The sequence below is a fragment of the Bufo bufo genome, chromosome 1 (assembly GCF_905171765.1).
Source record: "Bufo bufo chromosome 1, aBufBuf1.1, whole genome shotgun sequence".
NCBI classification, from domain to species: Eukaryota; Metazoa; Chordata; class Amphibia; order Anura; family Bufonidae; genus Bufo; species Bufo bufo.
In genome coordinates this window covers 457,893,518-458,037,696 of record NC_053389.1, presented here as the reverse complement: position 1 = coordinate 458,037,696, position 144,179 = coordinate 457,893,518, and the positions used below count along the sequence as shown (strand labels likewise).

The 144,179-nt window shown below is 43.8% G+C and overlaps 1 protein-coding gene across 1 annotated transcript; it reads left to right on the top strand.

Moving 5' to 3' along the window:
- Positions 1–30,631: 30,631 nt before the first annotated feature.
- On the top strand, positions 30,632–120,838 carry SLC6A15 (solute carrier family 6 member 15). Its single transcript, XM_040408545.1, has 12 exons — positions 30,632–30,707; positions 61,464–61,926; positions 65,405–65,562; positions 77,677–77,803; positions 78,499–78,680; positions 80,643–80,753; positions 92,276–92,517; positions 92,605–92,797; positions 100,344–100,536; positions 102,598–102,757; positions 115,857–116,019; positions 118,375–120,838. The coding sequence occupies exons 2-12, from the start codon at positions 61,638–61,640 to the stop codon at positions 118,750–118,752; spliced, it is 2,196 nt and encodes a 731-aa protein (XP_040264479.1). The 5' UTR covers positions 30,632–30,707; positions 61,464–61,637; the 3' UTR covers positions 118,753–120,838.
- The last annotated feature ends 23,341 nt before the right edge of the window (positions 120,839–144,179 follow it).

Genomic DNA, 144,179 nt, shown 5'->3' with positions numbered 1-144,179 from the left:
AGGTAGCTCAGTAAAGTCCCACCAAGCACCACTACACTACACTACACCCCCCCCCCCGTCACTTATTAACCCCTTATTAGCCCCTGATCACCCCTGATCACCCCATATAGACTCCCTGATCACCCCCCTGTCATTGATCACCCCCCTGTCATTGATTACCCCCCTGTAAAGCTCCATTCAGATGTCCGCATGATTTTTACGGATCCACTGATAGATGGATCAGATCCGCAAAACGCATCCGGACGTCTGAATGAAGCCTTACAGGGGCGTGATCAATGACTGTGGTTATCACCCCATATAGACTCCCTGATCACCCCCCCTGTCATTGATTACACCCCTGTCATTGATCAACCCCCTGTAAAGCTCCATTCAGACGTCCGCATGATTTTTACGGATGCACTGATAGATGGATCCGATCCTCAAAACGCATCCGGACGTCTGAATGAAGCCTTACAGGGGCATGATCAATGACTGTGGTGATCACCCCATATAGACTCCCTGATCACCCCCCTGTAAAGCTCCATTCAGATGTCCTCATGATTTTTACGGATGCACTGATAGATGGATCCGATCCTCAAAACGCATCCGGACGTCTGAATGAAGCCTTACAGGGGCATGATCAATGACTGTGGTGATCACCCCATATAGACTCCCTGATCACCCCCCTGTAAAGCTCCATTCAGATGTCCTCATGATTTTTACGGATGCACTGATAGATGGATCCGATCCGCAAAACGCATCCGGACGTCTGAATGAAGCCTTACAGGGGCATGATCAATGACTGTGGTGATCACCCCATATAGACTCCCTGATCACCCCCCTGTAAAGCTCCATTCAGATGTCCGCATGATTTTTACGGATGCACTGATAGATGGATCCGATCCTCAAAACGCATCCGGACGTCTGAATGAAGCCTTACAGGGGCATGATCAATGACTGTGGTGATCACCCCATATAGACTCCCTGATCACCCCCCTGTAAAGCTCCATTCAGATGTCCGCATGATTTTTACGGATGCACTGATAGATGGATCCGATCCGCAAAACGCATCCGGACGTCTGAATGAAGCCTTACAGGGGCATGATCAATGACTGTGGTGATCACCCCATATAGACTCCCTGATCACCCCCCTGTCATTGATTACCCCCCTGTAAAGCTCCATTCAGATGTCCGCATGATTTTTACGGATGCACTGATAGATGGATCGGATCCGCAAAACGCATCCGGACGTCTGAATGAAGCCTTACAGGGGCGTGATCAATGACTGTGGTGATCACCCCATATAGACTCCCTGATCACCCCCCTGTCATTGATCAACCCCCCTGTCATTGATCAACCCCCCTGTCATTGATCACCCCCCCTGTCATTGATCCCCCCCCCCCCCCTCTGTAAGGCTCCATTCAGATATTTTTTTGGCCCAAGTTAGCAGAATTTTTTTTTTTTTTTTCTTACAAAGTCTCATATTCCACTAACTTGTGTCAAAAAATAAAATCTCACATGAACTCACCATACCCCTCACGGAATCCAAATGCGTAAAATTTTTTAGACATTTATATTCCAGACTTCTTCTCACGCTTTAGGGCCCCTAGAATGCCAGGGCAGTATAAATACCCCACATGTGACCCCATTTCGGAAAGAAGACACCCCCAGGTATTCCGTGAGGGGCATATTGAGTCCATGAAAGATTGAATTTTTTGTCCCAAGTTAGCGGAACGGGAGACTTTGTGAGAAAAAAATTAAAAATATCAATTTCCGCTAACTTGTGCCAAAAAAAAAAAATTTCTATGAACTCGCCATGCCCCTCATTGAATACCTTGGGGTGTCTTCTTTCCAAAATGGGGTCACATGTGGGGTATTTATACTGCTCTGGCATTCTAGGGGCCCCAAAGCGTGAGAAGAAGTCTGGTATCCAAATGTCTAAAAATGCCCTCCTAAAAGGAATTTGGGCACCTTTGCGCATCTAGGCTGCAAAAAAGTGTCACACATCTGGTATCGCCGTACTCAGGAGAAGTTGGGGAATGTGTTTTGGGGTGTCATTTTACATATACCCATGCTGGGTGAGAGAAATATCTTGGTCAAATGCCAACTTTGTATAAAAAAATGGGAAAAGTTGTCTTTTGCCAAGATATTTCTCTCACCCAGCATGGGTATATGTAAAATGACACCCCAAAACACATTCCCCAACTTCTCCTGAATACGGCGATACCACATGTGTGACACTTTTTTGCAGCCTAGGTGGGCAAAGGGGCCCATATTCCAAAGAGCACCTTTAGGATTTCACAGGTCATTTACCTACTTACCACACATTAGGGCCCCTGGAAAATGCCAGGGCAGTATAACTACCCCACAAGTGACCCCATTTTGGAAAGAAGACACCCGAAGGTATTCCGTGAGGGGCATGGCGAGTTCCTAGAATTTTTTATTTTTTGTCACAAGTTAGTGGAAAATGCTTATTTTTTTTTTTATTTTTTTTTTCATACAAAGTCTCATATTCCACTAACTTGTGACAAAAAATAAAAAGTTCCATGAACTCACTATGCCCATCAGCGAATACCTTGGGGTCTCTTCTTTCCAAAATGGGGTCACTTGTGGGGTAGTTATACTGCCCTGGCATTCTAGGGGCCCAAATGTGTGGTAAGGAGTTTGAAATCAAATTCTGTAAAAAATGACCTGTGAAATCCGAAAGGTGCTCTTTTGAATATGGGCCCCTTTGCCCACCTAGGCTGCAAAAAAGTGTCACACATCTGGTATCTCCGTAATCGGGAGAAGTTGGGGAATGTGTTTTGGGGTGTCATTTTACATATACCCATGCTGGGTGAGAGAAATATCTTGGCAAAAGACAACTTTTCCCATTTTTTTATACAAAGTTGGCATTTGACCAAGATATTTATCTCACCCAGCATGGGTATATGTAAAAAGACACCCCAAAACACATTCCTCAACTTCTCCTGAATACAGAGATACCAGATGTGTGACACTTTTTTGCAGCCTAGGTGGGCAAAGGGGCCCACATTCCAAAGAGCACCTTTCGGATTTCACAGGTCATTTACCTACTTACCACACATTTGGGCCCCTAGAATGCCAGGGCAGTATAACTACCCCACAAGTGACCCCATTTTGGAAAGAAGAGACCCCAAGGTATTCGCTGATGGGCATAGTGAGTTCATGGAAGTTTTTATTTTTTGTCACAAGTTTGTGGAATATGAGACTTTGTATGAAAAAAAAAATAAAAAAAAAAATCATCATTTTCCACTAACTTGTGACAAAAAATAAAAAATTCTAGGAACTCGCCATGCCCCTCACGGAATACCTTGGGGTGTCTTCTTTCCAAAATGGGGTCACTTGTGGGGTAGTTATACTGCCCTGGTATTCTAGGGGCCCAAATGTGTGGTAAGGAGTTTGAAATCAAATTCAGGAAAAAATGAGGAGTGAAATCCGAAAGGTGCTCTTTGGAATATGGGCCCCTTTGCCCACCTAGGCTGCAAAAAAGTGTCACACATCTGGTATCCCCGTACTCAGGAGAAGTTGAGGAATGTGTTTTGGGGTGTCTTTTTACATATACCCATGCTGGGTGAGATAAATATCTTGGTCAAATGACAACTTTGTATAAAAAAATGGGAAAAGTTGTCTTTTGCCAAGATATTTCTCTCACCCAGCATGGGTATATATAAAATGACACCCCAAAACACATTCCCCACCTTCTCCTGAGTACGGAGATACCAGATGTGTGACACTTTTTTGCAGCCTAGGTGGGCAAAGGGGCCCATATTCCAAAGAGCACCTTTCGGATTTCACAGGTCATTTTTTACAGAATTTGATTTCAAACTCCTTACCACACATTTGGGCCCCTAGAATGCCAGGGCAGTATAACTACCCCACAAGTGACCCCATTTTGGAAAGAAGAGACCCCAAGGTATTCGCTGATGGGCATAGTGAGTTCATAGAACTTTTTATTTTTTGTCACAAGTTAGTGGAATATGAGACTTTGTAAGAAAAAAAAAAAAAAATCATAATTTTCCGCTAACTTGTGACAAAAAATAAAAAGTTCTATGAACTCACTATGCCCATCAGCGAATACCTTAGGGTGTGTACTTTCAGAAATGGGGTCATTTGTGGGGTGTTTGTACTGTCTGGGCATTGTAGAACCTCAGGAAACATGACAGGTGCTCAGAAAGTCAGAGCTGCTTCAAAAAGCGGAAATTCACATTTTTGTACCATAGTTTGTAAACGCTATAACTTTTACCCAAACCATTTTTTTTTTACCCAAACATTTTTTTTTTATCAAAGACATGTAGAACTATAAATTTAGAGCAAAATTTCTATATGGATGTCGTTTTTTTTGCAAAATTTTACTACTGAAAGTGAAAAGTCATTTTTTTGCAAAAAAATCGTTAAATTTCGATTAATAACAAAAAAAGTAAAAATGTCAGCAGCAATGAAATACCACCAAATGAAAGCTCTATTAGTGAGAAGAAAAGGAGGTAAAATTCATTTGGGTGGTAAGTTGCATGACCGAGCAATAAACGGTGAAAGTAGTGTAGGTCAGAAGTGTAAAAAGTGGCCTGGTCTTTCAGGGTGTTTAAGCACTGGGGGCTGAGGTGGTTAAACTAGCGTTTGAAGAATGGCATCACTTTTTAGAGTCGGCAGTCCACCCCGTCCCTGTGATTACGGACCACAAAAATCTTCTGTACCTCGAATCAGCTAAGCGTCTCACCCCTAGACAAGCTAGGTGGTCGCTATTTTTTACCAGGTTTAACTTTGTGATTACCTATCGTCCTGGGGCAAAGAATACTCTCGTTGTTTCCCTGGAGGGGGTAATGTGAGTGATCCGGTGCCCATTCTTCAAAGAGGAGTGGTTGTTTCTGCGGTACACTCTGTTCCGGAGGGGAAGGTGTTAGAGGCCCAGGGGGACGCCCCGGTCTCTTGCCCCTCAGAGAAATTGTTTGTACCGTTGAACCTGCGTTTCGAATTATTAAAGGAACATCATAATTCGGCACTTGCTGGGCACCCGGGTAGTAAAGCAACCTTGGAGCTATTGTCTCGTCGTTTTTGGTGGCCAAGGTTGCGTCAGGATGTATTGGATTTTGTGTCTTCTTGTTCTACCTGTGCGCGCGCAAAAGTTTCACATACACGTCCTGCAGGGTCTCTATTACCACTTGTCATTCCCAATAGACCATGGACACATCTGTCAATGGATTTTATCACTGACTTACCTTTGTCTGCGGGTAAAACAGTTATTTTTGTAGTAGTGGACAGGTTTAGCAAAATGGTACACTTCATTGTGTTACCCGCACTACCTAATGCTAAGACTCTTGCTCAGGTATTCGTCAGTGAAATCGTGAAGCTTCACGGGGTCCCCTCCGATGTTGTTTCGGATCGGGGTACCCAGTTTATTTCTAAATTTTGGAAAGCTTTTTGTTCCCGTTTGGGGGTACACTTGTCCTTTTCCTCAGCTTTCCATCCTCAGTCGAATGGACAGACTGAGCGTACCAACCAAAACCTGGAGACATATCTAAGATGTTTTGTGTCTGAAAACCAAGAGTTGTGGTCATCATATTTACCGTTAGCTGAGTTTGCCATAAATAATCGTCGTCAGGAATCCACTGGCAAGTCACCATTTCTTGGTGCATATGGTTTTCATCCCCAATTCTGTACTTTCAAAGAGGGGGGGGTCTTCTGGGGTTCCCGAAGAGGAACGGTTTTCGTCATCTCTTTCATCGGTATGGCAGAAGGTGCAAGCTAACTTGAAAAATATGGGAGGTAAATACAAATGCATGGCTGATAAGAGACGGTCACCAGGTCCGGACCTAGGACTGAATGACTATGTGTGGTTGTCTACTAGGAATATTAAATTGGAGGTTCCCTCTTGGAAGCTGGGTCCTAGGTTTATTGGTCCTTACAAAATTGTAGCCATCATCAACCCCGTGGCTTTTCGCCTGGAGTTACCTCAGACTTTTAAAATCCATAATGTCTTTCATAAGTCGTTACTCAAAAAATATGTTCCACCTCTAGAACCGTCACCGCTGCCACCCCCTCCTGTTGTGGTGGATGGTAATCTAGAATTTCAGATATCCAAAATTGTTAATTCTCGTCGGGTCCGCCGCTCTCTACAATATCTGGTGCATTGGAGAGGTTACGGTCCCGAGGAAAGAATGTGGGTTCCTGCGTCTGAGGTAAACGCCGACAGGCTAGTTCGGGTTTTTCATGCCTCTCATCCTGAGAGACCTGGTCCTGAGTGTCCGGAGGCCCCTCGTAGAGAGGGGGGGTACTGTCACGAGGGTGTCAAGAACCACGCCTGACTCTGTTATACCCGGGGTCAGGAAGTCGCAGCGGTTGGCTGCGCGCTCTATGTAAGATAGGGCTGTTTCCTTATGGTAGCTTTCTGGGTTTGCTTTGCAACCCTTTTGGCTCACTCAGGGATCCGTAGCTCCTTCTCCTCAGCTGTTCCTTGTCCAGCACTCCCAACCTCCTTATATTCCCCTCTCACACTTCTCTGGTTGCCAGATATAGAGCTTCCTGCCTGGACATCTATTCTGACCCTCTGGAGCTGTGTTGCTGCGTTCTCTGGTTGTTGGTCCAGAACGCTACCCTCCGGATCCCTGTTGGACCTTTGTGGTCTGCTGTGGTCGCCCACCTGGGTGTATGTGTTTGTCTGTATTGTCTGTCCTCTCCCTGGTGTTTCCCTCTTAGTGTCAGTGGTGCGGACTAGTGATCCCACCGGCCCGTTCACTATCTAGGGCTCATTTTAGGGAAAGCCAGGGTTTAGGCATGTGATCGCCGCACGGGTGAGGAACCCGTCTACGGACGTCAGGGCAGTCAGGTGCGAGCCGCAAGGTGAGTCAGGGGTCACCACCTTTCCCTCTCCCTTGGGCAGGGCTTTCCCTTTTCCTTCCCTGTGCGTGACGCCGGTCATTACAAAATGCCCTCATAGTGCTCCTCTCCCCCTTCCCCATTGTGTCCCTCATAATATGGCAGTAAAAAAATTCCCCTTCTTAGTGCCCCCAGCAGATGCTCCTATAGTGCTCCTCTCCCCCATAATGTGCCAGTAAAAAATGCCCCTTCTTAGTGCCACCAGATGCCCCAATAGTGCTCCACTCTCCCATAGTGCCCCCAAATAATGCCCCATAGTGCCGCTCTCCCTTATAGTGCCTCCCATAATGTGCCAGTAAAAAATGCCCCCTTAGTGCCACCAGATGCCATAGTGCCCCCAATAATGTGCCAATAAAAAAGGCCCCTTTAGAGCCCCCACTTCCCCATAGTGCCCCCAAATAATGCCCCTATAGTGCCAACAGATGCCCCATAGTGCCGCTCTCCCCTATAGTGCCCCCCATAATGTGCCAATAAAAAAAAGCCCCTTTAGAGCCCCCAGATGCCCCCATAGTGCTCCTCTCCCCCATGGTGCCCCCCCATAATGTGCCAGTAAGAAATGTCCCCTAAGCGCCCCCCCAAAATGGGCAAGAAATAAATGCCCCCAGAGTGCCACCCCAAAAAAAATGGGGCTGTAAGAAATGCCAGATGACCCCATAGTGCCAGTTCCCCCCGCAAAGAAAAAAAAAAAAAAACACTAATACCTCCATCAGCAGTGATGTGATGCAGGCCTCTTCCAGCCTGTGTCCCCCACTGTGTGCTGCCCGGCTCAGGCAGCGCGATGATAATGACGTCATCGCACCGCCTGAGCCGGCCTCTAATAGCACTAATGCCTGCAGCCTATCAGAAGAACAGGGAAGAAAGACGCCTCTCTCTCCCCTGGCCTGCCGCAGCACAGGCATCTGTATCACTGTCATGAGGACGGCGATACAGATGAATATGGAGATGACGAGCCTTTCCACAATGGAAGCGCTCATCTCCTACTGCCCCCCCCCCTCGCCGCCGGCAACTAGAACAAGGGCCGTGCCGCCTGTGGTGATCGGCAGTGCGGTCCTGAGGAATAAAAAATTAAAAATAAATTATTTGTTAAAGACAGCCCAGCGGGCGTTTTTAAAATGCTTTAGGGCGGCCTGGGGGGCAATTGCCTCCCTGCCCCCCGTCCCAGCCCACCCCTGCCTGAGACCACCTTGGAGCTGGGTAGGTGGGCACAGATGTTTTTTGATCAAAATATATTGGCTAAGAGTCTCAGATTTTTTTACATCAGAGTAAGGGCTTGGTCCATATATAATGCTTGCATCTATTTTGTTAGTGCATTATCTTTTTTCTGTGATTTTTTGCTTTTTTTGTGGCCCCATTGAAATGAATGGGTCCGCATCCGTTCCGCTAAATTGCAGATCGGATGTGGACACAAATATACGATTGTCTGAATGAGCCCTAAGTCACAGCCACTGGTAATAGCAAAGCCACATACCTCATACTACGTAAGAACCCACATTCAGCGACTTGTAGTGTCATATTAATATTGCTTGTAAACCTGTGTATTTTTGTGTACTAGGATAATGTGACTAATGCAGGTTTTTGTTACATTTTTGAATGGTAATTAATCCATCAGTGGGTAATAAACTTTTAAATTCATGTGACATTGAGCAGATGTGGGAAAAAATAGCCAATGGATACTTGAGGACCACCCAGTCTTCAATTGTGTAAGCAATGTGGTCTGGAAGAACATAGGTCTACAAAAGCCTCAACAAAGCAGGTTCACTTTCATAAGCTTTAAGCAATTCTTACGCATTGTAATACTTCCTCTGGTGGAAAGCAGTAACGGTATTGTATGGTCCTATGTGGCAGCATGGCAACACAAGGAACTGCCATCATCTCTGGAAATCATGCTGTGGAGAAGAGTGGCAAAGGAATCCCTATTTTACTTCTAAGGCCCCTTCACAGGAGAAGCCTTTGCTAATACAAAGAAGACTTTTTCAAGCTCATTGTTAATGTCTTAAGGTTCTCTCGCACTTTTATTTTCATGGTGTTCAGTAAGTCATGAACTTAGAGGCAGCAACCCACATTAGAATTTATGTTGAAATATATTCTGCTTGTGGTGTTAATATGAAAAAAAAATAACTTAGACTGTGTAATGTGAATGTGAACATTGAACCATGTGTCTCTCACTATAGGACATAGTACATCCAAACATTACACAGACAGCCTGCTGAATTCAATGGAAACTGTGTAATTAGAGTTGAGTGGACACCTGGATGTTCGGGTTCGACGAGTTTGGCCGAACTTCACAAAAAAGTTCGAATTTGGGACCCGAACTTGACCTCGAACCCGAACCCCATTGAAGTCAATGGGGACCCGAACTTTGGAGCACTAAAATGGCTCTAAAAAAGTCATAGCAAGTGCTCTGCAAACAAATGTGGATAGGCAAATGACTTAAAATACCATAAAATACGTAAAAATAAAGAATAATAATCTTGATCTAGGAGGAGGAGGTCCATATGGAGTAGGAGGTTGAGGAGGTGGTGGATGTGGCGGTGTAGGTGGAAGCGGCGGTGGAGGAGGAGTAGGTAGCCAACACTGGTTTTTGTTTTTGTTTTTTATTTTATTTTATTATTATTATTTTTTTGTTTAAATTTGGGTAGACCCCAAAACATTGGGAAATATAAAAAACTAAAACAAAGAGAAAGTGGGCTGAAGTACAACAATGGCCAGGTGAGGCCAGTATACATGTCTATTCTGCACAAGGTACGGACAAGTCCTGTGGGATCCCTGCCTGGTTCATTTTAATGAACGTGAGCTTGTCCACATTGGCTGTGGACAGGCGGCTGTGCTCGTCTCTGATAACCCCCACCTGCCATGCTAAACAAACGTTCAGACAATACACTGGCTGCAGGGCAGGCCAGCACCTCCAAGGTGTAAAGGGCAAGCTCAGGCCATGTGCCCAATTTGGAGACCCAGAAGTTGAAGATGGCAGACCCATCAGTCAGTACATGTAGGCGTGTGCACACATACTGCTCCACCATGTCGCACGTCCCCGTGACGTCCACGATCCAATTAGATATCTTCCCTATCAACTTTCTATGTTCTTTTATGTGCCTACCATGGTGATCACGGGTAACGGGGAATTAGGGTTCCATGCCGGAGAGGGAGCGTGAGAAAGGGATACCACATCCAAGGGAGGTTAATGGCTGAAATGTGATCGAGCGGAAATGTGGGACAAGTTGTTAAAGCGGAAGCATCCAAGTAAAGGAGGGGGCACACGGCAATTACCCACTCCCGACTCGGGGAGGTAGTGACGATAAATAACAATACAGGACTCTTAAGATGCCCTGTTATTGGAATGATTAATAAAAAATTACAGGGAATGTCACTGCGGTATTTTGGATTAGGAAACGTTAGACAGGAGAGGCCCTGCTGCCGCTTTGTTGACTTTAGATAACTTCTGCCTGATCGCACGTCCCCGTGATGTCCACAATCCAATTGGATATCTTCTCTATCAACTTTTGATGTTCTTTTATGCGCGTACCATGGTGATCACGGGTAATGAGGAATCAGGGTTCCATACCGGAGAGGGAGCATGAGAAAGGGATACCACATCCAAGGGAGGTCAATGGCTGAAATGTGATCGGGCGGAAATGTGGGACAAGTTATTAAAGCGGAAGGATCGAATGAAAGGAGAGGGCGCGCGTCAATTAAAGATAATTTTTAGAAATTTAAGTGCCTGTCACCTATGCAGAGCAGGGTTTTTTCAACAGGAAAAAATGGGTTAATGTCACCCACCAATGGAACAGACGATTTTTAAAAATTTCAGTCCTTGTCAACTATGCAGAGCAGAGGTTTATTCACGGCAAAACTAGGTTCATGTCACCCACCAATTGAACAGACGATTTTACAAAAATTTGGTCCCTGTCACCTATGCAGAGCAGGGGTTTGTATACGGCAAAAATGGTAAAATGTCACCTGAGAATGTAACAGACGATTTTTAGAAATTTAGGTCCCTGTCACCTATGCAGAGCAGGGTTTTTTTCACGGCAAAAATGGTAAAATGTCACCCAAGAATGTAACAGACGCTTTTGCACCCTGCTCCCCTCTTTTGCAGTGCTGGTGCCTCTGTGTGACCACCACCTCTTCCTCCAAACTGCACACGTCACTCGCATGATTGATTCCATGTGGGGTCTAGTACCTCATCATCCTCTACATCATCTTCCACCCAATCTTTACCTGTGCCCTCCTTGTCGGTCTGCAGACTGCAGAAAGCTGCAGCAGTTGGCACCTGTGTTTCGTCATCATCAGAGATGTGCTGCGGTGGTCTTCCCATGTCCTCATCCTGAAACATAAGTGGTTGGGCATCAGTGCACTCAATCTCTTCCACTTCTGGGGCAGGGCTATGTGGATGGCCCACGGAAACCCTGCCAGCAGAGTCATCAAATAGCAGAACAGACTGCTGCATTACTTGGGGCTCAGAATGCTTTACATTGGGGGAGCAGCCCCACCGCATGTGGACCGCAGCAACCGACTATCCCCAGCAAAAAATGCATACGGTGGAGGATGTCGGCGCGGTCCACATGCACCACAAGGGCATCCTACACAAAACGGAGCATTGTGCGGATGTAAATACAATCATATAAATCACAGAAAAAATGCACCAAACGGATATGCCACTGACTATACTGGCTAGTCATAAATGCAGATATTAAAAGCTGAGACTTTCGCCAATATATTCCTGTCAGGAAAATATCGGAGCCCATCATTGCACCACGTCACGGTCACTCAGCATGGCAAAGGGTCCTACCACTACGCTACCTATGGTGTGAACACGGTCTGAAGGCGATGTAATCCAGCTCACAGCCAGGCTTCCACACAAACGCCTAGCAGGACAACTAGTGCAATGTGAACAAAGCCAAGACTGCAAGCCACGCCCATATCAGACCCTGTGATGGAGGTCACCAGGTGCAAAAGAGTGTTTGAATGCCAGGTAACGGCACATACACTACATATAAAACAAGACAAAAACACAGAAATATAGTGGCAATACTGGAGGAGCGGCTCAACCCCTAACACTGTAGCGTGTTTTACATTGGGGGAGCAGCCCCACCGCATGTGGACCGCAGCAACCGCCTATCCCCAGCAAAAAATGCATACGGTGGAGGATGTCGGCGCGGTCCACATGCACCACAAGGGCATCCTACACAAAACGGAGCATTGTGCGGATGTAAATACAATCATATAAATCACAGAAAAAATGTGACCAAACGGATATGCCACTGACTATACTGGCTAGTCATAAATGCAGATATTAAAAGCTGAGACTTTCGCCAATATATTCCTGTCAGGAAAATATCGGAGCCCATCATTGCACCACGTCACGGTCACTCAGCATGGCAAAGGGTCCTACCACTACGCTACCTATGGTGTGAACACGGTCTGAAGGCGATGTAATCCAGCTCGCAGCCAGGCTTCCACACAAACGCCTAGCAGGACAACTAGTGCAATGTGAACAAAGCCAAGACTGCAAGCCACGCCCATATCAGACCCTGTGATGGAGGTCACCAGGTGCAAAAGAGTGTTTGAATGCCAGGTAACGGCACATACACTACATATAAAACAATATATTTCTGTGTTTTTGTCTTGTTTTATATGTAGTGTATGTGCCGTTACCTGGCATTCAAACACTCTTTTGCACCTGGTGACCTCCATCACAGGGTCTGAAATGGGCGTGGCTTGCAGTCTTGGCTTTGTTCACATTGCACTAGTTGTCCTGCTAGGCGTTTGTGTGGAAGCCTGGCTGCGAGCTGGATTACATCGCCTTCAGACCGTGTTCACACCATAGGTAGCGTAGTGGTAGGACCCTTTGCCATGCTGAGTGACCGTGACGTGGTGCAATGATGGGCTCCGATATTTTCCTGACAGGAATATATTGGCGAAAGTCTCAGCTTTTAATATCTGCATTTATGACTAGCCAGTATAGTCAGTGGCATATCCGTTTGGTGCATTTTTTCTGTGATTTATATGATTGTATTTACATCCGCACAATGCTCCGTTTTGTGTAGGATGCCCTTGTGGTGCATGTGGACCGCGCCGACATCCTCCACCGTATGCATTTTTTGCTGGGGATAGTCGGTTGCTGCGGTCCACATGCGGTGGGGCTGCTCCCCCAATGTAAAACACGCTACAGTGTTAGGGGTTGAGCCGCTCCTCCAGTATTGCCACTATATTTCTGTGTTTTTGCTCAGAATGCTTGCCTGATTTGCAAGGGGGTGAGTTGAAAGACAGATGGCCATGGGCTGTAGGTGCCAACTCTGATCTTTCAGCAGGGGACTGGGTGGGAGACAATGTGAAGGAACTGGAGGCACTGTCAGCCACCCAATCTACTATCGCCTGTACTTGTTCTGGCCTCACCATTCGTACTGTCCTAAATGCAGTGTAGGCCGCAAATGTACTTTCTAGCGCAAAAGATGAGCATTTGTCACCCAACAATGTATCAGACGAATTTGTGAAATGTATTTACCTGTCCACTAGGCAGAGCAGGGGAATATCACAGCCAAAAATTGGTGAATGTCACCCAACAATGTAACAGACAAATTAGTGAAATGTATTTTCCTGTCCACAACGTAGATCAGGGGAATATCACAGCCAAAAATTGGTGAATATCACCCAACAATGTAACAGACGAATTAGTGAAATGTATTTCCCTGTCCACTAGGTAGAGCAGGGGTATATCACAGCCAAAAATTGGTGAATGTCACACAACAATGTAACAGATGAATTACTCAAATTTATTTTCCGGTCCACAATGCAGAGCAGGGGCATATCACAACCAAAAATTGGTGAATGTCACACAACAATGTAACAGACTAATTACTGAAATGTATTTTCCTGTCCACATTGTAGAGTAGGGGTATATCACAGCCAAAAATTGGCAAATTTCACCTGACAATGTAACAGACAAATTAGTGAAATGTATTTCCCTGTCCACTAGGTAGAGCAGGGGTATATCACAGCCAAAAATTGGTGAATATCACACAACAATGTAACAGACGAATTAGTGAAATGTATTTTCCTGTCCACAAGGTAGAGCAGGGGTATATCACAGCCAAAAATTGGTGAATGTCACACAACAATGCAACAGACGAATTACTGAAATGTATTTTCCTGTCCACAATGTAGAACAGGGGTATATCACAGCCAAACATTGGTGAATTTTACCCGACAATATAACCAACGAATGAGTGAAATGTATTTTCCTGTCCACTATGTAGAGCAGGGGTATACCACAGCCAAAAATTGGTGAAAGTCACACAACAATGTAACAGACGAATTAGTGAAATGTATTTCCCTGTCCGCTATGTAGAGCAGGGGTATATCACATCCAAAAAATTGGGTATGTCACCCAACAATGTATCAGACGAATTAGTGAAATGACTTAAAATAACATAAAATACGTAAAAATACTAAATAACAATCTTGATCTAGGAGGTGGAGGTCCATATGGAGTAGGAGGTTGAGGAGGCGGTGGACAAGGCAGTGTAGGTGGAAGCGGCGGTGGAGGAGAAGGAGGTAGCCGACACTGGTATCTTTTTGTTGTTGTTGTTTAAATTAGGGTACACCCCAAAACATTGGGAAATATAAAAAAGAAAACAATGAGAAAGTGCGCTGGAGTATAACAATGGCTGGGTGAGGCCGGTATACATGTCTATTCTGCACAAGGTACGGACAAGTCCTGTGGGATCCATGCCTGGTTCATTTCAATGAACGTGAGCTTGTCCACATTGGCTGTGGACGGGTGGCTGTGCTTGACTGTGATAACACCCCCTGCCGAGCAAAACACACGTTCAGACAATACACTGGATGCAGGGCAGGCCAGCACCTCCAATGCATAAAGGGCAAGCTCAGGCCATGTGCCCAATTTGGAGACCCAGAAGTTGAAGGGGGCAGACCCATCAGTCAGTACGTGTAGGCATGTGCACACATACTGCTCCACCATGTTGCTGAAATGCTGCCTCCTGCTAAGACGTTCCATATCAGCTGGTGGTGCTGGTTGTTGTGGCGTGCTGACAAAGCTATTCCACATTTCGGCCATGCTATCCCTGCCTTCTGAGGTGCTGGCGGTGCCCCAGCTACGTTGGCGACCTCTTCCTCCTCTTCTGCCTTCGCCTTGTGCTTCAACTGTGCCCCCGCTGTCAAGTGAGAATGCCATCAGCAGCGCATCTACTAACGTGCGCTTGTACTCGCGCATCTTATGATCACGCTCCAGTGACGAAATGAAGGATGGTACATTGTCCTTCTAACAGCAGCGTGGCCACCCAGTAATCAGTACAAGTTAGAATGTGGCCAACTTGGCAATCGTTGCGGAGACACTGCACACATCGCTCATGTGTGGCAGGCTGCCCAGAGGCAACGACAAGCTGTCCTCTGTGGGAGGTAAATCGTCTGTTTCCTCTGTATCCCCCCAGCCACGCACCAGTGATGGCCCTGAGCTGGTTTGGGTGCCACCCTGCTGTGAACACGATTCTTCCTCCTCCTCCTAATCCTCCACCTCGTCATCCTCCAGAACTGTGCCCTGGCTGGACAATTGTGTACCTGGCGTATGTTGATGTAGGAACCCACCCTCGGAGCCACTTGTGAATGACTGGCCTGAAACCCTTGTAAATGATCCCTCTTCCTCCTCCTCCTGTGCCACATCCTCTTCCATCATATCACGAAGCGTTTTTTTAACTAGGCATAGAAGTGGGATAGTAATGCTGAGAACAATGTCATCGGCACTGGCCATGTTGGTGGAGTACTCGAAACAGCGCAACAAGACACACAGGCCTCGCATGGAGGCCCACTCATTGGTGGTGAAGTGGTGCTGTTCCGCAGAGCGACTCACCCGTGCGTGCTGCAGCTGAAACTCCACTATCGCTTACTGCTGCTCGCACAGTCTGACCAGCATGTGCAAGGTGGAGTTCCACCTTATGGTCACGTCGCATATGAGGCGGTGAGCAGGAAGGCCGAAGTTACACTGCAGCACTGACAGGCGAGCAGCAGCAGGGTGAGAATGCTGGAAGTGCACATAGATGGCTCTCACTTTCCGCAGCAGCTCTGACATATTGGGGTAATTTTTCAGGAATTTCTGCACCACCAAATTCAGCACATGCGCCAGGCAAGGGATGTGCGTCAAACCGGCTAGGCCCAGAGATTTTGCCCATTATAGCTCACCACCAGGCCGGGCTTGAGACTCACTGGCACCAACCACTCATCGGTCTGTTGTTCCATGCCCGTCCACAGCTCCTGCGCGGTGTGGGGTTTGTCCCCCAAACAGATAAGTTTTAAAACTGCCTGCTGTCGTTTATCCCTGGCTGTGCTGAAGTTGGTGGTAAAGGTGTTATGCTGACCGGATGAGGAGGTGGTAGAGGATGAAGAAGCGGAGTAATAATAATAATAATAATAATAATGATATTTTTAGAGCGCTTTTCTCCCTGGGGACTCAAAGCGCTGTGACCCTGCATTCTGCAGTCTCAAAGGCTCGGGAAAAGAGGTGGGTTTTTAGCCTTATCTTAAAGCTCTCCACAGAAGGGGCCTCTCGCACTGATTGTGGGAATGAGTTCCACAGAGTAGAGGCTGCATTGGAAAATGCCCGTGCACCAAATGATTTTAAGTGGATTCTGGGAATAACCAAATTCATCTTATTGGCGGAGCGGAGGGGCCGTGTAGTAGTAGGAGGAGGAGGAGGAGGAGGAGGAGGAAGCAACAGGAGGCAAAGAGAAACACCCTGCAATCCTTGGTGGTGGAAGGACATGCGCCAAACTGCTATCCGCCTCAGGCCCAGTCACCACTGCATTTACCCAGTGTGCTGTTAGGGACATATAACATCCCTGACCTTGCTTACTGGTCCACGTATCCGTAGTCAGGTGGACCTTGCCACAGATGGCATTGTGCAGTGCACACCTTATTTTGTCCCCCATTTGGTTGTACAGGAAAGGGATGGCTCGCCTAGAAAAGTAGTGGCGGCTGGGAGCGACGTGACGGAATGACAGTATTTCAAAGGCCAGGAATTTTGAAAAGCTGGCATTCAGGGCCAGGGATCGTGGGTGGGTTGGGGGGGGACTTCCTCTTTCGTTCCAGTGTTTGAGAGATAGACAGCTGAACGCTTCCATGGGACATTGTGGAGATGCTTGGTGACCCAGGTGGTGGTGTTGCTGGCACATCCTCTTTTTGGGGGGTGGCAGGTGCCACTGTCACTCCAGAGGGGGATGAAGATGGCGAGACTGCAGCAGAAGAGGAAGCAGGAGGGGCCAGAGACCTTTCTTTGTTTTTGAGGTGTCTATCCACTGCAGCTCGTGCTTTGTGCTTACAGTGGGATGCGAAAGTTTGGGCAACCTTGTTAATCGTCATGATTTTCCTGTATAAATCGTTGGTTGTTATGATAAAAAATGTCAGTTAAATATTTCATATAGGAGATACACACAGTGATATTTGAGAAGTGAAATGAAGTTTATTGGATTTACAGAAAGGGTGCTATAATTGTTTAAACAAAATTAGGCAGGTGCATAAATTTGGGCACCACAAAAAAGAAATGAAATCAATATTTAGTAGATCCTCCTTTTGGAGAAATTACAGCATCTAAACGCTTCCTGTAGGTTCCAATGAGAGTCTGGATTCTGGTTGAAGGTATTTTGGACCATTCCTCTTTACAAAACATCTTTAGTTCATTCAGGTTTGATGGCTTCCGAGCATGGACAGCTCTCTTTAAGTCACACCACAGATTTTCAATTATATTCAGGTCTGGGGACTGAGATGGCCATTCCAGAACGTTGTACTTGTTCCTCTGCATAAATGCCTTAGTGGATTTTGAGCAGTGTTTAGGGTCGTTGTCTTGTTGAAAGATCCAGCCCCGGCGCAGCTTCAGCTTTGTCACTGATTCCTGGACATTGGTCTCCAGAATCTGCTGATACTGAGTGGAATCCATGCATCCCTCAACTTTGACAAGATTCCCAGTCCCTGCACTGGCCACACAGCCCCACAGCATGATGGAACCACCACCATATTTTACTGTAGATAGCAGGTGTTTTTCTTGGAATGCTGTGTTCTTTTTCCTCCATGCATAACGCCCCTTGTTATGGCCAAATAACTAAATTTTACTTTAATCAGTCCACAGCACCTTATTCCAAAATGAAGCTAGCTTGTCCAAATGTGCTTTAGCCCACCTCAAGCGGCACTTTCTGTGCTGTGGGCGGAGAAAAGGCTTCCTCTGCATCACTCTCGCATACAGCATCTCCTTGTGTAAAGTGTGCCGAATGGTTGAACGATGCACAGTGACTCCATCTGCAGCAAGATGATGTTGTAGGTCTTTGGTGTCGGTCTGTGGGTTGACTCTGACTGTTCTCACCATTCGTCGCTTCTGTCTATCCGAGATTTTTCTTGGTCTGCCACTTCGAGCCTTAACTTGAACTGAGCCTGTGGTCTTCCATTTCCTCAATATGTTCCTAACTGTGGAAACAGACAGCTGAAATCTCTGAGACAGCTTTCTGTATCCTTCCCCTAAACCATGATGGTGAACAATCTTTGTCTTCAGGTCATTTGAGAGTTGTTTTGAGACCCCCATGTTACTACTCTTCAGAGAAAATTAAAAGAGGAGGGAAACTTACAATTGACCCCCTTAACCCTCCTCTTATGTTAGCTTTCTGTTACTATCCATGATGTTAACGGGTCGGTTTTGACCCGTGTCTTAAATCAGCCATAAAATACCCTCTGAACAATTATTTATCATCCAATTTATTTCTTACCTCTTGGTTACCTTGTTAGGCTTCTTTATCCTTGAAAAGATTGGTTTTAATATTTTTGGTGTGACCCCCTTAGACCTTTCTTTTGATAGCATACCTCTCATTTTCAAATTTAAAAAATGGTAAAATAAACCTCAATAGAATAATTTATTTAGAGAAGCAGACAAGCAGGCAAAGAGATAGGCCCCTCCCTAACTACAGCTCACAGGGTTGAGAGGTGATTGGCTGTCAGTGTTACTAAGCAGAGAGAGTGTTTATGATTTCAGTTTTGGCACTTATTAGTGTCCTATAATCCTATATTATAACTGGGTCAGAATTGACCATAAACGTCTTAATTTTCACCACAGTATTTTATAATTTAGTGAAAAGGATTATTTTTCTATTGCATTGTTTAAATAGAGGTTCCTGACAAAGTAAAAAAATCTTGATGCAATAAACAAATTTATGTGATACTTATTCAAAACCTGAAAACGGGTCGGTTCTGACCTTAACACAAGAGGAGGGTTAAATACTCTTTCTCATAATTGGATTCACCTGTGTATGTAGGTCAGGGGTCACTGAGCTTACCAAGCCAATTTGAGTTCCAATAATTAGTTCTAAAGGTTTTGGAATCAATAAAATGACAACAGTGCCCAAATTTATGCACCTGCCTAATTTTGTTTAAACAATTATAGCAAACTTTCTGTAAATCCAAACTGTCTGTAAAATAAACTTCATTTCACTTCTCAAATATCACTGTGTGTGTCTCCTATATGATATATTTAACTGACATTTTTTATCGTAACAACCAACGATTTATACAGAAAAATCATGACGATTAACAAGGTTGCCCAAACTTTCGTATCCCACTGTAGATGCCTGGTCATCCAGGTTGTCCTCAGGTTGAGAAAGTTTATGCCTCCCTTCAGGCTCTGACTGCACAGCGTACAAACCATGTGTCTTGTCGTCAGCACATTGTCTGAAGAACTGCCACACCAGGGAACTCCTTGTAGCTGGCTTTGGTGTGCTCGGTCCCTTGGTGTGGTAGCAGGCATACTGTCTAGGGGACGGCCACTCTGCTTTTGCACCCTGCTCCCTCTTTTGCTGTGATGGTGGCTCTGTGCGACCACCGCCTCTTCTTTTGAACTAGACAGGTCACTCGCATGACCTTGATTCCATGTGGGGTTGAGGACCTCTTCGTCCTCCACATTATCTTCCACCCAGTCTTCACCCCTGCCCTCCTTGTCGGTCTGCACACTGCAGAAAGACACAGCAGTTAGCACCTGTGTTTCGTCATCATCCGAGATGTGCTGCGATGGTCCTCCCATGTACTCATCCTGAAACATAAGTGGTTGGGCATCGGTGCACTCAATCTCTTCCACTTCTGGGGCAGGGCTATGTGGATGGCCCTGGGAAACCCTGCCAGCAGAGTCATCAAAAAGCATAAGAGACTGCGGCATGACTTGGGGCTCAGACTGCTTGCCTGATTTGCAAGGGGGTGAGGTGAAAGACTGATGGCCATGGGCAGCAGGTGCCAACTCTGATCTTTCAGCAAGGGACTGGGTGGGAGACACTGTGAAGGAACTGGAGGCACTGTCAGCCACCCAATCTACTATCGCCTTTACTTGTTCTGGCCTCACCATTCGTAGAGCCGCATTCGGCCCTACCAAATAACGCTGAAGGTTCTGTTGCCTACTCGCACCTGAGGAAGGTGTTTCACTTGTGCGTTTAGCTGTCACAGATCGAAAGGAGCTCCACCAGCACCAGCAGCACCACAACCAGGGCCACATCCCTTATTTGATGCTCTCCTCATTCTTTGCATTCACCTACCAAACTAACAGATGGTTTATGTCAGGCGACAATGTAACCACCAATAGTCAACAATTAAGTTCACTGACAGTAAGGCTGTGCCGGTGTCATAAAGAATTTTTTTTTCTTGAGGTCACACAACAGTGTGACAGGTGAATTTTTTACAATTACTTCACGGTCACCAAAAATTTAAATTTGTTAACCAACAATGTAACAGCAGTATTGACTGGTTGTATTGGACTGTCAGAAATGCAGCAAAGGCCGCAAATGTATCTAGCACAAAATGGGTGTTTTTTTTTTAACTACAATATAACAGCTGTATTTAACGGCTGTATTGGACTGTCAGAAATGCAGCAAAGGCTGCAAATGTAGTATCTAGCACAAGATGGGTGTTTTTCTCAAACAAAAATTTAACAGCAGTATTTAACGCTTGTATTGGACAGTCAGAAATGCAGCAAAGGCCGCAAATGTAGTACCTAGCACAAAATGGGTGTTTTTTAAAAGCACAATATAACAGCTGTATTTAACGGCTGTATTGGACTGTCAGAAATGCAGCCAAGGCTGCAAATGTAGTATCTAGCAAAAAATGGGTCTTTATTCCAAACAAAAATTTAACAGCAGTATTTACGGTAACGCTTGTATTGGACTGTCAGAAATGCAGCAAAGGCCACAAATGTAGTATCTAGCATAAAATGGGTCTTTACTCCAAACAAAAATCTAACAGCAGTATTTACTGCTTGTATTGGACTGTCAGAAATGCAGCAAAGGCCGCAAATGTAGTATCTAGCAAAAAATGGGTGTTTTTTTTAAACCACAATATAACAGCAGTATTTAACGGCTGTATTGGACTGTCAGAAATGCAGCAAAGGCCGCAAATGTAGTATCGAGCACAAAATGGGTGTTTTTTTTAAACCACAATATAACAGCAGTATTTAACGCTTGTATTGGACTGTCAGAAATGCAGCAAAGGCCGCAAATGTAGTATCGAGCACAAAATGGGTGTTTTTTTTAAACCACAATATAACAGCAGTATTTAACGCTTGTTTTGGACTGTCAGAAATGTAGCAAAGGCTGCAAAGGTACTTTATGGAAAAAAAATATATGATTTTTTTCACCCACAATTAAACAGATTTTTTTTCACTATCACAAATGCACTGCAGGGCACAAATGTACTTTTTAGCAACACAAATAATAATTTGTCCCCCCAGAATCTAACAGATGGATTTACTTGGATTTTACTTTACAGAAAAAAATGTGAATATGTCACCCCCTGGGTCCCTGAACTCACAGACGGATTGCCTATATTATTTTCCCTTCCCCTGGCACATATGCAGTGAAGGTGCACTTAAAAAATGGGTATATGTTGCCTACTGAACTAAAAGAACAGGATTAAATTATTGTCCCTGGCACATATGCAGTGCTGGTGCACTGAACTTGCACAAAATGGCCGCCGACGCCCACCTAACTAACAGATGGATAAAACATATTTTTCTGTGTCACTGGGCTCAGGGCAGGGTACAAAAATGTTGCATTGCACCCACAAATTTGTTTTTGCTGTAGATCGCAGAGTTAAGAAAAAGTTCTGATATCAGATAGATTCTTCCCTTTTCTCTCCCTCACAGCAGCAGCATCCTATCCCTACACTAGTAAGAGCAGAGTGACGTGCGGCACTATGTGACTCCAGCTTATATAGAGGCTGGGTCACATGCTGAACTGGCCAATCACAGCCATGCCATTAGTAGGCATGGCTGTGATGGCTTCTAAGGGCACACGAGTTAAACGCTTGTTGATTGGCTGTCCTTCAGCCTTTCAAAAAGCGCCATTAAATCTCCGAACACCGAACTCAAACCCCAACTTTTACTGAAATGTTCGGTTTCGGGTCTGGTGTAAAAAAATCCTAAAGTTTGGTATGAACCCGAACTTTACAGTTCGGGTTCGCTCAACCATGTCCATGAAAAAAAAAAAATGTGTCTGTGATTTATTTGAGGCTGGTGGCACTTTCCTAGATTATTTTGGTGGTATTTATCATTATTTTACAGCTCACATTAAATGCCTGGTAATGAGGTGTTATCAGTATATTGATCTGTAGAGCTGTATTACTTATAATCTTCATCATTCATTATGGTTTTCCATTTTGTTCGTAACATTTTTTGGCTCTCCGTGATTTTGGGATAAGTTATCCAGAAAAAAAAAAATCTGGAATAGATAACAACAGAGAATAAGTGAGAAAAGAGACAGATTTTTTGTTGTCTTCACAGCCGCTGGCACACCATAACTATTTGACTGCAGTGCCGCTCACAACATTTTGGATTATCTATCTATCTATCTATCTATCTATCTATCTATCTATCTATCTATCTATCTATCTATCTATCTATCTATCTATCTATCACAGTATCTATCTATCTATTACGTATCTATCTATCAATTACAGTATTTATCTATCTATTTACAATGAATATATCTAGTTATCTCTCCGCAATGTGTGTATGTATGTATGTATCTATCTATCTTTTTGTCTATTACATAGTTATATAGTTAAAGGGGTTGTCCAAGTTATATTTATTGATGACTTAGGCCTCATGCACACGGCCGTGTTCCGCGGCCGAGAGCGGTCCGTGGTAACACGGCCTGGATTCCTGTTCAGAGCAGGAGCTCACGGCGTCATTGGTTGCTATGACGCCGTGCGCTTCATGCCGCCGCTGCACTACAGTAATATACTCATAAAGTGTATTACTGTAGTGCAGCGGCGACATGAACAGGAATCCAGGCCCTGTTACCACAGACAGCTCTCGGCCGCGGAAGACAGCCATGTGCATGAGGCCTTATCCTCAGGATAGGTCATCAATATCAGATCGGCTGGGGTCCGACACCTGGCACCTCCGCCGATCAGCTGTTTGAAGAGAAGGCGCGCGCCGTTCCAGCGCTGCCTCCCTTTCATTGTTTACCTTCTCGCCGTTGCATCTGCAGCGGTGAGCAGGTGTAATTACACCCAAGCCGTTCCATTAATTTCAATGGTACGGATCGCTCCTATACAAGTATATAGGAGCGATCCGTACCATTGAAATGAATGGGACGGCTTGGGTGTAATTACACCTGCTCACCGCTGCAGATGCAACGGCGAGAAGGTAAACAATAAAGGGGAGGCATCGCTGGCACGGCGTGCGCCTTCTCTTCAAACATCTGATCGGCGGCGGTGCCGGGTGTCAGACCCCAGCCGATCTGATATTGATGACCTATCCTGAGGATAGGTCATCAATAAATATAACTTGGACAACCCCTTTCATACGGTTGAAAAAAGACATAAGTCCATCAAGTTTAAACAAGGGATAGGTGGGGACGCGAATCTATCTTTCTGTCTATCTACAATCTATCTATTTATCTATCTATCTTTCTATTTACATTGCATATGTCTATCTACAATCTATCTATCTATATATCTATTGATCAGTCTATCTTTCTATCTATCTATAGTGTATTTGTCAATCTATATCTATCTTATACCTAATTCTTATACCTGTTTATTTTATCTACAGTGTATTTATCTATCTGTTGTGGGGTGTCGCTCTGGTAGACAGGGTTAGCGGACGCAATATAGAGGCAGCAAGTTCTTTGGATCAAACAATTCAGTATTTTATTTACACTTTAGGCAAGTGACAAAACAAGCAGTCATAAACAAGCAAAAAGTCACCTTGCGGTGTTGGTCACAATTCACACAATGTGGCAATTCTGCCTCAAAGAGTCCTTGAGCATAGCAGCACCAGCCTATTTTCACACCAAACAGGTAGCAAGCCTTCATCCAGACACAAGGGTCCCAGATCCCAACACAGAGACCTCGCTTCTGAGCCCAGCTGTCTATTTAAGAACAGCCAGGTGCTGCCAAAACCCGGATCGGTACTTAAAATCCGGTCCGGAATTTGACCTCACCTGGCTGTAAATCAGCCCAACAGCACATGCTGGGAGGAAAATACCTGTTTTCAAGACCAAACCTCTCACTGTGTCACATACCCCGCCCCCCTTTGTTCAACCTTGAGGGGGTGAACACACGCCAGACAGTGTACCCGGGACAGGGCATCCGCGTTTCCCTGTAACCGGCCTTCCCTGTGTTCCACCGGCCTGTCTCATCCACTTGAGAGGGTAGTGGTCAGTCACCAGGCGGAATTTTCTCCCCAATAAATAATAGCGGAGAGATTCTAGTGCCAACTTGATAGCCAGGCACTCTCTCTCCACTGTACTATACCGGGTCTCGGCTGGGGTGAGCTTACAGCTGAGGAAGACAACGGGATGTTCCTCAGACAGTACAGCACCAAGGCCTACTTCGGAGACATCGGTCTGTACTATAAACTACCTTTTGAAGTCGAGCGTCACCAAAACCGGGGACCCGCACAGGGCCGACTTCAAAGTGGAGAAGGCCTCTTCCGCCCGATCATCCCAGCGAACCATCGTTGACTTTTGTCTCTTCAACAGTCCTGTCAAGGGCGCGGCTAGAGTAGCAAAGTGGGGAACAAAACTCATGTAATAGCCCACCATTCCCAGGAATTACTTTATTTGCCTAGTGGTGACAGGTCAGGGCCAATTCCGTATCGCCTCTATTTTGTTCCCTTGGGGTTTGATGACTCCGCGGCAAGTGACATACCCCAGGTACTTAGTCTCATCTAACCCCATCGGACATTTTTTGGGTTAGCGGATAGGCCATCTTTCCGAAGAGAGTCCACTACAGCCTGCACTTTTGGTAGGTGACTTTCCCAGTCGGTACTGTGGATGACAATATCGTCCAGGTAAGCCGAAGCGTACCGACGATGTGGACGAAGCGCAATGTCCATTAGTCACTGAAAAGTGGCGGGGGCGCCATGCAGACCAAAGGGTAAGACCTTATATTGATACAGCCCCTCAGGTGTGATGAAGGCAGTTTTCTCTTTGCCAGCCTCCATTAAGGGCACCTGCCAGTACCTTTTCGTGAGGTCCTAACCTCTCGATGAGCTCATCCACCCGGGGCATGGTATACGCATCGAACTTGGAAACCTCATTAAGTTTTCGAAAGTCGTTACAAAACCACAACGTCCCGTCTGGCTTGTGTATCAATACTATAGGACAGGCCCACTCACTTTTTGACTCCTCAATGACATCTAGCTGCAACATTAGCTGCAACTACTCTGATATGGCTTGTCACCGAGCCTCGGGTACCTGGTATGGTTTTAATCAGACTTTTGCCTGAGGCTCAGTGACAAATGTCATGCTGGATTATGGAAGTCCAGGGAGGTCCGAGAACACATCCGTGTTCCAACTAATGAACTCTCTGGCCTCCTGAGTCTGTTTAGAGGAGAGGCTGTCAGCAATTTTTACTGTGGCAGCTAGCTCTCTTGCATTAGACAGAGGGTCCGGTACCTCTTCTCCTAGAAAACCCGGCCGAGGGCTGTCTTCTGTACAGGTTTCCCTATCTTTCCACGGTTTGAGTAAATTCACATGGTAAACCTGCTCCAGCTTTCGCCGCCCTGGCTGGTGTACCTTGTAGTTTACATCTCAAATTTTCTCGAGTACTTCGTAGGGCCAGGAACTTACTGTCCACGGTCAGCACCAGAACCAAAACCCGATCACCCAGACCCGAGCCTGCCAATTATAGACTCAACTTTGGACTCGCTGAGCTGCCTCCCTATGCTCCATAACAAGAGGGAACACTGTCTCTATCTGGTCTTAAATCTGGGTAACTTACTTAATGACACTTTTATCTGGAGTGGGTTGTTGTTCCCACGCCTATTTGGCCACATTCAAGAGACCGTGAGGGTGTCTGCCATATAGCAGTTTGAAGGGCGAGAACCCAGTAGAGGCCTGGGGTACCTCTCGCACTGCGAACATGAGATAGGGCAGAAGGAGGTTCTAGTCCTTCACATCTTTAGACACTACCTTTTTCAACATATTTTTTAATGTTTGGTTAAACCGTTCTACCAGACCGTCCATTTGCGGATGGTAAACGGACGTCCGTAGTTGTTTTATGTGCAGCAACTTACAGAGTTCCCTCATCACCTTGGACATAAAAGGGTTCCTTATGTCGATCAGTACCTCTTTAGGTAGTCCTACTCAGGAAAACATCTTCATTAACTACTTAGCTATGAGTTTGGTCAAGGTATGTTGCAGTGGCACTGCCTCCGGGTACCGAGTGGCGTAGTCTAGAATGACTAAGACGTGTTGATGCCCTCTAGCGGACTTAGGTACTGGGCCTATGAGGTCCATAGCTATTCGGTCAAACGGTACTTCGATAATCGGGAGAGGTACTAGGGGACTACGGAAATGTGGCTGGGGGCTAGTTATCTGGCAGGTCGGGCAAGACTTACAAAACTCTTCCACTTGTTTGAATATGCTGGGCCAGTAAAACTACTGTAGAATACGATCCTGAGTTTTCTGCAGCCCTAGGTGACCCCCAAGAACGTGTTGGTGGGCTAGATCTAAGACAAGCTTGTGATAAGCCTTGGGGACCACCAACTGTTCAATAGGCTCACCCCGTAGTTGGTTTACCCGATACAACATATCCTGATGAACCACAAAACGGGAAAACACTGACTCTGCCCCAGGTTGCTGTGGTTCACCATCTACTATTAACACATTTTCTCCGGCGCGGCATAGGGTTGGGTCCCGACGTTGGGCGGTACCAAAATTATCCCCGGAGACATTGAGATCTGCCAATTCAGGACCCGGCTGCAAGTCCTTCACGTCTCCCACCATCACATTTAGGGGGGGTGTCTCCCCCTCTTCTACAGAAGTAGCGATCACCCCTACCGCTGGCCCTTCGGTATCAGGTTCCCAGGGTTCTGGTCTCCCCCCTGAGCCGGACCACTCTGCTAGGGTTACCCCTGTCTCATGGATATCAGTCACTCTCATAGCAGCCCACAGTGGCGGGAAGCCCGGGAAGTCTCTCCCTATTATGGGTTCATAATATAGATTTGTGGAGACAGCCACCTCGTGGGTCCATCTACCGGCCACTGTGGTTAGAGACACCAGCACGGTGGGGTAGTCTTTTAAGTCTCCGTGGATGCACATCACCCCAACTTTCTGGCCAGTATAATCAGTGGACTGCACCAAGGTAGCCCTTACTAGGGTCACCAGACTCCCTGAGTCCAGCAGAGCCTCTGCCGGAGTGTCTCCCACTTCCACCTGGCACAAGTGATCTAGAGACTCTGGGGTACCTGTTGCACACAGCCTCCTGGCATATAGCGACTGATGGTAGCCATAGTCAGTGTCCATGGGCTCAACCTGATGGGGACAGTCAGCCCTTACATGGCCAGGCTCCTGACACCGCCAGCAGACTATCGGAGCCAGGCCCGCCGTGGGTACATCCCGGGCTGGTTTTATCAGCTCAAATCTCCGGGTCTGGGGTGGAGATTTCCGCGGTTTGCCGACCCCTCTTCCGACAGAACCCTCCTTTATATTCCTGGTAGCTTCATAGCTTTCCACTAGGTCCACCATCTCAAAGGCATTGCCAGGAGACACCTGACAGATCCAGTGCTGGAGAGGGTATGGCAAAGCCCACCAGAACATATCGGCTAACAGACAATCCAGCATAGCAGTGGGACTCAGCACGTCAGGCTGTAGCCATTTTTGCAAGGTGAAGTAAGTTATAATACTGGAGTCTTGCAGGCTCAGCCGGGTTGAACCCCCACTGATGCACCCGCTGTGCCCGGACCAACACATTCACCCCCAGTCTTGCCAGAATCTCACCCTTGACTTTCTGGTATTCGGCCGCTTGTTCGTCCGGCAAGTCGAAATACACCCGCTGGGAATCGGATGCCAGGAACGGAGCGACGACCTCAGCCCACTGGTTACGGGGTAGCTTTTCCCTGATGGCCACTTTCTTGTACATCGCCAGGTAGGTTATGATGTCGTCTGCGGGGGTCATCTTAGGAATCGTGGCACGGACTGCTTTCCAGGCATCGTGGACACTTTGGGTTGCTCCTGCTGTCTGCAAAGCCATCATAGCAACCGGTTAGTCTCCTCCTGCTGCTTATTAGCCTCGCGTTGCTGCAGGTTTGTCTCTCGCTGCTGCAGATTAGCCTCAATGAGGGACTTCACAACAGCCTTCATTTTGTCGTGGGGCACTGGTTGTAATACAGCTGGTTTAATGTGCGACATACAACTGTGCCTGAAAGATGCAGAAACCAAAAATATCGGCAGTCACGCCAGCCTGACTGCTCTTGCCTGCATCCTCCACCAATTGTGGGGTTTCGCTCTGGTAGACAGGATTAGCGGACGCAATATAGAGGCAACAACAAGTTCTTTGGATCAAACAGTTCAGTGTTTTATTCACACTTTAGGCAAGTGACAAAACAAGCAGTCATAAACAAGCAAAAAGTCACCTTGCTGTGTTGGTGGTACAGTAATTCACACCATGCGGCAATTCTGCCTCAAAGAGTCCTTAAGCATAGCAGCACCAACCTGTTTTAACGTCAAACAGGTAGCAAGCCTTCATCCAGACACTAGGGTCCCAGATCCCAACACAGAGACCTTGCTTCTGAGCCCAGCTGCCTATTTAAGGACAGCCAGGTGCTGACAAAACCCGGACCGGTACTTAAAATCCGGTCTGGTATTTGACCTCACCTGGATGTAAACCATCCCAGCAGCACATGCTGGTAGGAAAATACCTGTTTTCCCAGACCAAACCTCTCACTGTGTCACACTGTTTATCTGTTTATAGATTTTATCTATCTATCTATCTATCTATCTATCTATCTATCTATCTATCTATTTACAATGAATATATCTATCTATCTATCTATCTATCTATCTATCTACAGTTCTTTCTTTCTACAGTGTATCTGTCTATCTTCCAATCTATCTAATATCTATCTATTGACCTATCTATCTACAGTCTATCTATCTATCTATCTATCTATCTATCTATCTATCTATCTATCTATCTATCACAGTATCTATATATCACAGTATCTATATATCACAGTATCTATCTATCTATCTATTTACAATGAATATATCTATCTATCGATCTATCTATCTGCAATGTAGTGTTGATCGCGAATATTCTAATCGCAAATTTTTATCGCGAATATTGGTTCTTCGAGAATTTGCGAATATCTAGAATATAGTGCTATATCCTCATAATCGCGAATCTTCTAGATTTTTTTCACCAGTACACATGATCCCTCACTGCTTCTTGCTTGGGGCCAATGATAAGGCTGCAATATCTTTGACTTTAGGAGTAGTGTTGATCCCTAATTTTCGTATCATGAATTTTTATCGCTAATTTTTCCGATTGCCGATTTTCATAATCAAGAAAATAATGACTGGAGATCACGAGTTCTCGAATTTGCGAATATATGATGAATATGGGTATATTTGAGTATTGCCCCTGCTGCTCATCACTGCTATCTATCTATCTATCTATCTATCTATCTATCTATCTATCTATCTATCTATCTATCTATTTACATGTATCTATCTATCTATCTATCTATCTATCTACAGTCTATCCATCTGTGTATCTATGTGTCTATGTATCAATCATCTATTTGTCTTCGATCTGTTCATCTATCTACAGTCTATCTATCTGTGTATCAATCTATCAATTCATCTATCTTCTATGTATCTATTTATCTATCTATCTATCTCATATCTATCTATCTATCTCATATCTATCTATCTATCTATCTATCTATCTATCTATCTCATATCTATCTATCTATCTATCTACAGTGTATCTATCTATCTATCTATCTATCTATCTCATATCTATCTATCTATCTATCTATCTATCTACAGTGTATCTATTAATAATTTATGAACAGATCCCATCAATTCTCCAAACCATTTATTACAGCAGGTACATCCACCACAAAAACTATAGTGACTTTTCGGCAGCATTCACTTTTAATGGGTCAGCGTTCAGTTTTGTGCCGTCCATTCAACACTTGGACACCATCTGAACAGGAAATTTGTTGATCTGATTTCACACTTATGGTATAATTACGCACAAATAAGGATTTACATTTTGAATAAATGTTATATTTTTCAATGAATTATTAGCCAAGGCCTAAGAGATAATTTAGGGTGAGCTCAGATGACTCTCAGGCTCCGGGTATGGACCACTCCCTGGGACCAAGATGATGCATGCAGCTTGCTACAGCTTGTACGGTGTGGATTTGTTTCAGACAGTCTCCTCCCACTCATTCCTCCTCTTAACCCAGCTCTGATGGAACATGTGCAGATCCGTCACCATCACACAGTGTACACACAGCAGGCGTGCTCTCTGATCACCCATCATCCTCATCTTCCGTCCGTCCACAGGTAAGGCACATCCATTTCATATCCAATATTTGATTGATGTTTAGCTCGGATATGTGGAGGGGAAGAGGAAGGTGTTGTGTTTGAAGCAGTGATGCTGTTGGCTGATCCTTACAAAGCACTGGAGGCCTGTCTGATGCTGGTGGGATTCTATGTCTACACGGACCCCACCTCAGGATGGAGCGTGTGCGCCTCACACATGTGTGCAGATGGTGCTTGTGCCGCATGTCAGTCTGCAAGCACATATGTGGTTAGGGGAAATCAGACAGCATGCTTCTTCTCTGCTTCCATATACGTGAGGTCCTCTGATCAGAAGCTGAACAACCGCCTTGCAGGAATCAGCTTTACTGCATTATAGGGGGTATGAGTGTATGGCGGTGGTGTGTGTACACAGGAATGTAGATTTTATGTTACTGAATCGTAAGAAAATGCTTGAGGTTTTGTCTAACGACTGCTACCTATCCTCACATTTCATAGTAGACTTCTCGTGTTGGCTGGATGAAGAAGCCCTTTATCTCTGCGCAGTGTGAATGAATCATTTTCTACTGATGTCAGCTTCAGACGCTTGTGAAGGTCGAAAGGTAGAATTGTGGTTAAATCTTGATGTCATTACCCTTTTTCATGGCCTCGCTAAATCTCATTAGGACGATGCAGGTCCTAATCATATAAGCTGACAGGGCGGATGAAAGGATGAAGGTAGTGCTGCTGCTGTTGTACCATCCCTGGTATACATCTCTCATAATATCCATTAGTAAACATGAGTCATTTATGTGTACGACAGGTAAGAATGTTTTCAGCGCTCATAGTAAGCTTCTTAGCACACTGTCCAGACCATGTGGTAGTGCATTGCCTTTGAAGGGCAGCCTCCATTGCCCCCCTTCCTCCATGTAAACTATGGTGGAGTAAACCCTGCCCTGCTGCTGCCTGGTGCTTGCAGAGAAGTGCCCGCCTTTCCCCCTTCCCTCGTAGGTCTATTCTCCTCGATGACAAGGGGAGGCCCACTCTTTATTTGAATGGAACGCCCTGCTTCATTCTATTCTTGTCATCTTTAAAACATGAACTCTTTAGGAGCGCTCCAGCATGGGAACGTGTCCATTCAAATGAGAATACTACACATTAGTATATGTTTAACAATACTGACTATGTTACACATGGCACTCTGCTACCATGTAATGAATCCAGGACTGCTTCAGCCCTCGAATCATTGGAGATTATATTTTACCTATGCACACATACCATGTTGTGTGACCTGCTGACAGGATATGACATTGCACCGTAGGATAATTTAGGTACATTTCAAATATGTGCAAATCTACTTTAAAACCATAGCAACTAATCAAACATTTGCTTTTCATTGTATAACTTTCACTAGACAGATGACTGGTTACTATGGCTTTAGTGGGGATTTGCAGCTTGAACTAACGTTAGTGAATAAGATTTACTGAATTAGGTAGGTTTCCCATATTTTAACCAGGTTATTCCAAAATGGTAAACTATAAAACTATAAGACATACATTGTAACATAGTCTATAAGGCTGAAAAAAGACCTCTGTCCATCCAGTTCAGCCTGTTATCCTGCATACATGGTGTATATAAAGTTATGGTTGGGCAGCACGCTGGCTCAGTGGTTAGCACTGGTGCCTTGCAACGCTGGAGTCTTAGGTTTGAATCTGACCAAGGACAACATCTGCATGGAGTTTGTATGTTCCCCTCATGTTTGCGTGGGTTTCCTCCGGGTACTCCGGTTTCCCCCCACACCGCAAAGACATATTAATAGGCAACTTAGATTGTGAGCCCCATTGGGGACAGCATGATGCTAATGTCTGTAAAGTACTGCAGAATATGTCAGAGCTATATAAGTGAGTAAAATAAGGTTAGCTTCTTCCCTCTCTGTAGCCAAAGGTTAACTACTGTTTGTTATTAGGGTTCCCTGATGCGGTTTTGGAAGCCAAAATCAGGAGAGGATTATAAACAGAGAGAAGGTATACTGGACTGATATGACTTCTTATCTTTTTTTGAATCCACTCATGGATTTGGCTTTCAGATCTGCATCAAGAAACCTGACCATGGGACAATACCCTTAGGGCTTATTCACACGCAATACACGGGCACTGGCCATGAACTCTGTGCTGCAGTGCAGACCCATTGACTTGAATGGGTCTGCGATCAGCATGGTACTGCAAAATATAGGGCATTCTATCTATTGCGGGGCGGAGGCACGGATCAGAAACGCACAGAAACATTCAGAAGCCCTTCCATGGGCTTTCGGGTCCATACCTCCACAGTGCAAAAGATAGGACATGTCGCGGACCCATTCAAGTCAATGGGTTTGCACCACATTACGGAGTTCACACAGTCCGCAACATGGGCACGGCGAGCATACGGTCATGTAAATGATCCCTTATACTGTATTTCTTGGGAGTTGACCAGATACTTGCTTCGTAATGTAGTGATGGAAGATAGTTTACCTTTGGCTGTGTGAGCAGATGCAACCAAATCTGGAGAAAGCCTTTCATTAAGCATAGTCAGTATAAAGTTATTTTAAAGACCACCATCAGGGCAGCTAAGCTTCCTTCTACAGTATATATTGGTGAAATAATTGATTGACCTACCTTCTTTAACCCTCATTGAACCTCGGTTTGTGTATTCCCACTGCAATTAAAGATCATTGATTTCTTTAGTGAACATTTTCAGTACACACACAATCTATATGCTTGCTTGATGATGCAATCGAGCTATGTCGCTTATATAGTTAGAAATATAAGGGTACAGCCACCCGATCAGGTTTTTGGATGCAGAACCAAGACTGAATAAAAAAAAGAGAAGTTGTACAGTATCTGTCCTTTATACTTTCTTTACTTTAATGATCCACTCCTGATTTTGGCTTACAAAACTACATCCAGAAACCTGATGGTGTCTGTAACCTTACTTTCATACTATGACAAAGGACAAATACCAAGAGAATATAAAGGGGGTGTGTATTTTTCTTTTAACATGCACTCAAATAAGCATAGCATTTAGCCACCTTATATTGCATTGTGTTCCTGAGCTAAGACCAGGGCTCTATGTATGTGCTGTTCACGTGGAATTGTTTGACATCTGTCAGCAGATTTGCACCTATGAAACTTGCTGACCTGTTGCATGTGCACTTGCAGCTGATGGCATCTGTGTTGGTCCCATGTTCATATGTGTCCACATTGATAAGAAATATGAAGTTTTGCTATATGCAAATGAGCCTCTAGGAGCAATGGGGCATTGTTGTTACTTCTAGAGGCTCAGCTCTCTCTGCAACTGCCGCACCCTCTGTACTTTGACTTTACATGCAACAGGTCAGCCAATTTTATACGTACAAATCTGCTGACAGATGCCCTTTACCAGCACCATGCCAATATACAAAGCTGGTGACACAGTTTCGATAACAACTGCATTTATAAAAAGTGTCATATCACAAAAACTTTCCACTCTCACCAAACATAATGCCAAAACACTGTGTGAACTCGTGTTTCCAGTTGTGTAATTAATCCTTAATCATGTAATGAAGCTCTGCAATTTTATACTTAAGGTCCCTTTAGACGAGACAATTTAGCAATCTCCACCACAGTATGGGGAGGAGCAATCACAAATGCCATCACTCTTCCCCATACAGACTCGTTGTTTGCCAGCAACAGAGCTTGTTCAGACAGCTTGATCTGCTGCCGGCCAACGATTTAGGTGCCTACAAAAATGATTCAATTAACCACTGAATGAGCGTTTCACTCAATTATCGAGTAATCGGTGGCACCCGTAGACCACCAGATAATTGCTAACGAGCATTCCTATAAACATTTCTTAGCAATTATCTGGTGGATTCTCATCCCTTGTAAAGGACCCTTTAGTGTTTCAATCGCTCACTGTTTTCATTATTCATTATTGTATTCATAACCTGAGATTTTTATTTAGATAAAAACAGAATACACACGGGCACTCACCAAAACTCCCTGTGGCTCCGTAATAAGGAGTCATATGAGACTTCATGTGCCGTTAGTATTAGGGTGCCTAAACACGTGACAGTTTGCTGCAGAAAATTTCTGTGACTAAAAATCAGTTAAATTGGATTTCTGCAAGGTGAATGGAACTGATTTTCATAGAGAAAAATGACTGGGCACACCTAAGGATATTTAGTGACTGGTATTTATTAAGTTAAAATGACAAATAGGGTACGGAAATTAAAATATCAGAAATATAGGTACGACAGTGAGAAGTTCGACAGTAAAAAGTTTATAACACTTCCACGCTTTGGGCAATAATTCATATAAAAAATTCTGTATATTTGTGGTTGACGTGCGGACTAGTCACTGAATAATAGCAGTATTAATCGTGACAATACTTCACTCCAGACACAAATAGACAGATAAAGTTAATACAGGATAAATGAACTGACATAAAAGCAACAATCTGATATCAATTAGGATACAATACAAACAGTGATTGGCTGATAAAAGTCTTTGTGAGAATATATGCCGCGATCATATGAAAAAAATGTAGTGATGAACTTGAAATAGGAATTCACTGACCCGGAAAGGTCATGGGGGTCCAGGTAAAACAAATGTCAGTTAGAAATAGCAGGCTAGCCTTGGTATGGCAAAGGTGCAGTGATCGTAAGTTTTAACTTACTCCATAGCTGACTCAGCGGCGTCCCGCTTTCAGTCAGAGAAGGATCCGACAATAAGATGGTTATAGATTAAGGAACAGTCTTACCGGTATTGGAGGGTTTCTCACGTGTAGAAGAAGCCTCTGCCATCTATCGTCTATCTTTGCTCCCGTTTTTTTTCGTTACGGTCAGGTAAATCCCACAGTAGGTAATCTGGGTCACCTGTTAGCCGTTAGCTTGCTGCACGCGGTCCCGCTTGTTTGGATGCGGTTGCGATGTCACAGCTCTCCGGGTAAAAGTTTCAGACCGGCTCTTCTTTGTAAAAACGGTACGGACTTGTTCCTGATTAGGATCAATGTGGTGCACTCACATGAGAGCACCCTTCTTTGGTGTGTCAACCACCCTGTGCATCCGACTAATACAATTTTACTTGGAACTGATTTTCAGTTGCAGAAATTTCCTACAGCTAAATCTGCTTCGTGTTAAGGCACTATAAAGCAGAAATACCACGTAATGCTACATTTTGGTCACCCCTGGTCAAAAATATTGTGACTGTAAAAAGTTAAGGCCAAGTTCACACTTCAGTTATTTGATCAGTTATTTATTTAGTCATTGTGAGCCAAAACCAGATGTGAGTCAAAAGCACAGAACAGGAGGAAATATTTCCATTATACCTTATCTCTGAGTAGGCTTCACTACTTATTTTGGCTCACAATAACTGATCGAAATAACTGACCAAATAACTAAAGTGAGAACTTGGCCTAAGCAAGTTGAAGATGAAATGATCTTCACAATGCATAAAGTTAAAGATGACACATTCCTTTGGCAATTTAATCAAAAACAATTGAGTATTTTCATCTTTTACAATTTTAACACCTTCAGGACCCTGGCATTTTTCTCCTTAAGGACCAGGCCATTTTTGTGCAAATCTGACTTGTGTCACTTTATGTGGTGATAACTTTAAAACTCTTTTATTTATCCAAGCCATTCTGAGATTGTTTTCTCGTCAAATATTGTACTTCATGACAGTGGTAAATTTGAGTCAAAGTATTTCATTTTTATTTATTAAAAAATACCAAATTTACAAATAATTTGGGAAAATTCACAATTTTCAAAATTTCAATTTCTCTGCTTTTAAAACAGATAGTGATACCCCCTAAAATAGTTATTACTTTACATTTCCCATATGTCTACTTCATGTTTGGATCATTTTGTAAGTGACATTTTCTTTTTTGGGATGTTAGAAGGCTTGGAAGTTTAGAAGCAAATCTTAAAATTTTTAAGAAAATTTCTAAAACCCAATTTTTAAGGACCAGTTGAGGTCTGAAGTCACTTTTTGGGGCTTCCATAATACAATAATAGAAACCCATTTTAGAAACTACACCCATCAAGGTATTCAAAACTGATTTAACAAACTTTGTTAACCCTTTAGGTGTTCCACAAGCATTAAAGCAAAATGTAGATGAAATTTCAGAATTTTACTTTTTTGGCAGATTTTCCATTTTAATCCATTTTTTCCAGTAACAAAGCAAGGGTTAACAGCCAAAAAACCTCAATATTTATTACCCTGATTCTGAACTGCAGTACGGGCACACAGCAGGGCACAGAAGGAAAGGAATGCCATATGGTTTTTGGAAGACAGATTTCACTGGGATAATTTTAAGTTGCCGTGTCACATTTGAAGACCCCCTGATGTACCCCTAGAGTAGAAACTCCCAAAAAGTGACCCCATTTTGGAAACTACGGGATAAGGTGGCAGTTTTGTTGGTGCTATTTTAGGGTACATATGATTTTTGGTTGCTCTATATTACACTTTTTGTGAGGCAAGTTAACAAAAAATAGCTGTTTTGGAACCGTTTTCTTTTTTTTTTTTGCAATGTTCATTTGACAGGTTGGGTCATGTGCTATTTTTATAGAGCAGGTTGTTATGGATGCGACAATACCAAATATGACTACACAATATGACTAACGTTTGTTTAAGTTCTACATAATAAAGCATTTTTTTTTAAATGATTTTTTTGTGTCTCCATATTCTGAAAGCCATAGTTTTTTTATTTTTTGGGTCACTGTCTTATGTAGGGGCTCATTTTTTGCGGGATGAGATGATGGTTTGATTGGTTCTATTTTGGGCTGTGTAAGACTTTTTGATCGCTTGGTATTACACTTTTTGTGATGTAAGGTGACAAAGAATGGCTTTTTTGACACCGTTTAATAGACCTGGTTGTTACGGACACAGCAATACCTAATATATATATATGTATACTTTTTTTTTTTTACTTTTATCACAATAAAAGCATTTTTTTTTTTTTTTTTAAATCGTGTTTTGGTGTCTCCATATTCTGAGAGCCATAGTTTTTTTATTTTTTGGGCGACTGCCTTTTGTTAAGGCTCATTTTTTTCGGTATGAGATTACGCATTGATTGGTACTATTTTGGGGGTCATACGCTTTTTTGATCGCTTGGTGTTGCACTTGATGTAGGGTGACAAAAAAATTGTTGTTTTAGCACAGTTTTTATTTTATTTATTCTACAGCGTTCAGGTGAGGGGGTGGATCATGTGATATTTTTATAGAGACGGTTGTTACGGATGAGGCAATACCCAATATGTCTATTTTTTATTTTTTTTTTAGATTTTGATGTGTTTTAATGTGTGAATTTTTATTTTTTACTTGGAACTTTATTTTTTTTATTATGAAAAAACTTTATTTTTAACTTTTTATTTTTGTCCCACTATGGGACTTCAACTTGTATTGTAATATATTGGCTGTCAGCTTTTGTGCTGTCAGCCTGCCTGTGAGACCCAGCCTAAGGGCTGGATTTCCGTAGGAGGCAAGCCCCGATGCCTATGGAAGGCATCAGACTTGCCTTCTCTACAATCGGTTCCCCGCCACTGCGGAGGGCACCAGTACCCTCCGCAAACCCTCTCCATGCTGCGGTCAGCTTTGACAGCGGCATACAAGGGGTTAATACGCTGGCGTCGGTATCTTCACCGATGCTGGCATATGCAGCAGGGACGCGGCTGCCAGTGACTGCCGTGTCCGTGCTGCTGATCAGCCTGCTGTACATCTATGTCCCTGGTCCTTAAATAAACGTCCATCTGTGACGTACATGTATGGCAAGGGTCCTTAAGGGGTTAAAATAACAAAAAAGGAAAAAAGGCTGAAGCAAAACTTTGGGCACCCTGCATGGTTAGTACCTAGTAGCACCCCCTTTGGCAAGTATCACAGCTTGTAAACATTTTTTGCTGCCAAGAGTCTTTTTTCAATTCTTGCTTGAGGGATTCATCCATTCTTCCTTGCAAAAGTCTTCCAGTTTTGTGAGATTCTTGGGCTGTCTTGCATACCTCCTTTTATGAGGTCTATCAATAGATTTTCAATGATGTTCCTGATCAGGGGACTGTGAGGGCTATGGTGAAACTTTCAACTTGCGCCTTTTGTGGTAATCTATTGTGGATTATCCGTTTGTAGAAGCCATCCTCTTTTCAACTTCAGCTTTTTACAGTTGGTGTTATGTTTGGTCCCATTTGCTGGAATTTCATTGAATCCGTTGATTCCCTCTACCCATGAAATGTTCCCTATGCCATTGGCTGCAACACAACCCCAGGACATGATTGCTTTACCCTCATGCTTAATGGTTGAAGAGGTGTTCTTTTCATTAAATTCTGTGTCCTTTTTCTCCAAACATACCTTTTCTCATTGTGGCCAAGGTGTTCTATTTTAACCTCATCAGTCCACAGAATTTGTTTCCAAAATGCATCAGGCTTGTTTATGTGTTGTTTTGCAAACTTCTGATGATGAATGTTGTGGTGAGGACGCAGGAGAGCTTTTCTTCTGATGAAGACCATATTTCTTCCATGAAGGTCATATTTGTGCAGGTGTTGCCGAACAGTAGAACAATGTACCACAACTCCAGAGTCTGCTAAATCTTCCTGAAGGTCTTTTGCAGTCAAGTGGGGCGGTTCTCATTTGCCTTTCAAGCAATCCTACGAGCAGCTGTCTGCTTCCAGACCTTCTCTTGACCTCCACTGTTCCTGTTAACTGCCATTTCTTAATTAAATTTCGAACTCAGAAAATGGCAACCAGAAAACCTTTTACTATCTTCTCATAGCTTTTTCATGCTTTGTGGGCCTGAGACATTTTTATTTTCAGAGTCCTAGGCAGCTGCTTAGAATAACCAATGGCTGCTGTTCTTTAGGACAAGGTTAGAGGAGTCTGGGTATGTAAAAAGCTTCTTTTCCTAATGATGATTGTGAACAAATCTTAACCCTAAAAGGCTATTTAAGGTCTGAGACCTTGGTCAAAATTATCTGAGTGCTCAAATCTCCTTGGGTTCCCATAGTTTTGCCAGGTACTCCTTTCCTTTTTTTACTCTAAAATTGTACAAAACCAAAATAATACAATGATAATGCTTAAAGGGAACCTGTCACCTCTACTATGCTACCCTCACTGAGCATTTCTAAATGTTCATTGTGTTACCCTAAACATATAAATTACACTTTTAATTTCATTTGCAGACGAATTCAAAAAGTATTATGCATTTTTGTACTTCCCGCCTTTTATGCAATTTAACATAAAAGAGTCATATCTTACTTGTGTGACCAGAGAAGAGTCATATTTTCAAGCTCTGACTCATCTCAGGTTAATTTGCATATGTATCAAATCGTTTTTTTTACACAATAAAAGCACAAAGAGCTATGGGGACTGGGTATTGCGGATGTGCAACCCATGTCCTCAGCTCTATACCCAAAATCCAGGTGACAGGTTCCCTTTAAAATGTTGAAAAGTGTGTTTCATCTTTAACTGTATGCTTTTTGGAGAGCATTTCACCTTCAACTTGCTTAACTGTTCACAGTAACAGTAATTTTGACCAGGGGAGCACAAAGTTTTGCATGCCACTGTACATAATAATATGCTTTGACACAGGGTGAACAAGTGCATTGTATATTTCTAGATCATGTAAATTATGTATTACTCAAAAGGGGTTGTCTGAGGACTTCCTTGTTTCAGCAGGACACCTTAAGGGTGTCCTAGAGGGTTCCCAGTCTATGTGCCATTTACGATGCCACATTTCCCCATAAGCCAGCTTTGATTTTTTTAAGTTGTCTTTGTAATAACCTCTATGAAAATCTGAAAAGACACAGTGTAGTAAAGTACAGAGAGCAATACAGTAATAATATGATAAAATGGGATAGTATTACGTTGGTAAATATGCAGTGACTGAACCACCTGTTAAACATCTTAGTAACAAAGATAAACTTTTAAGATAGATTTCTTTAAAGGGATTGCTTCACTTCAGGCATTTATCATGTACAGTGCCTTGAAAATGTATTCATACGCCTTGAACTTTTCCAATTTTTTTTCATGTTACACCCACAAGCTTAAATGTATTATATTGGGATTTTATGTGATAGACCAACACAAAGTAGCAAGTATGAGTGTGAAGGGAAAAGAAAATGATACATAGTTCTCAAAATTTTTATTCAATGAAAATCTAGAAAGTGTGACGTAGTGATGGACGATCTGGGACGGTTCGCTAACATGAACACGCGTTCGTGATCAACTGTTCGTGAACCGCTCGTTCGCGGCGGGCCCCATTGACTTTAATGGCAGGCGAACCTGAGAAACTTTCAGGTCATATGTGCAGCCACCAAATACTTACTAGAAGTGCACAAATAGTCCCACAACATAGACAGTGACATAACAGAGGGGGATCATTGGCAAAAATTCCCACAAAAAATATGTATTTTAATCAGGGGCTATTTTATGCATCTTAAAGGAAAACTCTAAAAAATGTGCCCTGCTGGAGCCTAGAAAATTTTTATTTTAGGCCACGGGAGTACAGGCCCCAAAAATCAGGCATTCACCTGACAGAAAAGAACTTGTGATTATGTGGCTGGAGGTACAGTACATTAGGCGGTCACTGGCTAAAAATGTTACTGTCGGCCAGTAATGGCCCCAAAAATTAGTCATTCACCTGACAGAAAAGACCTTGTGATGATGTAGCTGGAGGTACATTAGGCGGTCACTGGATAAAATTTTTTACTGTAGGCCAGTACAGGCCCTAAAAATTAGGCATTCACCTGACAGAAAAGAACTTGTGATGATGTGGCTGGAGGTACATTAGGCGGTCACTGGCTAAATTTTTTTACTGTAGGCCAGTACAGGCCCCAAAAATTAGGCATTCACCTGACAGAAAAGAACTTGTGATGATGTGGCTGGAGGTACATTAGGCGGTCACTGGATACAAATTGTACAGTAGGCCAGTACAGACCCCAAAAATTAGGCATTCACCTGACAGAAAAGAACTTGTGATGATGTGGCTGGAGGTACATTAGGCGGTCACTGGATACAAATTGTACAGTAGGCCAGTATAGGCCCCAAAAATTAGGCATTCACCTGACAGAAAAGAACTTGTGATTATGTGGCTGGAGGTACATTAGGCGGTCACTGGATACAAATTTTACTGTAGGCCAGTACAGACCCCAAAAATTAGGCATTCACCTGATAGAAAAGGCCTTTTATGCCACTGTATATACATAAGACAGGGACCATTCTTTGTTCTGGGTTGTGGCGGATATGTGTGGGCTGGCATGAGGAAATTCAATTACACGTGGTTGTCACAGGTGTTAAATTCCTCCGAGATCCATGCCTCATTCATTTTTAGAAATGTGAGGTAGTCCACACTGCCGTGAGCTAGGCGAGTGCGCTTATCGGTCATGATCCCCCCTGCTACGCTGAACGTCCTTTCGGACAGGACACTGAACGAGAGGTGCAAGCCAAGTGTTCCATGGCAAATTGTGCCAGCTCTGGCCACAGGTCAAGCCTGCACACCCAGTAGTCCTGGGGTTCCTCACTTCTCAGAGCGCACACATCGGCCGTTAACCCGATGTAGTCGGACATCTATCAGTATAGGCTTTCCCTGAGACGATACGGAGGGCGGCTGTCGATGGGTTGTCTGCAAGAATGATTTCATATCCGAAGTGAGCAACACATCTTCAAACCGCCCTCTTCTTTCAGGCGCAGTAGGATTGGCACCCGCACCTGTTTAGCTGTGGGTGGAAATTTCTCTGCCAGCGCCCGCAACAACAGAATGCAGCATCTCTTGCTGCAAGGCCTGGAAATGCTGCATTCTGCCAGCCCTCTGTGATGCTGGTAACATGTCCTACATTTTGTGTTTGTACCGGGGGTCTAAGTACATTGCCACCCAGTACTGGTCCTTGCCCTTTATGATTTTTATACGGGGGTCCCTCTTCAAACACTGGAGCATGAAGGCCCCCATTTGCACTAAATTGGAAGCAGTAGAGCGCCCTGGCTCCTGCTCATCGCCCAGGAGAATGTCATCCTCAGTCTCCTCCCCCAGCCATGGACAGCACTAGGGATACCCTTAAAAGTTTAAAGTCCCCCTCAAAGCCTGCTCTTCTTGCTTCTCCTCCCCCCAGGCACCATCCTCCTCTGACTCCTCTTCAGACTCCTGCTGACTTGTCTCAGATGGAGTAGACCCCCTGGGAATTCATTCAGCATTGCGACTTCCTAATCTTCCTGATACTGCTCCTCGATGGCGTAATGTACAATGTCACTGATGGCACCCTGGCTGTGACTGACCAGTTTGGTGATCTCATCAAATGGCAGCCACTGGCGCGGTGAAAAGAAACCAAGCTCCCCATAACCTGTCCTGCTGCAGAGTTCGTACAGGTAGTCGTTAACGGCACGTTGCTGCTGGAGCAGCCTATCAAGCATATACAAGGTGGAGTTCCAGCGCGCCAGACTGTAACAAATCCGACGTCTAATTGGCAAGTGGTGTCGCCGCTGAACGTCAGCAAGGCGAACCACGGCTGTGTAAGATCTAAAATGGCCAGAGATTTTCCTGGCCTGCCGCAAGACGTCCTGGACCCCGGTGTATTTGGCAATGAATCGCTGCAAAACTAAGTTCAGGACGTGTGCCATTTTGCCCTGTTTCAGCGCGCTCAGCAGATTGGCACTGTTGTCGCACACCACTTTACCAACTGTCAAATTGAGCGGGGTTAGCCACTGATTGGCCTGTGACCGCAGAGCTGAAAGCAGTGGAGGACCGCTGTGGCTCTTGGCTTCCAGGCACAGCAGCCGCAGTACAGCATAGCAATGTCTCACCTTGGATGTCGAATAGGTTCTGGGGAGCTTGGGGGGCGCAGCGGAAGAGGCGGTAGCAGTGGAAAAGGAGGAGGAGACAGAGGATGTAGTAGGAGGAGGAGAAAAAGAGGCAGGCCTGCATGCAATCCTTGGCGGTAACACCAAATCCACACGGGAGCCACGTGTTACATGCTTGACGGCTGTCAGAAGGTTCACCCAGTGGGCAGTAAAAGTTATGTACCTTCCCTGCCCGTGTTTGCTAGACCATGTGTCTGTGGTCAGATGTATCTTGGCACCGACACTGTGTGCCAGAGATATATTTACTTGCCGCAGAACGTGGCCATATAGCTCTGGGATGCCCTTCTGGGAGAAATATTTCCTTCCTGGAGACCTTTCATTGCGGTGTGCCAATGGCCACAAATTTTCTAAAAGCCTCCGAATCCATCAGTTTATATGGCAGTAGTTGGCGGGCTAGCAGTTCCGACAAGCCAGCGGTCAGCCGTTGGGCAAGAGAGTTAACCGGCTTCATCAACTTTTACACTCAAACATTTGGGCCACGGAAGCCTGCCTTCTGCGAGATGAACACGACGACGGCATGGTGGAAGGTGAAGTGGAGGACAAATGGGAGGAGAGAGGAGAAGGAGTAGAGGCAGGACGTGGAGCGCCGGGAGTGTGGCTTTGTGGGTTCTGATGGTGTTGCTCCCACTGGGCTCAGTGATGGGAGGCCAGGTGCCTTCTTAAGTAGGTGAGTTGTTTCACAGGTAGGTATGCGATTTCGATCTAGAGGTAAATCGTCTTTTGTATAAGCTGGAGGTAGCTGTAATGTGAAGTTTGAATGAAGTCCTCTAATTCTCAGTCCTTTGACCCTTTGACTGTTCACTAATGTATCTCTCCCCGTCATTGTGAGCTTCACTGGTTCTGTAGCCTCTTGTAATTTCTTGCAGATTTCTTGATCAATGAAGGTCACTCTGGGCATCTAGTAGCACATAGGAGTATACCCCCTTGTTCCTCCTTCCTCCTTTTAGGATTTGAAATGCACACTGGTACAACCATTGATGTGCCGTTTCTTTCTCCTTCCCTGCAAGAGAATACCGATAGTTTCTTTCCTTCCTCAGTATTGAGGATTTATCTTTCTTTGGACGTTCTTCATGTAGTGGTGTAGGATGGCGTTCTTTACAAATGCTGCATGTGGCCTTTTTCTTACACTCTTTAGTAACATGGCCTTTTCTTAGACAACCGAAACACAGTTGGTTCCCAAGTACAAACCTATTCTTTTCATCTGGGGACTTCTCCTTCAATTGTTGGCACTTGTGTATGGAGTGGTTCTCTGCACAGAACATACACTTGAAGGTAGTCTGAAGATTTGTCGGTTCTGTCTCTCTACTGATCCCAGTAGTGACTTTGAACTTACTTTCGTAGATATCTGGACCTTTAGCTGCTGTGTTGGTTGCAAAGCTAGTTGCTTTTGTAAGTCTTATCTCTCTTGCAGGCCTTTCTTCTAAGGATTTTAAGATGTAAAATGATGTTACTGGATTACATGCTATCCTTGGGAAGTCCTTACCTAGATCTAACTGTTCAGTCACATAGCGATTCCATCTAGAAGCCACTTCTTCAGGCAGCTTGGCTAGCATCCTGTGGTTTTCTAGATAGTCATTCAGGACTTCTAGACCTTGAACATGTGGGATGGCATTGCTGCATACTTGAAGGAAGTCACCATACTCTTGGAGTCTAAAGTGTTTTTTAGGACCTATTTTAGGCCAGTTATTCAATTTCTCTCTAAAAGCTCTTTGTACTAAGAAAGAATGACCATATTTTGCATTTAATTTTTCCCAAGCTCAGGGGCGTAACTAGAAGTGACTGGGCCCCACAGCAAATATTTGTAAGGGCCCCTCCAGCACGCTTTGCACCTCCCTCCTCCTGTGTAAACCCCAGTCCTTTGGCACAGTGTAGCGGTATACTGTATATTGTGTGGCACAGTGGATGCTATATGTGTATAACATAAACATATTTCATATGAAAACTTACAGTTACTTGACCCTTGGGGATCTCGGACACCACTTCAACACTTGGCCGGGGGCTCGGCGGAGCTGATGTTGTGCTTTATCCTAATAAGAAAGATTTCATAATAAGGATTTGGAGAAGGGGCAGAGGGATAGCAGAGCAGGGAGAGTCTGGTGCTGCTACTAGGGGGTCATACCATGGGGGAGTAATAAAGCCCACTATAATGTCCCCCCCAGTAGTAATAATTCTCCTTATAATGTGACAGTGCAAAAATACCCCCTTGTAATGCCCCCAGTTGAGCTAATGTCCCCATAGTGCCCCCATAGTGCCCCCATAATGTCCCAGTATAAAATACCCCTATATAGTGCCCCCAGTAAATTCCCCCCTAGTGCTCCTCTCCCCCCTTCCTGCTAGTGCCCCCCATAATGTACCAGTATAAAATGCCCCATATATAGTGCCCCAGTAGATGCCCCTCAGTGTCCGGACTCTGATAGGCTGCCGGCCTAGTGTCCCCCATAATGCCCCCCAATAATGTGACAGTAAGTGTCCCCATAGATGCCCCCCCCCCATCATGTGCCAGTATCAAGTGCCTCTCTCCTCCCCCCCACATGTCCCAGTATCATAGTGCCATCTCCCCCCCAATGTGCCAGTATCAAGTGCCTCTCTCCTTCCCACCCCCCATGTGCCAGTATCATAGTGCCAAACCCCCCCATGTGCCAGTATCAAGTGCCTCTCTCTTCCACCCATGTCCCAGTATCATAGTGCCATCTCCCCCCCAAAAAAGTGCCAGTATCAAGTGCCTCTCTCCCCCCCATGTGCCAGTATCATAGTGCCAAACCCACCCATGTGCCAGTATCAAGTGCCAACCCCCCCCCCACATGCCAGTATCAAGTGTCTCTCTCCTCCCCCCCATGTCCCAGTATCATAGTGCCATCTCACCCCCCACAAAAAAAGTGCCAGTATCAAGTGCCTCTCTCCCTCCCCCCTCATGTGCCATTTTCAGGTGCCAACCCCTCCCCCCCCATGTGCCAGTATCAGGTGCCTCTTTCCCCCCCAGGTGCCAGTATCAGGTGCCAACCCCCCTCCCCCCCAGGTGCCAGTATCAGGTGCCTCTCCCCCCCCCCCCCCCCATGTGCCAGTATCAGGTGCCAACCCCCCCTCCCCTCCAGGTGTCAGTATCAAGTGCCTCTCTCCTCCCCCCCATGTCCCAGTATCATAGTGCCATCTCCCCCCCACAAAAAAAGTGCCAGTATCAAGTGCCTCTCTCCCTCCCCCCCATGTGCCAGTATCAGGTGCCTCTCTCCCCCCCCTCCATGTGCCAGTATCAGGTGCCAACCCCCCTCTATGTTCCTTACAATATCCTGGAAAGGTATCTTAAACGACCGCTGCCATAAGCTCTGATTCAGAATCTTCTACCGTCTCCACCATATCACTCAAGTTCCTTTTTATACTTTCTTGCTTTAGCTTTTTACGAATGTCTTTAATGTATAATATCCACTTATCATACATTCTGGTGAACTTTTTATCTTTTAATGTTGCTTCTTGCTCCAAATTTTCCAGCATCTTTTAGGTCAGTTTTCTGGCACGTGATGAACGTCTTAGTTCATCTGCTTGGGCTATATTTGTTTGAGGCAAGACTAATGCTGCATCAGACTCTTCTACCTCATACAGCTTCCCTTGCTCTTCAACTTCTACTCTATCTATCTTTACATCCTTCAACAGTGGCATGGTAATTCTAGGCTCAGACATTTTACTTTAAATGCTATAACAATCAATACAAATAATAAAGGACCTTTCACTTTAAATGCAATATTGACAAATGCAGAAATAAATGACTTGCACTTTAAATGCAATAGCAATAGATGCAGGCAATAAATGACTTTAATTTTAAATACTTTAGAGTCCACAGACTACAATCTGTCCTTTGTTTTTATGTTAAAGTCTCTTAATTCTGAACACAAAAAATGTCTCTTTATGCCAAAGCCTATATGCAATGATAAGTAATAAAAGGAAAGCTCTGACCTTATCTTAAAGGAGATGTGTCTTTTCTTGATATAATGCGATGCTCTGCGCTTAATTGCGATGCTCTGTGCAGACTTGCGATGCTCTGTGCAGACTTGCGATGTGCTGGCTTGGATACGATGCTTACAGGCTTTGGGCCTAGTGTCGGGAAACTAGCTGGCTGCAGTACATGGTCTCTCCATGGATAGCAGTGCAGGCACTCTAGCTCTGGACTTTGGCCTCCCACCATGCATCTCTTTCTCTCACTAGGGATCGCAGGAGGGTTGGCGCTCTTTCTCTGACTATTTTGGCTTTGCCTTTCTGCCACTTTAAGAGTTGGCTGCGGTTTGACTAATGCACACGTTCTATGGCCTCTATGGTAGCTCCGCTGAGGTGTCTTTGCTTGCTCACTCAGGGAACAGTTGCTGCGCGGCAGTATATGCTGGCGCTTTACTGCTCTAATGCACTCTTTATTGTGCAAGTTGAGGAGCGCTATCACTTCGTCCTCTGAGGGTAATAGTTCCACTGTGGCAGGTGCAGCACTATGAAGTACCTTTTAATAGTACTGGCGCGTGTCCGACTACATCGGGTTAACGGCCGATGTGGACGCTCTGAGAAGCGAGGAACCCCTGGACTACTGGGTGTGCAGGCTTGACCTGTGGCCAGAGCTGGCACAATTTGCCATACAAACTGTTGGCTTGCCCCTCGTCCTGTGTCCTGTCCGAAAGGATGTTCAGCGCAGCAGGGGGGGATCGTGACTGGAGGATGGAGGAATTCAACACTTGTGACGAATCGACCACGTTTGATTGAATTTCCTCATGACAGCCCCCAAATATCCGCCACCACACAGAACAAATCAGGGCCTTTTATGTCCATTGAATGCCTAATTTTTGGGGCCTATACTGGCCGACAGTTATATATTTATCCTGTGAACGCCTAATGTACCTCCAGACACAGAATCCAAAGTTCTTTGCTGTCAGGTAATGCCTATTTACATATTTATCCTGTGAACACCTAATGTACCTTCAGCCACAGAATCCAAAGTTCTGTGCTGTCAGGTGAATGCCTATTGACTAATTTTTGGGGCCTGTACTGGCCTACAGTTACATATTTATCCTGTGAACGCCTAATGTACCTCCAGCCACAGAATCCAAAATTCTTTGCTGTCAGGTGAATGCCTATTGGCTAATTTTTGGGGCCTGTGACCGCCTAATGTACCTCCAGCCACAGAATCCAAAGTTCTGTGCTGTCAGGTAATTGCCTATTGCCTAATTTATCCTGTGACCGCCTAATGTACCTCCAGCCACAGAATCCAAAGTTCTGTGCTGTCAGGTAATTGCCTATTGCCTAATTTTTGGTTTGGGGCCTGTACTGGCCGACAGTTACATTTTTTATATCTAGCCACATAATCCCACCCTTGCCTCACTCCTCTCCCTCTCATTATGGTGGTGTATGAACCGCATTCACCATAAGGACCTTCTAATGTCACAGGGTCATGTGACTGTGCCCCCCACCCTGTACTGTTCCCTTCTCCCCGTACTGTGCCCCCTTATACCTGCATTGTGCCCTCTTACCACACCCTGTGCAGTGCCGGTAGTCATTCCCTGTACTGTACCCTCTTATACTCTTTTATCCGGTCACGGTATGGCAGTGTTATCCGGTCACTGTGCAGAGGTGTTATCCGGTCAATGTATGTCAGTGGTATCCAATATCTGGATGGCCATATCTGTATCCCTTTCCCTGCCCATGCCATCCTTTTTTAAACCTGGCATGAGCGGGAAAAATATGCAGATTGCGGTGCTAAGGACCTTTGCGCCACAATCTGTGTCAGAAATACGCCTAACATAGATGTATTTTTATATAATAAATGATCACCTAATTGTATTATCATTCAGGGGTAGGGCTAATATCTTTATATTATATAGATTCTAGTGTACTTTACTGTGCCCTGTATTTCCGAGTAGAAAATTATCCTTGGGAAACACAGTCCTCATCCCTGACCACCAGAACCAGGTAGCACTCTGTCAGTACATGGCGGCCTCCCCTCTCCGCCACGCTGCTCCGCTGTGTACTGGTAGTTATTCTGACACTAGCGCTGGGTTCACATCCTATTTTTGCTATCCATTTAACGCACACCAAAAATGTATGCGTTAACAGATGCCTCAGACTGATGCCGTACAGTGGCGTCCGTTCACCATACAGGTCCATGGTAGAAGAAAAATTTACGTTAACGTATGCATTTTTTTAACTCTGCAGGATACAAAAACGAGGAGTGCTGCACATTTGTATACATCAAACCGAAATAAAAGTATTCTAGGCTCCAGCAGGGCACATTTTTGAGAGTTTCCCTTTAAGATGCATAAAAATGGCCCCTTATTAAAATACATATTTTTTGTAGGAATTTTTGCCAATGACCCCCCTCTGGTATATCACTGTCTATGTTGTGGGACTATTTTAGCTGAAGTTTTTTTCAGGTTCGCCTGCCATTAAAGTGAATGGGGCCCGCCGCGAACGTGCGGTCCACGAACATTTGATAGCGTTCGTGCGACCATCAGGGTGAGGGTGCTGGTGGGGTTTAATGAAACTGTCCCAGGCTTTGGAGAGTGTTGCCCTGCCTCTGTGTTCTGGTATTGCACCATTTTGCTCGTCCTCTCCACCAGAGGAATGAGAGGTGAGAAGTTGTCTTTGTAGCGGTGGTCGAGAAGGGTGAACAACCAGTAATCCGTGTTGTTTAAAATGCGTATAACGCTGAAGCTGTCGGTGACTTGCGGAAATGAGCACACACCGGTAGCTCAGGCAAATTGGGGTATGTTTTTAGAAACCGCTGAACCACAAGGTTGAATACGTGGGCAAGGCATGGGATGTGTCTAAGGTTGCCCAGCTCCAAAGCCGCCACCAAGTTACAGCCATTATCAGACACAACCATGCCTGGTTCTAGGTTGAGTGGCGAGAGCCACAGCTCAGTCTGGTCTCTTATTCCCTGCCACAGCTCTGCGGTGGTGTGCTGTTTGTCACCTAGGCAGATCAGCTTCAGCACGGCCTGTTGCTGCTTCCCCACTGCAGTGCTAGACTGCTTCCAGCTACCGACTGATGACTGACTGGTGCTGCACGTGGATAATTTGGAGGTTGAAGTGGAGGAGGCAGAGGAGGAGAAGTGGGGGTTGGAACCACAAACGTAGGTGGTGGTGGAAACCCTGATGGAATTGTGGCCAGCAATCCTTGGCGTCGGTAGCACCTTTGCTCCCGGCCTCCACATCATTCACCCAGTGTGCCGTCAGGGAAATGTAGCATCCCTGGCCGAAAGTACTTGTCTATGTGTCCGTGGTTAAGTGGACCTTCCCAGTAACTGCATTGGTCAGGGCACGTGTGATGTTAAGGAACACATATTGGTGTAAGGCTGGCACGGCACACCTTGAAAAATAGCGGCAGCTGACATCAGGCTGCGGAAGGCCTCAGTGTTCACAAGCCTAAATGGCAACATTTCCAGGGCCAGTAATTTGGAAAGCTGCGCATTTAGTGCTATGGCCTGTGGGTGGGTGGCTGGGTATTTGCGCTTGATTTCAAATGCCTGGGGTAATGACATTTGGACGCTGCGCTGGGACAGGGAAGTGGATGTGGTCGCTGATGGTGCTTGCAAAGGTCCAGGTGCAGGGCGGGAGGCATCTGGGCCTGTGTCTTGGACAGGGGATTGGCCAGCACGTAATACAGGGGAAGAGGAGGCAGTGGTGTGACCTGCAAACACAGATTGTGGACCCAGGCTTTTGGCTCACCTATTAGGGTGCTTTGATGCCATGTGGTGGATCATGCTGGTGGTGGTGAGGTTGCTAGTGTTCACGCCCCGGCTCATTTTGGTGTGGCACAGGTTGCAAACTACTATTTTTTTCTCATCTGCACTTTCCTCAAAAAAGCACCATACTGCCGAACACCTACCCCTTGGCAAGGGAAATTTACGCAAGGGGGTGCTCCGTGGAACAGTTGCGGACCTGTTTGGTGGTGCCCGCCTTCTACCTTTTGCCACCCCACTGCCTCTTCCAGCCTGTTGCAGTGCTGCAGATCTCTCCCCCTCTGTACTGCTCTCCTTGCTCGGCTTGTTGCCACCTTCCCAGGTTGGGTCAGTGACCTCGTCGTCCAGCAGCTCCTCTTCCACTTGCTTCCTCACTCTGATCATCCTCCTGATTTGTTGACCTAACCACAACCTCAGTGATTGACAACTGTATGTCATCCTCTTCCTCAACATCTTGAGACAGTAATTGCAGTTGAGTCATTGGCAACTGTGTCTCATCTGTCTCACTAAATGCCATTCCCCAGCGTCATGTTCTTGTGACTCTGGATGCTCAAGAGGTTGGGAATCGGGGCACAAGATCTCAGGTCCCTCTTCAAGCATGCTTGGCGAGAGGGCCAAATCAATTAATGGCAATGCAAAGAGGTTCTCAGAATATCCGAGTGTGGGATAACTTGTTTGGCCAGATTGTAAATGGTGGGAGGAAGGAGGATCAAGGTGAGGATTGTGTGGATCAGACTCCTAGCTACTGAGACTGAACTTGGTGGAAGACAGGGTGGTGCTTAACCGACTGCTGCAATCCAACCGACCACCTTCTCGCACTGGGCTGACTTCAAGAGTGGTGTCCTGCGCCGCCCTGCAAACTGGGACATGAAGCTAAGTATCTTGGATGATTGTTTTTATTTTGCTCTGGCAGCAGGCACAGTTTCAAAAAAATTGCTGGCTATATTATATTGCTGCCAGCCTGCCACCACACACAATAGTCCTTAAAAGGACTTTTGGGTCTTTGAAATGTTTTTCTATTAAATATATTGCAATCACACTCCCTACACTATCTGTACTTTCCTAAGCGCAGCTCTCCCTGACTTACAATGAGCCGAACCCGCGTCAACGGGTGCTATATAGCACCCGATGACGTGTAGGCCAGCCAATTACTGTAACGCCAGTAGCCAACATGGCTATTGGTATTACAGTGATGGCAGTACCTGCACATTTATTGGCTGCTTAGCAGCCGCAAAACGTGCGGGGAGGAGACTCGAGCATGGCGCTCGAGCACATGCGGTACTCGGCCGAGTACTGCCATGTGCCGAGCATAGCGATGCTCGAGCCGAACAGGTATTCTGCCGAGCATGCTCGCTCAACACTATCATTAACCATTATTCCACTCACTCTTATACATTTGTATCACATTTGTATCACACATGGGTCAAAGTTAGGCGCAATGCAAAAGAATATCGTGCCGGCAGACATCACCATATGTTCGCATATTCGGCGAATCGCGAACGCGCAAAGTTTGCCGCGAAACGCAAGGCCATCTCTAGTGTGGCGTGCATTTGTATTCAGCCCTTCTGAGCCAATATTTTGTAGGGCCACCTTTTGCTGCAATTATAGCTGCAATACTTTTGGGGTATGTTTCTACCACCTTTGCACATGTAGAGGCTGATATTTTTGCCTATTCTTCTTTGCAATATAGCTCAAGCTCAGTCAGATTGGACGGGGAGTGTCTGTGAACAGCAATTTTCAAGTCTTGCCACAAATTCTCAATGGGATTTAGGTCTGGACTTTGACTGGGCCATTCTAACACATGAATATGCTTTGATCTAAACCATTCTATTGTAGCTCTGGCTGTATGTTTAGGGACAATGTCCTACCGGAAGTTGAACCTCAGCCCCAGTCTCAAGTCTTTTCCAGCTTCTACCAGGTTTTACTCCAGGATTGCCCTGTATTTCACTCCATCAATCTTCCCATCAACTCTTAAGAAAAGCATCCCCACAGCATGATGCTGCCACCAACATGTTTCACGGTGGAGATGGTGTGTTCAGGGTGATGTGCAATGTTAGTTTTCTGCCACACATAGCGTTTTGCATTTAGGCAAAAAAGTTCAACTTTGGTCTCATCTGAAAAGAACACCTTCTTCCAGATGTTCTGCAGTATCTCCAGAGTGATCATGGGCCTCTTGGCTGCTTCTTTAGTCCTCTCATTGCCTGGGCTGTCAGTTAAGGTGGATGCCATGTCTTACTAGGTTTGCAGTTGTGCCATGCCCTCTCCATTTTTTGGATGATGTAATGAACAGTGCTCCATGATATGTTCAGAGCTTTAAATATTTTTTTATAACCTAACCCTGCTTTACACTCTCTACAACTTTATCCCTGACCTGTGTAGTATGTTCCTTGGTTTTCATGATGCTATTTCATCATTCTCTAACAAAACTTCATAGAACAGCTGTAGTGAGAATAAATTACACACTGGTGGACTCTATTTACTAATTAGGTGACTTCTGAAGGCAATTAGTCACACTGGATTGTATTTAGGGGTTTTAGAGTACAGGGGGCTGAATACAAATACACACCGCACTTTTCAGATTTGTATTTATTAAATTAAAAAACATGTATCTTTTTCTTCTCACTTCACGCATACTTGCTACTTTTTGTTGGTCTATCACATATAATCACAATAAATACATTAAATTTGTGGGTGTAACATAAAAACATGTGTAAATGTTCAAGGCGAATAAATACTTTTTCAAGGTACTGTAGATAAAGTTAATACAAATCACTTACCGATGTACTGTGATTGCCCTTATTGCCTCCTTTGCTGGCTTGATTCTTTCTCCATCGTATTATACACTGCTTGTATCCAGGGGTTACAGCCACGCTGCAATCCAGCAGAGGTAGCCATGCTTGCACACTATTGGAAAAAGCGCTGGCCACTGTGAAGGCCGGAACCATAATAGTGCGCATAGGCTTGCATGTGCAACAGCTCCTAGCCACATTGTATCTGTGCTTCAGCGGTGGTTATATTCCCCGAAAACATGCAGTGTATACTGCAATAGAAAAATGAATCAAGCCAGGAAAGGAGGCAATATGGATGAACACAATACATTAGTAAGTGCCTTGTATTAATATTGTCTGCATGATAAATGCTATTTGATGAAGTTAGACAATCCGTTTAAGGTTCTTAAATGTATGTAGTAATGAGCCTTGCAGTGCTGGGGTCCTGGGATTAAATCCAACTAAACACAACATTTGCATGAAGTTTCTCTGGGTTTGGGTAGGCTTCGACCTGGTACTCTGATTTCCTCCCACACTTATGATAGGTAGGGGTGGGATTCAAATTTTTAACAACAGGTTCCCTACTCAACGACAGACACGTGGCATCACGACGCACTTTTACATATACATACACCATATACAGTATATGCAACACACATACACATAAATACACCGTATATACACCACACACACATACCACCCAACTAAGGAGCTAAACTATCAGTGGCACGCAAAGCAATGGAAGCAAACATCTGCTGCTGCCCTGCTGCCGCCAGAGCACCGGATTGGGACTCAGCCGGTAACATTGTTCTCCGATCCAGTCGTAATTTTAACAACCAGATCTGAAGAACTGGAGGGAACTGGCTGAATCCCATGCCTGATGATAGGTTGATTAGCATCCTGTGAGTTTGGAACTAGTATTTGTATATATAATCATGCGTTTGCGATAGGAAAATGAGATTGTGAGTCCGTATTGGAGATAGGGACTGGCTTTAATGTTAATGATATCTGCTGTATTGTTGACATGTGCATGAGCCGTTAAAGATGTGTTGAAGCCTAAAGTACACAGTGGTCTTCAAACTACAGTTGTTTCACGCCTTTGAACTCCATTATGTCGGAGAAGGGTGTACTATGCAGCATACTACACTTTCATAGTGAATAATGAACTCCCACTCAACTTACAATATTTCTCATGAAAATACATGACATTACTCAAGATTTTAACAAGTTCACACGTCTGTGTGTAGAGGTGGAAGAGTTGGAATCAGGCCTGGGGAAACTTTTCCTTAATGAATACACATGAATGGTACATATTCATTATGTGCAATAAGGCACTAGTGCTATAAGCAAGGCATTGAGAAAACTATGTTGTTGAGTGTACCTGCTCCATTGATGATGCTCTCATGCATTTCTATGGCTACTATTACAAACTACCGTATAGGAAATAATTAAGACATTTTTGTTTTAATCCTGCAAGGATTGCTGTCACATGATGGAAACTCCACCGCTATTAGTTTTTTTGGCAGACTTCTCAGCTAGTTATATTGATAGCTTTGAAGTTTCTTTCAGTATGTCATGTGAATAAGATATTTATGATTATTCAGAATACTTTGTCTTCCCAAATTACATTTTCTTAAATCACTTTTGAAGCAGAAAATAAAAGATTTGTTCTCGTCAAGAGAAAAGTTGTATTAAAAAATATTAGGTTAATTTTCCGTAAAAATCTGAACTCCTGAATGTGGATCATGAATGGAAATATCTGTGAGAAAGATGTAAAGAAATAATGAATAGTGCTGATCGAGCACCAAAGTGCTCGGATGCTCTGGTGCTCAAGCAAAACACTCTGGGATGCTCGGGTGCTCTACAGAGCACCAGAGCACAATGGAAGTCAATGGGAGAACCCAAGCATTAAACCAGGCACCCCCTGCTCTGAAGAGGGGAGGGTGTCTGGTTCAAAGGAAAATGTCAGAAATTGATGGAAACACCACTGAAATGGTTCGGGAACATCATGGGGAGGATGTCTGGATGCATCTTGGACTCCCAGGTTGCTGCTAGGAACGATGTTGTCCGAGTAGTACGCCACTTTTACAGACTGACAATAATACGCACAAAACTGACAATAAAATTGATTTTAGAGGAAAAAATGTTAGGAAACATTCTTTTCTGTATATTTACATGTATATAAAGTGCAAGTGCTGCCAAAAAATGCAAGGAAGAGGCACTCCGATACAACCTGTATATCAAATAAAGGAGGGCCTCATTCACATTGTGGTACAATTGTTCAGGTAGTGGGACTCCTACACTCATAAAGCCTATGCACTAAGTGAAAGGGCTGTCAAAAATTACAAGGAACCGGCACTCCAATACACCCTTTATTACACATAAAGGAGGGCATCATACACCCTTGAAAAATTATGATTGATGGCCTGCTGGTGACCCTCAAAAACATTAGGAGCAAGGGCCTGCTGGTGACCCCCTAAAACATTAGGGGTGAGTGCCTGTTGCTGATCTGACCATCTAAAAGATTAGGGGTGAGGGTCTGCTGCTGAGCTGACCCTCTAAAACATTAGCGGTGAGGGCCTGCTGCTGATCTGACCATCTAAAACATTAGGGGTGAGGATCTGCTGCTGAGCTGACCATCTAAAACATTAGGGGCAAGGGCCTGCTGCTGATCTGACCATCTAAAACATTATGTGCGAGGGCCTGCTGGTGACCCTCTAAAACAGGGCTGGCCAACCTGGAGGGATACACAAAATGGAAAAGGATTTAGGAAAACTAGAGGAATGGTAAAAACTCTGGCAACTAAAACGTTATGTTGATAAGTGCAAGATAATGCACCTGGGGCGTAAAAACCCAAGAGCAGAATATAAAATCAGTTATACAGTCCTAACCTCAGTATCTGAGGAAAGGGATTTAGGAGTCATTATTTCAGAAGACTTAAAGGTAGGCAGACAATGTCATAGAGCAGCAGGAAATGCTAGCAGAATGCTTGGGTGTATAGGGAGAGGCATTACCAGTAGAAAGAGGGAGGTGCTCATGCCGCTCTACAGAGCACTAGTGAGACCTCATTTGGAGTATTGTGTCAGTACTGGAGACCATATCTCCAGAAGGATATTGATATTTTGGAGAGAGTTCAGAGAAGAGCTACTAAACTGGTACATGGATTGCAGGATAAAACTTACCAGGAAAGATTAAAGGACCTTAACATGTATAGCTTGGAAGAAAGACCAGACAGAAGGGATATGATAGAAACTTTTAAATACATAAAGGGAATCAACAAGGTAAAAGAGGAGAGAATATTTAAAAGAAGAAAAACTGCTACAAGAGGACATAGTTTTAAATTACAGGGGCAAAAGTTTAAGTAAGATCAGGAAGTATTACTTTACTGAGAGGGTAGTGGATGCATGGAATAGCCTTCTTGCAGAAGTGGTAGCTGCAAATACAGTGAAGGCGTTTAAGCATGCATGGGATAGGCATAAGGCCACCCTTCATATAAGATAGGGCCGGGGGCTATCCATAGTACTCAGTATATTGGGCAGACTAGATGGGCCAAATGGTTCTTATCTGCCGACACATTCTATGTTTCTATGTTTCCGTGTTTCTATAATGCCAGTGATACATGGTCGCTGGCATCTCTCACCCTGCCTGCTGCGATCTGTTCCCGTCAGATTCGTCTAAACTTTTTCCTCCTGCACTTGTTTGTGTGCTCCCTTAGGATGAACATGTGCTCTCCCCATCTTTTAAAGGGTTAGCACACAGGGTCTATGACTGCATTGCCTAGGGTATACATGTTACCTTGTCTATGAGCAATAAGACTCCTAGCTTGTCTATTTTCTGCATAGTTGAGCTGCTATCCTTTGTTCTGTCCCCCTGTTCCGGGCCGCTGCCCAATAACCATATTGACACTGTACCACCTGACCTATTGTTTGTTTTACCATATTGTTCAAACTCTGCCTGCCTTAACCTCAGCTTGCCCTCTCACTATGCTTCTGTCTGTTGCCCTTGTGCCTTGTACTGGTGTCTTGTGATCTGCCTATGTCCACAGCCTCTGAATGGAGACTACTCCTAAAGCTAGTGGCCTACTGGTCCCCGCAGAAAGGTTCAGATCCACATACATGGATGAAAGGGGGAACACTAGGACAGGGGGCCACCTTGACAATGTCCTCAGGAGTAACCCTAAGTCAAATCTGTTTAGTGGCACAGTGGGTCCACACCTGGTGTGCTACACCCCTATAAATAAACCCTTATAGATACTTCTTCATGTTGTTTGTTTGGGTTCCAATTTGGATCCATAATGCATTTCAAAAAAGTGTAAAATTTTAACTTCTGCTATCCAGTCTTCCACCTGGAGTATGAGTCATGCTCTAAATGGGGGGAGGCAAGTAACAATTCGTCTTCGCTTCATGTAGGGGTGATGCAGTTGTGAATTCACACCAAAATTGGTAAGGGGACATTTCACATAGAACTCTAGTTACACCACTGCATTTTCCTATTTAATTACAGGAATAGAAAAAGAAAACAACAATGATGCTAAATCGAATACACGATGAACACTAATGACGCCTCACAGACTCCTTTGGCTATAATTAACTCTATTGTGTTTTCCTCATGGTGGCCTTCATTTTACGCTTTGCTATGTTTTTCACCATTTTGTTAGAATCTGTGATGGAGGCTCCTAATAGAATGCCTGACACAGATGTGAACCTAGCCTAAAGTTGACTGTGATCTGAGAATGTTGAGTGTGGTAACCTTTTTTCATGCTGTGGGAAGAATTCTGCATATTCCAGCACTAGCAATGTTCTTCAGTGAAGGTGGTACATTGAATAAAGCCATTATGCCTCACATAATGAGTTGTGAACGTAAAATAATCCCTCCTAACTAATATTACAGTGATTTTAATCCCATTCTTGGCTTTTTCCCAGTAGTTAATACATATTCTGTACAGTACATTTCCTTTGAAAGTGAAACAGTGAAGCGGGTGTTAAAATAACCAGATTACCTTCATAAGGTAAAGCCTTATACTGCATTATTGTTTCCAAGAAATAAACCATATGCAATCTATTCACTTTATAGTAACACAGTAACATAGTTTGTAAGGCTGAAAAAAAGAAATCTGTCCATCAAGTTCAGCCTATTATCCTACAAAGTTGATCCAGAGGAAGGCAAAAAAAACAAGGAGGTAGAAGCAATTGCTTCCCAACTACAAGCAGGCAATCATAATATCTCCTTGGATCAACAACCCTAGAATTCTAGTAACTATAACCTGTAATATTATTACACTCCAGAAATACATCCAGGCCCCTCTTGAACTATTTTAGTGAATTCACCATCACCACCTCCTCAGGCAGAGAGTTCCACAGTCTCACTGCTCTTACCATAAAGAATCCTCTTTTATGTTGGTGTAAAAACCTACATCCTGTAGATGTAGAGAATGTCCCCTTGTCACAGTCCTGGGAATAAATAGATCTCCGTACTGCCCCCTGATGTATTTATACATAGTTATTAGATCTCTCATCAAATATCTTTTTTCTATACTGAAAAACCCTAATTTTGTCTTGTCACATGGATCTATGCCCCTTTTGATGCAACCCATAATCTTATGGGCCTTGGCAGCAGCTTCCTGACTGGTTGCTACAGTTACATTTTCTGTCAACTAAAATTCCTTTTCTACTTCAATGTTACTCAATGTTTTACGATTTAGTATGTACTGTTGATTAGTATTTTCCCTTCCCAGGTGCATAACCTTAGATTTATCAGTGTTAAACCTCATCTGCCACTTCTCTGCCCAAGTCTCCAATCTATCCAGATCCCTCTGTAGTAGTATACTGTCCTCTTCCGTGTTAATTACTTTATACAGTTTTGTGTCATCTACAAAAATTGATATTTTACTATGCAAGCCTTCTACAAGATCATTAATAAATATATTGAAGAAAATAGGGCCCAATACTGACCCCGGTGGTACCACGCTTGTGACGATGACCCAATCTAAGTGTGTACCGTTAATAACCACCCTGTTTTCTATTACTGAGCCAGTTACTTACCCACATACAGACAGTTTCTCCCAGTCCGAGCATTCTCATTTTATATACTAACCTTTTATGTGGTACAGTATCAAATGCTTTGGAGAAGCCAAGAAATACAATGTCTATTGACTCACCATGGTCCAGTCTAGAACTTACCCCCTCATAGAAACTGAATAGATTAGTTTGACATGACAGATCCCTCATGAAGCCATGCTGATACAGGTTATACATGTATTTTTATTGAGATACTCCAAGATAGCATCTCTTAGAAAACCTTCAAACAGTTTACCCACAACAGATATTAAACTTACCGGCCTATAGTTTCTGGGCTCAGATTTTGACCTCTTTTTGAATATTGGCACCACATTTGCTAAATGCCAATCTTGTGGACCAGACCCTGTAATTATAGAGTCTATAAAGGGGTTGTCAAGGTTCTTTTTATAGATGACCTATCCTCAGGATAGGTCATTAATATCAGATCAGCAGGAGTCTGACACCCGACACCCCTGCCAATCTGCTGGTTGAAGAGAAGGCTGCGCTTGTGCAAGTGCTGCCTTCCCTTCAATGTTTATATGCTCGGAGAGAAGGTGTCATTACAAAAAGCTGTCCTATTCACTTCTAAGGGATGGCTCCTTTCTATTCAAGTGTGATAGCATGTTGTGATAGCAAGCAGGTACCCAATGAAGTGAAGGAAGCTCTGGCTCGGCACACACCTTCTCTTCAACCAGCTGATCGGCGGGGTGCCGGGTGTCCTGAGGATAGGTCATCAAAAAAAATTACTTGGACAACCCCTTTAAATATAAGAAATAATGTTCTGTCTATTACAGTACCTAATTATATCAGGGTAGCCATCTGAATCAGGTGATTTGTCTATTTTAATCTCTTTAAGACACCCCTGCAATTCATCCTTGGTGAGACGGACCATGTTTAATGGCGAGTTTGTTTTAACACTATGCATTTCATCTGACATTTAATTTTCATCAGTGCTTATTGCTCTTTGCAACTCTTCACTCATCACTCTTTCAGGGACCAACACTTTCAGGTTTAACCTCTTTACCATTTATATAATTTAACAACATTTTATGTTTTTTTGCAGCCCCGTATATGGAACCATTTAATGGGACAGCAAAAAAGACGGAAATGACTCTGTGTGCATTTTGTGTCCATATGTCCGCATGGCTTTTCTGAAAAAAGATGTCCTATTGTTGTCTGCATTATGGACAAGGATAGGACTGTTCTATTAGGGGTAGGCCCTTCTGTTCCGCAAAATGCAAAATACACACAGCCGGTATCCGTGTTTCGCGGTTCCGCAATTTGTGGACAAAAAACGCCCAACGATCATGTACATGAGCCCTTGAGTGTTAGTTTTACTCTCTTTGGTAACTAATTCCTCTGTCTCCAGCTTGGCTACCTATATCTTTTACATATTCATTTTTTTTCCCTTATAGATAACAACCACTATGGATCTTTGAGGAAGGTTGCCGGTGATACCTCAAATATACACGAACACTAAAAAGTATTTAATCAGAATCCACTTTTTTTGTCAAGAGTCAATACTTGGGGAGTTGGGGACATTTAATTTTATATCTCGAGCCAATACAGAAACTGTATAATATCTTCAGATGCCTAAGAACAGTAAGGTAGCTAAAAGAGAGCTGGATGATGATGTTGTGGATTCTGTTAAGGATCTGCTGTCCAATGAAGACTCATGTGAAGAAAGCTTTAAGAAGAGTGAGCTGATGGTCCAGGATGAGTTGGACAAAGACAGAGATATTGAGGATGGATCTGATATTGATGACGAAAGACCAGCCTGGAACAGCAAAGTACAGTATATCCTTGCACAAGTTGGCTTTTCCGTTGGCTTAGGAAATGTGTGGAGATTCCCATATTTATGCCAGAAAAATGGAGGAGGTGAGAAATAAATCAGCTTTTTTCAGTTGTAGGGAGTTTATGAGAAGTTTTGACCATGAAAACTGCTTACAGGGCTAGGTAGGGACTGGAGAAAGCAGTATAAACATATAGTACCTTTTGTGGAGCTTTATTATCCGGAGTAGTGTGAATATAGAAGAGAGCAAAGAGCATTTCACAGTGAAGCTCCACTTCCTTGACATTTGCATTAGCAGAATCTGACAGAATAGAAGTTCATATTGACAGTACTCCTGATAATATAGTCTCTAAAAGGTATGTACTATAGCACCATCGGCAGACATGGTCAAAACAGACTCTTTTTAAATTAACAAGTAATGGCTCTATATTGTTTATATTGGTCATGGATGGAGAAAAGAACAGAATGAAACATGCACAGGATAGTAACAAAATCCTGCTTTATCAAATCATTTTTGTGTCACACATGACAGTGACAGGCATTATACAGTAAAAACAAATCTGTTTTTGGATTAAGTGCATCTGTTACTGTGATTCCTCTACTTTATTCAATGGTACATCATGCTTGTTATATCAGGCTCTGTTCAAACTATTTGTTAGGAGGTCTATTTCCATTTGTCTAAAAAAAAAAATGGGAAGCTAGCTCTAACCTAAAAGGCAAAAAAACTGTCCTCTGGCAAATAAATATAATGAAGAACTAATCTCCCCAAGAAAACTGTTCCTTCTTTTCACACTAAGACCAAAAACATATCACTGAAAGCACAAATATAAATTTTAAAGGGAACCTGTCACCAGTTTTCTGGTGTCCTAACTAAGGGCAACATAAATAAGTAACTGATTCTCTTAGCAAAATGCTGGGTCACTTTCTTTAATTGACCCAGTAAATCTGCCAACATCTTGTATTGAAAAGCTCCAGCTGATAATGATAAGTCATGAATATTCATGAGCTCCTGGCTCTCCCCGCCTACCTTCTGCTGAGTGACAGTTTTTTTCCATATGAATCAGCAGCAGGTGGGCCGGGGAGTGGCTATAGCTGTTAATTAAATAAACGCTGGACTCAATGACATCACACTGGACTCAAATCAGCTCATTAGCATGTGGCATCTTTGTGTGTATATTATGAGATAACCATCTGTCACACCAGTAAGTGAATACATCTAAGGCACTTTTAAGTAGTTAATGATTGTATATAATTAGTTAGATTATAATCAAATATCCACATGACAGGTTCCCTTTAACTTTTAATGAATATCAAATTAAAAAGGAAAAAACAAATAGTCTCAAATCATTATTTCTACATATAGGGCCCAAAGTTATTACTAAGAAGAAAAAACAAAATTAATGTTGTCAGGAGGTAAGTAAATAAATAATATTGGCAAAGTAAGCGGGAATAAGGAAATTACTTTCCCTAATACTTACCCTAAAGATACCCCTGCACACGGAGCCTGATGGCGGATGCATTACACACTTGAACCTATCACTGAACACCCTAGTATAGCTTGCATTGATGAAATAAACAAGGTGCAGTTACCCATAGATAAATGGAGCTGAAGCTACGGTTGGGTTCATCAGGGACCAATATACAAACAATAATTATGGTACCGACTCAGACAGCAGTTGTAGTATAGACTCAAATAAGGGGTTCAAAACTGTAGTGTCAGCTCCATTTATCTAGGGGCAACTGCACCTTGTTTATTTCATCTGTTCAATGCAGGGAGTATTAAAGGGTTCAGGTATAGGTTTGAGCGTAGAGTGCGTCCACCATCAGGGTGTTACTCCGCGTGCAGGGGCATCTTTAGGGTAAGTATTTGTGAAAGTAATTTTTTTATTCCCCCCTCCTTTGCCCAATATTATTTATTTCCCTACCTCCTGACACAATTTTTCTTTTAAATCTCCCCCTAAACCATGTGCCTCTCTAGCGTAGACATAGTGGTTTATTTAATTTTGATCCATAAAAAAGTCTGAAACTTGGTGTGACTTTTGAGTGGATTTACTAATAATTAAACAGTGAATATTTAGACTAGACAATCTAAAACTATTAAATTTACCAAGTGGTTGATGCTAGATGATAAATCTGGTGCACATTTAAGCTATCTAGTCTAAAATTACACCTATTAGTTGGCTTACTTTACGTCACAATTGTGTACCAATTTTTAAAGCATTTTTTGCTGCACATTGTTGCACCTCAAGCCTTGCCTCTTTCCCACTAAGTCATGCCTTCTATGTATGAGTCAGAAAAAGTGAAACACTTAATAAATGGTGCTCAGCATGTACTGTAGCCCACTATGCTGCCAAAATGTGCCAAAATGTAGGTGCAATATAATTAGTAATTGGGGGTCACTGTTTACATAGAGAGCTATAGTACTTTGCTTGTCTTTGGGTCTCCTTATGCCTTTGAATGCATACATTCTTCACATACAAAAATTGTCTAAAAGAATATTTCCTTGATACAGTGCCATACAATTGCTTCCTACAGAGCCACAAAGTGTGCCTGCAGCTATGTAACATGGAACCGTAGGGACTCATGTACAGCAGAACAGGTTTTGTATGTATGAAGTGTAATAATCATACTGTATTTCTCTCATAGCATAAGGCTGAGAAATCAGCCTTCTCAGACTGCAAGGTGTATGGCACCCCTGTCAATCAGCTGTGAACAGTGTCCACTTCAAAGTGCACATCCATGCCATCTCCTTTGTAGTGGCGGTTCAATGTAATTATAATTTTCTCTCCCACTCACATGAATGGGACGAGCAGTTGTAATTACACTGCACCGTTGTTACAAAGGAGACGTTACGAGCATCACGACTTCTTAAAATATTTGATTAGTGGGGGTGACAGGACTCGAACCCATGCCGATCTAATATTGGTGACAAATCCTGAGGATAGTTCATCAATAATACGACACTGCACAACCTGTTCAATGCTAAGTTACTATATATACACACATTGGCCCTGATTTATCATTCCTTCACTCCAGAATTCTGGCTTCAAAAAGTTGCAAAACAGGGCTTTTATGACTTTTTGCACTTGCTTGCCACCAATGGGTGTGGTTAGTAATGTTAATGAGTTTCACTTAAGATTTATCTTTTTTTTTTTTTTAAAAGTCGCAAAAAAGGTTGCAATCTTACTCCAGTAGGAAGGAGGAGTAGAAAAGCTTAATTAGCCTTTCTAGATAAAAATGTTAGGTCTAAGGATAAGACACATTTATCAAACAATCTGTGACAATAGATAAATGTGGCATAAATGTAGCCGATGCATACTCAAGCAAAACTGACTTCAAATATTACCCTCATGATAAATTCCCCCCATTGACTCTAAAAGGTTGACCTTGGTTTAGGAATAATATTGCCAGTTTTTTTTTATATTTTTTATTTTTTTTACTCATTTTGTGTTTATAAAAATCTTTGCTCAAATTTATGTTTTCTCCATGATAATGGAGTAGAGCATAGGTTTGATTTTGTCTACATTTGTATGATCCCCAAATTTGTTTTTATATTCCTTCTAGGTGCATATCTGGTGCCATATTTAATATTATTAATAGTTATTGGAATTCCAGTCTTTTTTCTGGAGCTTTCTGTGGGGCAGAGAATACGAAGAGGAAGCATTGGAGTTTGGAATTACATTAGCCCAAAAATGGGTGGAATTGGATTTTCAAGCTGTATTGTAAGTATTCTTGTGTGTTTTAGCAAATTTAAATCCCCCCACAGTTAACACGAGTATGAAATAATGGGATCTAGTCAACAGGAGAGTGGCTAGGAGAGACTAAAGGGACATTTTCTTCAGGTGCTGGGGGAAAACAAGTCATTCTGCCGTGGCTAAGATATTTAGGTACAAGGCTGGAGCAACAAACAAAATTATTGCCCAGGGTGCGGAAAAACCTAGCAATAACTCTGCATCCAGTAATAATTGCTAACAAGAAACTGCATGCCAAAAATGTTTTCTCCAATTTCTAGTATGTTAGTAGATTATGGTGAAGGTCAGGAAGTTAATACTCTGAACAAAAGGGTCCAGCGCTCAGTAAGAAGCCAGATCAAAGGTGATCAGCTTCGATTCATGCATCTGAAAAGGTTGTGTCTCAATAAAGCAATAGCAATAGTGCATTCCTGAGTCAGAACCAAAGGGCCCCAGCAGTTGTCTGAGTCCTTTGCTCACAGCCTGGGTAGCAAGGTCACTTAAGCATTAGTCCATCTCTGGTTACTCTACTGTTCTCTATTTGGAAGTGAGGTTCTTTTGGCCAATATACCAGGGTTTGCTCCATTGAACAGTTCTGCAGCCCTCCTTCAGAGCATACTAATAATGTCCTCCTGAAGGTCACAGTTGGGGAGATGAGCGAATTTCAAAAAAATTTGATTAGGCCAGTTCACAGAATTTTCCGAAAAGTTTAGATTTGATCTGAATTTATTTGTGGCAAATCGCGTTAAAAAACAGCTATTTTCTGGCTGCTGAGAGCCTGTATAGTGGTGTAGAACACTGTGCCTTGCAGTAACACGCATAAGGAGTCTGCTGTGGTAGTGAAACAATACTGTGAGTCAGTATGACAGGCTTCGCTCTTAGAATCACTGCACATTTCACTTATTTGGGCAGTTATGGGGCCAAAACTGAACAAATAACTCAAGTGTGAACTCAGCCTTACAGGTCAATGTTAGCGTCAAGATAAAGCGCACTCCTTATTCACCGTCATCAGCTGATTCCACATATATGTCTACAGAACCTGTTCTATTAAACGCTTATACAAGTAGAGAGCGTCAGCAGTAAGTTTGGGTTAACGTCACAGATTATTTTGCACTTCCTCTGATCCGTCAGAACAATAACCCCCAAAAAACGGATCCTACCTGTTGAGCATCCACCTTCACTCAGTCAGCATTTGGTCAGTAATCCATCAGTATTGCTAAAGCCCAAAAAAACAGGAGTGGATCCAAAACAGAGATGACACGTGGATGGAATATTTGCATGTCTTCTGTGTTTTGTACCCACTCCTGGTTTTGGCTACCAAATCATAAGCCAATTCCGATGGGACCATACAGGCCTTACAGCTGCTACATAGACAGGATCCATTTTGTGTCTCATTTTTCCTTCCTTCTGACAGATCAGAAGAAGGGTCAAATAAATGATGATGTCGAACCAGGCCAAAAAGGCTAAATACTGGCCCAGTTATGAAGTGGGGAGGGTGGGAACAGCATGAGAAGTACACAGAGTGCACCAATTACATAGTGGTGAGGTGGCAGCAGCATGAGGAGGCCACAGAGTGGTCCAGTGACATAGTGTTGAGGTAGCAGCAGCAGCATGAGGAGACCACAGAGTGGCCCAGTGACATAGTGTTGAGGTAGCAGCAGCATGAGGAGACCACAGAGTAGTGATTTTGCAGCAGCATGAGGAGACCACAGAATGGTGATTTGGCAGCAGCATGAGGAGACCACAGAGTGGTGAACAGGCAGCAGCATGAGGAGACCACATAATGGCACAATGACATAGTGTGGAGGTGGCAGTAGCAGCAGCATGGGGATACCACAGAGTGGTCCAAAGACACAGTTGTGAGTTGGCAGCAGCATGAGGAGGCCACAGAGTGGCAAGGTGACATAGTGTGGAGTTGGCAGCAGCAACTTGAGGTGACCACAGAGTGGCAAGGTGACATAGTGTGGAGGTGACAGCAGCAGCAGCATGAGGAGGCCACAGAGTGGCACAATGACATAGTGTGGAGGTGGTAACAGCAGCATGAGGAGACCTGAGTGGTGAGGTGGCAGCAGCATCAGGGGACCACAGAGTGACCCGTTGACAGAGTGGGGAGGTGGGTGGCAATAATACTACTGACAATGGTAGGAGTAAGAAGGAGCACTTGGCATTAGATGTGTGGCATCAGGCGGGTGACAGCATCAGAATAGCAGCAGAGGCAGGTAGCCAGAAGAAACCGGTCTCTTTTGTCAAGATTTGGGTGAGGCAGCATGGATGATCTAATCTGATGCATCAGGCATTGGTGGGTTGAAATCCTGGTTGATCCATGCCTGATTCATCTTGACAAAAGTCAGTCTCTCCCCATTTTGGGTGGACAGGCGAGTTCTCCTTGCGGTATCTATGGCCCCCGCCACAGTAAATACCCGCTCTGATGCCACACTACTGGCCAGGCAGGAAAGCTTTTCCAGGGCAAACTCGACCAGTTGCGGCCAAAAATCCAGTTTGGCTGCCCAGTAGTCCAGCGGATCTTCAATGTGGGGTGGCAGGGTGCTGTCCAAGTATGCCACCACCTGCTGGTTCAGGTTCTGATCCAGGTCTACCTGCTGCTGCTGGTGAGTAGTTTCTTCACTGGGCGGGTGAAATAAGCTGCTCATCAGCGACTCTAGACTCAAGCTAGACCACCACATCGGAGCCACAGTTCTCCCAGGCCACTTTATTGTGACGCTGCATTTGTTGGCAACAATGAAACCCTGCCCATGCTTCACCTTCTGCCCACAAATTCGGCAAATGGCCATGTTCACCTCCTCTGTTGGCCTAACAAAAAATTACCACACCGCCGAATATAGCATCTTCCCCCCAACATTCTGTGCTGACTGCCTGCTAACGCTGCCTCCGTGAGTCCCTGCACCACTACTTTCCGGGCCGGTAGGCTCCTGCGAAGCGAGTGATCTACCCCGGGCATGTTTGTCTCCCGACCTACTACTGCTGCCACCCTGCTGACTCACTGCCACACTGCCACCCTGTCTCTCGTGCAAGCTGCCACCCGCTTTTCCTGATGATGATGATGATGAAGCCTCTTCTTCACCCGGCTCCCAAGTGCGATCAGCTACATCATCATCATCATCATCATTCACTACTGTCTGCACGTCACTGATGTCCCCCTTAAACGGTCTCAGGGCCAGGAGCCTGACCGCCGCTCCCAACATCTGCTCCTATGTGACTCTCATCATCACTACTTGCCTGCCTACCGGAGGAAGCGGCGGATGTCTCCTCTAGATCTTGGCTGGGCAGTAGCTGCTGACTGAGCTGGTACTGCCTTTTTGGCAAAGAAATGATGGCTTGAAACGCTCCACCTCGGATCGGCACAAGCCATCATTTCTCTGAAAGGTGCAGAGTCCACCACTTGGAAAGGGAGGGACTGCAGTACCAGCAACTTGACCAGGAGCACATTCAGCTTCTGTGCCTTAGGATGACCACACATGTATTGCTGTATCTTGGCAATCGCTTCGGTGATCGACTGCTGACAAAATGAGTGATGAAGAGTAGGGGGACGAGGAGCAGGAGCATCAAGACCGGTAGATGATGGGAAGGACAGACAGCTACCTTCGGCTGCGGTGGTGGAGCCTTAAATGCCTGAAATCGGGTGAGTGCCACTGGGTGATGCAGCGGTTGCTGCGACAGGCTGGACCACCAGATCAGAGCCATTGTTCTCCGAGGCCACTTTATGGTGACGCTGCATATGTTGACGCAGGGCCACTGTGGCAACATTGGCACTGTGGCTATGCTTCCCCTTCTGCCCACAGATTTGGCAAATGGCCATGTTCACCTCCTCTAGCAGCTTAACAAAAAGCTGCCACACTGCTGAGTAGGTGATTTTACCCCAAACAATCCACACTGACTGACTGCTATGGCCGCTGCCTCCATGAACCCCTGCACCACTACTTCCTGGGCAGGTAGGCTTCTGCGAAGCGGGTGGTCTACCCCAAGCACGTTTGGCTCCCGACCTCCCACTGCTGCCACCCTGCTGACTCCCGGCCACGCTACTGTCTTGCTGGCTCCGCCGCTGTCTCATACGCAAGCTGCCACCCTCTTCTCCCAATGATGATGAAGCCCCTTCGTCACCTGGCTCCCAATTGTGATCGGCTACGTCATCATCGAGTACTGTCTGCACGTCACTGATGTCCTCCTCAATGGTCTCTGACCTAGGCGCCTGACCGTTCGCAACACCAGCTTCCACGCCACTTTCCTCATAACTACTTGCCTGTCTACCGGAGGAATCGGTTGAGGTCTCCTCCACATCTTGGCTGGCCAGTAGCTGCTGACTTTTCTCTAGTAGCTCGTCCTCGCTGTATAGTGGAGCTGAGCCCACAGCATATAATACTTGTCTGGCTAAGGGAACAGAAAAGGACAGAGGCAGGTTGAGGACAGATGAGGGCACAGGGCCTGTTCCTGGGCCACGCCAGCTAAGGGTTGTGTCTGACGAACCCACCGACTGTTGGTTTGGGGTGTCTGATGTCAATTGGGACAAAGTGGATAACCGAGTCAACCATTCAAGCACCGCTGAGTTGCTGGTCAAAAAACAACCACTAGATGACACCGGGAGCTCTGCTGCTGCGACCTGTGCCTGTGCCAGAAACATTTAGGACTCTGCCCCTCTCCTGTGCAGGGCCTGTCACTTCTCTGTCTGACATACTGTTAGATCAAATAAATAAATAAAAGGGAAATGAATACACTCCAAAAAGGCTGCTTTACCGCACAATGGCTACCAAGCCTTTTTTTCCACTAATACACCACACAAAAGGCTTTAGAACATATAACTGCACTGCTGAACGGCAAATAAGCCCTTTTTTACCCACTAATACACCCCAAAAAAGGCTTTAAAGCATATAACTGCACCGCTGAACGGCAAATAAGACTTTTTTCCCACTAATACACCCCAAAAAAGTCTGTAATTTTGTCACTTCACCGCACAATGGCTAACAAGCCTTTTTTTCCACTAATACACCACAAAAAAGGCTTTAGAACATATAACTGCACCGCTGAACATTTCTTAAGACTTTTTTCCATTAATACACCCCAAAAAGGGCTGTAATTTTGTCACTTCACCGCACAACGGATAGTAAGCCATTTTTTTCCACTAATACACCCCAAAAAGGCTTTAGAACATATAACTGCACCGCCGAATGGCAAATAATACTTTTTTTCCACTAATACACCCCAAAAAGGCTTTAGAACATATAACTGCACCGCTGAACAGCAAATAATACTTTTTTCCCACTAATACACTCCAAAAAAGGCTATAAGCTTGTCACTTCACCACACAATGGCAAATAAGATCCCTTTTTCCCACTAATACAACACAAAAAAAGCTTTAAAACATATAACTGCACCGCTGAATGGCTAATAAGCCCTTTTTGCACTAATACACCCCAAAAAGAGGCTTTAGAACATATAACTGCACCACACAAGGGCTAATAAGTCGTACAAATATTTTCTAGTAATACACCCTGTTAATGGCTGTATCACAAAGCACTTGCACAAGCAATGTTTGCTGGAATTACAGAGGTATCATCTATTGCAAAGCTAAAATCAGCAGTATAATGGCAATTTGAATCCCCAGTCAGTGCAGCAAGGTGTAATAGGATTGCTCCTATTACCCAGGCTGTACACTCCCCTATTGGACCCTGCTCTTTTATAGTGTGGAATAATTCCTCCCTATCCTTTCTTTCTTCTATTCAGCCCAAAAAAAGTTTAAAAGTCTTTTCTACCACTGTCCCTAGCGCCTGCTGACGTCTCTCCCTGCACTAAGTACACTGGAAAATGGCTGAATCCAAGAAGGCTGAGGCTATTTATAGGGCTGTGACATCACAGGGGCTGGCTGCTTATTGGCTGCATGCATGGCATTGTGGCTGATCCTTTATTCCCAGAGTTCTTTGTTCTATGTCCTAAAACGTTCAGCAGCTATTTTAGGCAAAAATGTGATTCGTTACCACGAAGTGTGAGGAAATTCAGTGCAAACTGAATTTTTCCTGAAATTCAGATTGAATTCCACTTCATCAACTTCGATTCCCTTATCTCTAGTCACAATGCTTCTTCATTAGGATCACGATACCAATGTCTTTACAACAATTCCTTTAAAAAAATGTTTACAAAAAACTCTTTGGATGATTAAACACATCCTTACTCAGCTATGAGTAATGGTGTCAACATCTTTTTATGAACATATCTTCACTAAAGAAAGATATCCTGAATGAAGACGTAGAACTGTGAGGTACTTGCACTTGTGCCCTATAGCTTCCCCTAGAGTTAAGTACTGCATTATGACTACTGGTACATAAGAAAGCAGACAAACACTACATGCAGCAGCATAATGTACAAGCATAAAAGCATTCTATGTATGCATGTTTAGGGTAAATTGTGCACAATTTGTCAGTTTTCGTAAAGCTCTTTCTTAAGGTAGTGTGGAGATTCGCTCTGGTAGTTAGGACTAGCGGATGCAGTATAGAGGTTTATTCACACATTGGTGTATAACAAAATGCAGATAAGGTGTATCACAAAACGCAGGGGGCCTGGTGTTTATTCACACACAAGGAAAGTCATTAAACAATAAAAGTCACCTTTTCTCCTGGGTGTTAATTCACACCCTGTTAGCAGTTCAGCCTCATCAAGTCCATAGGTGGCCTGTTCGCCTTTAGAGGGGCTAAGTCCTCCAGCCCGGCTCAAACCTCAAATACCAGCACAGCCCTCAATTCACAGCACACAGACCCCTGAGCTCCACTGTCAGAGGGAGGTAAATCCACACACCTGGCAGTGCTGGCTGATTTTTATGCCTGGCAATACCTGACCTGGAACATGGGGAGTAGTCACCCACCCAGCACTTTGACTACTCCCAGTAAGAGCCGTCTCAGATCAGCTATAAAAGTCATGCTAAATCTTTAGGTGTCAATTAGCAATAGCTGCTGCCAACACATAAAATACTGGCTCTTACTTCACTGAGGCCAGGAACCTCGGTGACACATACCTTCCATCCACGATGATTCCAGGTACCTTGTTACAGTAGTCAGTAGAGATGAGTGAATCGATTCCCATGAAGTGGAATTTGATCCGAATTTCAGTATAAATTCGATTTGCCTAGAAGCCTAATTTCCTCGTGCTTCGTGTCAGCTAATTGATTTAACCTGAAATAGTATAAAAAAAACTAAAAATCTATACTTGCCTCCTCCATTTGCTCATGACGGGCCGCCAGCCTCCATCTTGCTTGAAGATCTCAGCCGAAATCCCTTGCTGTGCGAGATTGCATAGTCGGCATGATGACATAATCTCGCGCCGCACAGGATTTCGGATGAGATCTTCAAGCAAGGTGGCAGTGGCTGGCCCGTCGTGAGCAAATGAAGGCGGTAAGTTTGCAAAAAAAAAAAATTATTGTTAATTTTACACTCAGATGCCACAATCATGTATGAATGCCGCATCTGAGGGGTACAATGACGGGGTCGGCGCTATCGCAGCTCCCTGTCATTGCACCCTCTACTTGTGGTACAATTGTTCAGGTAGTGGGACTCCTACACTCCTAAAGCCTATGCACTAAGTGAAAGGGCTGCCAAAAATTACAAGGAACCGACACTCCAATACACCCTTTGTTACACATAAAGGAGGGCATCATACACAGCCTTGAAAAATTATGATTGATGGCCTGCTGGTGACCCTCAAAAACATTTGGAGCAAGGGCCTGCTGATCTGACCATCTAAAACATTATGAGCAAGGGTCTGCTGCAGCTTTGGTGACACTAGATAACCTGGGGCTGATCGCACGTCCCCGTGACGGCGACGATCCAATGCTCTATCAACTTTCGATGTTATTTTCAGTCCAAACCATGTAGACCATGGGTAACGGGGGAATCATGGTTTGATTCCGGAGATGGAGCCTGAGAAACAACTTCAGCTACCACATCCAAGCAAGGCAGCATGCGCTCAAATTACCTATTAGGTATAATTAGTTGAGGGGACACCGTCTACGGAAAAAGTGCACTGGATGTCACTGATATTTTAGGGATGCGCACACTTTAAACATGAGATGTGGCGCGGATAATTTAACTGTCCTCAGCGGACACCGCCTACGGAAACAGTGCACTGGATGTCATAGATATTTTAGGGTTGCGCACACTTTAAAAAGGAGATGTAGCGCAGATAATAACTGTCCGCAATGGACACCATCAACGGAAAAAGTGCACTGGATGTCACTGATATTTTAGGGATACGCACAATTTACACAGGAGATGTGGCGTGAATAATTTAACTGTCAGCAGCAGCCTATTACACTGTATTTTGCGCAGGATGCGCTAAAAATATATATTGCTGCTGTCACACACAATAGTCCTTAAAAGGACTTTTGGGTCTTTGAAAAGTTTTTTACGAAAAAATCTTCCTATTACACTCCCTACACTGTCTGTCCCTTCCTATGCACAGCTCTCCCTAATACTGAGCAATTTAGCGCAGGTTGCACTACAAATATATCTTGCTGCTGTCACACACATTTAATAGTCCTTACAAGGACTTTTGGGTCTATAAAACATTTTTGTAGAAAAATGTTATTCATTTACACTCCCTACACTCTCTGTCCCTTCTTATGCTCAGCTCTCCCTGACTTAGAATGAACCAAACACACGTCATCGGGTGCTATGTATATAGCAACCGATAACTTGTTACAGCCAGCCAATCACTGTAATGCCAGTAGCCAACATGGCTACTGGCATTACAGTGAGGGAAGTACTTACCTGCACGTTTCTTGGCTTCTTAGCAGCCGTGAAACGTTCAGGGAGGAGACTCGAGCATTGAGCTCGAGCACATGCGGTACTCGGCCGAGTACCGCCATCTGCCGAGCATAGCGATGCTCGAGCCGAACTGGTATTCGGCCGAGCCTGCTCGCTCAACACTAGAAGCGAACTTTTCTGTGAAATTCGGCGAATCAGCCGAATCGAACTTTTAAGAAAATTGCTCATCTCTAGAAGTCAGGAGATTTTACTACTTCTCCCTCCTCCAGCTTCTGATCTTTTATTTATTCTACTTACAGCATTTCTGCTTAGCACCTTCCCAGCTTCATAATCTGAATTTACACGATCTGCCGATATGGAGCCAGTAGAAAGAATATTATGTAGCTTTGTAGTAACCAGGGTCATAGCTATAGGGGGTGCAGAGGTAGTAGTCGCTAACGGGCCCAGGAGCCTGAGGGGGCCCAAAGACCCTTGTGGTGCATAAGAAGACACCAGTATTATAAAAAGTGCATGCTGGTCAAGTCATATCTCTAGCTGGAGGGAAGGGCTTAGGTCAAGAATTTGGCATGGTGAAGTGCCCCTGGCCACAAAGCACTGAGGGAAGGGGGGCCCAAGCTGAACACTAGCACCAGGGCCCATGAGCCTTTAGCTACGCCCCTAGTAGTAACTGTGTTTAAAAAGACATGGATTGCACATATGTTTTAATAAAAATGCACAGGTCCACTTACCATATTACTGTGGACTTTTTTGAGTGGGTCCCTACACTAATCTGGCACAGCACCACATGGTGACCACCGCTCCAACAGCAAATCAACACCCCTGCTGTCAGACTAAGCCCCCTTGGCTCTGGGCCGCACAAGACCAAAACCACAGTACTAGAGCAACAACCAATACCGTACAGCACTGTACCATGTGAGCAGATGCCATAAGCTAACCTTTCCATTTGGTCTCTGAAACCAGTCTGAGACCAAGTGGGTATTAACCTGTTCGCAGTATCTTATTAATTAAAAAAAAAAATTGATTTATCAAATTAACTTTGCTTAAAGAGTTTTTCAAGACTATGATATTATTATAATTATAATTATTATTGTTATAATTATTATTATCATCAAGCACCTTCAATTTCATACTGTATATTACATACATAATATGAAACACAAGTGCAATGACATGAAACTACAGTATTGAAAGACTTGAACTGAGGGGGAGAGGACCCTTTCCGTGAGAGCTTACAATCTACAAGGGTGAGGGGAAAGACACAGTGGGTGAGGGTAAAAGCTGTTTATCTGGCTGTGTGATGGCAGGCTTTCCCGAAGAGGTGGGTTTTCAGGTGGTTTTGAAGGTTTTAATCTTGAGGGAGTGTGTGGTGTGCTAGGATAGTGAGTTCCAGAGTAGGGGAGATGCACATGACAAATCTTGTAGGTGATTGTGTGAGAAACAGACAAGAGGAGAACAAAAAAGGAGGTACTGCAAGAATGATATTGATAGCCACCCTGCCAATCAGCTGTTCGAAGAGGCAGCAGCACTCTGGTACAGCTTAGAGAAGGTACTGGCTCTCCTTATGGAGCCAACCCAAAAACAAAACCAATAACCCCAAAGAAAAGTGGGAGACACACATATAAAATATATGTAATTTATTAAGACATGATCAAATAGCAAATACTAAATGAGACATAAGGCACAAGTGTACAGGAGGGGGGGAGACCTCATATAAGGAGGTCAGATACAACCTCTCTCCCAAACACCCAGCTGGCAGGGAAAAAGAGGTCACAGCCCTAGGTATACATCAGCATGAAAATTGTGAGAACTGTAGGTTCACTCAAAATAACATGTACTGGTATGTATGTTGCATGCACAGAAAAAACATAAAAAATAATGAAAAAAATGTACAAATAGCACAAGGCAAACTAGTCCACCCAAAGACCTGGGATGGCCGCATAAAGTATGCACATAGCCATTGAACTGTAGAATACAGACAGAGGCAAGTATGCCAAGTGCAAGTGGTAATAGAAATATAAAAGGAAAAATAACAACTAACTGAGCAAAACAACAAAACATGTATTACCCATGATATGCTGGACCCAGAGCGTGTGACCAAAAGCTGCACCTCGACGTACGTTTCACCTGGAGAGGCTTCGTCAGGAGGTAAAGTAACAAACTGAGTTCGTCCTTAAATGGTGTGGTCCACAGCTGGCAGCTGATTAGCGCATCCGCCCAGTGTTGCAGGGATGACATCATAAAGACGCGCCACCCAGCTTACAGAGCAAGGCGAGGCACGCCCACCGTGTCACATGACCAGACCAGGAGGAGGGAGGGAGCCGCATCTAACATCACGCAGCCACACCTCCCCGCCCGGGTCCGATCACATGACACGCGGGCGCACGTCGGCCGACCCTGAAACAGCCAGGTATAGGAGCGTCACTACAATGCCAGCCAAACAGCGCACCAGAGCGATGCGCATATGCCAGGTGGAGACAATAGTTAGAGGACAGTGGAAGGATAACCACATCTGAAGGACAATATATGGGGGGCACAAAGATCAAAATGACCAATAGTCAGCTCAATCGTACAGCATATCAGGGTAATATATACAGACAGAGCAGCATAGTATAAAGCCCCCTGTAGCCTTCACCATTAGCGATATATACACAGCCCCATAAATATGCCCCTTTTATATTGCTGTAACACAGAAAAAACAACTGTACTGCATAATATTGTAACTTAATAAACTCCTTATGGAGACCAGCTGTGTATGGAGACGTTGTGGCAATGCTCCATTGGAAAATAATGTGCAAAGAGACAAAGAGAAGTCTTGCTAGTGTCACCTATTGGAAGTCAAAGAGGGTTATTTACGATCAGAAATACGCCTAATATAGGTGCCGCAAAGATTATTTGTGCCGCAATCTGTGACTTTTTTCACCTCACGCCAGGTCTAAAGAAAGTGGACATGGTGGGGAAGGGGACAGGCCAGGAGGTCCGTCTCATTCATCATTTTCTACGCCTGTTTTACTCATAGAAAATGGTCTAAATATAAGACAGCTAGGAATCTGTCTTACATTTAGACCAGCTTCGGATATGCTATCACAGGGGCTTTATTAAGACAGGCTTCTAAAATGCCTGTCTTAATAAGTGACCCCCCAAAGTCTTTTATGGAGTTTACTAAGCGGAAAGGCCCACAATTCATTGTAACTGCCCTTTCTGCTGTGGCATGAAGTACAGGCCACATGTTCTACCTATTTTTTTTAAAAACAATATTAGTCACAATTAGTCAGAAATATTTCCCCATATTAGTTTTGTTCTTTCCGTACATTTTTACTCATATACTTGTCTTATTTTACAGGTCTGCTTGTTCGTGGCTCTGTACTACAATGTCATCATAGGATGGAGCCTGTTTTATTTCTCACAGTCCTTCCAGCATCCTCTGCCTTGGGACCAATGCCCTTTGGTGAAAAATGCCTCATATACCTGTGAGATATTACCATATGCTCTATTTACTTGGATTAAATGCTTACATTAAAGAGTCAAACTAGTGCAAACTAGTAGGCAGATAGGAAATGTATGATCTATAGACAAAACGTCCATTGGTATTGTAACAGAATATATTGCAACATGTAATCATGTACATTACTATCATCACTGCAAAGTAAACTTTTTAAATGTTTAATTGTCCCAGGAATGAAATGGAACATTATTTTATTTTAGATCTATAGTTCTGTGTTGATAAGTTTAAAAATGTATAGAGACAGGAGTGCCATTTTACTGTTAAGCAGAGCTTTAGACCTTCTGCTTCTTTTGGTGGCAGTCATAGAGTTAAATGAGAAGATTCTAGTGGCCTGCAGGCACCACTAGGGGGAGCTAATGCAAGCCCTGTATACAGTTTCATTATTTAGTTCAAATAGCTGTATTAATCTGTGGCAATATACTCCCCTAGGCAGAATGTTATTATGGACGTGTAAAGGGAGAGCATTTGGAGCTCTTTATTAGAAAAAAGTAGATCTCCAATCCTTATTATAGATATAGAATCAAATAAATGGCTTTTTCTCTTGTAAATAGGCCTAAATGGTGTATGAGGTGAGATTCTTTTTAACACTTTCAAGCTTAGTGTGTGTTTCATATCTAGGAGGAATGGTAGCATTTATACTACAGTTTTGTCATGTTTCAGATATCGAACCTGAATGTGAGAAAAGTTCTGCAACTACATATTACTGGTACAGAGAAGCATTAAATATTACTAGCTCAATCTCAGAAGGTGGAGGACTCAACTGGAGGATGACTCTATGCTTACTAGCTGCATGGATTATGGTGTGCCTTGCCATGATCAAAGGCATTCAGTCTTCAGGCAAAGTGAGTATATCAGAGCCTTCCATATTGACAACAGGTTTATAGGTCCATAAAAGGGGCAGGGAAATAGTAATCCCATAGGATTATGACAGTTTATATTTCCAATATGTTATTTAGATAAAATATATGTGAGAGCAGGTCTAGTCATTGTAGGAAAGCCAGGTCCCAGTCAATTAGACCACTTTTACGTGGTCAGTATTTGGTCAGTATATTTCATAAAAATTTGTAAGCCAAAACCAGCAGTGGAACCTGCATGGAAAGAGACCTGTATAATGGAAAGATTTATGCATCTCTGTCTTTTAGTTCCTCTCCTGGTTTTGACAAATACTGATGAAAAGTACTGGCTCACAATCACTGATGGAAATCACGGATGAAATACTGACCAAACACTGAGGCCTTGTCCACATTTCCTTGTCAGTTTGCTGTCTGTGGAAAAAAAAGTGTCCGTGTTTCATCTGTGAAGATATCCGTGAAGGATCCACATTTGGTACTTATGTCCGTTTTTACCCTCCACTTGCCACCCATAATCCATAGACACTGCTCTGTGAAAAGTGGACGCAACACAGAAGCCATCCGTGTTGTGTCTGTGATTTTCACTGACCCATAGACTTCAATTGCCGTGTTTGGTCCGCATTATGGACCAAAGTAGTGCATGTCTCCATGATGTCTCCCATGGTCAGTAAAAAAATACTGATGTGTGAACAAACACATTCAAGTCAATGGGTACGTGTGCTGTCTGCAGAAAATGCGGACAACACACGTCACTGAAAAACAGAAATGTGGACCAGGCTTGACTATGTGAAAGCTGCCAAGGAGTTGGCCTAAAAAGAGAAAAGTGTCTAATTTGTAGAAAGAAGCGCCAAATCTATCACACAATGTGCACCACTGTGATGAATTTGGCACGTCTTGTTAGTGCCTGTCTATGTTTAGGCTGTCTAATTATTGTACGGGTGAAACTCGAAATTTTTTTATATCGTGCAAAGTTCATTTATTTCAGTAATGCAACTTAAAAGGTGAAACTAACATATGAGATAGACTCGTTACATGCAAAGCGAGATATTTCAAGCCTTTATTTGTTATAATTTGGATGATTATGGCTTATAGTTTATGAAAACCCCAAAGTCTCACTTTTGAGGTACCCTTTGCTCAGGGGATGTGGATTAATTAGCTGACTAGAGTGTGACACTTTGAGCCTAGAATATTGAACCTTTTCACAAAATTATAATTTTAAGCTGCATTAATGCAATTCCTTTTAATTTGCATTACTGAAATAAAGGAACTTTTGCACGATATTCCAATTTTTTGAGTTTCACCTGTATGGTAAATGCAGCAGAGTTGCGTGCAGAAAATCAGCAGAGTTTATAGTAACAGCTCAGTTGGTAATATTTAAAAAACCTCATCCAATCTCTGCAGAAAATGTCTGCGCTGGAATTCACATATAACCTGACATGTGGTCTGAATTTTACATTTGCGGCATGTCAGTTTATGTTTGAGGATATCTGCCACGGATTTAACCCTTTGCAGTGTAGAGGGTGAAATCTGCATCGGATCTGCAGCGTTTCAGCAACAAAACCCACAGCAAAACCTTCATAATTTGGTGCTGATTTTGCTCGTGTTAATTTCGGACAGATAAGGACCCATGATGTGTGTGGCCATACCCTTAGATAGAGCTATCAACTATGAGCCAGTGTTCCCATTCACTGACAGCAAACACATCTTAAAATTGACAAAGACTGAGCCAAATAGTATACTATAAAAATAGCAGAAATAGTCATTATAGAATGATTCAAGCAGTCAGGGGACAAATGTAATTATCGCACTCATCCTAATGATCCCTGTCCACTAATTCTGGGGCAGCTATGCTTGCTTACTTCCATGGATCAGACTAAAACCTGCAGCGATCCCAGGAATGTCTAGGATAGGACTGTGACAAGGACTAACATATTCTTTATTTGTCCTCCCCAGGTCATGTATTTCAGTTCTCTTTTTCCATATTTGGTTCTTACCTGTTTCCTTGTACGAGCTTTGCTCCTAAACGGTTCAGTTGATGGCATCCGACACATGTTCACCCCAAAGGTAAGAGTATAAGTATAATTTTGAGTCCTTAATCCTTTCCCCCCCATTTTTGTGTCTGTGTATGTTTCAGGAAAAAAATCTATATCAGTAACTGTTCAGAAAGAGACACCAAGCTTTTACAACTCCTGAGTGGTACATTGCCATCCATAAACCTGAGATGTCTGTCATAATGGTAAATGCTCCTCATAAATCTGCTCTGACTGTAAGACTCTGTTCACACCACATTTGGTTGGTTTATATTGTACATCTGACATACACAACGGTAACATCTGGACTTGTGCACCTGTATGGTATAGTGTTGCATACATCTGAATATTTGCCATGGTATAACTATCTCATCTTATACTGGCTACCCTTGTATTATGAAGGTTATTTGGCGAAGTGCTTGTATACCGTACCTTCCATGTGTGTGCCTAAAGGACACTCTTTTAAAATACGCACAATCCATATGGCACATGTATCTGATATTGTCTGTGTGCACAGTGGATTTGAAAAACCAAACAGAACACGATGAGAGTGATAGTTCTAATTGGATTTCTGGTACGTGATGTGAAAGCATGTCCCATGGTCCTGTGTAGTGTCCTATGATTCTGTAAAGTGTCCTTTGATACTGTATGGGTTTCCTGCAGTGTAAAATATACCTTGTTAGGGTTTCACTCCATGTCTACAGTATACATTTACCGTAAATGCTGGCAAAACTCCCATTAATTGGACCTATAGGCCACCATTAGTGTTCTTTTGACCACCAATTGGTGGTAAGTGCCATAGTTTTTATTATTTTTTTCTACTGCACGGACTAGAGAATACAAAGGCATCCAATAAAAAAGTCAAATCTTTTTTTTTTTTTTACCATGCGCGACTTCTGGGTGAATCCTCCCAAAGCAAGCCCTGGACGTGCTCTGCTATCGCAGTGTGAAAAGAGCTTCAGAGTTTTGTCAGTTTCTCAGGAATAGGTGTGAACGGGAAGCATGCATAGATTGTATCATCCCTGCATCTGTGCTAGTGGCTATGAGGACAGTACATCTATAGAGATGTGTGTAATATGGCTAGATCAGCTCTCTGTTGCTGCAGCCGCCAGTTACAAGTTCCCTTGGGTGAAGACATAACATAGAGTTGTAGGAGGCACTGTTCTGAAGTGGTGGTAAACATGAGGCGGGAAGAGACGGAGCGATGACGGTGAAGGCTTGCTGACCTTCATTAAGAAACAATACAGATTACGACTACTAAATATATATAAATATATATTACAGAATGTAGTCAATTCTACTTAATTCTCTTCCTAAAGTTGTCTTGGCTGATAGTCCTTTTGGCATACTTTTGGCCTGTATACATCAATATACCCTTTTTTTAACCGTTTCAACACTAATGAAAGCGCAAAAAAAAAATATGTAAAGGACGTGCACAACCATATAGGCAGCACTGTCAAAAAGTGCACACCTGTGATTTCGTAGTAAAGAGATCACAGAGAGGCACGGAGCATTATCAGTCATGTTAATGCTCCGTGCCTCTGCAGTCTGCATCGGGTCTTGGCTCTCTTTCACGGAGCGGATGCCACGCACGGCATCCGCTCGTGTGAAACAGCCCTTACAGTTTGCAACTATAATGGCAGCAGCGATTCCTCAGTGTGGCAGCTTTGTCACTAGTGTTAAGCGCAAATATTCGAATAGCGAATATTAATCGCGAATATCGCAGCTTCGCTAATTCGCGAATATTTCGAATATATTCGTCATTTTTTTACATCTGAACACATGATTCCTCCCTGCTTCTTTCTTGTGGGTCAATGAGTCATTGGCCCTCAAGCAACTTAAGCAGGAAGGAATCATGTTTTCATATGGAAAAAAATGACGAATATTCTAAAAAACAAATATATAGCAATATAGCGAATATTCGTAAAATACACATATAGACTGCAATTTAGCTAATATAGTGCTATAGTATTTTTTTTTGATAGTGTAAATTTTTTCCAAATATGAAGTTCAGAAGAGACCAAAAAAATTAGACTATAAAAAAAATTGTAGCACTATATTAGCTAAATTACAGTCTAGTTGTGTATTTTACGAATGTTCGCTATATTGCTATAACTTCGTTTTTTAGAATATTCGTCATATTCTAAAACAAGAATATATAGCAATATAGCGAATATTCGTAAAATACACATATTAGACATAGCCATAGCCAACCAATAGGAAAGTTGCCTTATACAGTTAAAAAAAAGTAAAAAATCACAATACGCGAATAATTAAATCGCATATTATTCGCTATAAATAGAATAATGCAGAATATTCGATTTCGACGAATATAAGATGAATATTCAATTGAATATTCACGAAATATTGCAAAATCAAATATGGCACCTCTCGCTCATCACTATTTGTCACCATGCACAGCTGAGATAATGACAACATAGTGTCTTTTCATGCCGCATTTTCCTGTGTCCATCAGAGGTACATGCTTGGATATTTTCCTGATACTTACCCATGATAAATGCCACTACTTAGGCTACATGCACATGACCGTTCCGTTTTTTGCGGTCCGCAAACCGTGGATCTGCAAAAAACGGAAGCCACCCGTGTGCCTTACGCAATTTGCGGAACGAAACGGGCGGCCCATTGTAGAAATGCCGATTTTTGTCCACAAAACGGACAAGAATAGGAATATATTTTTTTTGCAGGGCTACGGAACGGAGCAACGGATGTGGGCAGCACACGGAGTACTGTCCGCATCTTTTGCGGCCCCATTTAAAACAAAAACTGCGGCTCGGATGCGGACCAAAACAACGGTCGTGTGCATGAGGCCTTAGGCATACAGTGGCATCTGTTGCACATGGTAGACATTTTTTGCACTAGATACCTCTGTATGGAATAGCACCAAAACACAGTGTGAATGCACCGATGCTGATTCTTGAAGTTGTACTGTGGGACCGGTTTTGCAGTGTGCAATGTACGCTCTTGTCCTGCAGAATTCATCTAAAAATTCCTTTAGATTATTATACGGTGATAGTTGTTTCCCTGGAAAATAGTTCACTCCAAATCATGGAAAAATCTATTTGTATTTGGAATTCAGTTTTCATTTTTTTAAGAACTTTTACCATATTAAAAGCTGTGTACTGTTTGGTTTTCTGTTGATTTGCATTATTTTAATCATAAAAATGCAAACACAATGGCTCAATTCTAGACATTGGCTCCATAGCAGGAGACAGTTATCTACGTATTTGGTGCCAAAAGGACTTCTCTGTGATGTCAATAGTATGTCACTGTTTGGCTTCACAAACAAAAAAGTACTATACATCTACTTTGCATAATGTAAAAATAATTTAACTCTTTATTATCCCCATGCCATGATGACCGGTAGTCTTTAGAATCAATTCACTAGATGTGAGGTTCACTGAATCATTATGGAAAATTAATGAAGAAGAGAATATTAAAAAAAAAATTCTCTCACTTCAATTTAGAGATTTGATCTAATATGTGGAAGAACCCATGAGCAAGTGTTCAATTCCCAGCAGCACCACTAGAGGGGTAATAAAGCATTACATGTTGTTCTTTAAAGGGGTTATCCTAGAAAAGATAATGACTTATCCTCAGGATCAGCGGGGGTCCAAGTCTTGGCATCTCCACCGATCAGCTGTTTCAGGGAGCCACTGCGCTCACCAAAGCTCCGACGAGCGATGCAGACTCCTGGCAGCTTTCAGAAGACAGCGCCGTACATTGTATAGTGGCAGTGCTTGGTATTGCAGCTTAGGCCCATTGACTTGAATGGGACTGAGCTGCAACTAGGCCACATGACCAATGTACAGTACTGGCCTAGGAAGAGGCCACAACGCTCAAGTCCTCTTCTAACAGCTGATCAGCGGGGGTCCCGGGTGTCGCACCCCCGCAGATCTGGTACTGATGACCTATCCTGAGGATAAGTCATAAATAGCTTTTCCTGGATAAGCCTTTTAAATAAATGGGCTCTGTGGATGAACCTGAGTGATTAGTTCCCTTGTAGCACCACTACAGGGTAAATTAAGCATTATGTGTCACTCCCTACGGGCTCTGAAGGAACCCAACAGACATTCAATTCTCTGCATTGCCCCCACAGGCAAAATGTAGTATCATCAATGGGCTCTCTGTGTAATGCACGGCCATGTTGGGTCCTCCAGAGAGAGAATCATTATTTGTAGTCACTCTTTGCGCCAGCTAATTGATAGAGGTTCTGACTGAAGGGATCCACTCTTTTTACTCAAATTTGAAGTCAGATTTTCTAAACCAAACAAGCCAACCCTTTTGGAAGTAAAAGCACAGCAGGACTCTATGACACTACCCTTGGTATATAGCAAAGCCCTTAAATTGTATTGCTTACTTTATAATTAGAGTTTAGTTCGGGTTCGTACCGAACTTTAGGTTTTTCGGCACCCGAACCCGAACATTTACGTAAAAGTTTGGGTTTGGTGTTCGGCGCTTTCTTGGCGCTTTTTGTAAGGCTGCACAGCAGCCAATCAACAAGCCTCATACCACTTACCCCAAAAGGCCATCACAGCCATGCCTACTATTGGCATGGCTGTGATTGGCCAACTGCAGCATGTGACCCAGCCTCTATTTAAGCTGGAGTCACGTAGCGCCGCCCGTCACTCTGCTCGGATTAGTGTAGGGAGAGGCTGCAGCTGCTGTGAGGGAGAGATCAGGGAAAAATCTTATAAAGAACTGCTTTTTTACTCAACGATCTACGGCAAATGTGTTTTGTGGGTGCAGTGCACAATTTTTTTAAGCCTGCCCTGAGCCAACTACTGCTGAAAACGAACTTTTTTTACTTCAGTTTGTCAATATCAATACATAATCGGCAGCCATTTTATGCAACGATAGTGCACCAGCACAGGATATCTGCATGTCTGCAAGTCCAGAAATACAGCCTTTTGCTTACTGGGGTTAAAAAAAAACTTTTTTTCATATAGTGCACATCTAGGATTAGACGTGCATAAGTGAGTGTCACATTTAGGCCAGAAATACAGCTTTTTGCTTACTGGGGTGAAAAAACCCTCTGATATACTGCACATCTGGGATTAGATGTGCATAAGTGACTGTGAAATTTAGGCCACAAATACAGCTTTCTCATACTGGGGCATACTGGGGTGAAAAAAAACCATCTGTTTCATATAGTGCACATCTAGGATTAGACGTGCATAAGTGAGTGTCACATTTAGGCCACAAATACGGCTTTCTCATACTGAGGCATACTGGGGTGAAAAAAAAACACCTGTTTCATATAGTGCACATCTAGGATTAGACATGCATAAGTGAGTGTCACATTTAGGCCAGAAATACGGCTTTTTGCTTACTGGGGTGAAAAAAAAAACATCTGTTTCATATAGTGCACATCTAGGATTAGACGTGCATAAGTGACTGTCACATTTAGGCCACAAATACGGCTTTGTGCTTACTGGGGTGAAAAAAACCTCTGATTTACTGCACATCTGGGATTAGACGTGCATAAGTAAGTGTCACATTTAGGCCACAAATACGGCTTTGTGCTTACTGGGGTTAAAAAACCCTCTGATATACTGCACATCTAGGATTAGACATGCATAAGTGAGTGTCACATTTAGGCCACAAATACGGCTTTGTGCTTATTGGGGTGAAAAAACCCTCTAATATACTGCACATCTGGGATTAGACGTGCATAAGTGACTGTCACATTTAGGCCACAAATGCGGCTTTGTGCTTACTGGGGTGAAAAAACACTCTAATATACAGCACATCTGGGATTAGACGTGCATAAGTGAGTGTCACATTTAGAGCAGAAATACGGCTTTGTGCTTACTGGGGTGAAAAACCCCTCTGATATACTGCACATCTGGGATTAGACGTGCATAAGTGATTGTCACATTTAGGCCACAAATACGGCTTTGTGCTTACTGGGGTGAAAAAAACCTCTGATTTACTGCACATCTGGGATTAGACGTGCATAAGTGAGTGTCACATTTAGGCCACAAATACGGCTTTGTGCTTACTGGGGTGAAAAAACCCTCTGATATACTGCACATCTAGGATTAGACGTGCATAAGTGAGTGTCACATTTAGGACACAAATACGGCTTTGTGCTTACTTGGGTGAAAAAACCCTCTAATATACTGCACATCTGGGATTAGACGTGCATAAGTGACTGTCACATTTAGGCCACAAATACGGCTTTGTGCTTACTGGGGTGAAAAAACCCTCTAATATACTGCACATCTGGGATTAGACGTGCATAAGTGACTGTCACATTTAGGCCACAAATACGGCTTTGTGCTTACTGGGGTGAAAAAAACCTCTGATTTACTGCACATCTGGGATTAGACGTGCATAAGTGAGTGTCACATTTAGGCCACAAATACGGCTTTGTGCTTACTGGGGTTAAAAAACCCTCTGATATACTGCACATCTAGGATTAGACATGCATAAGTGAGTGTCACATTTAGGCCACAAATACGGCTTTGTGCTTACTGGGGTGAAAAAACCTTCTAATATACTGCACATCTGGGATTAGACGTGCATAAGTGACTGTCACATTTAGGCCACAAATGCGGCTTTGTGCTTACTGGGGTGAAAAAACACTCTAATATACAGCACATCTGGGATTAGACGTGCATAAGTGAGTGTCACATTTAGAGCAGAAATACGGCTTTGTGCTTACTGGGGTGAAAAACCCCTCTGATATACTGCACATCTGGGATTAGACGTGCATAAGTGATTGTCACATTTAGGCCACAAATACGGCTTTGTGCTTACTGGGGTGAAAAAAACCTCTGATTTACTGCACATCTGGGATTAGACGTGCATAAGTGAGTGTCACATTTAGGCCACAAATACGGCTTTGTGCTTACTGGGGTGAAAAAACCCTCTGATATACTGCACATCTAGGATTAGACGTGCATAAGTGAGTGTCACATTTAGGCCACAAATACGGCTTTGTGCTTACTGGGGCTGAAACTCAAGCCCATCAGTCTGTCACATCACCCCCGTGCAAATCGGGGAACCTGTCTGAGCCTCAAGTCATGCAGCAGTCTCTTATGCTGTTTGAAGACTCTGCTGGCAGGGTTTCCCAAGGGCATCCACCTAGCACTTCCCCAGGGGTGGAAGACATAGAATGCACTGACGCACAACCACTTATGTTTCCTGATGAGGACATGGGAATAACACCTCAGCACGTATCTGATGATGACGAAACACAGGTGCCAACTTCTGCGTCTTTCTGCAGTGTGCAGACCAAAAAGGAGGTCAGGGAGGAAGACTGGGTGGAAGACGATGCAGGGGACGATGAGGTCCTAGACCCCACATGGAATGAAGGTTGTGCCACTGACTTTCATAGTTCGGAGGAAGAGGCAGTGGTGAGACCGAGCCAACAGCGTAGCAAAAGCGGGAGCAGGGTGCAAAAGCAGAGCAGCCGTCGCCAAAACAGTTCGCCTGCTACTGGCCACCGTCACCAGGGACCAAGCACACCAAAGGCAGCTTCAAAGAGATCCCTGGCATGGCACTTCTTCACACAATGTGCTGACGAAAAGACCCGAGTGGTTTGCACGCTGTGCCATCAGAGCCTGAAGCGAGGCATTAACGTTCTGAACCTTAGCACAACCTGCATGACCAGGCATCAACATGCGAGACACGGGCTGCAGTGCAGTAAGCACCTTCAAAACCAAGAAAGGGCTCAGGCCCCTCCTGCTCCCTCTTCTGCTGCTGCCTCGGCCTCTTCCTCCGCCTCTGAAGGAACATTGGCACCTGCCACCCAGCAAACAGAGGATGTGCCACCAACAACACCACCTCCGTCACCAAGCATCTCCACCATGTCACACGGAAGCGTTCAGCTCTCCATCTCACAAACCTTTGATAGAAAGCGTAAATTCCCACCTAGCCACCCTCGATCCCTGGCCCTGAATGCCAGCATTTCTAAACTACTGGCCTTTGAAATGCTGTCATTCAGGCTGGTGGACACACACAGCTTCAAACAGCTCATGTCGCTTGCTGTCCCACAGTACGTTGTTCCCAGCCGCCACTACTTCTCCAGGAGAGCCGTGCCCTCCCTGCACAACCAAGTATCGGATAAAAACATGTGTGCACTGCGCAACGCCATCTGTGGCAAGGTCCACCTAACCACAGATACGTGGACCAGTACGCACAGCCAGGGACGCTATATCTCCCTAACTGCACACTGGGTAAATGTAGTGGTGGCTGGGCCCCAGGCGGAGAGCTGTTTGGTGCACGTCCTTCCGCCGCCAAGGATCGCAGGGCATCATTCTTTGCCTCCTGTTGCCTCCTCTTCCTACTCGGCTTCCTCCTCCTCTTCTACCACCTCCTCATCCGGTCAGTGACAGACCTTCACCACCAACTTCAGCACAGCCAGGGGTAAACGTCAGCAGGCCGTTCTGAAACTGATGTGTTTGGGGGACAGGCCCCACACCGCGCAGGAGTTGTGACGGGGTACAGAACAACAGACCGACGAGTGGTTGCTGCCAGTGAGCCTTAAGCCCGGCCTGGTGGTGTGCGATAATTTGCGAAATCTCGTTGCAGCTCTGGGACTAGCCGGTTTGACGCACATCCCTTGCCTAGCGCATGTGCTGAATTTGGTGGTGCAGAAATTCATTCACAACTACCCCGAAATGGCTGTCTGTGCGCGCTTCCGGCATTTTCATCCTGCCACCGCTCGGCTGTCTGCTCTACAGCGTAACTTCGGCCTTCCCGCTCACCGCCTCATATGCGACATGCCCACCAGGTGGAACTCCACCTTGCACATGTGGGAGAGACTGTGCGAGCAGCAGCAGGCCATAGTGGAGTTTCAGCTGCAGCACGCACGGGTGAGTCGCACTGCGGAACAGCACCACTTCACCACCAATGACTGGGCCTCCCTGCGAGACCTGTGTGCCCTGTTGCGCTGTTTCGAGTACTCCACCAACATGGCCAGTGGCGATGACGCCGTTATCAGCGTTACAATACCACTTCTATGTCTCCTTGAGAAAACACTTAGGGCGATGATGGAAGAGGATGTGGCCCAGGACGAGGAGGAGGAAGAGGGGTCATCTCTAACACTTTCAGGCCAGTCTTTTAGAAGTGGCTCAGAAAGAGAATATTTGCAACAGCAGAGGCCAGGTACAAATGTGGCCAGCCAGGGCCCACTACTGGAGGACGAGGAGGAGTAGGATGAGGAGGAGGAGGATGGGGATGAAGCATGTTCACAGCAGGGTGGCAACCAACGCAACTCGGGCCCATCACTGGTGCGTGGCTGGGGGGATACGGAGAATGCCGACGATACGCCTCTCACAGAGGACAGCTTGTCCTTACCTCTTGGCAGCCTTGCACACATGAGCGACTACATGCTGCAGTGCCTGCGCAACGACAGCAGAGTTTCCCACATTTTAACGTGTGCTGACTACTGGGTGGCCACCCTGCTGGATCCCCGTTACAAAGACAATGTGCCATCCTTAATTCCCTCACTGGAGCGTTATCGGAAGATGCGCGACTACAGACGCAAGCTGGTAGACGCGCTTCTGAGAGCTTTCCCGACTGACGCCGGGGGACAAGTGGAAGCACAAGGCGAAGGCAGGGGAGGAGGAAGAGGTCGCCAACGCAGCTGTGTCAGCGCCAGAACCTCAGAAGGCAGGGTTAGCATGGCTGACATGTGGAAAAGCTTTGTCACCTCGCCGCAACAACCGGCCCCAACTGCTGATATGGAGCGTGTTAGCAGGAGGCAGCATTTGAACAACATGGTGGAACAGTACCTGTGCACACGCCTACACGTACTGACTGATGGTTCTGCTCCATTCAACTTCTGGGTCTCCAAATTGTCCACATGGCCAGAGCTTGCCCTGTATGCCTTGGAGGTGCTGGCCTGCCCTGCAGCCAGTGTACTCTCTGAACGTGTATTTAGCACGGCAGGAGGCGTCATTACAGACAGACGCAGCCGCCTGTCCATAGCCAACGTGGACAAGCTCACGTTCATTAAAATGAACCAGGCATGTATCCCACAAGACTTGTCTGTACCTTGTGCAGAATAGACAGTTCTAACAGCCTCAACCATCCATCCTTGTACTCAAGTGCACTTATTCCTTTTTTTTTTATATGTGCCAATATTTTGGGGGATACCCCTATGTAAAAATGCAAAATAACACACATCTGTGTTGGCTACCTATTCCTCCTTCGCCGCCGCTTCCACCTAGACCGCCATGTCAGCCTACTCGGCCACATCCACCCATTCACCGCCTCCTCAACCTCTTCCTCCTACATCATTCCTAATTTAATTTTTTTTTAAGGTCTTTTATGTTTTTTTAATTCATTTACCTATCCACATTTGTTTGCAGAGCATTTGCCATGCTCTTACGCACATTTTGTTGCCTTTTGCAGCCCACTAGCTCTTTCCATGACATTTTTACAGCCATTTTAGTGCTCAAAAGTTCGGGTCCTTATTGACTTCAATGGAGTTCAGGTTCGGGGTCAATTTCGTGTCCCGAACCCGAATTTTTTTTTCAAGTTCGGCCGAACCTGCCGAACCCGAAAATCCAGGTGTCCACTCAACTCTATTTACAATACATTCTCATGTTTGCACAGAGCTTTTTTTTTCTTTTCTTTTTATTTCATAAAAAAAATGACCATGATGAAATGATTGTTTTTATGACTGTATATTACTATGCATGTCAGACTGTAGCATTTTATGTGACATATGAAATGACTTTTTTATGTTTTTGATGGAAGCAATCATTAATCTTGTATACAGTGCCACCTAGTGTCATGTATCATAATTGCTACTCCCTTGCAAAGAAATGTATAAATCTGAGGCATGGTTCAATGTATGTAATTTACTTTTCAACAAAAATAAATTTTCTCAGGCCTGAGATAACTTGATATTACTGAGCTAAAAGAAAATGCCCCAAAAAAAATGTTAAAATAAAGGAAAAGTGCAAAGTATTATTATTAATTATTAAAGTGGTTGGCCGCTTTCTGGCTACTTGTGACCAATGTGTATGTAAGATGACGGTGTGGCAGTTGGTAATATAGATTTTGTTGATATTCTGTTCCATTTTCCATATTTCATAAGTCATGTGCCCTTGTTAGGAAAATTTTCTGTGCTGTCTACATAGAAGTCCTGTCCATAAGGTGGCCGCAGATGGAGGGTCATGTGACCAGACACATCACCTTCTCCATTCAAACACACTGCACCTGTGTGAAATGTCCAACAGTAGTCGGGATGGAGGAGACATCACATGGAGGTGATTTGCCTGGTCACATGATCCTCCATCTGCAGCTATTTTATAGACAAGACCTCTGTGTGGACAGCACAGAAGAACTGGCAAACAAAGTATATCTTATTAAATATAGAAAATGGTGCAGAATTTCAATAAAGGTTATATTAGTAAGTGCCATATAGTCATTATACAAACACGTTGGTCAATAGTGACCAGAAAGTGGACAACCCCTTTAAGTATGTTCAGGATAAATAACTTCGGAGCATTTTGCAGCAGTCTCAAGAGCACAATTACTCTCATCTTTCTTAGTAACTTTTTTTTCTCATTTCAGCTTGAAATAATGCTAGAGCCTAAGGTCTGGAGAGAAGCAGCGACACAAGTGTTCTTTGCTCTGGGTTTAGGATTTGGAGGAGTTATTGCCTTTTCAAGCTACAACAAGCGAGACAACAATTGCCACTTTGATGCCGTCTTGGTGTCATTTATCAACTTCTTTACATCAGTTTTGGCAACATTGGTCGTGTTTGCTGTATTGGGATTCAAAGCAAACATTATGAATGAGGGCTGCATCTCTGAGTAAGATTCCCGAGTTCTTTCATGTAATTGTTTTAAAAGGAACGTCAGCACATTAAATATTCTTCATTAATGACTTTATTATTGCAGGAATGCAGGGAAGATTGTGAGACTTCTGCAAGCGGGCAATCTCACCCATAGTGTCATCCCGCATCATGTGAATTTCTCCAGCATCACAACACAGGATTACCAGTTGGTGTATGATATTATTAAAAAGGTTAAAGAAGAAGAATTTGATGCGCTCGGATTGGCAGCTTGCCAGATAGAAGATGAGCTTAACAAGGTAAACCTATACCTCAGAGCAGCGAGCCCAGGAGGAGCAAGTGGAGGATGGGATTGGTAGTAGTTCTGACAATGATAGTTGCACACACGAATCACAGTGCCAATCCTCACACTGATACCCCCTATGGCCGTGCAGTGACAGGAATGTTTTCTTCCATTGGGGCCCACTCTGATGTTGGGGCACCTGCAAGATGGTAGTTGGGGTGCCATTAGTGTTTAGTGTTGGTCCAGGTGCGAGGTAGGAGGGGTAGGTACAATGGCGAGTGTATGGCAGTAACCAGGCCAGGTGTGATAGTCCCTCTTTACTAAAGTGCAGAATAAGAGTAGTACTATATCTGACAGTAGCACAGTAAGGCACAGTTCCATGTAGTTCACAGTACATTTCTTCCCCAATAGTAATGAATAAATAGCAGGGAATGATGGAGATTGTAGTACTCCTTCACTCCGTCTCTTTCTAAAGTCTCTCTGCAGAACCTTAGGCATGCAGTTGAGGTTCTTAGCAGATGTTTCTGTAATTTCCAGGATGAGGTCTACAGAATTGAGTTATGGTTGGTCAAACTATCTCGAAGTGTGGAAAGGTGTGTGAGCAATGTTCCCTTTCACGGCAGCAAAATCTTTCTCTGCCATAAACATGCACAATACCTTGCTGTCTGACTCTAATGCATGGCCTTGCAGATTCTGGACCCACTAGTTTCCTTTCTGGAGCACTTTTGTAGTAGAATAGCTTGCTTGGGTAGCTGTAGTCAGAGATAATGGTTCTCTGGAACTCGGGCCTAGCTCTGAGGAGCTTGTACAATATACAGTCGTGGCCAAAAGTTTTGAGAATTACATAAATATTGGAAATTGGAAAAGTTGCTGCATAAGTTTTTATAATGGCAATTTGCATATACTCCAGAATGTTATAAAGAGTGAACAGATGAATTGCATAGTCCTTCTTTGCCATGAAAATTAACTTAATCCCAAAAAAAACTTTCCACTGCATTTCATTGCTGTCATTAAAGGACCTGCTGTGATCATTTCAGTAATCGTCTTGTTAACTCAGGTGAGAATATTGACGAGCACAAGGCTGGAGATCATTATGTCAGGCTGATTGGGTTAAAATGGCAGACTTGACATGTTAAAAGGAGGGTGATGCTTGAAATCATTGTTCTTCCATTGTTAACCATGGTGACCTGCAAAGAAACGCGTGCAGCCATCATTGCGTTGCATAAAAATGGCTTCACAGGCAAGGATATTGTGGCTACTAAGATTGCACCTCAATCAACAATTTATAGGATCATCAAGAACTTCAAGGAAAGAGGTTCAATTCTTGTTAAGAAGGCTTCAGGGCATCCAAGAAAGTCCAGCAAGCGCCAGGATCGTCTCCTAAAGAGGATTCAGCTGCGGGATCGGAGTGCCACCAGTGCAGAGCTTGCTCAGGAATGGCAGCAGGCAGGTGTGAGCGCATCTGCACGCACAGTGAGGCGAAGACTTTTGGAAGATGGCCTGGTGTCAAGAAGGGCAGCAAAGAAGCCACTTCTCTCCAAAAAAAACATCAGGGACAGATTGATCTTCTGCAGAAAGTTTGGTGAATGGACTGCTGAGGACTGGGGCAAAGTCATATTCTCAGATGAAGCCTCTTTCCGATTGTTTGGGGCATCTGGAAAAAGGCTTGCCCGGAGAAGAAAAGGTGAGCGCTACCATCAGTCCTGTGTCATGCCAACAGTAAAGCATCCTGAGACCATTCATGTGTGGGGTTGCTTCTCATCCAAGGGAGTGGGCTCACTCACAATTTTGCCCAAAAACACAGCCATGAATAAAAAATGGTACCAAAACACCCTCCAACAGCAACTTTTTCCAACAATCCAACAACAGTTTGGTGAAGAACAATGCATTTTCCAGCATGATGGAGCACCGAGCCATAAGGCAAAATTGATAACTAAGTGGCTCGGGGACCAAAACGTTGACATTTTGGGTCCATGGCCTGTAAAACTCCCCAGATCTTAATCCCATTGAGAACTTGTGGTCAATCCACAAGAGGCGGGTGGACAAAAAAACCCCCACTAATTCAGAATCCAAGAAGTGATTATGAAAGAATGGGTTGCTATCAGTCAGGAATTGGCCCAGAAGTTGATTGAGAGCATGCCCAGTCGAATTGCAGAGGTCCTTAAAAAGAAGGGCCAACACTGCAAATACTGACTCTTTGCATAAATGTCATGTAATTTTCGATAAAAGCCTTTGAAACGTATGAAGTGCGTGTAATTATATTTCACTATATAACAGAAATAACTGAAACAAAGATCTAAAAGCAGTTTAGCAGCAAACTTTGTGAAAACGAATATTTGTGTCATTCTCAAAACTTTTGGCCACGACTGTAGGTCCTCTCTCTTTTTCAGCTAAGCACAGCTGATGAGCCAAACCAGATCCTTCTCCTAGTAACCTAAGCTGATGAGCCAAGGCTGTAACCTTTTTTCTATAAGATGAAAATGTGTCACTTACCAATTTAAAATATCCTCTTTATTGGTGTATCAATAATCCATAAAATACACTGCCACAAGAGTATGAGCTATGTGCCAATGTTTTAACCCTTGCTTGTCCATATAATCCTGTTGTTATACAAATATAGAAAATTAGAATTTTTATCTTAGCATTACAACAGTATAGCAATTACCCCTTTGCAGTAACCCTGTTTTGGGAGTACTGCACCAGCACTTTTTAATATATATGTGCAGTGCTCTTAGATCCTCATATACAGCATTTTTTGCGGCAAATCTCTGCAAATCATTATACTCTGCCTTGTTATACACACGGCGGAGTTGCAGCTCAGTGATAACCAGTATCCCTACCAGCCTGCAAGCTCTCATTACACTTACCGCTCCTCCTCCTCCTCCTTTTACATACACTGATTCACAGTGCTTAAATCAGTTCTGATGCTGCTGTAATTACAGGACTAATTCACAGTCAGATAGTGGAACTGGGTGCTACTGCTCTAGGATTCTCCAATCCAAAAATATACTAAAAGAAAAAAATGCAACACTGATAACACTTCCGTCAATTATATCCTTCATCCAGTTGAGAAACATGAGTGTAGGTATAATTCCAGAAAACACAATTAGCAAGCTATTTAAGTGCAATTAGGACCCTTGTCTTGCTTTATCTGGATGAGGGGTCAGGGCTGGTGTGATGGAAGGTTGAATCACAGGACTAGTTGGTAACCTCCTCTATAGACAGTCAAATAAGTTGTAATTCCTTCTTTGAGTAAATATTTCAGTTATTTGTATCAAGGCCAGCATGTCCTATGCTGGCTTTGATAGGGCTTGCACCACCAGAAGAGGCCTGTAATTTATGACAAGGCATAGGCTTTGTCAAAAATTACCTGCCTCCTCCAGCTCTCTGTGTGCCAGAATAAAATCTACGGCAGCTCATTGCTGCTGTAGATTTTGGTCATTATTTACACCAGTTCCTGGTGTAAATAATGGTGAATTAGACAGGGCTGATGGCCCTGCCCTCACAACGCACTCACTCCACTAATTTTTCTTGGCAAGGGCAGTGTAATATACAGAATATGCAGATTGCAACAAAAAAAGTCACAAATGTATTGAAAAGGAACAAATGTGGTGAATTTGCTACTTTTGTACACCATAAAGAGACATGAGGGGAATGATGAATTTCCCCAAATGTTTCCAAACTAAGGTGCCAGAGGCATAACTAAGGACTGATGGGCCCCAGTGCAAAGGTTTAGCTTAGGCCTTCTAGAATAATTTTTCCTCACCCTTGCCCACTGCAAATGATTACAATGCAGTCACATCTTCTTTGATTGGGTTGTGTGGTTCCCAAATGACTGCAAGATGTTTAACAGAAGGAGGTGGCTTTTATCTCACATTGTGCTTTTTTTGTGCAGTTGTACTCAAGCACTTTCTCTCTGGTGTCAACCAGTGCATGAATATCCACGTTTAATCTACTTGTGCTGTAGGTCCTGATAATGGGTCTCACATTAGTAACTGGATACCCCTACACACCACCACCACCACTCGAAGTAGTGGTACTGGTGGAGTATAATCACCTGTGTAGCTCATCCACTGCAGCCATCAAAAGAAATCAGAAAGGAGATCAAACAAATAATGTGGTGGGGGGTCTTCTGGCTTGTAGTCTAGTAGTAACTGGGATCCCTATAGTTACAACACTGTAAGGTGGTAAGAGGTTTAAAGGTTTAAATGGATTCCTAAAGGTACACTTCAACCCCTTCCTAACAGCTACCATACACTGTATGTATGGTTGACATGGAAGCCAGGTGCCTTGTAGTATACTATAAAAGCGATCCAACAATTCCTTGGTAAAGTCACTTTGTGGGACTAAAAAAAAAAGTGAAATAAAGTCTAATAAAATGTAAAAAAAAAAATGAAACTACAAATAATTTGATATGTAATAAATAGCTGTATGTACCCCAAAATGGACCCATCATGGGAAAATCTTATTTTGAAAAAGCAGTATTAGCCCCGAACTTTACAATCAGCGCTTTTTCATAATAAGATTTTCCCCTGGTGGTTCCCTCAAACTGTTCAGTCAGTGCTTTTTCATAATAAAATTTTCTCTTGGTGGTAGCCTCCTACTATTCAGTCAATGCTTTTTCACAATGGAAAGCTAATTTACAAACCTTATCTAGGAAAGATATTCAAATTAGCTTTTCTTCCAAAAAGACTAAGCCTATGTGATGCCAGTAGAAGTAAGATATGCTAATTTGCATATATTTTTCACAGAAACACAGAGCAGCGTTGGCTAGACTATAATACACCTAAAGTATAATATATGGTCTCCCTAATGAGAAAAAAAAAAACTCCACTAAGGCCACTCAGTTAACCAGGGCAATTTTCTCTTGAGGGACTCAGTTTCCTTGTAATTTTGGAAGAAGACCTCTTTTCTAGTCAGGTATTATTTATCTCGGATTCAAAAGAAATTCAGGGTCATTTAGAATGCCATTTTTTGGTGAAATTCAGGACAAGTTCTTAATTGGCAGTATCAATTTGCTCATATCTAGTTCATTCCCAATAATTACCTGGTCAGTTGGTCCATGTAAAAGGACCTTTAGAAGCAGCTAAATGACATTGTATAATGTTGTTTAGTCTGTGATCTAGAAGTACACACAGAGCCTTTGTATTTGAACTCCCAAATTTTTGTATTTTGCCCAGTTATGTTTAGGAAGTTTCTGTATTTCCAGATTCCTCAGTTAATGGATATGGAGATGTTATGATGCCCCTCACTATACTGGAGACATGCCAGTATTGATACCAGGTACCAGTCTGCTTCCAGCTTTTTCAGTATATCCTGTCTTAAAAGGGACTGCTTGGACTAACAGGAGACTGTCTCCCTTCTGGAGTTCTTCTTAAAAGAGTAAAAGAGTGTTTTCAAGTCTGATATCAAACTTGAATCTTAGCATGCAGATCTAATAGCAGTTATAAGAACAGATAATGCCTGCTGATTCTGGCTACAATACACTGGTTCTGCTGCACCAGATGGTATTGCATTATGTTAATATGTGCCATCTGGCATCGGGAACATTAAATGCAATGTGTTTTGAAGTAAAACAATACTTTACTGCATTGGAATATAGCACAAGCAGCAAGATTTTTGATTTACCTAAAATGTAGGTTATATAATATCTACTTTACCAAAATAAGTGATGAAAGACTCTTAAAGGCTATGTATACCTTCAGGGGCAAGTTTTTATGATTGCATTTTACTTATATTGGGCTTAAAATCATTTTTTCAATTTTTTTATTAAAAATATTCATCAGCTTTGTCATAAAGGGTTAACTTCTGCCTAGCTGTGAGTATCCTACTTTTACTTTCATTTTGTACATGTCATCTAATAACCCTTATCTCTAAATTACTAATAGCTCAAATACACTTATTTAAGCCACATTCTTATCAGTTAGATAATAATTGAGCTATAATGAGTGTTTATAAGGTCAGAGATCACAGATTAGGAGCCGTCAGCTGAGCTGCCTGACAGAACACAGTAAAAATACAGAGCCTGCTACTATAGAATCTGAAGTCTGTACAGGGAAAGGGGCTCAACACTTTTAATAAAGACCAATTGAAAAAATAATTTTCAAATTCAAAATGAGTACAATGTTGGCATTGGCTCTATGACACTATTTCTCTAATAAGAGTTTTTTTTTGTAAAATACATATTGAATTTACTCTTTAATTATTTTATTGTGAAGAGTGACTTTAAAGGCTTTCCCAGCTAGACTCTAATTAAAAAGGCCGGAATCCCAGCTCTCAAGTGATACCATGGCCAATATTTTATGTGCATTATTCAGGGAACATCATTTGTTTGAGGGCTCATGCACACAAACGTATTTTGTTCCCGTGGCCGTTCTTATATTTTTTTTTGCGGCCTGTATGCAGAACCATTTACTTCAATGGAGCCGAAAAAAAAAAAAAAAGAAGTTACTCTGTGTGCATTCTGTTTCCATATGTCCATTCAGCAAAAGAATGGAACTTGTCCTATTATTGTCTGCATTACGGACAAGGATAGTACAGTTCTATTAGGGGCCAGCTGTTCCCTTCTGCAAGATACGAAATGCACACAGACGTCATCCGTATTTTTTGCGGATCCATGTTTTGCGGACCGCAAAATACATACGGTCATGTGCATGAGCCCTGAAGCTGAGGACCAGCATGAAAAGTTGAAATGGTGAACTTTGCACGTACAGTAGTAATACCAAATACACAATAGGGGAGATTTATCAGAACTGGTGTAAAGGAAAGCTGGATTAGTTGCCCATAGCAACCAATCAGATTCCACCTTTCATTTTCCAAAGGAGCTCTGAAAAATGAAAGGTGGGATCTGATTAGTTGCTATAGGCAACTAGACCAGTTTCCTTTACACCAGTTTTGATAAATCTTCCCCATTCTGTACATGAGATTGGGCATGAAAATCAGTGTGGAAAAACCATATGTAATCCTCTTCATGTGCATGTACCCTTACACATCTAATTATCTCCTTCACCTAATCAGGGCATATTTTGAATCTGTGACTGGTATTTAGTGTTTGCATAGATATCTAGTGGTACTTGGATTATTAAGAGTTAGTTAATCTTTTCCTTCCCAAATGTGCTATGGAAGGTGCCTAAATTGACACCACCATTCTAAGGACACAATACAATACTCATTCAGACGGCAGCATGTTGCTTTCCGCACCTGATCCGCAATTTTTGCAGATTAGATGCAGACCCAGTCACTTCTATGGGGCCCCAAAAGATGCAGATAGCGCTCCATCCCACAAAACAAATAAAACATGTCCTATACTTGTCAGTGAAAATTGGGACCTGGCCCCATTGAAGTCTATGGGTTCGCAAAAATGCGTAATGCAATCCGTCTTTTTGCGGACATGCTGCATGACTGCAACAAAGCAGATCTGCGTTTTTGCGAACCGCAAAAAACATACTGCCATTTGAATGAGCTCTTAGACTTTATTTTTGTTATTTAGTACATTGGTTAAATTCAACAGCATTTTACTACTACTACAAATAATAATTCTATTTGTTTCCTCTGATTTGCAGTCTGTCCAGGGCACTGGCTTGGCTTTCATTGCTTTTACTGAAGCCATGACACATTTCCCTGCATCTCCTTTTTGGTCTGTGATGTTTTTCCTCATGTTGGTAAACCTGGGCCTTGGCAGCATGTTTGGGACCATTGAAGGAATCACCACACCTATAGTTGATACATTTAAAATAAGGAAGGAACCACTTACTGGTAAGTCCAATTATCTGAACATAATTTTCACGTGCTGAAAAAGTGTGGCAGAAAAATGTTAGGTTTGTAATTGAGTAGCAAATATAACACACTCAAGGCACAGGAAATATAAGAGGGGAGGTGTTTGTCAAAAAAACAGCATTCCCCAGCACACTCCCAGTCTGATGCAAAAATGTACAGTGCATAAATTAAACTTTCACTGAATCTAAATAAGGGATGGAATATATAGGAAATGGCAGCTTTACGTATCAGGACATTTCTGTCTACACGGACCTTTGTCTTCAATGCCACTACTGAATAAAGGAAGGACATAAGTGTGAAATAATAAAAAATACGAAGAAACAAAAAAGTTTCCAAGGGGAGACTGTGAGATATGTAACATGGGAAAGAACAAATTAAAGAGACTAGTTGATAAAAACTAAATTTATATACAGTAATGATTGCCAACACATGAAGTTTTACTAATGGGCAATGTGGATACAGTAACACAAGAGGAATACGAAGTATATAATATGATGTGTGGACACAGTAAATGTAAGGTATAGGGTATATAGGTGTAAAGGCAAGAGAGTAGAAAGGTGGCTGATATCGGGTGGAAAAGGGAAGGTACAAGCAAGGATATAAGAAAGTAGCTCACCAGGAGGCTGGAGGAGAACAACATTTCCCAGCGCTAACATGTTTAGGCCTCATGCACACGACCGTTGTTGTGTTCCGTGTCCGTTGTTCCGTTTTCCGTGATTTTCTGCTGACCCATTGACTTTCAATGGGTCCGTGGAAAACTCGGATAATGCACCGTTTGTCATCCGCGTCTGTGATCCGTGTTTCCAGTCCGTCAAAAAAATATGACCTGTCCTATTTTTTTCACGGACAACGGTTCACGGACCCATTTAAGTCAATAGGTCTGTGAAAAAACACGGAGGCACACAAGATTGTCATCCGCGTCCGTGATCCGTGTCCGTTTTTTTTCTATCATTTGCAAGGCAAATTTGACTTAGATTTTTTTTTTACTTTTCATGTCTGGTGATCCTCCAAAAATCAAGGGGGACACACGGAAACAAAAACGGAAACGGATCACGGAACAACGGAACCCCGTTTTGCGGACCGTGAAAAAATACTGTCGTGTGCATGAGGCCTTATGCTTACATGGTGGCATGGATGAGGTTTAAATGTGAAGGACTTCTACTTCTCCTCCCTGCTGCTCCACTTCTGGTTTTCGATAAAAAACCTGCCGGAAAATCTGCCTAAAATCTTCCTAAAAAAAACTTAGCGTGAACCTACCTTAACAGTTCAAGAACACTTCAAATTGTCTTACTTTCTTTCAGATTTATATACCAGAAATGTTGGTAAATTTTTTCATTAAAAGTCATGGCCCTTGTCGAGGATGCCCAAAAAATTGTCTAAAACATGTCATGTGTCTTTTTTTCTCCAAACTGCACCAAAATGCGGCAAAATTCTAGTCAAAGTCGAGACAGAGTCATATATAGACCATTGTAGCAAACCTTCTTCTGTGTATAAGGTCTATTATTATTATGATTATTATTATTAGTGCATTTTACTTATCTGGGGATAAAAATCTTTTTTCAAATTGGTTCCCTGACAGCTCATAAACACTCATTTAAGCAAAAGTCTTATCAAAATGAGAAGAATATGCCTTAAAGGAGAGGCAACAGTCTGCAGAAGAAGGAAAACTGAATGCTGTAGAACAGGCATGCTCAACCTTCGTCCCTCCAGCTGTTGCAAAACTACAACTCCCAGCATGCCCGAACAGCCTACAGCAGGGCATTGTGGGAGTTTTAGTTTTACAACAGCTGGAGGGCCGCAGGTTGAGCATCCCTGCTGTAGAAGACAAAATGTTGAAAATTCTTAATAAAGATCGATCAGAAAAATGATTTTTAGCCCAAGATAAGTAGAATGCAAAAAAAAAGTCCCCAAAGCTGTCCATAACCTTTAAGATAGTGGCCACTGTCTTCTTTGCATATAATACAGCATTGCTACCTTCATTTATATCATTGTTTTCTGTGTATAGTACTTAATGAATATATTATATATTTTATACTTCAGTTGGATGCTGCTTGATGGCGTTCTGCATTGGCTTACTCTTTGTGCAGAGATCAGGAAATTATTTTGTTACTATGTTTGATGACTACTCTGCAACTTTACCGCTTCTTGTTGTCGTTATTCTGGAGAATGTTGCTGTCTCTTGGATTTACGGGATTGACAAGTAAGATGTAGTTATTTGTAGCAGTTATATGACAGGCAGTTATATAACATCCAATAATACATGACAGTTATTTCTGTTGGATTCCTGTGAACTCTTCATATGTCCTCTTCATGTCAATTTGGCAACATAAAGAAATATACACAGTATTTTCCAATAGATTTCTGTAGGTAGTTCCCATGGAACTGAGAGATTGGTACCCAACCATTATATGGAAAGTAACTAGAGATAAGCGAATCGAAGTTGAGGAAGTGAAATTCGATCAGAATTTCATGAAAAATTTGATTTGCACCGAATCCGAATTTTGTCACGCTCCATGGTTTCCTAAAATGGCTGCTGCACGTGTTAGGACATGGAGCAAAGAACTCTGGGAATGAGGGATCACCCACAATGCCATGCATGCAGCCAATCAGCAGCCGTGATGTCACAGCCCTATAAATAGCCTCAGCCATTTTGGATTCTTCCATTTTCCAGTGTGCTTAGTGCAGGGAGAGATGTCAGCAGGCGCTAGGGACAGTGCTAGGAAAGACTTCATTGTGCTAAAAAAACTATTTACAAGTTCAGGGAAAGATTAGTCAAGGTGTAGGGAAAGGATAGGGAGCAAATATCTCTGCTATAAAAAGAGAACAGTGTGCAATAGGAGAGATTCTATTACACCTTGCTGCACTTATTGGGGATCCAAATGGTTTTTAGGTTGTTTGCGCTATATGATACATCACTAATTCCAGCAAACCTTGTTTGTGATTGGGGTGCAAGTTCTGTGATACAGCCATTTTACGGGGTGTATTAATAGGAAAGATACATACGTCCTATTAGCCTTTCTGCATTGATTTTACATTGTTTTACTTTTTTTTTGGGGGGGGGGTTATTATTAGGGGAAAAAAAAGAAAAAATAATTCATAATTGCTGAAGTTACATTGTACTACAGCCATTTACAGGGTGTATTAATAGGAAAGATACTTATGTCCCATTAGCCGTTCTGCTTTGGTTTAACATTGTTTAATATTTTTTTTTTTGGGGTGTATTAATAGAAAAAAAAAGGAAAAAATATATGTCAGAATTGCCGTTCAGCGGTGAAGTTACATTGTACTACAGCCATTTACAGAGTGTATTAATAGGATAGATACGTATGTCCTATCAGCCGTTCTGCGTTGATTTTACATTGTTTTACTTTTTGAGGAGGTGTATTAATAAAAAAAAAATAATAATAATAAATAAATATATATATATATGTCATAAGTGCCTTTCGGTGGTGAAGTTGCATTGTACTACAGCCATTTACGTGGTCTAGAAAAAGAAAGTATAAGTACGTCCCATCACTCGTTCTGTGGTGAATTGTGATTGTTATATATTTTTTTGGGGGTGTAGAAATAGAAAAAAAGGAGAAAATATATGTCATAATTGGCATTCAGCGGTGAAGTTACATTGTACTACAGCCATTTACGTGGTGTAGAAAAAGAAAATATATTTACGTCCCATCACCAGTTCTGCTGTGAATTATGATTGTTAAATTATTATTTTTTTGTGGTGTAGAAATAGGAAAAAAAAGGAGAAAATATATGTCATAATTGTCATTCAGCGGTGAAGTTACATTGTACTACAGCCATTTACATGTCATTCAGCAGTGAAGTTACATTGTACTACAGCCATTTACATGGTATAGAACAAGAAAATATACGTACTTCCCATCACCCGTTTTGCGGTGAATTGTGATTGTTATGTTTCTATTTTTGTGTTGTAGAAATAGGAATAAAAAGGAGAAAATATATGTCATAATTGGTGTTCAGCGGTGAAGTTACATTGTACTACAGCCATTTACGTGGTGTAGAAAAAGAAAATATACGTACGTCCCATCACCCGTTCCGCGGTGAATTGTGATGGTCATACTTCTTATTTTGGGGTGTAGGTATAGGAAAAAGAATACGTCTTAATTGCCGTTCAGCAGTGAACTTACATTGTACTACAGCCATTTACGTGGTGTAGTAAAAGAAAATATACAAACGTCCCATCACCCGTTCAGCGGTGAATTGTGATTGTTATATTTCTTTTTTGGGGTGTAGAAATAGGAAAAAAAATAAGAGAAAATATATGTCATAATTGGCATTCAGCGGTGAAGTTACATTGTACTACAGCCATTTACGTGGTGTATTAATAGGAAAGATACGTGCGTCCCATTGGGTGTAGAAATAGGAAAAAGAATACATCTTAATTGCCGTTCTGCGGTGAATTGTGTTTTTTTTTTTTGGGAGGGGGAGTTTATTAATCAGAAAAAAAAAATATATATATATGTCTTAATTAAAGTAATAAATAGACCGCGCTGATTGGACAGTGTCAAGTAGATGTCATGGTTGGTACCACATCAAATAATATCCCCAACTATATATACACCGCTATTAGCTCGAACCTCGTCCAATGCCAATCCAAACTGATCAACCTGATAAGTGATCAGCTTACATAGATATGTTGCAAGGGATGGTGACTTGCCTGTAACGGACTGGCCTGTGAGGTCCTCACTGTACTTCCTGGTAAGAGTACTGGAAAGTAGCTGTGATGTCCAAATCTTCAGGTTTCCTCCGCAAGCGCGCGCGGTCCCGGCCGGTGACTCGTGCGCGCGAGGGAAGCCCTAGCTGGTGATCCACGAGAACGTTACTTCCGTGTGACGTCACACTAAGGATGGATGTCTTCTCAAGCCAAAAAACTCCCCAACGCGTTTCGAAATTAACGAATTTCTTCCTCAGGGATGGTTGTTAGTTAAATAAATATAAATTATATTATCCTTGTGGCTTTTTAAAAAATTTATTGGATTATCATACACATTTTATATTATATATGATTTTCCAATAATGAATTCTAGGGGAAAGCAAATAATTCAATTTCTTGATTCAGTCCCCCTGGTGTGAGAGTGTCCAAATTAAAAATCCACTTTGTTTCGTTCCTAGACATTAGTCTAATATAATCTCCATCTCTTTGGTCAGGTCTAATATGTTCTAGCGCTCCGAATGTGGACCTCCTAAAAATCCCTCTATGTTTATCTGCAAAATGTCGGTATAATGGGTGACCGTCAAATTTTTTCTTTATATTGCCCATATGTTCCCTTATTCTGGTTTGTAAAGTTCTTTTTGCTATGCCTACATATAATTTGGCACAAGGACATTTGATGAAGTAGATCACGTAGGATCAAAATCAAGGAGGATGAAATAATATAAAAAAAGAAACATAAATTTGAACGAGACTCTATCCCTCAACTGACAATAGGAGAAAATCATAGTGAAACATTGGACAGACTCCAATATAGTACTTTTGATAAAGTCTTATGTGATGATAACACGCTTGATAGTAGAAATCTTACAATACATGAAACAAGCACAAATATCTCCCCTATGCAGAACCCACCCAGAAATCAGGCTCCATTCACTCCAGTAATACAGATTATACATCATCAAAAAATTACACACCAAAAAATACACCAATACCAGAAGTAAGGATAACTAAAAATAAAACAATGAGGAAAAGTGTAAAAAAAGATTTTTTTCAAGCGCGCCCATCAAGATAACAACAAAAGGAAAACATGAACAAAAAGGGGAAAAAGGGGGAAGAAAATCTCCAAGAAAAAAATGAAATTAAGTGGACAAAAAATATATAATTTAAAGCGAACCTTTCACCTCATTTTCACTTTATAAACTAGCAACAGTACCTTATAGATTATCTTCAGTGTGTTCTTATACATGTTAGTGCCGCTTTCCTGTGCTGTTTATTCTTGAAAAAATCGTCTTATAAAGTTCACATTTCCTGCTCCAACAGTCACGCAACAAGTCAAGGGGGTATCCCTTCCCTCACCTCTGGCTGTACCTCCCCTGCCCTAACCCCGCCTCTATGCTCTGTAATTGACAGCCGGCTCAGTCGCCGGGACCGCGCTTGTGAATCCTGCGCATGCGCCGTCCTCCTCATTCGCCATCTGCGGCAAGTCTACAGTGATCACGTGGGGCACTTGGAGCCTGAAGATAGGGGAGCGCGCGCACGGGAGGGAGAGCAGACAGGAGAGCAGACAGGCAGGCATCGCGTACGGCGCATGCGCGATTCTGTTACAGGATCGCGCTTGTGTCCACAAGAAAGACGGGATCGCGCGGCGAATGAGGAGGACGGCGCATGCGCAGGATTCACAAGCGCGGTCCCGGCGACTGAGCCGGCTGTCAATTACAGAGCATAGAGGCGGGGTTAGGGCAGGGGAGGTGCAGCCAGAGGTGAGGGAAGGGATACCCCCTTGACTTGTTGCGTGACTGTTGGAGCAGGAAATGTGAACTTTATAAGACGATTTTTTCAAGAATAAACAGCGCAGGAAAGCGGCACTAACATGTATAAGAACACACTGAAGATAATCTATAAGGTACTGTTGCTATTTTATAAAGTGAAAATGAGGTGAAAGGTTCGCTTTAAGTAAATATGATCTCACTACCAGTGATGCAAAATTATTACAAAAGGGTTTAAAATTTGCACCATCTGCTCCTTTTAACCCTTTCAATGCTTTTGTGGGGATAAAAAAATTCTTACGTAATCTGGCTCTTAAAAAATACTTTTTGAAAAAGGACCGTATAAGTATTATGAATGGTGCTAATACAAAGACTATTAAATACAAAAATAAAAATATAAATACAAATAAAAATAAAAAATACACAAAAGCACATAATATAGATACAGGAAACACCATTATAACGGAGGATAGGGGCAATGCGAATATAGAATTAACAGATGAATCTGTAATAGATAACAAAGGGGTGTACTTTAACACTTTTTTAAAAAATAAGTCCAATTTCAACCCCTTAAATGAATATTCTGAGGCTTTTAGGACCTTTGAACACTTGGTATTGAGGGACTTGCGAAAAATAAACCTCAACCGAAAAAGATACATACCAACTGTAACTTGAGCTGGGATGAACAAGCAAGTATAAAATCACTTCAAAGCAACAATGATATTATCATCCGCCCGGCAGATAAGGGCAGGGTCATTGTCATATTAGATTATTCACAATATTATAATGAATCCATGAGACTCTTAGGGGACAATAAAACCTATCAACCACTTAAATTTAACCCTAGTTTACAATACAAACAAGAATTGAATAAATTAATACAAAAAGGAAGGAAAAAAGGCATTATTACTAAAGAGGAAGCAGAGTTCATTAATATTCGATCTCCTCGTATAGCCATCTTTTACTATCTGCCTAAAATACACAATAGTATTACTGATCCACCAGGAAGGTCCATAATATAAGGTATAGGCAGCCTGACATCTAATTTATCCAAGTATGTTGATGTGATCTTACAGAAGTATGTCCAAAGGCTTCCAGCGTACTTAAAAGACACACAGCATATCTTGGAAATCCTGGAAAGTGTAGAATGGAAACCAGGATACATTTTAGGCACTCTTGATGTTTCCTCACTTTACACCGTTATTGAAAATGAAAAGGGGAAGAAAGCAACCGAATATTTTTTAAAGAAGGATAGTACATTACCATTGGAACAAATTGAGTTCATTGGGGAGTGCATCTTATTCATTTTAAAACATAATTATTTTAAATTTGATGATTCTTTTTTCCTACAGACATGGGGTACCGCTATGGGGACCAGATTCGCGCCGAGTTTCGCTAACTTATATATGCGAATCTGGTTCTCTGGCATCGTTTTATTGATGATGTTATTTTTATTTGGAAAGGTGGGGAAGATTCACTTCAAAATTTTTTACTAGAAATTAATTAAAATTACTCCCAATTCAGCACAGATCAGATACATTTTGTAGATTTAACTATTACTATTCAGAATAATCTAATACTTACTCAAACTTACTCCTAACCTACGGATAGCAACAGCTATATTTCATTGGAGAGCTGCCATTTGCCAACTTGGCTAACTGACGCAATTGTACACTGTTTGACCAGTTTGATAAGGAGGCTATGATGTTACAAAGCAGATTTGAGGAAAAGGGATACAAGACCACTGAATTGGAGAAAATAAAATCTGAAATAGCACTAATTGACAGGAAGACTCTTATACACAAAAAGGTCAAAAAGGATGACAAAAAAGACCCACCAGAGAAGGAAAGTGACTCCGTCTTTAAAATCCCAATTATAACGCAATATAGCAAAAAAGAGACTGTTTTCAAAAAAATTGTCAAACGCCATTGGGATACTCTGAAACACGACAAAGTAATAGGGGAAAAAATACCTAAATACCCGTGCTTTGTATTTAAGAAGGCAAAAAATTTGGGGAATATAATAGCCCCCTCTGTTAAAACAACAATAAAAAAGAATAATATACAAACAATACTCAACACTGAGAATACTAAAACAATAACACACAATACCAATTCTGGTTTCTTTCCTTGTAAAATTTGCAAGGCCTGCCATATAACAAGACAAATCAAACCAATAAAAACAATAGAGGGTGCACAAAGGACATTTGAAATAGAGGGTCATCTCACTTGTCACTCCAGTGGCGTGATCTACTTCATCAAATGTCCTTGTGCCAAATTATATGTAGGCAGAACAAAAATAACTTTACAAACCAGAATAAGGGAACATCTGGGCAATATAAAGAAAAAATTTGACGGTCACCCATTATACCGACATTTTTCAGATAAACATAGAGGGATTTTTAGGGGGTCCACATTCGGAGCGCTAGAACATATTAGACCTGACCAAAGAGGTTGAGATTATATTAGACTAATGTCTAGGAACGAAACAAAATGGATTTTTAATTTGGACACTCTCGCACCAGGGGGACTGAATGCAGAAATTAAATCATTTGCTTTCCCCTAGAATTCATTATTGGAAAATCATATATAATATAAAATGTGTATGATAATCCAATAAAATTTTTAAAAAGCCACTAGGATAATATAATTTATATTTATTTATATTCAGAATATACTTTACTATTTTATGTATCACAAAACATTCTCTTTTCCATACATCTATAACATCAGTTAATAGAAGCCTACAATCTGGTCTAATAATAAAAACAGAAGACATTGGATACGCTGGTAGTCTGTAATTTGGAGAATGACTGGTTAACTGGTGACCATGGGAACGGATGCCTATTTATTTGTAGAGAGAACAACTAACAACCATCCCTTAGAAAGAAATTCGTTAATTTTGAAAGGCGTTGGGCAGTTTTTTGTCTTGAGAAGACATCCATCCTTAGTGTGACGTCTCATGGAAGTAACTTTCTCGTGGATCACCAGCTAGGCCTTCCCTCGCGCGCACGAGTCACCGGCCGGGACCGCGCGCGCTTGAGGAGGAAACCTGAAGATTTGGACATCACAGCTACTTTCCAGTACTCTTACCAGGAAGTACAGTGAGGACCTCACAGGCCAGTCCGTTACAGGCAAGTCACCATCCCTTGCAACATATCTATGTAAGCTGATCACTTATCAGGTTGATCAGTTTGGATTGGCATTGGACGAGGTTCGAGCTAATAGCGGTGTATATATAGTTGGGGATATTATTTGATGTGGTACCAACCATGACATCTACTTGACACTGTCCAATCAGCGCGGTCTATTTATTACTTTGGTTTTATCTGATTCATTTCGTTTGGGATTTTGGCAATTTATCCCTTGTTATAAACCAGCAGCGACACACTCACACGAGTTTTATTCAGTGCAATAACATTACACCTTTGTTTAACTTAATAAGGCAGCGCGGGTTTCCCTTGATTGTTTGATATGTCTTCAGCGGTGAAGTAACATTGTACTACAGCCTTTTTTTGGGGGTATTATTTTAATTTTAATTAAATTCTTTTATCATACAGTATGTCAGACAGACAGGTGACAGACCCTTCAAAGGGAATGGGCAGTGGCCAAAATGTTTCTGTCGCAGGCAGCAGAAGAAGGGGGGTGGCAGCAAGAGTCGCAGCGAGAGGCCTGAGCTCCCGGTGTCATCTAGCGGTCGTGTCTTGACAAACAAGAATCGGTGGGTTCTTCTGACACGACGCTTAGTTGGCATGGCCCGGGAGCAGGCCCTGTGCCCCCACCTTCCTTGATCCTTCCTGTTTTTTTAAGTTCCCTCAGCGCGAGAAGTTTTTTATGACGTAGGCTCAGCTCCACTTTTCAGCAAGGACGAGCTATTAGAAGACAGTCAGCAGCTACTGCCCAGCCAAGATCTGGAGGAGACATCCGCCACTTCCTCTGGTAGACGGGCAAGTAGTGATGATGAGAGTCGCGTGGGAACAGGTGTTGCGAGCGGTCAGGCTCCTGGCCCTGAGACCGTTGAGGGGGACATCTGTGACGTGCAGACAGTAGTGGATGACGATGTAGGCGATCGCACTTGAGAGCCGGATGAAGAAGGGGCTTCATCATCATCAGGAGAAGAGGGTGGCAGATTGCGCGTCAGGCAGCGGCTGAGCCAGCAGGGTGGCGGCGTGGCTGTGAGTCAGCAGGGTGGCAGCAGTGGGTGGTTGGGAGCCAAATGTGCCGGGGTAGACCACCCGCTTTGCAGGAGCCTACCGGCCCGGAAAGTAGGGGTGCAGGGGTTCACTGAGGCAGTGGTAGCAGGCAGTCAGGAGTGTTGGTGGGAAAATGCCATACTCGGCGGTGTGGAAATTATTTGTTAGGCCGCCGGAGGTGAACATGGCCATTTGCCAAATTTGTGGGCAGAAGGTGAAGCGTAGCCAGGGTGCCAATGTTGGCACCACGGCCCTGCGTCAACACATGCAGCGTCACCATAAAGTGGCCTGGGAGAACCGTGGCTCCGATGTGGTGGTCCAGCCTGCCGCAGCAAACACTGCATCACCCAGTGGCACGCAACCAATTTCATGCAGTCAAGGCTCCACCACCTCAGAAGAATGGAGCTGTCTGTCCTTCCCATCATCTGCTGGTCCTGATGCTCCTGCTCCTCCTCATCATCAGTCATTCCATCAGCAATCGATCACCGAAGCGATTATCAAGAGACAACAGTATGTGTGCACTCATCCAACGGCGCATAAGCTGAACGTGCTCCTGGACAAGTTGCTGGTCCTGCAGTCCCTCCCTTTCCAAGTGTGAACTCTGCACCTTTTAGAGAACTGAAGGCTTGTGCCAAGCCGAGGTGGAAAGTCCCAAGCTGTCATTTCTTTGCGAAAAAGGCAGTACCAGCCCTGCACACATATGTAGAAAAGAAAGTGGGCCAGTCCTTGAGCCTATCGGTGTCTGCCAAAGTGCATGGCAGTGCCGACGTGTGGAGCTGTATCTACGGTCAAGAACAATATATGTCCTTAACGCCCACTGGGTAAATGTGGTTCCTGCCCAGCTACACCAGCAACTTGGCCAGGTGACGCCGCTTCCGCCTCCACGTTCTCACGTCGTTGGTCCTACGACAATGTCCACCTCTGCCTCCTCATCATCCACTGTGTCCTCAGCCTCCACTGCAGGGACAATTCACAGTGCCCCACCAGCATACCACATGTGCAGGGCACAGCGGTGTCAGGCTGTTCTGCACCTAGTTTGTCTAGGTTTGTCACACAGGGGAGGAACTGCTCCGCGTCCTTCATCAAAAAATCTAATCCTGGCTTTCTTCTCGACAACTCAAAATCGGAACCATGGTGACCAACAACTGGAAGAACATTGTGTTCAATCTGGTTGCATGCATGGCGCACGTGTTCAATCTGGTTGTAAAGCAGTTCCTGAAGTCTTCCACCCATCTGCAAGACATCCTGAAAATGGCCAGGAAACTTTGCATGCACTTCAGCCACTCATACACCGCAAAGCACACCCTCCTTGAGCTGCAGCGTCAGAACGGCATCCCCAAACATAGGCTGATATGAAACGTTTCCACCCGTTGGAATTCCACCCTCCATACTGTATGTTGGACCGACTATATGAACAGAGAAAGGCCATAAACGATTTCTTGATGATACAGGCAGACAGAGGTATTCTCCTGTGTAACTTCGATGCTAGCCAGTGGCAGCTCATGTATGACACCTGCCGTTTGTCAGTCACCAGGACTACGGGATGAACAACATCATTCCACTGATTCATGTCCTGGAACAGATGCTGCTAAATCTGGCTGGCCAGGGGACAGGAGAGGTGGCGACTACATCTTATGGCCACGTAAGCCCTGTGGGGGCTGAACTAGAGGAGGAGTAGGACATTCGAGCACAAGCAATGCACAGAGAAATGGGTGGTTTTTCTACACAGGTGACATGAGTCACTTGCGCAAATGGCCAGATGCATGCTCACTTGCTTGCGTAGTGACAGCCGAATTTTCACCATTCGCCAGAGGGATGACCACTGGCTCTCCACCATGTTAGACCCTTGCTACCGGTCCAAAATGGGGGCCTTTTTCACACCCACTGAGAGGGAGGACAAACTGAACTACTATCGAGACATCCTATGTAGTCAGTTGCAGTGTTGAGCACAAATATTCGAAAAGCAAATTTTTATCTCGAATATCGCCACTTCGAGAATTTGCGATTATTTCGAATATAGTGCTATATATTCGTTATATCAAATATTCGTCATTTTTTCCATCTGAACACATGATTCCTCCTTGCTTCTTGCTTGTGGGCCAATGAGTCATTGGCCCACAAGCAACTTAAGCAGGGAGGAATCATGACTTCAGAAGGAAAAAAATTCTGAATATTTAAAAAACGAATATATAGCACTATATTCAATATAGTGCTATATATTCGTATTTTAGAATAGTCATCATTTTTTTCCATCTGAAGTGAACAGTGTTCACTTCAGATGGAAAAAAAATGACGACTATTCTAAAATATGAATATATAGGACTATATTGAATATAGTGCTATACTGTATATTAGTTTTTTAGAATAGTCGTCATTTTTTTCCATCTGAAGTCATGAATCATGACTTCAGAGGGAAAAAGATGACAAATATTCTAAAAACAAATATATAGCACTATAATCTATAGTGCTATATATTCATTTTTAACACACGCCTGTATTGATCGCGTAATATTCGCATATTACACGATCATTACCTTGCCAATCTTGTAGTAAAAAAAAAAGAATGTAGAATATAACGAATATTCTAATTTGCGAATATTCGATGAATATTCTACAAAATATTTGCAAAATATCACGAATTCTAATATGACCCCTGCCGCTAATCACTAGTCAGTTGGCTGCTGCCTATGTGCGCCATCGCCCACCCTCACGCAGGCCTGATCGGGGGATCCCTCTGCTCTCATGTTCCACTGCTATGGATGCTGGAGGTGGGGGGCAGGAGCAGTACCAGCTCCATCAACAGCAACTTAAGTCTAGAGTTGCTGATGAACAGTTTTCTTTACCCATCTACTGAAGAAACTACTCACCAGCAGCAGCAGCTAGACATAGAGCAGAACCTGAACCAGCAGGTTGTGGCATACTTGGAGTGCACCCTGACACCCCACATCGAAGATCCCCTTGACTACTGGGCATCCAAACTCGATTTGTGGAACCAAGTGGCCGAGTTCGCCCTGGACAAGCTTTACTGCCCGGCCAGCAGTGTCGCATCAGAGCTGGTGTTTAGTGCAGCGGGAGCCATAGTTACCCCAAGGAAAACTCGCCTGTAGAGAAACTGACCTTTGTGAAAATGAATCATGCGTGGATCAGCCAGGATCTTCAGACACCAATGCCTGATGCATCAAACTAGATCATCCATGGTACTAGATCATCCATGGTGCCAAACCAACACTTTGACAAAATAGAACTGTTTCTTCTGACTATCTGCTTCAGCTACTATTCTGATGCTGCCACCCACCTGATGCCACACCTGCTGCCAGGTGCTCCTACTGTCAGCCATTATCTTCAGCTGGTACTAGTATTGCCCCCCACCTACCCAATCTGTCACTGGCCACTCTGTGATCTCCTTATGCTGCCTCCACCTCACCACTCTGTGGTCTCCTCATGCTGCTGCCACTTCACCACTCTGTGGTCTCCGCATGCTGCTGACACCTCACTACTCTGTGGTCTCCTCATGCTGCTGTCACCTCAACACTATGTCCCTGAGCCACTTTGTGGCCTCCTCATGCTGCTGCCACTTCACCACTCTGTGGTTTCCTCATGCTGCTGCCACATCACCACTCTGTGGTCTCCTCATGCTGCTGCCACATCACCACTATGTCTCTGGGTCACTCTGTGGTCTCCTCATGCTGCTGACACCTCACTACTCTGTGGTCTCCTCATGCTGCTGTCACCTCAACACTATGTCTCTGAGCCACTCTGTGGTCTCCTCATGCTACTGCCACTTCACCACTCTGTGGTTTCCTAATGCTGCTGCCACATCACCACTCTGTGGTCTCCTCATGCTGCTGCCACATCACCACTCTGTGGTCTCCTCATGCTGCTGCCACATCACCACTCTGTGGTCTCCTCATGCTGCTGCCACTTCACCACTTTATGGTCTCCTCATGCTGCTGACACCTCACTACTCTGTGGTCTCCTCATGCTGCTGTCACCTCAACACTATGACCCTTCTTCTGATCTGTCAGAAGGAAGGAAAAATGAGACACACAATGGATCCTGTCATGTAGCAGCTGTAAGGCCTGTATGGTCCCTTCAAAATTGGTTATGATTTAGTTGCTAAAAGCAGGAGTGGGTACAAAAATATTCTATTCTGTTTTGGATCCACTCCTGTTTTTTGGGGCTTTAGCCATTTAAAAATGTTCCTGTGTGTAAATATTACTATAACATAATTTTTAGAGCACAAACTGATATTCTTTTGATTCCATCTCAAAAGGTCCACCTACTGTGCTGATGATCTCAGATACTTAAGTCAAATTTCCTGGTTCCTTTTGTACAAGGGCTGCAGAGTGATTCCTGCTGTTACCTGCTATGACCAGTTAATATCATTCAGTGCACTAGGTCTTACTTTTCCCACCAGCCCATCAGCATTTAACACATTAGTTCGATGTTCTGAGAGGGGATCAAAAGAACACCAGGGGCGTCATCAAAACCTGTGTAGTATTCACTACATCATAACCTGTGTAGAGTAAATTAACATTTAATTATAGGACAACCTCTTTAAAGTGTTATTTTCAGCTCCAGTATTATGTATCTCCAGTCAAAATCTACTTCTGTTTCTTAATATTATAATTAAGAATTTGTGGAACTGGCCTTTTCTTTTCAGATTTATGGATGACCTAAAGGATATGCTTGGATTCACCCCCTACAAATACTACTATTATATATGGAAATACGTCTCCCCTATATTGCTAGTTATTTTGCTTATATCAAGTATTGTCCAAATGGGCATCACTCCACCTGGTTATTATGCATGGATTGCTGAAACGGTGAGTGATGGGAATTATTGCCTTTCTTACATAAGGGAACAGTAATAAATTTGGCTCTTTGGACTTAAAGTGTACCTCCAAGGATCGATTTAGTGGATATGTACCTCAGTATGTAAATTAAAATGAGTGTTCTGTCTTTTTTATTAGCTTTTTTTTTTTTTTGCCGGCTGCACACCTCATTAGTTTAGTTTAATGAGACAGAAGGAGGCATGACTCAATGCAGCCCTTTACTTCCTTCTTGGTGATGTCATCTGAAGTAGCAGATCGATAAAGTTAGAGAGACTCAATAACCTAAATAACTTTCCTAAACAAGGAAGTACAAGCTGTTTGTATGCATCAGATGTAGAGGGATTGTGCTGTTTTCTACAGTCCTGTGATTACAGAAGCGTCTGAACTGAAACAAACAGTGTGTAGGAGTGTCCTAAAAGGGAAAAGAACAAGAAGAAGGGTACAAAGTATTAGGCTAGGCGTACAGGGCAGTCTTGGCCACTATACCTGTTGTGTGACTAGACATTTCACTTTCACTTATGGAAAGTTAATGGAGTCATGTTGCAACCTGTAGATTGTTGCAATTTCAGCAACCCCTGAGTTCCAATGTGATTTCAGTCACTTTCACTATGCTTCGATGAGGCATATCAAAAGGGTGATCTTCAAGGCAGGTGATGGGTTTTGCACCCAAGACTGCCATATAGCTCCTGACTAAAGCCTTATTCACACAGTCAATGTTTGGTCAGTGATTTCCATCAGTGATTATGAGCCAAAACCAGGAATGGAGGCTACACAGAGATAAGGTATAAGGGAAAGATCTGCACCTGTTCTTTGTGTAGACCTGAACCTGATTTTGGCTCACAATAACTAATGGAAATCACTGACCGAAAACTGACTGTTTGAATAACCAATAAGGCTTGTATAAAAACTAATTTGGAAACAAGAGAGGTCTTTAGCATAGCTTTGAAGTTGAAGCTTTGAATTTAAAGACTTCAAAAATTGTACACCATGAAGTTTTTACTTTTTTAGTGAAGGTACATTTTAAAGCACCTCTGTCAGAATGATCAGCACTACTAAACCAGGTATACAGCCTGGTAGGGTTGATCATGCTGATAAAAACCTTCAAATATATAATCATGCTGATAAAATCTTTAAATCTATAAAAATATTTATTATGAATATCATATTGCTGAGAAAAACTAATTTTTACATGCTAATGACCTAACTGGAGCACCGAGGGGCTGGCAAAACCCTTGGAGGACTAGTTTGTTACACCCCTTCACCTTCAGCCTCCCCTCCTTCCCCTGGATTTACAGTGCAAGACATCGGGTCTAGCATGTCTTCTTGAGCCTGTGCCTGCTCTTCGAGTCTCAGAGCTTGTTCTGTGTTCTCCTGCTCCTTTCCAAGAACTGAGACCTGTCATCTGTGCCTGCACTGTATCTCATGGCTTCAGCCCTTCATCAGTGTATCTCCTGGAGCACTCAGCAAGTACAGAGACCAGGAGATACAGCGCAGGTACAGATGACAGGTTTCAGCATTTATTCTGTGTTCTCCTGCTGCTCTCCAAGAGACCAGTTGTCCATGGCTGCGCTGTATCTCCTGGTCTTGACACTGGATCAGTATATCTCCTGTTGCATTGAGTAAGTGCTGAGAACAGGAGATATAGTGCGGCACAGATGAAAGGGCTCAGTGTTTAAACAGCAGCAGGAGAACACAGAAGAAGTGCTGAGACCAGGAGAGCAGTCACAAAAGACATGACTATATCCAATGTCTAGTGCAATCAAGGGGAAGGGAATGAAGGTAAAGGGGTATAACAAACTGGGGCCCTCCAGGGCTTTAGCTCCCTTGTTGTCCAACTAGGTCATTAGTATATAAATAAAAATGTGTTTTTCTCAGCGATAGGGCCATGAATATTCATTGTTTTTATCAGCAAGATTAACCCTACCAGGCTGTATGCCTGGTTTACTGGGGTTGATCATGCTGACAGAAGCTCTTAAATGGAGATAAACTATGTAATATCTATGCAGTATAACATGCGTGCAGTGCATATATTCCTTTTTCTAGCCATGCTCCATGAAATTAGTGCTTCATGGGCAAATTTGGGTTGATAGGTGTCCAGACATATTTGTTGGTATTATAGCCCTTTACATTACCTCACCATATGAGTTTTAAAACCATATGATTTCTACATCAAGCATCAGCATTTTATACGTTATACATTTTATACGTTATTATAACGTTCCAGCAATTGTCAAAGTTTGTATGAAACTCAGTCTAGATGATCCATTACATGCATTTTAAAACAACAAAATATATTCTGCTATCCATTAAATTCAGGACTTATTTATCATCTTTTTCTCTTTGTAGGCTACTGAAGAGCGTTTGAGTTATCCAACCTGGGGACTTTTTGTATGTGTGTTGCTTATAGTACTTGCTTTACTTCCCGTTCCATTGGTCTTCATTGTCCGATTCTTTAATCTTATTGATGATAGCAGTGGGAGTCTGGCTTCAGTTTCTTATAAAAGAGGGCGTATTATAAAAGAAACATCCAACCCTGAAGAAGATGATGCCAGTCTGATCCATGAGAAGATTCAAAGTGAAATGCCTTCACCAAATATTGGAAATAGCATCTACAGGAAGCAAAATGGATCTCCATCTCTGAAAGTAGATACTGCCCCCAATGGACGATATGGCATTGGATACCTAATGGCAGATATGCCAGACATGCCTGAATCAGACTTGTAAATGAAATAACAAAATGCAAAATGTTTCCTTCTTGGCACTGTACACTAGCTCTTCTGAGGTGAAGAGGTTGGCTTTAATGCTTGTGAAGCACTGATAGCAGTATAATGTTCTCAGCACTGAGGACACATAGTTTGAGAGGGAAAAGGGTATTGTGGGTTGTTACCAAAAGGCATGGGACTATTGTGTTCTGGATATGGCTTTAGCCCTTAGCACTTTCTAGGACCTTAAGTACTGTATGTGTCTTACCTCTCTGTGCCTAATATATCCCAACATCAAGTGGCAAATTAGTTACAGACATCTGTCTTCTTTACATGCATAGAAATGTCATAATACAATGAACAATAAGGGCAATGAATTGAAAAGTGTTTTACATGCTAATAAGTTGTGGGTCCCTAACTTCCCTTTAAGCCATATGAACGGTTGGTTGGTGGGCTTCAGTATTATCACGTATTAAGGATATTTCTCAGTATTTTATTAGCATGGAACCTTTTCTGCTGTCTTGGTCAGTTGAAGCTCAGGGCTATCAAGCAACTGTTCCATTTTAATGTTCTTTAACATGAAAGGTCCATTTTATGTGATTTTATTTTAGTTAATTTCCAGATTCTTTCTTCAGTGTTAATTTCATTTCAGAATGTCAGGGTCACTCAGTGGTCATAAAGTAAAGCAATTTTGAATGTTATTGTTCAAGACCAAAATTGGTATTTTCCATGGAAGCATACGGCACAGGAAAGCCAAATGCATAGGTCTACAGCTCATCATGAATGTATTCTATACGGAGAAGCATTATTAGGAATATTTCAACAAAACAAAGCTATTTGTGCCAAAATGACTTATATGCCAACCTGTTCCAAAGCCACTTTGTGCAGATAGGGTTAATTACCATTAAAATATGCCCGCTTACTAATATTAACTTACATTAACCAGTAATAGACATCAAATCCAGAATAGACTTCTCTATTTTTACATGCAGGACAAAGGATTTTATATTTTTATGTAAACTTCAGTTCCTCGCATTACGGTACCATGCAATATTTAATACAATTTGCACAATGACAAAGATTGTACAATTATTAGGTGCACAGAGTTCTTCTAAAGATGTGAAATGTTTCATTGATCAAGTAAAACACTACTGCTTTTTGGTATTAATGGAATGTTGGTCACTTTGGGTAGTACAGGATCACTTAAACACGCACACTTGCATAAGACACTCGCTGTCTAGTATATGGCACTTACTCTTTGATCAAATCTGGTCAATGTCTGGAGATGAAATCACTGTTGAGTTGATAATGTTTTGCAGAAGATCATTCAAATGTATCCCATTGAAAGTACATAAACTGGCTCTGGTTAACTCTCTGGGCCCATTTCTTCATGAGACAGCCGCCTGACCCCAATTTCACACATTGTTTAACATTGCCTATTAAAGGAGCACAATACATTACAGGAGTTACTAACAGGCGAGTACTAGAGGCTGAGAGTGATTGCACTCAAAATCTAAAAATCCCTGCTCCAGTAGGTTTCTACTAATGAATGCTTATCAACTCATGTTGACCTCAAATACCACTAAAGCTTATATATGTATTTAGAACTCATTATATTTGGATTGCAATATAATGAATACATTAAAATATATTATGCTGACCTCTGTACAAGCAGAGTCTGCTTTATTGTCCTTTATGTTCCCACTAGCATGAAAGTAATACACTACTGTAGTAAATGACATACTAATGCACTAAAGCCTTTCATACTCCCTCCATTAAAGGGTTTCTGTCACCAGAATTAACCCTATTAAACTGGCTCACATTAGCGATGTGCTAATTTCAGCGGACCCTAACTGCACTATTTTTATGCTTATGGATGCCCCAGTTACTGCACAATCTTAACTTTGATGATATGCAAATTATCATCTAGGAGCAGGGGTCACGTTGCTCCTTCTCCTAGAGGCTCGGTTCTCCCAACTCAAGTCACGCCCTGCCGTCCTTGATTGACAGGGCCAGCGTTCGTCTTCTCCTTCCAGCCCTGTGCGCTGAGACGAATGCTCCCTGGCCCTGTCAATCAAGGACAGCAGGGCGTGACTTGAGGTGGGAGTACCGAGCCTCTAGGAGAAGGAGCAATGCGACCCCTGCTCCTAGAGGATAATTTGCATATCATCAAAGTTAAAATTGTGCAGTAACTGGGGCATCCATAAGCATAAAATTAGTACAGTTAGGGTCCGCTGACATTAGCACATCGCTAATGTCAGCCAGTTTAATAGGGTTAATTCTGGTGACACAAACCCTTTAAGGATGAAAGTACAGTAAAGGCAAAAATGCCAAAATTATTAGTACATATTGGCTTCATCAATAAGAAAGAAGAACAGCCAAATGTTGGGAAATTACCCCCATTGTTTGTAAAGGCAAATGGTAAAAAATATGAAACTGGCAATGCACTGTTCTTCAATTAAAGGTTGCTAGCAATTGCACCAACTTTATTTCTATTTTTTTTATGTTTAGTACATGAACAAAGTTAAACTGAAACTATCACGTGTTCTTCAATCTGCAGTCAGCATGTTATAGAGCAGGAGGAGCTGAGCAGATTGATACATTGTTTTATGGGAAAAGATTCAGTATAAGTTATAATTCATTGATCAAACCAGTAAATCACAAATAAGCCACTTCCACACAGTCAGTGTTTGATCAGTAATGTTTTCATTAGTGATTAAACGCCAAAACCCGGAGTGAAGACTACACAGAGGTAAAGTGTAATGGAGAGATTTGTACCTGTTCGCGTTTTTGACCTTCACCTGGTTTTGACTTAAATTCAGTAATGGAAATTACTGATCAAACACTGACCACACACTGACTTTGTGGAAGTGGCCCAATTTTTTCCCCCATAAGACTATATATCATGATATCTCATGCTACCTGTAGATAGGTAGCATATATGACAGGTTAACTTTAATCCTTTATGGCATTCACTACCAGTAAAATACCTAATGAAAGTGTGAACTGGCCCGGTTAAATAAAAACATAACAAAACCAAATAAATGTGCAAAGTCTGTTTCCTGCTAAAGGGTATGCACAGCTACCCTCCCCGCTAAGAGACGATGAATGCTTATACATACACCCGCACTTGATTGTACTGTAATATATAAAACCAATAGGGTACTCTTATGTTATTAGCCCTGTTAGATCCGATCGAAATAAAGTAGTGTGCTTATTATTTTCTTATGTATTAGCTGTATAGATAATTAGTTGTAAGAAATAAAAACAATGGCACTTAATGAGTGTGGGGTGTAATCTGTCCCCTTCTTTGCTGTGGATGTATGACATAAAGCTGTATATTTTGAGTAAAGAACTTGATGTAAACTACAAGATGATCTATTATCAGGTTATAATAAGTTACGGTGGGAATGAAAGGTTTTTGACATGTTGTGATCCTAACAAAGCCTTTGATTGCTATTTATTGTGGTTCCATCATGTCCAATATGTCGTATATTTATACACTCGTACTGTAAATATGTATATTACTATACACTGACTTGCAACTAGGTTTCATGTTTTAAGCTAGCCGCAGACGCAAATGCTTTTCTCTTTGATTGAAAGAAGACCTGTTTTGGAGCTCTTATGAAAACGTACACAGTGTGACATGCAGAACGTAAAACACAGACAATATTTTTTTGGACTTTGTTTTTCTTCTAACTTAAAATATAAAACTTGTGACTCTGGTATTCATCTTCAGCCATACATTTAATACCTTTTCAGTTATTCGCATGTACCTGTATGCCAGGTCTGTTACATAATTCCTAATTTGTATTATAATGTATGTTTTATTAAAACATTAACAAGAAGCCTGATGTGTGTGATTATTGTTATTCTGATATTACAGGATCATGGTCAGCATTTAGACATTTCAGGGTCACACATTCCTAATCCTTATGACAATTAGGCTTACATCTGCGCTGTTATCTCTGTATTTCTGTTCCAGCATAAAATCAGATAACCAAAAATGAGTGCTGGAACCATCATACCGTGGTGAACAATGGTGCCCGACAGATCCCAATGACTTATAATGGGGTTCTCCAGGTTCTGTTTCTGTGTATTTTTTATGAGACAAAAATAGTGCTGCATGCTGAGCTTTATTTTTTTGCCAGCAAATATGATAGAATCTATGCTACAGTCTTTGATGCAGATATAAATTCAGCCCCTAACAAAGTGTTTGATGCACAATTCAGGCTGGGTTCACATCATGTTTTGTCTTAGTTTAACGTATACATTAAATGGATGCCATTAACGGATGCCATACAGTGGCATCCATTCAATAAAGTTCCATTGTAAAAAAAAAATTAAAAAAAAATAAAATACTTTTTTTTTTGCTGGACTCTGCAGGATGGAAAAGTATAGTGCATTACACTTTTGCATCCTTTTTTTCCCCCAAACATATATGTTAAATTTAGGGCAAAAACGTAATATGAACCCAGCCTAACACATTGCCACACCAAAAGAATGCTCCTTATTGGTGGCAATCACGTCCCATACTATACCCATCATATACACCGTAGCCAGGCAACACATCATCAGGAGTGTGTCAAAGGCCGTGATTTATCATGCCTTCACTCCAGAATTATGTCTTCCAAAAATCGCAAAAGGGGGGTTTTGCGACTTTTTGGGTCCCCCAGCTTAAATATATTGCAAATTTTTAAGTGCTCACTCCAGTTTTGAAATATGGGTGAGAAAGTGAGCGTAGTTAGCTATGTTAATGAGTTTCACTCCAGTTTTATCAATGAGCCTTTTCTTACTCCAGTGGGTGGGTGGAGTAGGAAAACTGGAGTAGCTGGAGTAGTGTTAAGTTTAAGGATGAGAAAAAGTTATCAAACAACTTGCGACATTTGATAAATTTAGCACAAAGTACACCAACAAATACTCAAGCAAAATTGACTTCAAATATTCCCCTCATGAGAAATCTTTCCCAATGACTGTAATACACAGCTGTCCCACACGATTGATGGAGATTAGAGAAACTTCTTGTATCTATTGGTAATCCCTTGTTAAAGCCAAAATAAAATCTGATTGTAGCATACAAGTGCATAGACAAATAGCACATGATGTAATAGGGGATCCTTCTGAACATACCAAAGCAGAGCAGATACTAGTTCTGCTCTAAGAGCAAAGAGCAGATTCTCACTTCCTTTCTGGGATACGTGTATAGCCGTGTGGCCATACAGCAGTTTTTTGAATCAATTGTTTTTATTAAGTTTTTCAAGAAAATAACAGTAATAAAAGAATAATGTAGCATAATGTGTAAAAAGATACGATAAGGTGGACGCAGCCACTCAATAAGAACATAGATTTCGATAAAAGCCGCCAATTGTAGGGCGGATCTGATACCTGTTCCATTGTAGAGGGGAGGAATACAATTACAATACAGGAACATACAGTTTAAACAATTACAACTGATGTTAAAGTGACTAATAGAGTATTAGACTCCGATTCAGTAAAATTCTTGCAGAAACATATTAAACAATATCCAGTGAGGGACTACTATATAAATGACCAACGTTGTATCAACAAGTAGCAGAAGTGCATCAAGAAAGTATAGAGAGAACACGAAGAGTCCCATCTTTTGTCCGTTAATCCTTAAAGAGACTTCAATGCAGGCAGGATTGGTTAAGAGGATGCTGTTGTTGCTTTAAGGTGTTTTATTACTGGAGATTATACAGGTGAAATACAATCTATCGGGAAAAATAAGGATGAGAGGTCCAGGGAGACCACTTATTTTTATATTTCGCAGGAGAGATTATTGTAGGTGGTAGTAATCTTTCATATCGGCAGGATTTATTTAACTCATTGACCACTTCTGAAAATTCAGGAGGAATTTGACCCTTCCAATGACGGGTCACAATCAATTTGGCACTAAGGAAAGTTTGTCCCACTATAGGTCTGAGAGTAGGGTGAATGTAGTGGATGCCTACAAATAAGAGAGCTAGTTCTGGGGATGGCAATATGACTTGATTGGCTAATTCACCAACCAATGTGAAAATTTGTCTCCAGGAAGTGTCAATAATTGGGCATGACCAGAGGATATGAAACAGTGAACCCATGCATCCGCATCCCCTCCAACATAAAGGGGAGGTAGAGGGGTATATAGTATGTAATCTCTGGGGAGTAAAATACCAATTTAGGAGCATCTTAACTCCCGCCTCATAGTGGATGATACACCTGAAATTAGAGGTTAAGAAGCCAATCATATGTGACCAAGAGTCATCTGAAAATGAACGACCTATCTCCTGTTCCCACTGTTTGAAAGGTTTAGTTTTCATAAATTTGGTTTTATCTCCTAAGAAATTATAAATACGACCAGTCGCCCCTTTCCTCAATAAACCTGGGGATTGAAATAATTGAAGGATCCCTTCATGGATAAGGGGGGGTATCTTAAGAATAGTTGTAAGGAAATGTTTAATCCTGAGATAATTAAATATTTCTCCGGACGGTAGTTGGAATCTTTGTTGGATATTAGGGAAGGAGAGTATTCCATCAGCTGAGATAAGCTGAGCCACTTTCTCTATCCCACCATCTCGCCATTTAGATAAGTTGATGTTTTGGAGAGAGGATTCCAAAGTATGTGTGTCAGATTGGGAAAATAAGAAATCCTTAGAGTCTGGGGAAGTTTCATGGGCTTGAAGCCATAGTTTCCCTACATGCTTTACTGTCATAAGGGTGAGATCAGGAATCTTCCTATTCCATATGATTCGGATCAGAAGGTCTCTCAGGGACCCTCCACCAATCGAGTGTGACTCAATTTGGTGCCAGGCTTTAGTACAGTCTAACATCCACCATTCCCTAGCTAGTGAAAGACCTATTGCTTTGTAATAGTCGTGGATGTAGGGTAGTCCAATTCCCCCAGCACTTTTCTTCAAGAAAAGTTGTCTCTGCGCAATCCTAGGTTTGGATGTTTTCCAAATGTATTTGGATAAACAGGTTTGTGCTTTCTTAAAAAATACTAGAGGGACCGGAATTGGGAGAGCTCGGAGGACATATATCAATTTAGGCAAGGTCATCATTTGGAATGCAGCTACCCTTCCTACCCATGAAATTTCCCTCATGGAGAACTGAGTAAAGTCGGAGGACATAGTCGAAAGAAGGGGCTCATAATTACGTTTATATAAAAGAGAACAAGGGGACGTGAGTTTTATTCCTAAGTATGGGAGCTCTGTTTCCTGCCAGTCTAGTGGGTGCATGGTTTTTAATAACGCAATTTCATCTTCAGGGATATTGATCGGTAGAACTTGGGATTTAGAATTGTTGATTTTATAATATGATAACAAGCCAAAGTGTTTTATGATATCTAGAGCATGGCCCAAGGATGTGAGGGGGTTTGACAAAGTGAGAATAATGTCGTCTGCATATAGTGAAATTCTGTGATCTCGTCCACCAATTACTGCACCCTGTATGAGGGAAGAATTTCATATATGTTGAGCGAGGGGTTCCAAGGCTAAAATAAATAAGAGGGGTGATAAAGGGCACCCTTGACGTGATCCATTAGTGATATGAAAAGGATTTGATACTACCCCGTTGACCCATGCTTTGGCCATAGGAGTGTGGTATAGGCTATGAAAGGCATTCATTATATTTCCTCTGAACCCCATCTTCTGGAGGACCAAAAAAGCGAATGACCAGTGTAAGCGGTCAAACGCTTTCTCGGCGTCAAGCGTCACAGCTAGTAGAGGAAAATTTTTCTGTTCAGCATAGTTAAACAAATTCACCAATCTCCTGGTATTATCTGATGAAAGTCGGCCCTTGACAAAACCTGTTTGGTCATCCTTAATTAGAGATGGCAGTATGGGAGATAACCTAATGGCAATCAATTTGGCAAATATTTTTATGTCCGAATTAAGTAAAGAGATTGGCCTCAAATTTTTAGGTATATCTGGAGTTTTTCCGGGTTTGGGCAGGGTGACAATTAAAGCCGTGAGCATTTCTGAAGGGAAAGGAGTGCCCTCTAAGGCCTTATTAAAAATATCTGAAATATAAGGGGACAGAATAGGGAGAAAATGCTTATAATGCTCATTTGACAAACCGTCCGGGCCTGGGGATTTGCCCTGTGGGAGAGACAAGATCAGCTTATGAAGTTCTGCAGAAGTGAGGGGGGCATTTAACAATTGCAATTGTGATGAGGGGACAGTAGGTAGGTTGTATTTTGCTAGAAAATCTTCCACAAGACTAGGGTAGTTCTCTGGTATAGGGATATCGTCCTTGAGATTGTACAAGGCATGATAATAAGTGCGAAACTGGTTCTGCGATCTCTCTAGGATCCAGCAACTTAGCATTAGATGATGGATGCAAGAGATATGGTATTTTTGCTTTTGATTGGTGAGTTTTAATTTGGTTGGCTAGAAGTTTACCTGCTCTGTTACCCTGAGCGTAGTATCTCGACTTCATTCTGAGCAAGTTCCTGGAGTAATTTTGGGAAAGCAGGCATCTTAATTTGTCTCTCTCTATCCTCAGTAAGTTAGAGATATGAACTGTAGGTGATGTTTTATTAAGATTCTCAAGGTCTGCAATAGCTTTCAATAATTGTGAAGATTCTTTTTCTCTAATCTTTCTCAATTTGTGTTTTAATCTGATCAAGGAACCTCTTATAAATGCTTTGTGAGTTTGCCACACAGTGTATTTATCTGAAACAGAACCCTCATTAAAGGTAAAAAAACTCCTGCAATTCTTTAGAGAGCTCCTCAACAGATTCCAGATTATGGTAAAGAGATACATCATTTCGCCAAATGGGAGCTCTTGAGGACTGGTAAAGATTTTCCAGGGTTAATGTAATTGGGGCATGGTCAGACCACTGAATAAGTCCAATACTCGAGGACTTTGTATGCATCAGAGTGGTATGGTCAATTAAAAACATATCTATACGGGAATATGAAAGATGGGGCGGCGAGAAGAAGGTGTAGTCCCTCTCCGCACTATGCTGGGCTCTCCAAACATCAATAAGACCCTCAGACTGCAAGAGAGAAGCGACTCCTCCCTCCAGCCGCCTTGTAGAGCAAGTAGAATCCAGTGACCGATCCATTATCATATTAAAGTCACCACATACAATAGTTTTCCCTTGTTTCATGGCATTAACTTTCTTTAGTAATTTACGTAAAAAGGTATCGGCCACTAGGATCCACCTTAGAAGAGATCATATTGAAGGCGACCTTGTTCTTGACGGCTATAAAAAAAAAACTAGATTTCTTGCTGAAATGAGAGTGTAAAACATGAGGAAAGGAGTGATGATGAATGCACTTAGCATCCTCTTGCAACAAATGAGTCTCTTGAATGCAAACTAGATCTGCTGCTGCTTTGGTCACCTCTCTCCAAACATATGACCTTTTCTGGGGACAGTTAAGCCCTTTAGCATTCAGTGATAGGATTTTAAGATCCATATGAATGAGGAGAGTCTACAATTACCAGACGGATAAACAGGTAGTAAACAACTAGTAAGACAACCTTGTGGTTAGCAACGACTCTTTCCCACAAGAAATAGACTTGCCAGGTGAGTCTAATGCATTAAATGGTAAATGAACAATAAAGAAAGAAAAAGGTACAGAGGGATAAACACAACAGGGAAAGAAAGGATATTATTACAGTACCAGGCGGTTTTGCCCGATTGTGTGGTTTAGAAGGCGTAAGTCCACAAGAGAGACTGAGGGAAAGCACAACCGGTTTAGGTGTTCAATCAGGTAAACTGCACCTAAATAATAATGGGAAAATATAAGATCCCTCAAAATGAGTGCAATTATTCACAACCATTCCCTTAACTCATCCAAGATTAGTAGTAAGTAGGGATGAGCGAACCCGAACTGTATAGTTCGGGTTCGTACCGAATTTTGGGGTGTCCGTGACACGGACCCGAACCCGAACATTTTCGTAAAAGTCCGGGTTCGGGTTCGGTGTTCGGCGCTTTCTTGGCGCTTTTTGAAAGGCTGCAAAGCAGCCAATCAACAAGCGTCATACTACTTGCCCCAAGAGGCCATCACAGCCTTGCCTACTATTGGCATGGCTGTGATTGGCCAGTGCAGCATGTGACCCAGCCTCTATATAAGCTTGGGTCACGTAGTGCTGCACGTCACTCTGCTGATTCAAGCATAGGGAGAGGTTGCTGCTGCGACGTTAGGGCGAGATTAGGCAGATTAACTCCTCCAAAAGACTTAATTCAGTGATCGATCTCCAGCTGTGGATCATTGAAGTGCTAATATCTAATTACTCACTTTTTTTAGGCTGCCCAGAGCGTTTTTATATCACTTTTTTCTGGGGTGATCGGCGGCCATTTTGTGGCTTGTGGTGCGCCAGCACAAGCTACCACCAAGTGCTTTTAACCATCAATAGTGTGGTTATTTTTTGCTATATCCTACATCAGCTGCAGGCTGAGCCTGTGTCACCGAAGTGCATTTAACCATCAACAGTGTGGTTATTTTTTGGCCATATACTACATCAGGTGCAGGCTGAGCCTGTGTCACCCAAGTGCATTTAACCATCAACAGTGTGGTTATTTTTTTGCCCATATACTACATCAGGTGCAGGCTGAGCCTGTGTCACCGAAGTGCATTTAACCATCAACAGTGTGGTTAATTTTTGGCCATATACTACATCAGGTGCAGGCTGAGCCTGTGTCACCCAAGTGCATTTAACCATCAATAGTGTGGTTATTTTTTGGCCATATACTACATCAGGGGCAAGTTGAGCCTGTCACCCAGCGCCTAAAAAATAGACCTGACATTTATATTCCTCCAGATCTGTACTGTTTTAGCTGGTCAAGTTATTTGTAGTGACCGTAAAAGCACAGTTTTTGTTCTGGGTTGAAAAACTATTCCCAAATTTGCCATTCTCAAAATTAGTAGTTTCTGCTATATCAGGCCTACTTTAAATCTATCCCAAAAAGGATATCTTAGATTCAAGGTGCTGATAGTGTCATTCTGAAAAACTTAACACACACGCTACCGTGCAGATACAAGTCTAATTCTGTGATTAAAGGTATATCTGTCACACAGCGCGTAAAAAATAGGCCTGACATTTCTATTCCTCCAAATCAGTACAGTTTTAGCTGGTCAAGTTATATTTAGTGACCGTAAAAGCACAGTTTTTGTTCTGGGTTGAAAAACTATTCCCAAATTTGCCATTCTCAAAATAAGTAGTTTCTGCTATATCAGGCCTACTTTAAATCTATCCCAAAAAGGATATCTTAGATTCAAGGTGCTGATAGTGTCATTCAGAAAAACTTAACACACACGCTACCGTGCAGATACAAGTCTAATTCTGTGATTAAAGGTATATCTGTCACACAGCGCAAAAAAAATAGGCCTCACATTTCTATTCAACCAGATCTGTACTATTTTAGCTGGTCAAATTATTTGTAGTGACCGTAAAAGCACAGTTTTTGTTCTGGGTTGAAAAACTATTCCCAAATTTGCCATTCTCAAAATAAGTAGTTTCTGCTATATCAGGTCTACTTTAAATCTATCCCAAAAAGGATATCTTAGATTCAAGGTGCTGATAGTGTCATTCAGAAAAACTTAACACACACGCTACCGTGCAGATACAAGTCTAATTCTGTGATTAAAGGTATATCTGTCACACAGCGCAAAAAAAATAGGCCTCACATTTCTATTCAACCAAATCTGTACTGTTTTAGCTGGTCAAATTATTTGTAGTGACCGTAAAAGCACAGTTTTTGCTCTGGGTTGAAAAACTATTCCCAAATTTGCCATTCTCAAAATAAGTAGTTTCTGCTATATCAGGCCTACTTTAAATCTATCCCAAAAAGGATATCTTAGATTTAAGGTGCTGATAGTGTCATTCAGAAAAACTTAACACACACGCTACCGTGCAGATACAAGTCTAATTCTGTGATTAAAGGTATATCTGTCACACAGCGCAAAAAAAATAGGCCTCACATTTCTATTCAACCAAATCTGTACTGTTTTAGCTGGTCAAATTATTTGTAGTGACCGTAAAAGCACAGTTTTTGTTCTGGGTTGAAAAACTATTCCCAAATTTGCCATTCTCAAAATAAGTAGTTTCTGCTATATCAGGCCTACTTTAAATCTATCCCAAAAAGGATATCTTAGATTCAAGGTGCTGATAGTGTCATTCAGAAAAACTTAACACACACGCTACCGTGCAGATACAAGTCTAATTCTGTGATTAAAGGTATATCTGTCACACAGCGCAAAAAAAATAGGCCTCACATTTCTATTCAACCAAATCTGTACTGTTTAGCTGGTCAAATTATTTGTAGTGACCGTAAAAGCACAGTTTTTGCTCTGGGTTGAAAAACTATTCCCAAATTTGCCATTCTCAAAATAAGTAGTTTCTGCTATATCAGGCCTACTTTAAATCTATTACAAAAAGGATATCTTAGATTCAAGGTGCTGATAGTGTCATTCCGAAAAACTTAACACACACGCTACCGTGCAGATACAAGTCTAATTCTGTGATTAAAGGTATATCTGTCACACAGCGCAAAAAAAATAGGCCTCACATTTCTATTCAACCAAATCTGTACTGTTTTAGCTGGTCAAATTATTTGTAGTGACCGTAAAAGCACAGTTTTTGTTCTGGGTTGAAAAATTATTCCCAAATTTGCCATTTTCAAAATTGTGGTCACCGGGAACAATGAGGAAAACATCTAATAAGGGACGCGGACGTGGACATGGTCGTGGTGGTGTTAGTGGACCCTCTGGTGCTGGGAGAGGACGTGGCCGTTCTGCCACAGCCACACGTCCTAGTGAACCAACTACCTCAGGTCCCAGTAGCCAGCAGAATTTACAGCGATATTTGGTGGGGCCCAATGCCGTTCTAAGGATGGTAAGGCCTGAGCAGGTACAGGCATTAGTCAATTGGGTGGCCGACAGTGCATCCAGCACGTTCACATTATCTCCCACCCAGTCTTCTGCAGAAAGCGCACAGATGGCGCATGAAAACCAAGCCCATCAGTCTGTCACATCACCCCCATGCATATCAGGGAAACTGTCTGAGCCTCAAGTTATGCAGCAGTCTCTTATGCTGTTTGAATACTCTGCTGCCAGGGTTTCCCAAGGGCATCCACCTAGCCTTTCCCCAGGGGTGGAAGAGATAGAATGCACTAACGCACAACCACTTATGTTTCCTGATGATGAGGACATGGGAATACCACCTCAGCACGTCTCTGATGATGACGAAACACAGGTGCCAACTGCTGCGTCTTTCTGCAGTGTGCAGACTGAACAGGAGGTCAGGGATCAAGACTGGGTGGAAGACGATGCAGGGGACGATGAGGTCCTAGACTCCACATGGAATGAAGGTCGTGCCACTGACTTTCACAGTTCGGAGGAAGAGGCAGTGGTGAGACCGAGCCAACAGCGTAGCAAAAAAGGGAGCAGTGGGCAAAATCAGAACACCCGCCGCCAAGAGACTCCGCCTGCTACTGACCGCCGCCATCTGGGACCGAGCACCCCAAAGGCAGCTTCAAGGAGTTCCCTGCCATGGCACTCCTTTAAACAATGTGCTGACGACAAGACCCGAGTGGTTTGCACGCTGTGCTATCAGAGCCTGAAGCGAGGCATTAACGTTCTGAACCTTAGCACAACCTGCATGACCAGGCACCTGCATGCAAAGCATGAACTGCAGTGGAGTAAACACCTTAAAAACAAAGAAGTCACTCAGGCTCCCCCTGCTACCTCTTTTGCTGCTGCCGCCTCGGCCTCTTCTGCTGCTGCCGCCGCCTCGGCCTCTTCCTCCGCCTCTGGAGGAACGTTGGCACCTGCCGCCCAGCAAACATGGGATGTACCACCAACACCACCACCTGCGTCACCAAGCATCTCAACCATGTCACATGGCAGCGTTCAGCTATCCATCTCACAAACATTTGAGAGAAAGCGTAAATTCCCACCTAGCCACCCTCGATCCCTGGCCTTGAATGCCAGCATTTCTAAACTACTGGCCTATGAAATGCTGTCATTTAGGCTGGTGGACACAGACAGCTTCAAACAGCTCATGTCGCTTGCTGTCCCACAGTATGTTGTCCCCAGCCGCCACTACTTCTCCAAGAGAGCCGTGCCTTCCCTGCACAACCAAGAGTCCGATAAAATCAAGTGTGCACTGCGCAACGCCATCTGTGGCAAGGTCCACCTAACCACAGATACGTGGACCAGTAAGCACGGCCAGGGACGCTATATCTCCCTAACTGCACACTGGGTAAATGTAGTGGCGGCTGGGCCCCAGGCGGAGAGCTGTTTGGCGCACGTCCTTCCGCCGCCAAGGATCGCAGGGCAACATTCTTTGCCTCCTGTCTCCTCCTCCTCATACTCAGCTTCCTCCTCCTCTTCTTCCACCTGCTCATCCAGTCAGCCACACACCTTCACCACCAACTTCAGCACAGCCCGGGGTAAACGTCAGCAGGCCGTTCTGAAACTCATATGTTTGGGGGACAGGCCCCACACCGCACAGGAGTTGTGGCGGGGTATAGAACAACAGACCGACGAGTGGTTGCTGCCGGTGAGCCTCAAGCCCGGCCTGGTGGTGTGCGATAATGGGCGAAATCTCGTTGCAGCTCTGGGACTAGCCGGTTTGACGCACATCCCTTGCCTGGCGTATGTGCTGAATTTGGTGGTGCAGAAGCTCATTCGCAACTGCCCCGACATGTCAGAGCTGCTGCATAAAGTGCGGGCCGTCTGTTCGCACTTCCGGCGTTCACACCCTGCTGCTGCACGCCTGTCTGCGCTACAGCGTAACTTCGGCCTTCCCGCTCACCGCCTCATATGCGATGTGCCCACCAGGTGGAACTCCACCTTGCACATGCTGGACAGACCGTGCGAGCAGCAGCAGGCCATAGTGGAGTTTCAGCTGCAGCACGCACGGGTCAGTCGCACTGCGGAACAGCACCACTTCACCACCAATGACTGGGCCTCCATGCGAGACCTGTGTGCCCTGTTGCGCTGTTTCGAGTACTCCACCAACATGGCCAGTGGCGATGATGCCGTTATCAGCGTTACAATACCACTTCTTTGTCTCCTTGAGAAAACACTTAGGGCGATGATGGAAGAGGAGGTGGCCCAGGAGGAAGAGGAGGAAGAGGGGTCATTTTTAGCACTTTCAGGCCAGTCTCTTCGAAGTGACTCAGAGGGAGGTTTTTTGCAACACCAGAGGCCAGGTACAAATGTGGCCAGACAGGGCCCACTACTGGAGGACGAGGAGGACGAGGATGAGGAGGAGGTGGAGGAGGATGAGGATGAAGCATGTTCACAGCGGGGTGGCACCCAAAGCAGCTCGGGCCCATCACTGGTGTGTGGCTGGGGCGAAACACAGGACGATGACGATACGTCTTCCACAGAGAACAGCTTGTCCTTACCTCTGGGCATCCTGGCGCACATGAGCGACTACATGCTGCAGTGCCTGCGCAACGACAGCAGAGTTGCCCACATTTTAACGTGTGCGGACTACTGTTTTGCCACCCTGCTGGATCCCCGGTACAAAGACAATGTGCCCACCTTACTTCCTACACTGGAGCGTGATAGGAAGATGCGCGAGTACAAGCGCACGTTGGTAGACGCGCTACTCAGAGCATTCCCAAATGTCACAGGGGAACCAGTGGAAGCCCAAGGCGAAGGCAGAGGAGGAGCAAGAGGTCGCAAACGCAGCTGTGTCACGGCCAGCTCCTCTGAGGGCAGGGTTAGCATGGCAGAGATGTGGAAAAGTTTTGTCACCACGCCACAGCTAACTTCACCACCACCTGATACGGAACGTGTTAGCAGGAGGCAACATTTCACTAACATGGTGGAACAGTACCTGTGCACACCCCTCCACGTACTGACTGATGGTTCGGCCCCATTCAACTTCTGGGTCTCCAAATTGTCCACGTGGCCAGAGCTAGCCTTTTATGCCTTGGAGGTGCTGGCTTGCCCGGCGGCCAGCGTTTTGTCTGAACGTGTATTCAGCACGGCAGGGGGCGTCATTACAGACAAACGCAACCGCCTGTCTACAGCCAATGTGGACAAGCTGACGTTCATAAAAATGAACCAGGCATGGATCCCACAGGACCTGTCCATCCCTTGTGCAGATTAGACATTAATTACCTCCCCTTAACAATATATTATTGTACTCCAGGGCACTTCCTCATTCAATCCTATTTTTATTTTCATTTTACCATTATATTGCGGGGCAACCCAAAGTTGAATGAACCTCTCCTCTGTCTGGGTGCCGGGGCCTAAATGTGGGACAGTGGCCTATTCCAGTGGTGGGTGACGTGAAGCCTGATTCTCTGCTATGACATGAAGACTGATTCTCTGCTGACATGAAGCCTGAATCTCTGTTACGGGACCTCTCTCCACTGCCTGGGTGCCTTGGCCTAAATGTGTGACAGTGGCCTCTTCCAGTGGTGGGTGACGTGAAGCCTGATTCTCTGCTATGACATGAAGACTGATTCTGTGCTGACATGAAGCCAGATTCTCTGTTACGGGACCTCTCTCCTCTGCCTGGGTGCCTGGGCCTAAATATGTGACAGTGGCCTGTTCCAGTGGTGGGTGACGTGAAGCCTGATTCTCTGCTATGACATGAAGACTGATTCTGTGCTGACATGAAGCCTGAATCTCTGTTACGGGACCTCTCTCCTCTGCCTGGGTGCCTGGGCCTAAATATGTGACAGTGGCCTGTTCCAGTGGTGGGTGACGTGATGCCTGATTCTCTGCTATGACATGAAGACTAATTCTCTGCTGACATGAAGCCTGAATCTCTGTTATGGAACCTCTCTCCTCTGTCTGGGTGCTGGGGCCTAAAAATGTGACAGTGGCCTGTTCCAGTGGTGGGTGACGTGAAGCCTGATTCTCTGCTATGACATGAAGACTAATTATCTGCTGACATGAAGCCTGAATCTCTGTTACGGGACCTCTCTCCACTGTCTGGGTGCCTTGGCCTAAATGTGTGACAGTGGCCTCTTCCAGTGGTGGGTGACGTGAAGCCTGATTCTCTGCTATGACATGAAGACTGATTCTGCGCTGACATGAAGCCAGATTCTCTGTTACGGGACTTCTCTCCTCTGTCTGTGTGCCGGGTCCTAAATATGTGACAGTGGCCTGTTCCAGTGGTGGGTGACGTGAAGCCTGATTCTCTGCTATGACATGAAGACTGATTCTGTGCTGACATGAAGCCAGATTCTCTGTTACGGGACCTCTCTCCTCTGCCTGGGTGCCTGGGCCTAAATATGTGACAGTGGCCTGTTCCAGTGGTGGGTGACGTGAAGCCTGATTCTCTGCTATGACATGAAGACTGATTCTGTGCTGACATGAAGCCTGAATCTCTGTTACGGGACCTCTCTCCTCTGCCTGGGTGCCTGGGCCTAAATATGTGACAGTGGCCTGTTCCAGTGGTGGGTGACGTGAAGCCTGATTCTCTGCTATGACATGAAGACTGATTCTGTGCTGACATGAAGCCTGAATCTCTGTTACGGGACCTCTCTCCACTGCCTGGGTGCCTTGGCCTAAATGTGTGACAGTGGTCTCTTCCAGTGGTGGGTGACGTGAAGCCTGATTCTCTGCTATGACATGAAGACTGATTCTGCGCTGACATGAAGCCAGATTCTCTGTTTTGGGACATCTCTCCTCTGTCTGTGTGCCGGGTCCTAAATATGTGACAGTGGCCTGTTCCAGTGGTGGGTGACGTGAAGCCTGATTCTCTGCTATGACATGAAGACTGATTCTGTGCTGACATGAAGCCAGATTCTCTGTTACGGGACCTCTCTCCTCTGCCTGGGTGCCTGGGCCTAAATATGTGACAGTGGCCTGTTCCAGTGGTGGGTGACGTGAAGCCTGATTCTCTGCATTGACATGAAGACTGATTCTGTGCTGACATGAAGCCTGAATCTCTGTTACGGGACCTCTCTCCTCTGTCTGGGTGCTGGGGCCTAAATATGTGACAGTGGCCTGTTCCAGTGTTGGGTGACGTGAAGCCTGATTCTCTGCTATGACATGAAGCCTGAATCTCTGTTATAGGACCTCTCTCCTCTGCCTGGGTGCCTGGGCCTAAATATGTGACAGTGGCCTGTTCCAGTGGTGGGTGACGTGAAGCCTGATTCTCTGCTATGACATGAAGACTGATTCTGTGCTGACATGAAGCCTGAATCTCTGTTACGGGACCTCTCTCCTCTGCCTGGGTGCCTGGGCCTAAATATGTGACAGTGGCCTGTTCCAGTGGTGGGTGACGTGAAGCCTGATTCTCTGCTATGACATGAAGACTGATTCTGTGCTGACATGAAGCCTGAATATCTGTTACGGGACCTCTCTCCTCTGCCTGGGTGCCTGGGCCTAAATATGTGACAGTGGCCTGTTCCAGTGGTGGGTGACGTGAAGCCTGATTCTCTGCTATGACATGAAGACTGATTCTGTGCTGACATGAAGCCTGAATCTCTGTTATGGGACCTCTCTACTCTGCCTGGGTGCCTGGGCCTAAATATGTGACAGTGGCCTGTTCCAGTGGTGGGTGACGTGAAGCCTGATTCTCTGCTATGACATGAAGACTGATTCTGTGCTGACATGAAGCCTGAATCTCTGTTACGGGACCTCTCTCCTCTGTCTGGGTGCCGGGGCCTAAATATGTGACAGTGGCCTGTTCCAGTGGTGGGTGACGTGAAGCCTGATTCTCTGCTATGACATGAAGACTGATTCTCTGCTGACATGAAGCCTGAATCTCTGTTATGGGACCTCTCTCCTCTGCCTGGGTGCCTGGGCCTAAATATGTGACAGTGGCCTGTTCCAGTGGTGGGTGACGTGAAGCCTGATTCTCTGCTATGACATGAAGACTGATTCTGTGCTGACATGAAGCCTGAATCTCTGTTACGGGACCTCTCTCCTCTGCCTGGGTGCCTGGGCCTAAATATGTGACAGTGGCCTGTTCCAGTGGTGGGTGACGTGAAGCCTGATTCTCTGCTATGACATGAAGACTGATTCTGTGCTGACATAAAGCCTGAATCTCTGTTACGGGACCTCTCTCCTCTGCCTGGGTGCCTGGGCCTAAATATGTGACAGTGGCCTGTTCCAGTGGTGGGTGACGTGAAGCCTGATTCTCTGCTATGACATGAAGACTGATTCTGTGCTGACATGAAGCCTGAATCTCTGTTACGGGACCTCTCTCCTCTGTCTGGGTGCCGGGGCCTAAATATGTGACAGTGGCCTGTTCCAGTGGTGGGTGACGTGAAGCCTGATTCTCTGCTATGACATGAAGACTGATTCTCTGCTTACATGAAGCCTGAATCTCTGTTATGGGACCTCTCTCCTCTGCCTGGGTGCCTGGGCCTAAATATGTGACAGTGGCCTGTTCCAGTGGTTGGTGACGTGAAGCCTGATTCTCTGCTATGACATGAAGACTGATTCTCTGCTGACATGAAGCCTGAATCTCTGTTATGGGACCTCTCTCCTCTGTCTGGGTGCCGGGGCCTAAATATGTGACAGTGGCCTGTTCCAGTGGTGGGTGACGTGAAGCCTGATTCTCTGCTATGACATGAAGACTGATTCTGTGCTGACATGAAGCCAGATTCTCTGTTACGGGACCTCTCTCCTCTGTCTGGGTGCCGGGGCCTAAATATGTGACAGTGGCCTGTTCCAGTGGTGGGTGACGTGAAGCCTGATTCTCTGCTATGACATGAAGACTGATTCTGTGCTGACATGAAGCCTGAATCTCTGTTACGGGACCTCTCTCCACTGCCTGGGTGCCTTGGCCTAAATGTGTGACAGTGGCCTCTTCCAGTGGTGGGTGACGTGAAGCCTGATTCTCTGCTATGACATGAAGACTGATTCTGCGCCGACATGAAGCCAGATTCTCTGTTACGGGACTTCTCTCCTCTGTCTGTGTGCCGGGTCCTAAATATGTGACAGTGGCCTGTTCCAGTGGTGGGTGACGTGAAGCCTGATTCTCTGCTATGACATGAAGACTGATTCTGTGCTGACATGAAGCCAGATTCTCTGTTACGGGACCTCTCTCCTCTGCCTGGGTGCCTGGGCCTAAATATGTGACAGTGGCCTGTTCCAGTGGTGGGTGACGAGAAGCCTGATTCTCTGCTATGACATGAAGACTGATTCTGTGCTGACATGAAGCCTGAATCTCTGTTACGGGACCTCTCTCCTCTGCCTGGGTGCCTGGGCCTAAATATGTGACAGTGGCCTGTTCCAGTGGTGGGTGACGTGAAGCCTGATTCTCTGCTATGACATGAAGACTGATTCTGCGCCGACATGAAGCCAGATTCTCTGTTACGGGACTTCTCTCCTCTGTCTGTGTGCCGGGTCCTAAATATGTGACAGTGGCCTGTTCCAGTGGTGGGTGACGTGAAGCCTGATTCTCTGCTATGACATGAAGACTGATTCTGTGCTGACATGAAGCCAGATTCTCTGTTACGGGACCTCTCTCCTCTGCCTGGGTGCCTGGGCCTAAATATGTGACAGTGGCCTGTTCCAGTGGTGGGTGACGAGAAGCCTGATTCTCTGCTATGACATGAAGACTGATTCTGTGCTGACATGAAGCCTGAATCTCTGTTACGGGACCTCTCTCCTCTGCCTGGGTGCCTGGGCCTAAATATGTGACAGTGGCCTGTTCCAGTGGTGGGTGACGTGAAGCCTGATTCTCTGCTATGACATGAAGACTGATTCTGTGCTGACATGAAGCCTGAATCTCTGTTACGGGACCTCTCTCCACTGCCTGGGTGCCTTGGCCTAAATGTGTGACAGTGGTCTCTTCCAGTGGTGGGTGACGTGAAGCCTGATTCTCTGCTATGACATGAAGACTGATTCTGCGCTGACATGAAGCCAGATTCTCTGTTTTGGGACTTCTCTCCTCTGTCTGTGTGCCGGGTCCTAAATATGTGACAGTGGCCTGTTCCAGTGGTGGGTGACGTGAAGCCTGATTCTCTGCTATGACATGAAGACTGATTCTGTGCTGACATGAAGCCAGATTCTCTGTTACGGGACCTCTCTCCTCTGCCTGGGTGCCTGGGCCTAAATATGTGACAGTGGCCTGTTCCAGTGGTGGGTGACGTGAAGCCTGATTCTCTGCTATGACATGAAGACTGATTCTCTGCTTACATGAAGCCTGAATCTCTGTTATGGGACCTCTCTCCTCTGCCTGGGTGCCTGGGCCTAAATATGTGACAGTGGCCTGTTCCAGTGGTGGGTGACGTGAAGCCTGATTCTCTGCTATGAGATGAAGACTGATTCTGTGCTGACATGAAGCCAGTTTCTCTGTTACGGGACCTCTCTCCTTTGCCTGGGTGCCTGGGCCTAAATATGTGACAGTGGCCTGTTCCAGTGGTGGGTGACGTGAAGCCTGATTCTCTGCTATGACATGAAGACTGATTCTCTGCTGACATGAAGCTTGAATCTCTGTTATGGGACCTCTCTCCTCTGTCTGGGTGTCGGGGCCTAAATATGTGACAGGGGCCTGTTCCAGTGGTGGGTGACGTGAAGCCTGATTCTCTGCTATGACATGAAGACTGATTCTGTGCTGACATGAAGCCAGATTCTCTGTTACGGGACCTCTCTCCTCTGTCTGGGTGCCGGGGCCTAAATATGTGACAGTGGCCTGTTCCAGTGGTGGGTGACGTGAAGCCTGATTCTCTGCTATGACATTAAGACTGATTCTGTGCTGACATGAATCCTGAATCTCTGTTACGGGACCTCTCTCCTCTGCCTGGGTGCCTGGGCCTAAATATGTGACAGTGGCCTGTTCCAGTGGTGGGTGACGTGAAGCCTGATTCTCTGCATTGACATGAAGACTGATTCTGTGCTGACATGAAGCCTGAATCTCTGTTACGGGACCTCTCTCCTCTGTCTGGGTGCCGGGGCCTAAATATGTGACAGTGGCCTGTTCCAGTGGTGGGTGACGTGAAGCCTGATTCTCTGCTATGACATGAAGCCTGAATCTCTGTTATAGGACCTCTCTCCTCTGCCTGGGTGCCTGGGCCTAAATATGTGACAGTGGCCTGTTCCAGTGGTGGGTGACGTGAAGCCTGATTCTCTGCTATGACATGAAGACTGATTCTGTGCTGACATGAAGCCTGAATCTCTGTTACGGGACCTCTCTCCTCTGCCTGGGTGCCTGGGCCTAAATGTGTGACAGTGGCCTGTTCCAGTGGTGGGTGACGTGAAGCCTGATTCTCTGCTATGACATGAAGACTGATTCTGTGCTGACATGAAGCCTGAATCTCTGTTACGGGACCTCTCTCCTCTGCCTGGGTGCCTGGGCCTAAATATGTGAACGTGGCCTGTTCCAGTGGTGGGTGACGTGAAGCCTGATTCTCTGCTATGACATGAAGACTGATTCTGTGCTGACATGAAGCCTGAATCTCTGTTATGGGACCTCTCTCCTCTGCCTGGGTGCCTGGGCCTAAATATGTGACAGTGGCCTGTTCCAGTGGTGGGTGACGTGAAGCCTGATTCTCTGCTATGACATGAAGACTGATTCTGTGCTGACATGAAGCCTGAATCTCTGTTACGGGACCTCTCTCCTCTGTCTGGGTGCCGGGGCCTAAATATGTGACAGTGGCCTGTTCCAGTGGTGGGTGACGTGAAGCCTGATTCTCTGCTATGACATGAAGACTGATTCTCTGCTGACATGAAGCCTGAATCTCTGTTATGGGACCTCTCTCCTCTGCCTGGGTGCCTGGGCCTAAATATGTGACAGTGGCCTGTTCCAGTGGTGGGTGACGTGAAGCCTGATTCTCTGCTATGACATGAAGACTGATTCTGTGCTGACATGAAGCCTGAATCTCTGTTACGGGACCTCTCTCCTCTGCCTGGGTGCATGGGCCTAAATATGTGACAGTGGCCTGTTCCAGTGGTGGGTGACGTGAAGCCTGATTCTCTGCTATGACATGAAGACTGATTCTGTGCTGACATGAAGCCTGAATCTCTGTTACGGGACCTCTCTCCTCTGTCTGGGTGCCGGGGCCTAAATATGTGACAGTGGCCTGTTCCAGTGGTGGGTGACGTGAAGCCTGATTCTCTGCTATGACATGAAGACTGATTCTCTGCTTACATGAAGCCTGAATCTCTGTTACGGGACCTCTCTCCTCTGCCTGGGTGCCTGGGCCTAAATATGTGACAGTGGCCTGTTCCAGTGGTGGGTGACGTGAAGCCTGATTCTCTGCTATGACATGAAGACTGATTCTCTGCTGACATGAAGCCTGAATCTCTGTTACGGGACCTCTCTCCTCTGCCTGGGTGCCGGGGCCTAAATATGTGACAGTGGCCTGTTCCAGTGGTGGGTGACGTGAAGCCTGATTCTCTGCTATGACATGAAGACTGATTCTGTGCTGACATGAAGCCTGAATCTCTGTTACGGGACCTCTCTCCTCTGCCTGGGTGCCTGGGCCTAAATATGTGACAGTGGCCTGTTCCAGTGGTGGGTGACGTGAAGCCTGATTCTCTGCTATGACATGAAGACTGATTCTGTGCTGACATGAAGCCTGAATCTCTGTTACGGGACCTCTCTCCTCTGTCTGGGTGCCTGGGCCTAAATATGTGACAGTGGCCTGTTCCAGTGGTGGGTGACGTGAAGCCTGATTCTCTGCTATGACATGAAGACTGATTCTCTGCTTACATGAAGCCTGAATCTCTGTTACGGGACCTCTCTCCTCTGTCTGGGTGCCTGGGCCTAAATATGTGACAGTGGCCTGTTCCAGTGGTGGGTGACGTGAAGCCTGATTCTCTGCTATGACATGAAGACTGATTCTCTGCTGACATGAAGCCTGAATCTCTGTTATGGGACCTCTCTCCTCTGCCTGGGTGCCTGGGCCTAAATATGTGACAGTGGCCTGTTCCAGTGGTGGGTGACGTGAAGCCTGATTCTCTGCTATGACATGAAGACTGATTCTGTGCTGACATGAAGCCTGAATCTCTGTTACGGGACCTCTCTCCTCTGTCTGGGTGCCGGGGCCTAAATATGTGACAGTGGCCTGTTCCAGTGGTGGGTGACGTGAAGCCTGATTCTCTGCTATGACATGAAGACTGATTCTGTGCTGACATGAAGCCTGAATCTCTGTTACGGGACCTCTCTCCTCTGCCTGGGTGCCTGGGCCTAAATATGTGACAGTGGCCTGTTCCAGTGGTGGGTGACGTGAAGCCTGATTCTCTGCTATGACATGAAGACTGATTCTCTGCTGACATGAAGCCTGAATCTCTGTTACGGGACCTCTCTCCTCTGCCTGGGTGCCTGGGCCTAAATATGTGACAGTGGCCTGTTCCAGTGGTGGGTGACGTGAAGCCTGATTCTCTGCTATGACATGAAGACTGATTCTGCTGCTGACATGAAGCCAGAATCTCTGTTACGGGACCTCTCTCCTCTGTCTGGGTGCCGGGGCCTAAATATGTGACAGTGGCCTGTTCCAGTGGTGGGTGACGTGAAGCCTGATTCTCTGCTATGACATGAAGACTGATTCTGTGCTGACATGAAGCCTGAATCTCTGTTACGGGACCTCTCTCCTCTGCCTGGGTGCCTGGGCCTAAATATGTGACAGTGGCCTGTTCCAGTGGTGGGTGACGTGAAGCCTGATTCTCTGCTATGACATGAAGACTGATTCTGTGCTGACATGAAGCCTGAATCTCTGTTACGGGACCTCTCTCCTCTGTCTGGGTGCCTGGGCCTAAATATGTGACAGTGGCCTGTTCCAGTGGTGGGTGACGTGAAGCCTGATTCTCTGCTATGACATGCAGACTGATTCTCTGCTGACATGAAGCCTGAATCTCTGTTATGGGACCTCTCTCCTCTGCCTGGGTGCCTGGGCCTAAATATGTGACAGTGGCCTGTTCCAGTGGTGGGTGACGTGAAGCCTGATTCTCTGCTATGACATGAAGACTGATTCTGCTGCTGACATGAAGCCTGAATCTCTGTTATGGGACCTCTCTCCTCTGTCTGGGTGCCTGGGCCTAAATATGTGACAGTGGCCTGTTCCAGTGGTGGGTGACGTGAAGCCTGATTCTCTGCTATGACATGAAGACTGATTCTGTGCTGACATGAAGCCAGATTCTCTGTTACGGGACCTCTCTCCTCTGCCTGGGTGCCTGGGCCTAAATATGTGACAGTGGCCTGTTCCAGTGGTGGGTGACGTGAAGCCTGATTCTCTGCTATGACATGAAGACTGATTCTGTGCTGACATGAAGCCTGAATCTCTGTTACGGGACCTCTCTCCTCTGCCTGGGTGCCTGGGCCTAAATATGTGACAGTGGCCTCTTCCAGTGGTGGGTGACGTGAAGCCTGATTCTCTGCTATGAATGAAGACTGATTCTGCTGCTGACATGAAGCCAGATTCTCTGTTACGGGACTGCTCTCCTCTGTCTGGGTGCCGGGTCCTAAATATGTGACAGTGGCCTGTTCCAGTGGTGGGTGACGTGAAGCCTGATTCTCTGCTATGACATGAAGACTGATTCTGTGCTGACATGAAGCCAGATTCTCTGTTAC

Coding starts and splice junctions, on each gene's coding strand:
- SLC6A15 (XM_040408545.1), top strand. CDS start 61,638: ATGCCTAAGAACAGTAAGGTAGCTAAAAGAGAGCTGGATGATGATGTT. Junction 78,681..80,642: donor GCATTCAGTCTTCAGGCAAA/GTGAGTATATCA, acceptor TGTCCTCCCCAG/GTCATGTATTTCAGTTCTCT. Junction 92,518..92,604: donor AATGAGGGCTGCATCTCTGA/GTAAGATTCCCG, acceptor TTATTATTGCAG/GAATGCAGGGAAGATTGTGA.